The sequence below is a fragment of the Jaculus jaculus genome, chromosome 1 (assembly GCF_020740685.1).
Source record: "Jaculus jaculus isolate mJacJac1 chromosome 1, mJacJac1.mat.Y.cur, whole genome shotgun sequence".
Classification (NCBI taxonomy): domain Eukaryota; kingdom Metazoa; phylum Chordata; class Mammalia; order Rodentia; family Dipodidae; genus Jaculus; species Jaculus jaculus.
The window spans coordinates 203,110,336-203,254,514 of NC_059102.1; the positions used below are offsets into that span (position 1 = coordinate 203,110,336).

At 38.5% G+C, this 144,179-nt stretch overlaps 2 protein-coding genes across 4 annotated transcripts; one reads left to right on the top strand and one right to left on the bottom strand.

Annotated features, from left to right (window-relative positions):
* Nucleotides 1-23,518: 23,518 nt before the first annotated feature.
* Rwdd4 (RWD domain containing 4) lies at nt 23,519-39,296 on the bottom strand. Of its 3 annotated transcripts, none has more exons than XM_004657106.2 (9): nt 39,101-39,296; nt 36,424-36,504; nt 29,185-29,294; nt 28,954-29,101; nt 27,818-27,935; nt 26,042-26,091; nt 25,905-25,907; nt 25,270-25,342; nt 23,519-23,840 (listed from the first exon to the last, which is right to left on the bottom strand). In XM_004657106.2, exons 1-8 carry the CDS (start codon nt 39,122-39,124, stop codon nt 25,310-25,312), a joined length of 567 nt encoding a protein of 188 aa, XP_004657163.1. In that variant the 5' UTR covers nt 39,125-39,296; the 3' UTR covers nt 23,519-23,840; nt 25,270-25,309. The 3 variants fall into 3 exon arrangements, with proteins under 3 accessions (XP_004657163.1, XP_044998030.1, XP_044998031.1); XM_045142095.1 differs by lacking the exon at nt 39,101-39,296 and adding an exon at nt 37,160-37,223; XM_045142096.1 differs by lacking the exon at nt 39,101-39,296 and having other exon boundaries at nt 29,185-29,290; nt 36,424-36,510.
* Nucleotides 39,297-39,557: 261 nt separating this feature from the next.
* Trappc11 (trafficking protein particle complex subunit 11) lies at nt 39,558-91,182 on the top strand. The gene is made up of 30 exons (XM_045160604.1): nt 39,558-39,721; nt 46,746-46,970; nt 49,675-49,844; nt 51,328-51,398; nt 52,564-52,678; nt 56,019-56,118; nt 56,465-56,538; nt 58,436-58,532; nt 61,489-61,622; nt 62,608-62,755; nt 64,620-64,713; nt 65,343-65,422; nt 65,511-65,589; nt 65,671-65,725; nt 66,061-66,206; nt 66,914-66,975; nt 67,155-67,287; nt 67,999-68,129; nt 70,921-71,076; nt 72,941-73,128; nt 73,216-73,364; nt 73,541-73,662; nt 74,181-74,300; nt 75,869-75,934; nt 76,033-76,189; nt 79,645-79,756; nt 83,284-83,375; nt 85,305-85,438; nt 86,839-87,006; nt 89,167-91,182. Exons 2-30 carry the CDS (start codon nt 46,767-46,769, stop codon nt 89,209-89,211), a joined length of 3,402 nt encoding a protein of 1,133 aa, XP_045016539.1. The 5' UTR covers nt 39,558-39,721; nt 46,746-46,766; the 3' UTR covers nt 89,212-91,182.
* Nucleotides 91,183-144,179: the final 52,997 nt, after the last annotated feature.

Consider the following 144,179-nt stretch of genomic DNA (forward strand, 5'->3'; position numbering starts at 1 on the left):
GTGACTTCAGTGCACTGAGCCAGAGTTCCAGGAACACAGTGGACATCTTTGTTTGGAGGATCAGGTTGGGCAGCTCCAGTCTGTCAAGCACAGTTTGCAGAAGGCGCTGACCTGTACCTCTTCTTGAAAGCTTTCCATTCAGTTTGCTTCCTGTGATTAAATCTAAGTCATTTGAAAAAAAAGAGGGGGGAGAATGAGGAAGACACTTGACATTGACCACTGGGCTCCATACATACTTGCACACATGTGCACATGTACTTGCATGCAACATACAAAACACACATGCGCCAGGCATGATGGCACACACTTTTAATCCAGCTCTCAGGAGGCAGAGTGTTGCAGTCAGGTTCGCATTGCTGGTAGAAATCACCCAACCAAGAGCAGCTTGTGGGGAAAAAAAAATGAGGTTTATTTTGGCTTACAGGCTAGAGAGGGAAGCTCCACAATGGCAAGGGAAAACAATAACATGAGCAGAGGCTGGACATCACCCCTGGCCAACATAAGGTGGACCATAGCAACAGGAGAGTGTGTCCAACACTTGCAAGGGGAAGCTGGTTATAACACCCATAAGCCTGCCCCCAACAATACACTGCCTCCAGGAGGCTTTAATTTCCAATTGCCATCAGCTGAGGATCTAGCATCCAGAACACCTAAGTTTACGGGGGATACCTGAATCAAACCACCACACAGAAGTAGGAGGCTGACTGTGAGTTCTAGGCCGATCTGAGACTCCATAGTGAATTCCAGGTCAGCCTAGGCTAGAGTGAGGCCTTATCTCAAAAAACAAACAAACAATAATAATAAAAAAGCCACTCATACACACAGCACACACACTTTGACAAACCCCTCCCAACTCTGTAATTGTGTAAGGGGGTGCTTTATATTGTCACATCTTGTAGATTTTAAACCATTTCCTGTTCAATCCCATACAAAATGTTCACTGTGGGCTCATGTGTTCAATGAGGTGGTCACTAGCCACACATGGATATATACATTACAGTGAACAAGTTTGCATCACCTTATTTATTTACTTACTTATTTATTTGTTGCAGTGTTGGGGATGAAACCCAGGGCTCACGCCCTACAAGTAGCTACTGTAAAATTAGCAATTGGGTCTCTCCGTCACATTAGCCATGTTTCAAGTGCTCACTTGCTATGCTCATCTGGTTGGCTACGTTGTTGATAAGAGCTATAGACTCCCATTTGCTGGCATACAGGCTTTTTCAGATTTTATCACTTTTCTCAATTGCCCTTTATGATAAAAAGAAAAAACATTCTGTTCAAGGGTCTTACTTAGGATCCATTCCATTATGAGGAAGGTTATATTCGCCAGCACTGTGATCTTGGGTAGGAAACAAAGTCTTGAATTGGTTGATACACAAATATCATCAGAAGCCTGATAAAGAGAAGCAATAGCAGATTGGTGGAAGGGTGCCCATTCTTATGATTTCTTTGAATTTTAGCATTGAGTCAAACAAAGTCACCACCATCAGCATTTCTGGGCCATAGGGTCTTGGCTTTCTTCAGAATTATTTTCATTGAGCCACATCTTAGGATTTTGTTGAAGAAATTATTAGTAAATACCTTCATGAATATTGCTGTGTCAACAAGTAAAGAATCACTGAAGTATGATGAAGACCTGTCAATAGATTGGGTAGTCCCTGGCCATGTGAACAGCAAGATAAATGATGATAAGGTGGATGATAGAATTAATTCAGGACAGAATGGAGTCTATGCTGATGTAAATAAATGAGAAGACTAGAACATTCTTTCCAACTGTAGAGTGGCAGCACATGAATGCAGAGGGAGTCATGAACCTGGGACAGCACAATTTGTGTTTGTGACCATCATCTGGGTTTCAAGCAACAATCAGCAACAGAAGCCACTAGATAAAAATAGGATATGAGGGGACTCAAGAGATTGCATAGTGGTTAAGGTGCTTGCTTGCAAAGCCAAATGACCCAGGTTCAATTTCCCAGAACCCACCTAAAGCCAGATGCACAAAGTGGCTCATGCATCTAGAGTTTGCTTGAAGTGGCTAGGTCCCTGGTGTGCCCATTCTCTCTCTCTCTCTCTGCCTCTGTCTTTCTCAAATAAATAAATAAAATATTTTTTAAAAGAATTCACTCTTAAAAATATGATATGAGAAAGATATTTACATGATGTAAAATATTCTTTAATTGTGAAGGTAAATGTTAATCCTTGACCTTTAATTAAGAAGGAAGCAACTTCATAGTGGAGATGCTAGGCCAATATTTTAACAAAGCGCTTAAAGTTATTACCAATAATGAGTAAATATCATGTGTCCTCTGATGTAAAATGCTGAGATATTCCTCCCCAAAATACATAATCAGAAGAAAACATTTGGGCAAAAATTTGGGAGCATTTTATAAATACCTGGGTTAAATAATTTTTAATATTTTTAACTTTTAATATTTTTAAAATACTGTTCAATAATGTCACAGTTTTATAAGAAAAGGCTAAGGAAGATCTTTGACTAAAGATCAAAGAATTCAATAACAAGGTGATCCTAAGTAAGACCCTTGAACAGAATGTTTTTTCTTTTTATCATAAAGGGCAATTGAGAAAAGTGATAAAATCTGAAAAAGCCTGTATGCCAGCAAATGGGAGTCTATCAATGTTAATTTCCTGATTTTTATTATTGTACTGTATTTATATAAGAGAATGCTCTTGATTTTAAGAAATATACACTGAAGTACTTAGTGGCAAAGGGGTGTGATATTTCCAATGATGGTTTAGAAACACTGTAGGTGTGTATGTATGCAGACGTATTAGTGTAGATGTATATATATCTACCCATACATTATATATGTATATATGGAAAGAAAGAGCATAGAGATGTGGCAAGAGGGCAGAGAGGATGAGATAGTAAATACATAGTACAACATAACAAATGTAGCATTTGGGGAATTGGGATGAAAAGTTGTGGGACTTCTTTGTACTATTTTTGTCATTTATCTGTAAGCTGAAATTATTTCAAAAGTGAAAATTAGTAACAGAGGGTCTGGGGATTTCACCCAGGGTTCAATCCCTGGCACCACAAAAGCAAAGCAAAGAAAAACAAAACCAAACTCAAAAATAAACTTAGCATTATTATTTCAAGCTCTTTGTGTTTTCACTGTGAATAACAATGAAAAACTATAAAAGCTTTGATTTTCTCCAAAGACTATATATTTTCTTCTTTTGCTTATTAAAGATATGTCACTGCTCCCTTTTTACTTTGGTCTCCAAGAAGCTCAAAGCTAACTTTCTTGGCTATTTTAGGTGTGAAAATTCTCTGTGTTCTGTGTACCCCATTGATTCTTTTAATCCTGTATTTCCCTAGGCAAGGTACTTTTGTTTATCCTCTACAAATCTTCTGTGGACATCAGTGGCATCACCTCCATGTTCAATATTTCTATAATCTAAATTTCACTTTCTACCCCAGACCCAAGATCATAGCAGGGCTGCATAGGCTCCTCTCTACCTTCTGTAGATGTGGAGAAGAAAGCATGGAGATGTTTAGGACCCGGAGATCGTTAGTTAAGTGTGTGGGGGAGCGAGAGTGGAAGCTAGGAGTCAGCCTCTATCCTAGCTACAAGTGTTCGGACTTGTATGTGAGTTGGAATAAAACCCAGTAACAGAAGCCAATAAGCTATAAAGGGACTAGAAGGGAGGGAGGATAGGGGAGGACTTAAGGGGTGGTACTGTATACATGGAAGTAGAAGTAAAGCTTACTGGGGAAGGAAAGGCCTAAGTGAGGTCAGGGGAAGAGATTGAGAAAAGGAAGGGTGGGGCAAGGGCTAATCAAAATCTAAGAGGGTATGAATAAGTCATAGGAAAGCTACTTTTTTGGACACTGGCACACCCAGAAGCCATAGATTGTTACTAGAAAATTTTCAGGGTCAGGGGTGGGATACCTTCCAGTGAGTTGTTGGCAAGAGAGGTCCTTCATGCCCCCAAAACATTACAGGCCATTGCCGAGGCTCTTGGTTTCCCACCAGGAATAGATGGTAAGATCCTGTTGCTGAAGACTTCATATGCTTGGGCTTCGAGGTCACTGAGAAGTCTTGCTGGAACTGAGCTGAAATTCTTCTCTGCGTAGGCCAGCTGACAGAAAGCTGGAAAAAGCTATGCTGCATGCAGTTCAATGGGAGGTAGAGAAATCACCAGTGGAAATAAATAACAATGGACATGGCAAGCCATAAATTTAACTAGCCAGGCCAAATGTGCCAATGGGAGCAATAGTGGCATGTCAGTTATAGGGAAAGGCAACCACTCTCTAATTGGACTGGAGGCCCACTCCATGGGAGGGAATACATGCCTCATACTAAAATCCCATGATGGGGGAAGTCATGAACCCTAGGGGTATAATGTCTGCTGGTGTCTGGCTCAATATATATATACCATGCTCTCCAAACTGCCCAGTAAGCACTTCTCTTAATGTTCACACCCTTATATTAATGCTACTCTCACTTTTGGTTAGAAAAGCTCCTCTTTTCAGGTGGCTGTGACCTCTAGGATGACCCAAAAAGCACCATAGTGCTGAGAAGATGTGACAGAGGAGTGCTCAGCACTGAAACATCTCTATCATACCCTTCAAGGTATAAAATCCATTGCAGAAGAGGTGGAAGAAAAAAATACAAGAGCCAAATGAAGGGTAGGACTCTTTACAATGCAATCTTCCAGACACAAAATGGCTTGGATATCCATGACCTCACAGTACCCACTGCTTACACAAGACCCTCAAAATAGGAGAAAAAGGTGATGATATCAAAATAAAAGAGGGGTTGATTTAGAGGGAGAGGGGATATGATGGAAAGTGGAGTTGTGAAGGGGAAGGTCAGGGGGAAGGAATTATCATGGTTTACGGTCTATACTTAAGGAAGTTGTCAATAAAGAAAATTAAAAAAAGAGTTGAACAGACTTGCCCCAGAAGCGTACAACTGGAGAGGTAGGAGCTTATTTCATTCATAACAATAGTCTCAGCACACAGTTAAGAATCCTCCTCTGGCTGGGCGTGGTGGCACACACCTTTAATCCCAGCACTTGGGAGGCAGAGGTAGGAGGATCGCTGTGAGTTCAAGTCCACCCTGAGACTACATAGTGAATTCAAGGTCAGCCTGGGCTAGAGTGAGACCCTACCTCAAAAAAAAAAAAAAAAAAAAAAAAAAAAAGAATCCTCCTCTGGAGGCAGTTAGTCTTGAAAACAAGCACAAGCCTGCATTATATTGTTATAATTTACCCCGTATGTGGTAATATTACAGGAAAATTTCAGTGAAATGCATTTTGTTTTGTTTTGTTTTTCAACCAAGTCTGACCTGGAACTCACTCTGGAGTGCCAGGCTGGTCTCAACCTCATAGTAATCCTCCTGCTTCTGGCCCCAGAGTGCTAGGATTAAAGGTATGCCCCACCACACCTAGCTCGAAATGAAGTTTTTCTTGATGTCTTTATGTAAGTAGTTCAAATCCATTTCATTCTTTTTAAAAAATTTTTTTAACATTTACTTATTTTTGAGAGACTCAGAGAGAGAATGGGTGCACCAGGTCCTCCAGCTGTTGCAAATAAACTCCAGATGCATGTGCCATCTTGTACATCTGGTTTACGTGGGTCCTAGAGAATTGAACCTGGGTTCACTGGCTTTGCTGGCAAGTGCCTTAACCACTAAGCAATCTCTCCAATCCTGTTTGTCAAATCCATTTCATTCTTTGATGATGTTCTCATGTATGATATTAGAGAATAACCAGGGTTTGGAAGGGAGTACTTCCAGGCTAGAAAAAGCTGTTGGGGAGTCAAGTGCATGACAACAGATGTTCTAGGAGGGCAGCTGGCTGTTCTACCATCTTATCGCACTAGCTTACTGTTATTTAGAGGAGAAAAAGAAACACATATATATATTAAATGTGGGGGGTGTGTGTGCATTGTGAAAGTGCAAAATTAAAGTGGGGCTGCTTATCATCCCCAAAAGTCAACAAGGCTGGGAACTTGTGAAGGAAGGGTTCTTACACAGAACTGCCTGATTCTACCTGTGCAAAGCTTGTACAGGGGTTTCTAAAACCTTGCATAAAAACCTCTTTTACATCACATCTTCCCAGCAACTGTCTGGTACCACTGAGATCACTAATCACTGTGGCCAAAGATAATTATTTCAAAATATCTAATGCTATCTTCCTTATTTTTTTCAGTTGTATTTATGCTTTATTTCTTTATTTCATTTTATTCTTTAAAATTTTTATTAGCATTTCCATGATTATAAAAAAATATCCCATGTTAATTTCCTCCCTCCCCCCCCACACTTTCTCCTTTGAAATTCCATTCTCCATCATATTACCTCCCCGTCACAATCATTGTACTTACATATATACAATATCAACCCCTTATTTTTATTTTAAAAACTTTTTGCATATGTATATGTGGTGTGCGTGCATACACTTGTGGGTTCATGTGCAAGTGTGTGCGCATAGGCCAGAGGCCAACATCAGATGTCCTCCTCAGTCACACCCATTTATTTTATTATGTATTTTTACTGAGGTAGAGTCTCTCAGTTGCGTCAGAGATCACAGATTCAGCTTGGCCCAGTGATCCCTGTGGGGTAGAATTACAGCAGCTGCCATGCCTGCCAGTCTAGCATTTACATGGGTGCTGGAGATCAAACTGTGGTCCTCACACTAGCATAGCAAGCATTTTATTCACTGAATCATCTCTCCAGTCTCCACTTTTGTCTTTCAAAACTTCTTTTTTTTTTTTTTTACTATCTTTTTTTATTAACAACTTCCATGATTGTAAACAATATCCCACGGTAATGCCTTCACTCCCCCCACTTTCCTCTTTGAAACTCTGTGATATCCCCCCCACACACCTCTCAATCCGTCTCTCTTTTATTTTGATGTCATGATCTTTTCCTCCTATTATGATGGTCTTATGGAGGTAGTGTCAGGCACTGTGAAGTCATGTATATCCAGGCCATTTTGTGTCTGGAGGAGCACGTTGTAAAGAGTCCTACCCTTCCTTTGGCTCTTACATTCTTTCTGCCAACTCTTCTGCAATGGACACTGAGCACTCCTGTCACTTCTTCCCAGCACCATGGTGTCTCTTGTGTCATCCCAAGGTCACTGCCATCTGAAAAGAAAAGGTTCTCTACCAAAAGTGAGAGTAGCATTAATATATAGGTATAAACATTAAGAGAAGTGCTTACTTGGCAGTTAGATGACCACAGTATATACATTTAGCTAGACACCAGCAAATGTTACACCCCTAGGGCTCATGACTACCCCTCCTTTAGGTTTTCAGTATCAGGGATATATTCCCTCTCATGGAGCTGGCCTCCAGTCCAGCTAGAAGGCAGTTGGTTTCCACCATGATAGACATGCCACTATTGCACCCGTTGGCTTATTTGGCCTAGCTGGCAAAACATAAGGCTTGCAATGTCCACTGTTGAGTATCTTCACTAGTGTTTTTTCTCTCTCCCATTGAACTGCATGAGAATGGCTTCTTCCAGCTTTCTGTCAGCTGCTCTACATGGAAGAGGTTATCAGCTCAGTTCCAGCAGGATTTCTCAGTGGCCTTGCAGCCCAAGTATGTGGAGTCTTTAGCAACAGGGTCTTACCATCTATTCCTGGTGGGAAATCAAGGGCCTCAGCAATGGCCTGTAATGTTCTGGGGGCATCAGGGACCTCCCTGGCCAACAACTCACTGGAGGATATTCCATCTCCGGCACTGAAAATATTCTAGTAACAATCTATGGCTTCTGAGTGTTCCATTGTCCAAAAAAGTAGGTTTCCGTATGATTTATTTATATCCTCTTACATTTTGATTAGCCCTCCCTCCACCTTTCCTTTACTCATCTGTTCCCTTGACCTCACTTGGGCCTCTTCACTCCCATTAATCTATTCTTCTACTTCCATATATACAATGCCATTTTAGTAAGTACCCCCTCCCTTCCTTTCTCTTCCTTTTGTATCTCTTTTCTAGCTTGCCAGCCTTTGTTACTGAGTTTTCTTCCTACTCACACAGAAGTCCAATCATTAGGATCCACATATGAGAGAGAACATGTGATGCTTGGCCTTCTGGGCCTGGGTTACCTCACTTAGTATAATCCTTTCCAGATCCATCCATTTTCCTGCAAATTTCATAACTTTATTTTTCTTTATTACTAAGTAGAACTCCATTAGGCAAATGTGTCATATCTTCATTATCCACTAATCAGTTGAAGGACATCTAGGCTGGTTCCATTTCCTAGCTGTTGGGAATTGTGCAGCAATAAACATGGTTGAGCAAGCATCTCTAATGCAATGAGGTGAGTCCTTAGGACATATATTCTACTAAGTATGAAAATCTGAAAGAAATGGATGATTTCCTTGATATATATGACCTACCTAAATTAAATCAAGATGAGATTAATCACTTAAATAGACCTATAACAAGTGTGGAGATCCAAGCAGTTATCAAAAATCTCCCAACTAAAAAATGTCCAGGCCCAGATGGATTCACTGGTGAATTTTGCCAGACCTTCATGGAAGAACTAACACCATTGCTTCCTAAACATCTCCATAAAATAGAAAAAGAAGGAATCCTACCAAACTCCTTCTACGAAGCCAGCATCACCCTGATACCAAAACTAGGTAAAGATAGAATAAAAAAAGAAAATTACAGACCAATCTCCCTCATGAACATAGATGTAAAAATTCTCAACAAAATACTGGCAAACAGAATACAAGAATATATCAGAAATATCATTCACCATGACCAAGTAGGCTTTATCCCAGAGATGGTTCAACATACGCAAATTAATAAATGTAATGCATTATATAAATGGACTGATGGACAAAAATCACATGATCATCTCATTAGATACAGACAATGCATTTGACAAAATCCAACATCCCTTCATGATAAAAGTCCTACAGAGACTGGGAATAGAAGGAACATATCTCAACATAATAAAGGATATTTATGATAAGCCTACAGTCAACATATTACTAAATGTGGAAAAACTGGAAGCTTTTCCACTAAAATCAGGAACAAGACAAGGGTGTCCACTGTCCCCATTTTTATTTAATATTGTACTGGAAGTCTTAGCCATAGTAATAAGGCAAGAGACACACATAAAAGGGATACAAATTGCAAAGGAAGAGATCAAGTTATCATTATTTGCAGATGACATGATTCTATACATAAATGACCATAAAGACTCTACCAGCAAGATGTTAGAGCTGATACACACCTATAGCCATGTAGCAGTATACAAAATAAACACAGAAATCAGTAGCCTTCCTATATGCTAACAACAAACATACAGAGGATGAAATAAGAGAATCACTCCCATTCACAATTGCACAAATAAATAAATGAATAAATAAATAAATAAAGTACCTTGGAATAAACCTAACCAAGGAAGTGAAGGATCTCTACAATGAAAACTATAAAACACTCAAGCCAGTAATTGCAGAAGACACTAGGAAATGGAAAGACATCCCTTGTTCCTGGATTGGAAGAATCAATATTGTGAAAATGGCAATCTTACCAAAAACAATCTACACATTTAATGCAATTCCCATCAAAATTCCAATGGCATTCTTCACAGAAATAGGAAAAAGAATCCAAAGATCCATTTGGAAGCACAAAAAAAATCTTGATTATCTAAAACAATTTTCAGCAACAAAAATAAGGCTGGTGGTATCACCACACCTGATTTTAACCTATACTACAGAGCCATAGTAACAAAAACAGCATGGTACTAGCACAAAAGCAAACATGCAGATCAATGGAACAGAATAGCAGACCAGATGTAAGTCTGGGTAGCTACAGCCACCTGATATTCGACAAAAATTCCAAAAATACTCATTGGAGAAAAGACATCCTCTTCAGCAACTGGTGCTGGGAAAACTGTATATGTATCTGTAGAAGGATGAAAGTAGATTCCTTTCTCTCTCCTTATACAAGAATTAAGTCCAAATGAATTAAAGACCTTTATATCATACCTGAAACTCTGAAACTGCTAGAGGAAAAAGCAGGGGAAACCCTTCAACATATTGGTCTTGGCAAAGACTTTCTGAATATAACCCCAGTTGCTCAGGCAATAAAACCATAGATAAATTGCTGGGACCCCATGAAATTACAAAGCTTTTGTACAGCAAAGGATACTGTGAATAACACAAAGAGGCAACCTACAGAATGGGAAAAATCTTTGCCAAATATACATCTGATAGAGGATTAATATCTAGGATATACAAAGAACTCAAAAATTAAATAATAAGAAATCAAATGACCCAATTAAAAATGGGCTATGCAACTAAATGGAGAGTTCTCAAAAGAAGAAATAGTGATGGCATGTAAGCATCTAAATATATGTTCTACAATCCTAGTCACCAGGGAAATGCAGATTAAAACTACATGGAGATTCCATCTCACTCCTGTCAGATTGGCCACCATCATGGAAACAAATGATCATAAATGTTGGCGGGGATGTGGAAAAAGAGGAACCCTTCTACACTGTTGGTGGGGATGTAATCTGGTCCAGCCATTGTGGAAATCAATGTAGAGATCCCTAAGACAGGTAAAATTGATCTACCATATGGTCCAGCTATAGCACTCCTAGGCATATATCCTAAGGACTCATCTCAAAACTTCTTTTTACCCCAACTATTTTGAATATATTCATAGTGTAGTATATGTCCTTATTGTAAAGCTCTACTATTCCCAACTAAATATCATAATTTGTTGAAAAATCTGATGTTTATCAGATTGAACATACACACTAAACTTAAAAAAACATTTGTGAAGCTGGAGAGATGGCTCAGATGTTAAGGCACTTGCCTGCAAAGCCTAACAACCTAGGTTTGATTCCCCAGTACCTACATAATGCCAGATGTACAAAGTGGCACATGTATCTGGAGTTTGTTTGCAGTGGCTAGAGGCCCTGGCATGCCATATTCTCTTTCTATCCTCTAAGTCTTCAAATAAAAATAAATATATTTTTTAAAACACCATTTGTAAGGCAGGACACTGAATAGAGGATGTAGTCTTTCTGCCAACTACTACTTTAGTAGTGCCTACTCATGATAATAACACAGCAGGAGTATTTACCAGTGGGTGAACTCTGGGCATCCCTGCCCTCCCCGCTGCCCTGTAGTCCCAGAGGCCTACCAAAGACTTCATTCTTAGAGCAGGAATGGCTCATGCAGAGGCTGGCTAAAGTCACTTCCCACCTCCTAGAATGTGCCTTCCCTATAGCCTGGTCATTACCAAACAAGAGTGGCCTCTTCCTGTGAATCTCTCATAAAACCCTGTTTTGCTCTGCAAGAAGTTTACGGTGAGCAGTAACTATATACTGCCTCTTGGCTTTTGCCACAGACGTTTGTGTGGACGTGTGTGTGTGTGTGTGTGTGTGTGTGTGTGTGTGTGTGCACAGCTGTACTCAGATGCAAAGAAATGAAGAATATCCTGAATTGAGGTTGTTCACTTAGTGCCACCAACTTGACAATGTTTCCATTCTACCACTACAGTCCAAAGTCCTAGGGAAGCTCCTTAGTAGCTTTACCAACTAAGGCTTGATCTTTGCATCAGGGGAACAACTGGCACACACAGGCACCAACGTAGGAATTAGGGAGAGAGGATGCCTCTTTTTGGAAGATCAGTCAGGAAAAAGCTTTTCTTCTATGTGAGCCCTGTTTTAGGCATGAGTGCACAGTCTGGATATTCACCATGCCAAGCATTTTTAGCCCATGTGTGAGGCTCTTATGCAAGAATCAGAAACTCTCAGCTCAGGGGATGAAACTAAATATATATATACACATACATACATACATACATATATATATTTTCCCTGAAGGTAGGGTCTCACTCTAGCCCAACTGACCTGGAGCTCATGCTGTAGCCCCCACCTGGCCTCAAACTCACAGCGATCCTCCTTCCTCAGCCTCCTGAGTGATGGGACTAAAAGTGGGCACCTCCACGGCTGACGTTTTGTTTTGTTTTCACTCCAGCTCAGGCTGACCTGGAATTCACTCTGTAGTCTCAGGGTGGCCTTGAACTCATGGCAATCCCCTACCTCTGCTTCCACAGTGCTAGGATTAAAGGTGTGCACCACCACACCTGGCTGTCTTTTTTAAATTAATTAGTTAATTAACTAATTAATTACTTTATAAGAGAGAGAGAGAGAGAGGCAGAAAAAGAGAATGGGTGTACCAGGGCCTCCAGCCACTGCAAACAGACTCCAGATGCATGTGCCACCTTGTACATCTGGCTTACATGGGTACTGAGTAATCCAGCCTGGGTTCTTAGGTTTCCTAGGCAAGCATCTTAACTGCTAAGCCTCTCACCAGCACCTCCCCACCCCCTTTTTTGGCTTTTCTAGGTAGGATCCCACTCTAGCCCAAGCTGACATAAAATTCACTATGTGGTTTCAGCATGGCCTCAAACTCACAGTGAACCTCCTATCTCTGCCTCCAAAGTGCTGGGATTAAAGGTGTGCACCACTGGCTGTCTTTTGTTTAGCCTGTACATATATATATTTAAGTATATATATTTAAGAGAGAGAGAGAAAATGGGCATGCCAGGGCTTCTAGCTACTGCAAATGGACTCCAGACACATGCTTCCCCTTGTGTATCTGGCGTATGTGGGTACTGGGGAGTCAAACTTGGGTCCTTTGGCCTTGAAGGGAAGCACCTTAACTGTGAAGTCAGCTTTGCAGCCCTCAGCTTATTTTAAAAGTGGCTGTCATTTCATAGCGCTTCATGGTCCTTTTTCCCTCCAATTCCAACCCATGTTAATGCACTTTGGTGACTGCCTGGCCCTTGTGGCTTTTAGGTGTGCAGTCCCTGCCAGGTATTTCTCCTTCGATCACAAGGTGACAACAGCATATTTCAACCTTACAGACTGTAGACCTGAAGCCAAAGGGTAAAGTCAACTCCCAGGGTCCTGCTAAACGCACCGCGCCTTTCTAGCTCTCAGACCACACCTTACAAGGAGCAGGAAGGTTGCATTGTTGCACTTCTCTTGTCTGAAATGTCACAGTTTTCTCTTCAGGGTTATTGTGGCTTAGAGGAAATAGATGATGCAATGGCCAGGCTTGTGTGTAGAAGCTGAGGGAAATAAGGCTTCTAGAAAGACACTGATCTTGAGCCATACTTTGAGGAATGGAGAGAGAACACAGGAACTGAATAATTCAGTCAGATTGAGGGTGGGACAAAGATGTCCAGATTATGTCCAGGGTCAGGAAGGAGAAAAATTACCTTAGTATTCTTGAGGACTTTTCTGGTTAGGCCTCTCTCTCTAGATGAAGCTATTTGTGATGTCTGCCTTCTATAAACTGTCAGCAGAAACATTTGCTGAAATTAAAGCCATCTGTTGTGACTGCCGATGCCAAATTGTAAGGAAGCCCAAGGGAATACAAAACAAAAGGACACTTACTCTAAAGTAGCCAGACCTGATTTGAGTATCTTTTTTTTTGGGGGGGGGGGTAGGTTTTGAAAGCTCCTGGCCTGCAGTGGATAGCCAGAAGCTTGGAGGACAACATTCCAGCATTCTAGCTTAGGTCTTCTGGTACCTCGGGTCCTACTGTGTAAGCTAATTTGGACTCAAGGAAGGAACTTGTCAGCGCCATGGAAGTGAAGCGGCAGGTGCTCAGAGGTTCCCCAATACCTTCAGTTTCATGCGTGGAAAGCAACACGAGAAGGAGGCAATCACAAGGAAGGGATCCATGGTGGAGTGGGAGCGGTGCTGCGCTATCGGGTACATGCCAGGGCCTGGTGCTCCCTGAACACAGTGGTGAAGGAGGACCGTGGCTGCGCGGGTAAGTGGGGAGAAAGACAGAGGCTGCAGGTGGGTTACCTGGGAGGAGACCCTACATTCCTTGTGCATGCTGAAAGAAATGATCCAGTAGACAAAAAGGGGCAGGTGCCAAGGTTTCAAGCACTTCAGTGGGGTGATGTAGAACATGACCGAAGGGGTGGGCATTTCATACTACGCACTAGAAATAGAAAGGCTGTGGTGGAACGCATAAGTTACCCCAAGCAAGGTGTTTTTCTCCAAACGGAGAGTAGAAGCGGGCGTGGGTGTCTCACCCTGAGCAGTTTTACTTAGGCTGAAAAGGACATTGCTGCACCTTGTGAGTTAAAGGCCATTCGCGTCATCTTTGGCTTGTGTCCATAGATTTCCTATGCCTGACCTAAATTATAAATCCTTCAAGAAATCAGTCAGTTGAGTCAACAATGAATGATTTAAAAGGGGGGAGGGCTGGGGAGATTGATCAGTGGTTAAAGGTGCTTGCTTACCTAGGTCCAATTTCCAAGGCACTCATGTAAGACCAAGAAAGTGGCTCCTCCCTCCCCCCAAGGTAGGGTCCCTACCTCATGCTGACTTGGAATTCACTATCTAGTCTCAGGGTGGCCTTGAACTCTCAGATAGCCTCCTTCCTTTGCCTCCCAAGTGCTGGAATTAAAGGCGTATGGCACTACCACCTGGGGTTTTTTTTTTTGTTTTGTTTTGTTTTTTGTTTTTTAAAGCATAGCTCCCGGCAGGAAGAGGAATTAAGAAAATGGCTAGGGAAGCTGTGTTGTTGGCCCAGTGTGCTAAGAAAATGGGACAAGAGCCAAATTTGTTTTTTTTGTTTTTTGTTTTTAATTTTTTTATTTATTTGAGAGCAACAGACACAGAGAGAAAGACAGATAGAGAGAGAGAGAGAATGGGCGCGCCAGGGCTTCCAGCCTCTGCAAACGAACTCCAGACGCCTGCGCCCCCTTGTGCATCTGGCTAACGTGGGACCTGGGGAACCGAGCCTCGAACCGGGGTCCTTAGGCTTCACAGGCGAGCTCTTAACCACTAAGCCATCTCTCCAGCCCGAAGAGCCAAATTTGGATACAAGTTCAAGTGTTTATTTGCAGTCCGATATGGTCCACTGTCTGAGTGGAGACCCTTGGCAGGTCTTTCTTATAAAGACACCAACACTCAGAGTTTCTTTCAATAATGGGAAAAATCTTTAGATGTAGAAAAGAATACTCATTTGAGGGTACAGTTTAGAAAGATGAGGAAATTTAAACTGATCATCAGCTGCTTCTGAATTGGTCTCTTGTGCCAAAACAGAGAATAATTTGTTTTTTAATCACTGACTCAACATAGTGGTAAGGTACGTGTCCTCTTGTACAGTGCGGTACAATTAGAAAGCATCAGACACTTTGCTCAGCGGGGGAACAGTTACAGCCAGCTCTGCAGTTTATGAAAGAGACAGAGTGCTCCAATAAAATGCATGGCTTTGTTCCATATTGAAAATCAACTTTTACAAAATCCATTTGCTGATAATGAAAAGTGATGGGGTTGTTTGAATCTCAGACTGAATTCTCTAGAACTTTCTTCCTGCTGGACAGATTGGTGTGGGAAAAGGACTCTGTGGACAATGGCTCCTAATTGTCAGAATTCCCTCATGTTGACTCTGCGCCACCTTTATCCATCTAAGCACTGGTTTTGCTTAAATATAAGGCTAGTAAATCGGATCCCACTGAAGCTTCACCTAACCAGCAATGTAAGATTGACAAAAGTGGTTTTCAATTTGTTTTTTTTTTTTCATAGAACTCAGAGCATATTTTATATCACAACCTAGTACTTATCTTTCATTTTAACACGAGTTAAAAATGCTTCACAAAACACTATGTACTCTTAGAATGTGTACTGCATTTAACATCTTTTGTTCATGTGAAAAGATTCTGCTGGAACCCTCTAACATTGAATTTACAACCACTGGGAATGCGTTGTGACCCAGCTTGAAAACTGTCACAGGTTGAGATGTATTTTTTTCTTTTAGGTGTCTGAATGATAGGCAAGATTTGGGAAACTAGGCAACAGCTGATATTGATATGTAAGGACATCTGAATTGAAAAACAAAGGTGACCATGACATTTATTATTCCTGGAACTGAGGTTTGAACCCAGTCTTGGGCATTCTAGACAAGTCATAGGTGGCTCCAGGTGGGCCTTGCAGGGTGGCACATTCAGCAGAGACTTTGTGATCCTTGGGCCTGCAGTAGATGGCTTCTCCTTTCAAAGGCCCATCTTATGCTAGAGGCACGGAAGCTGAGCAAGGTCATTTTCTTCAATGTACCCAGGCATTGTGGCAGGGTACAGACTCTAATACAACTGCTTTATTTTGATGCAAGCTCTCTTTTCTTTCTTTCTTTTCTTTTCTTTTTTTCTTGAGATAGGGTCTCACTCTCTAGCCCAGGCTGAACTGGAATTCACTATGTAGTCTCAGGCAGGCCTAGAACTCATTGCAACCCTTCTACCTCTGCCTACCAAGTACTGAGACTAAAGGTGTGTGCCACCATGCCCGGCTTCTTTTGTTTCTACCACAGGGCCCTTCATAGATACCACAGCCAATCTGTTGCCTTTCACACATACCTAAAACTACCTACAGTTATAGACAAATCCCAATACAAGACACTAACCTTGTACTATGGATCATTTTATACCCAGACCAGCACGGAAGTGGGGACCAATTTGTGAACTGGAATTTCTGAACTAAAGAACCTTTGGTTTTGGTAAATATTGTTGAATGAACTGTTTCATAAAGGTAGAATTATTTTATACTCTAAACAACTTTGGAAGGGACTGTTGGTTTCCTTACACTTTCAAAAATAATGTCACCAGGCTGCAGAGATTGCTGAGTGGTTAAAGGTACTTGTTCACAAAGCCTACCAGCCTGAATTTAATTCCCCAGTACCCATGTAAAGGTAGACAAAGCAGTACATGTGTCTGGAGTTCATGTGTAGTGTCAAGGGGACCTGGTGTGCCCATACTCTCTATGTCTGTCTGTCTCACATGCAAATAAGTGAATGTATTCACCAAGGTATTGTCTTTGTTAATCTCATAGGGAGAAAATGGAATCTCAATGCACTTTCATTCTATCATGAGGTCCATTCCTATCTTCATTTTTTGTCCTCTGAAACTTTCTTGTTCTCTGCCTATGTATTAAGTTGCCCTTAATTCTAACAGCTAGCTTTATGTATATACATGAAAGCACTTTTTTCTGTTTCTGCCATTTCCTATGTACAATTCTTTTCAAAAACAATTTAACTTAAAACCTTTTGCTTTTCAGAACAGGGTCATGCTATGTATGCAATGCTGGTCTCAAGTTTGGAGTCTTGCTACATCAGGCCTGGCTTTCAACTTTTGGGGTGGGGAGAAGCATTAAGCTTATCACTTGATTGCTTAAACTATGCTCCACTAGCCAGAAGAAAGTCTCCCTTCAGATATTTTTTTTATAATCATGGAAAATGTTAATAAAAATTTAAAAATTAAAAAAAAAGAAAGTCTCCCTTCATAGCACTTGCCTTTCCAGGACTTCTCTAGCTAATCTTGTGTGCTTGCTTTGCCTTAAGAACTTTGGAAATGGCTTTTCCTTCTCTTACAAATCCATTTGCAAGCCAGCACACATCTTTAGTCCAATGCTAGGAGTGCTATAAATTTGAGGCCAGCCTGGGACTACAGTTTGAGTTCCAGGTCAGCCTGGGCTAAACTGAGACCTCACCTCAGGGGGGAAAATCAGTTTGCAGTTGGTGGTATTGCATACCTATGATCTCAGCATTTGACAGGAGGCAGAACTGCAAGTCCACGAAACAACTCACTCGGGAGGCAGAGGTAGGAGGATCACTGTGAGTTCAAGGCCACCCTGAGACTACATAGTGAATTCCAGGTCAGCTTGAGCTAAAGTGAAACCCTACCTTGAAAAAACAAAAACATACAAACAACAACAAAAAAAAACCTAATTAGTTTTACTAGAATTACCTTAAAATTACAGGACAATTCTCTCATGTCCACATTGGCTCCATTAGCAAATTCTCCAGGCACTTCCTTCAAAACTGACCACTTCTCACCCAGGACCAAGGCACACCTTCATTTAGCCATCATCATTTTCACCCACTTCCGCAACATCTGGTCTCCTTGCTTCCCCTCTTGCTTCTGTCTCTTCTCAACAGAGGGCAGAACAAACTGTTCACATCTAAGTTAGTCACTCACATCTCTGCTCAGAATCCTGTAGCTTCCCACCTTGCTCACAGTGAAAAAGGATTTACATGGAGCAAATATTTGGAGGTGAGTTTAACATGTGAGCATGGAGAGGGATGCTCTGCACTGGATGCAGGCAGAACAAAGGCCATGAGGATGATGGCACATAGCAGTAGGACATGAGACACAGAGTCATAGGTCAGTTAAAACGAGTTTTCAGGGCTGGAGAGATGGCTTAGCGGTTAAGCGCTTGCCTGTGAAGCCTAAGGACCCCGGTTCGAGGCTCGGTTCCCCAGGTCCCACGTTAGCCAGATGCACAAGGGGGCGCACACATCTGGAGTTCGTTTGCAGAGGCTGGAAGCCCTGGCGCGCCCATTCTCTCTCTCTCTCCCTCTATCTGTCTTTCTCTCTGTGTCTGTCACTCTCAAATAAATAAATAAAAATTAAAAAAAAAACAAAAACGAGTTTTCAGAGCTACCTACCTGGGCATGGAATTGGGGTAAGAGAAGTGTGGCAGGATACTTTAAGATACATAATTCTTACATTAAGACCCTTGTGGAACTATTTTACTTAAAGCTATTTAATTCATGTATGACTTTAATATATAAAAATTTATAAAGTTACACATAAAAAAGTACAAAAACTCATGGACAAACTGAGCAACTTGAACTTGTTGGTATGTGATAGGGATCAAGAGTTTTTTCATATAGCAGATAGAGATAGTCTTATAACCCAAATTCCATGACTTCTCTATTATGGAGATTTTGAAGGAAATAATACTAACCAATTTAAGAATTAATTTTGGGCCGGGTGTGGTGGTGCACGCCTTTAATCCCAGCACTCGGGAGGCAAAGGTAGGAGGATCACCATGAGTTCAAGGCCACCCTGAGACTACATAGTGAATTCCAGGTCAGCCTGAGCCAGAGTGAGACCCTACCTCGAAAAACCAAAAAAAAAAAAAAAAAAAAAAAGAATTAATTTTGGATCTGCCCCTGGAAGGCAAGGGTTTTTGTCAAGTGAAGTGAAAAACTAATAAATTGGGGGCTGGAGAGATGGCTTAGTGGTTAAGGCGCTTGCCTGGGAAGTGTAAGAAATGTTGGAATCCTCCAGATCCCATATAGCTAGACCCAACAGTGAAGCAAGCATGCCATGCCAGGCATGCCCACAAGGGGGCACACCGTCTGGAGTTCATTCATAGTGGCGGCAAGGCCCTGGCATGCCCATTTTTTCTCTCTTCCTCTCAGAAAACAAAAAACAACCAACCAAATAACTGACAAATTGTGGACTTTGTGGTCTTTAGAAAAACAACAAAGAGGGAAAAGGTTTCAACTTCCCAATTTTTTTCATTTTTATGTCAAAAAATTATAGTATTGAATAGATTTTTTTAAATTATTTATTTATTTATTTGAGAGCGACAGACACAGAGAGAAAGACAGATAGAGGGAGAGAGAGAGAATGGGCGCGCCAGGGCTTCCAGCCTCTGCAAACGAACTCCAGACGCATGTGCCCCCTTGTGCATCTGGCTAACGTGGGACCTGGGGAACCGAGCCTCGAACCGGGGTCCTTAGGCTTCACAGACAAGCGCTTAACCGCTAAGCCATCTCTCCCGCCCTTGAATAGATTTTTTTTTAAAGCAGGATTTTTTTTAAAGAACAACAATGACACAAACAAACAGTGAAGGGAGCCGGGCGTGGTGTGCATGCCTTTAATCCCTGCACTTGGAAGGCCCGAGTTCATGGCCAGCCACCCTGAGACTACCAAGTGAATTCCAGGTCAGGGCTAGAGTGAGACCTTACCTCCAAACAAACAAACAAACAAACAAACAAACAAACAAACAAGCAAACAAACAAGCAAAGAACAGTGAAAGGTTTAGCAGCTAAGATGTTTGCCTGCAAAGCCAAAAGACCAGGTTCGATTTCCCAGAACCCACTTAAGCCAGATGCCTAAGTGGAACAAGTGTCTGGAGTTCGTTTGCAGCGGCTGAAGGCCCTACTGTGCCCCTTCTCCCTCTCTACTATCTGCTTCTTTCTTCCTCAAATAAATAAAACCAAATAAAAAGTTTAAACAAGAGAAAAGAATATGGGAACTAAAGTGTTTCCTTCCATGAAGAAACCTCAGAGATGAGAATCTCACCAAGCTACAGGGGTCCAAACTTAACTGTGATCTTTCCCAACTTATGTGGGTCATAAGCACCTCAGGGCTCTGCTGTCCTCTGTGAAGTCTTTGGGCTTCACATTGCAGTAGGAGTGAGTGCTGGAGCGCCTTGAGGAAAGTCTTGTCTGTATGGGGTAAGGCTCCGCCTCTGAGGACTCCACACCTGCTTTAGTGAACCATCCACCACCACATTAAAACTTTCAAGGTTAAATTTTTCTTCTGATTTTTTTTTTTTTTTTTTTTTTTGGTGCCGCGTCTTGAAAACAGGCTCATAGGCTCATTGAGTTTTAGTCAGCTTCAAAGTTAATTTCTGATTGGCTAATTAGGGAGCAAAAAATATTTTTTTAAAGGCTGCAGAGAAAGATCAGTGGTAGAACGTCTTAGCACACTAATCTCTAGTATAAAGTTTTAAATTAAATCTGTCTCTCTCCTTCCGCATGGGCTGTTTCCTAATGTCTAAGACACATTTTCTTTTATTAATGAAAGGAGAAAGAACTGAACATAGACTCTTTACAACTTCCCAACAGGCCAAAAGCTGTAGCAGGAACTGGAAAGGGCACATTGTAGCTCTACAAGGCTGCAGGAAAACAAGCAAGATGGTTACAACCTCCCAGATGTCAGGAGTCACAAGAGAAAAATGGGTAGGGTCTCATCAGCTCATTTAGACAATTTATTTTGGAAGCTAGATTTACATAAGAAACTCAGCATGTAGAAATGGTGGAAAATTAAATGCTTTCTTAGCTTTTAAAATCATCTGTCAGGCACTGCCTCTTAAGTTCTTCATATAAGCAAAATTCATAAGGTAAGAATTTTCATTTTAAAGTCATTAAAGATCCCACTGTAAGTCAACCACTTTTTCTTATATTGTGTGATGTCATTTTACTCAAGTTGTCTTTAGGAATAATGCATCAATGTTAGAAGCCACTAGCAACTGGTAGGCACATTTTGGTTTTAAAAATTAATCTTCATTTAAAAGTTGTTCCATCTTTTGCTTCTAGATTGTAATTTTCAGACTATTATTCCACACCACTCACTGGTAACTTTCGTAACGACTCATACCCATTCACACAAGTCTAAGCAAGCTTTCACAAGAAAAGCACCTTTGTGGAAGGTAGAGCATGCTGCATTTTCTGTTCGGTATAGTCTTCCATTCTGTGCAGTCAGGCTTGCGTTGCTGGCAGAAAACACCCAACCAAGAGCAGTTTGTAGGAAAAAAATGTTTATTTTGGCTTACAGACTTGAGGGAAAGCTTTGTGATGGTAGGGGAAAACAATGGCATGAGCAGAGGGTGGCCATCACCTCCTGGCCAATATCTGATGTATAACCGCAACAGGAGAATGTGCAAATAGTGGCATGGGGAAATTGACTATAATACCCATAAGCCTGCCGCCAACAATACACAGCTTCCAGGAGGCGTTAATTCCCAAATTACCCTCAGCTGGAGACCTAACATTCAGAACATATAACTTTATGGGGGACACCTGACTCAAACCACCACATATTCCATCAAAAAAAAGCTATGAAGATCCTGTTACTTCCCTCATTAATGAACTATAAACTGAAGTTTGGGAAACAGTCTTCAAACACTGAAATTCTAAACTACAGATTACCAGATAATCATTCTTGTTCTGTTCTTACTTTGTAGAAAACAATGAAAATAAAAAATACGTACTAGCATAGAATTTCTAAGGCCTCACTATGTAGCCTAAGGCTGAAGTCATCATGAAGCACAGGCTTTTGGCCTCCAACTTTCTGAAATCTTTCTACTTTAGCCTTTTGAGTGCTAGGATTATAGGTATATGCCACCATGCCCAGAGAGCCCTCTGGAAATAGTGACCAAATCCTCACATACTTGTCTTCTAGAGTAAGGTTTAGGATAAAGCATATCTGTAGTATCCAGCAGAGCTTGGTGAAGGCAAGATTTACCTAACCAATCTAAAATGTTGTGGCCTGTGATATGGGATGAGTGTGGATTTTATGCTGGTGTCAGAGAAAAAAGATAAACAAACACAAGATGCAGGTTTAGTATTAATATCATTTAACAAGATATATGTCCCTGGTAGATTCAATTATTTGTGTGTGTGTGTGTGTGTGTGTGTGTGTGTGTGTGTAAAGTTCTTTTCCTAACTGGCTTGATGATTTTAAGGTTTTTTTTTGGGGGGGGGTACTTATTTGATTTCCTTATTAAAATATTAAAGAGTATGGGTAATATCAATATATCCTTGTGGCTCTTATTCCTCTGAAGTTTTCCTTGGTAAGCTAAAGTCTATCTTCAATACTGTTTCAGTTACTTTTATGTTGCTATAATCAAATACCTGAAAAAAAGCAACTTAAGGGGAGAGGACTGAATTTATTTTGGCTTATGGCTCAGAGGATATAATCCACTATGGCAGAAAAAGCATGACGGAAGGAGCATGAGGTTTATGTCCTCATATTTCAGCGGATCAGGAGGCAGAGTACACAGGAAGCAAGCAGAGATATAGCACAATGCCAGCTATCCTTCACCAACCTGCTTCCTACAGGTAGGCATATCTTCTGAAGGTTCCACAACCTCCCTCAACAGCACTACCAGCTGGGGAACAAGTGTTTAGACACATGAGCCAAACCATAGCAAATAATCATATCGTGAGGACTTTGAGTTGAAATCCAGTAACTTTCATGTTGGTACTGTAATAAGAGCATATATACTTGTGTATATTCTATCACTTCTCCAGAACCAAAGCTCAAGACAAGAGCTATCCTCAGAGCCCTCAGTGGGGGATGGGTGGGAGCCACTAAGTATACACAGGCCAGTCTGTGTGTGAGACCTGTGGCTGATCCTGGACTTTATCTCCCCTGTGTCTTCTGGGAGAACTAAAGCTGTCTCTAACCTCCAGGATGTAGCTCACATTTAATTATTTTAGGTATTCCTTACTTTCTTCACAGCTCATTTTGAAAACAAAAAAAATATATTTATTCACAAATGAGTGAGCAAAATAGTAAGTGAATGAGAATTTCAGATGCACACACCAATTTGTACAACTGGCTTGATATGGGAACTGGGAAACTGAACCTGGGCTGCAAGCGTTGAGCCATCTCAGTTCAAACTTTTTTTTTTTGAGGTAGGGTCTCACTCTGGCCTAGGCTGACTTGGAATTAACTATGTAGTCTCAGGGTGCCCTCAAACTCATAGCGATCCTCCTACTTCTGCCTCCCTAGTGCTGGGATTAAAGGTGTGTGCCACCACGCCCAGCTTCTAAACTTTTTTTAATCCAACATTTTGAGTAGTTTCCATCAGGAAGGAATATCTTATGCCAGGCGGATATGATGCATATTTATAAATAAAAAATCAACAACTGTTTCTGAAGGGATTTGAAATAAGACATAAAATTATAATAATAATTCAGACTTTATTGCTTATTAGTTACATCATTCCATACAACTTTAATTAAACAGACTTTGAGAAAATATACTGGGAGTGTTCATCAGATGATGGCAATATTGATGAAAGTGTTCAAGTGTTTTACATATGGTAACAAGAGGCACTATTGCCACCATCACCCCCAGAAATTTATACATTTCATATAAAAGAGTAAAAATAGTTCATTGGTATTTAACTAGCATTTTTCTTTGTAACTGAAGAACCATAAGCTTGACCAGTTTCATAATCTTCAGAGCAGAACAAACACATATTTTTCATTACAAGATGTTTCTTAAAAGAAAAAAAAAATCAAATCAATATGACAATAAAACTCCACATACCTTGAAAACAAAAGATGTCATCATCTAATGCTCCTCTATTTTAATATTAGCCCAGGAAGGAAAATTTGACTCAGCTTCTCACAAGGAGAGTAAACTCTTCACTGTTACTATTCTCACTTTACAGCTCACACAATTTAACTGAAGCCAAGTCTAACTTTGTAAAAATCTATGGATATATATCTCAAATTGCTCTTATGCTAAGATAAAGTCTTTAATAAAAGTTAATTATTCTTTGAAACCTAAGACATAAACTACTCAAGTATAATGTGACACATTAACAATCCCCCCTTCTGGATATAATGGAGTTCTAAGTGTTCTTCAAGCTGGGGAACACACACACAGTCACTGTAAATCACATAAACATCAGTAACTTTCCTAGTAAACTGTAGCAATGGTTTCTCTACTAGTGATTTTTTTTTTTTTTTGTAACAAGCATGTGTAAGAGTTCAGCATTTGAAAGACTTCTACATATAGTATTGAAAATACACACAGGGCAAAAAATATATTTGCATACTTGAAGAGACACTACAAAAAACCTTCACAACTTGAAATGTGGTTTTGTCACATGCCAACTTCAAGACCTCAGTCAGCCAATAATTAAAAACACCACAATAGCAGATAAATAGAAATTCATTAAAATCACTATCTCCAACAATACAAAATTAAATATTAAGGCATCTTTTACTCCCATCCTGGTATATGCAGCAAAGAGAAGTGTTTTAAATAAGAGCTAGCACTTATTCAAATGTTTCCTAAAGTATTTGGCAAATTTGTTTTCAAGTTCTTATTACACATGTCACTGAAAGCTCTCCTGATCAAAGACTTTGACTCAAATCAAGGAAAAAGTATAAATACATCAATTTGTTAAAGGGAAGCAGCTCACTGTTGAAAAATTAAGATTAATTACAAAGAGAATCATGTAAAGTTCAAATACCACTATTAAAGTTTTCCAAAGCAAGTTATGCCTTAGTCGTTAAGCAGAAAAGAGATGGAGACTTCCAGATGAGAAGCCTGTGGATATAGGCTCATGCCATGAACAACTGTAGACTAAGTATTTGGCTCTACTGGGATGGCAGTATGAAAAGGTCTTGGACTCCTTTAGCATATACCACATCCACTAGATAAGATCACATACATTAACACTGATTAATGTTCTACTCAGTCATCCATTTAACAAAGCTCAACAGGCTTTATAAAGAATTCTAAAGTTACACTGTCACCTTTTATTAAGGCAAGTTTGTGAAAAACAATTTTAATACAACCAGATCTCTTCATGATCGTTCCACTTACATTTTTAAGAAACATACAAAAGAACTGTATCTTATAAAAAGCCACTTTTATATTCCCCCAAATAATGAAGGATGTTGAACCCAATTTACTTTTTAAAGGGTGCTCTTGCTTTTTCTCAGTTTCTAAGTACTATTCATCTTCTTTAGAGCCAGTTTTGCTTAACTATAAAGAAAACATAAGAAATATTCAGTTAATAGTCATAGTATTTGAATGAATACTTACATTCAGAATCAAAAATAAACAACAGGTAATAAGTTTACTTTAAGTAAAACTAGCAACAAACTCAAATAAACTCATATAATAATCCAATCACATTTATTTATGTATTTATTCATTTTGGTTTTTCAAGGTAGGGTCTCTCTCTAGCTCAGTGTGACCTGGAATTCACTATGTAGTTTCAGGCTGGCCTCGAACTCATGGTGATCATCCTACTTCTGCCTCCCCAGTGCTGGGATTAAAGACATGAACTACCATGCGTGGCTCCTCAATCACATTTTAAAGGAAAATAGTTGTTTTCTCAAACAAACATTAGAAAAAAAATTCACATCTCTGCAAATCCCTTTATTATCTAGGTCAGTAGAAGATAGTTGAGTCTCACAGATCTGCTGCTCCAATCAAGCAGCTATTGTGGGTGACAGCTGAGCACAGGGACAGAAGTAAGACTTCACTTCTACTGAGGATGTTAGGAAGCAAAGAATGTAAACAGTACTTCGAGAATACTTACATGCTGAAAGTAATAAAGCAGACAGACATCCCAGGAAATCCCAAAGGTTGTAGGAGAGAAAATGGGAAATATAAATTTCATTATTTGTAGCAATAATTTTTAACAATGTTGAAGACAAGAATGTAAGTATTCTATACCTTTATGACATCAACCCAGTTCCAGCCTCGAGGAAGTTCTCCTTTATGATCTGTAGGACAAAATGTGGTAACTTCACTTCTCAGGCTGACTGACTCCCTTTAAGATAACTACTATTTTAACAAACAGGAATTTATATACTATTGCCTGTAACAGTACACATATTACTACGTTGGAACAACAGTCTATCATGTCTGTGACGTTAAAGGGTCATATTGGAGACGCTTGCAAAGTATCTGAGAAACACCCTCTTTTGCACTGACTTTACTTCCACTGCAGACAAAACAGTTATGAAGGAAAACAAAATATGCAGGTGTTTTAATTTTTTTTTAATTCATGCAGTTGCACAGTTCTGCTTCCTAGAAAGTCACCGTTCACATAGTAAGTAGTTGTGTTTGCTCACTGGTTCATCAGTTAGTGTTTTACATTAGAAAGCTAGGCTCAACACAAGAGCCCTGACCAGCAGCAGGTATATGGCTTCAAGATCCAGAGGAAGCCACACTAACTTATGTTAATTGGCTGTGTACTGGTAAAACAGTAACATTTTTTTTTTTTTCAAAAAGGGCTTTCCTCTACTGTAAATACTTGAAAACAAGCTCAGAATAACAACTTTTTATTTCAGCTTTTCATATTTTAATGCTGTCTCAACATGATGTATAATAGATTCTAGATTTTTATATCATAAACTCTTATACTTTCAGAAGTGTTATTTATGGGCATCAGCAATGTTGGTTTTTTATTCTGCCACAGACAAACATTAAACAAAATATAACTCCTAAACTATCCCTTCATAAAAGAAAGGACATATAAAGTTTCAAACCAAAATAAAATGATGGTTTTCAGTAAAGGGAGGTTCCAATCCAAGATCAGTAGTACACACATACATTTATATATGTAACTGCATATACAGATACATGATAATATTCTTTTATCAATATCAATTTGCAAATTCCCAAGTTAAAGAAAATGGCAAATACTATTGTTGATATAAGCTGAACTTTATAATTCTTTTCTCAAAGACTTTGTTTTAGAAGACATGGGAATTCTTTTCTAAAACATTATAGTTGTGTAAGTTAACCACAGACAAAAATATTAAATTATGGGCTGAGAAGATGGCTCAGCGGTTAAAGGTACTTGCTTTCAGAGCTGTCAAACTAAGTAGGCAGAACTTATGTAAACCTGGATGCAATGTGGGGCACGGGTCTACAATCATGCCACGACTTACACATGGTAGGCAGAGCCAGGAGATCCCAAAGCTAACAGGGCAGCTAGGATGGCGTCCATTTGCAGTAGCAAGAGACATGGTCTCACAGGAGGTGGAAGGACACAGATTCCTCAAAGTTATCTGCTGACCTTCATATGTGTGCAGAGGCACCAACATACACATACACCCCTTAAATTATTTAATGTGCTATAAGTTCTAATCATGTACCAGACTTCAAGTGAAAGCTATAGTTTACATAATTTGTTAAGGTACACATACAAGCAAATAAATCCCCACATTAGAATATAAAAGTAGGACACATGTTTGTATATTATTCAAGGTTCCCCAATCTCAAATCATTTATAATTATTTTTGTCTCATTACCTTCTTTTTACATAGTTATCTCTTGTGATGAAGTAATAAATATAGTATGTTTATACTGTGACCCAGCAGGTCTCTGATTTAAATGTTCTAAGAATAAAGACCAGAGAACTAATTTGCTAAATCTTAATATATAAAGCACCCATATCACGTTAAAAACAATCTGTTGTAGAAGACAAAAAATAACACCAACCTGTTTTATCTGCCAGCTTACGTTTCTGTGCTTTAGAAAGATGTTCTTTTTTGTCTTTTTTCTTACTTGATGGGGCTATATTAGGAGTGTCAACTGAGATGATGTTGCTTATGGATGTCTAAGAAAAAGATAGAGTTCTTAGATTCATGCCTTAAAACCTGCTGAATCTCATCAAACATAGGTAAATCCTGAAACGGGAAGATAGTTTCTAAGTTTGCAAAATAAAAGTTATACTACTGTTATTATACATTTGTTAAATCAGGAGCTCTTAATACATTATTGGCTTCACTTTTTCAAAGGTTCATATTAAAAGACAAAATCTTGATATAAAAACTACACCATAACTTTGAGAAGGAAGGACTCATTACTTGTATTATAGTGAAGATTGAGGTTCCAAATTAGTTTTACAATTCAATTAACCTACTATCTGGAAATTTATGCATTTTAAGACACCTGGTCAAAGTTAGATTTAAGAAGTGATGCAACAGTGATTTGAACCCATATTTTTTTCTGCAAATATGGAAGCTACAACCACTCTAGTAGAAAGAATAATCTTTGCTAACAAAGAGCTTATAGTTTGCTTCACAGGACAAAACTCAGAGGTAACTACTAAAACCTTTTAGTGAGGGTCTGATACAAAAAGAATTTGTTAGATGGTTAAGATCATAAAAGGTGATTATTTTTTAAATTATCCTAGAAACTAAACAATTTTTTTCTATTCACTAAATTTTCTATAAGTTAAAACATCCTCAGGCTGAACTGTAGCAGGACTACTTAAAAGGCATATATATAAAACATATGAAGTCTGTTAGCTCTCTAAGGTCTAAGAAGAGAGTAGGTAAACTTAAAAACCAATACTAGGCCGGGCATGGTGGCACACACCTTTAATCCCAGCACTCGGGAGGCAGAGCAGGAGGATCGCCATAAGTCTGAGGCCACCCTGAGACTTCATAGTAAATTCCAGGACAGCCTGGGCTAGAGTGAGACCCTCCCTCAAAAAACCAAAAACCAAAAATGAAGAAAAAACAACAAACAAACAACCAATACTAGGTTCTATAGTATCTCAGTTTGCATGGGCCTAAGAAGTACTTAATCTCTGATGAAGGGCAACATCTGGGAAACAATCACATACTCACTGTGGAGTTAATGGGATGGTGATTCTCCATGAACTGCTCCTTATTGTCCTTGGCGTATTCAAACAATGTATAGGTCATAGCAGTTCCAAGATTAACTTCCACTGCTTCCTGTAACTTGGCTAATATACTCTGCTTTATAGCTGAGGAACTACAATGCAGAAAATACATGCTGTCAGGATGAAAGTGTAATAGAGCATAAAATGAAGAAGTAGTGAAAACAAAACTACTCACATGGTGTTGTTAAAAAAAGCATTCATAGATATAATTGGAGGAGTTTGGGGATATGTTTCTGTCCAGGAAACCTCTATTAAGAAGGCTTTGGGATCACCATTTTCACCTATCTGAAGAAAAGGGAAATATTAGGCTTGTACAAAGTGATAAAAAGACAGAACACTGCATTAGAGCCTTCAAATGATTAATTCTTTTCAATATTTATACTCAGGTCAGAAACGCAATATGTTGAAAAGTTCAGGGGTACAGGCTAAGACTAGCCAGAGGGGAATAGAGAGTTCTTTAATTTGGCCCTGTTGTGCCTTCACAAGTTTAATTTGTGCTGATGGCCTGTTTTTCAATCAGCCTACCAGCTATTCCAATATCAAAGGTATATCTTAGGATTTTGGCTTAACCAGCAATTTCTGGGAATGAAGATAAGACATCAACTTCAGGGAACAAGAGAATGGACAAAAATAATAATTAGCAAACATAAAATACCTTATCTTTTTCTTAAATTTTCAAACTGCTAAATCACAACAGGCATAAAGAACAGGTAAATGTGGGCTGGCGAGATGGCTCAGCAGTTAAAAGTGCTTGCCTGCAAAGCCCAACAATGTGGGATTACTTCCCCAGGACCCACTAAGCCAGATGCACAAAGTGGACCATGTATCTGGAGTTTGTTTTCAGTGGCTGGAGACCCTGACACGCCCATTCTCTCTCTGTGTTTGCTTGAAAATAAGTAAAAATATGTAAAAACAAAAAAAGACAGGTAAATGATATGCACTGGCACAATCCCAAGACACCAGAATATGAAGTATAAAATTAAGAGAAAAAGGGAACAGTTAAGAAATCCTCAAGAATTTAAGAGTGCCTTTTATTTCTTTTGTTTAAAATTTTTTTAAACTTTTATTTACTTGGTAGAGAAAGAATGGGCACACCAGGGCCTCCAGCTGCTGCAAATGAACTCCAGACACATGTGCCACTTTGCATATCTGGCTTATGTGGCTCCTGGGAAATTGAACCTGGGTCCTATGACTTTATAGGCAAATGCCTTAACCACTAAGGCATCTCTCCAGCCCTTGCTTTCTTTTTTTATTTAAAACATCTTTAATCTGAAAAATGTAAACAGTACAATAAACGTTCATTGGTATTTAATATTTTTAGTCCATTTTCTTTATTTCTCCCACCACACTACAGAAATTACTACTCACTCCCCTAACATGTGCAGTATTATTTTTCCCCTCTGGTTTTGGGTGAACCATTTGAAAATAATGAAGTGCCTTCAAATATTTAGGGATAAAAAAATGCTAAGGACATTCTTTTATAGAAGCAGAAGACCATCACATTCAAAAATTCCAACATTGCTATAAAAATCCTCTAAGACAGAATTCACAGTAAAAATTCTCCAACTATGTCTAAAGTGGTCTTAAACGGACATCACTACTAACCCACAAGGTTATGAAGGGTCATGACTATACTTGGCTGTCATATCTCTGGGCTCTACCTTATTTTAGAGTAGTCCCCAGCCCTTCCCCTGTAGCAAGAATCCAGGTCAGTTTTTTTTTTGGGGGGGGTGGGGGGAAGAGTTATATCCACAGATGTGGGCTATTTTTTTTTCTGCTAAGATTCTGACTAAACATTTATGATACAACATTAGTGATGTGCTATGCTCTCACTACACCTTATAAGATCTTCTGGAATCATCATTGGTGAGTCTAAGTCACTTAGTTGAGGTGACAGTCACCAGATATTCTTGGGAAGATGTCTTTTCATTTTGTAATTAAAAAGAAACCTGTGGAGCAACAATACTACAAACTGTGTTGATGGCCCTGTATCTCAGTAGCATCCACTCATAATGCTTACTGCCTACAGAATGTGACTTTTCTTTTTCTTTTTTGTTTTGGTATTTCGAGGTAGGGTCTCACTCTAACTCAGGCTAACCTGGAATTCACTATGCAGTTTCCAGGTGGCCTCAAACTCATGGTGATCCTCCTACCTCTGTAAGTGCTGGGATTAAAGATGCACACCACCATACCTGGCCTTTTCTTCTTTCTCTGTTGTCAGTGACCTTTTCAAACAATGGAGTGATTAAAACTACAAAAACTTGGGCTAGAGAGATGGCTTAGTGGTTAAGGTGCTTTCTGGCAAAGCCAAAGGACCCAGGTTTGATTCCCCAGTACCTATGTAAAATCAGATGCACAAGATGGCATATCCTCTGGGGTTCATTTGCAGTGGCTAGAGGCCCTGGCATGCCCATTCTCTTTATCTGCCTCTTGCCCCCACCCTCAAATAAATAAATAAATAAAAACACTACAGTAACTAGAACGAAGGGACTGCCTAATTAGGACCACTACCCCATTCCTCATCCCTCCTTCTCTCCTCGGATCCACCTAAGCTAGATAACCCTTTCCAAACTTGATCGTGAAAATCAGCTCCCTGTGTCCCCAGCTGCATCAGCTTTGTCCAAACTGGTGTCTTTTTTTCCCCCCAGTTTTTCAAGGTAGTGTCTTGCTCTAGCTCAGGCTGACCTGGAATTCATTATGTAGTTTCAAGGTGGCCTCAAACTCATGTTGAACCTCCTACCTTTGTCTCCCTGGTGCTTGGGATTAAAAGCATGTGCCACCATGCCTGACTTCAAACTGGTGTCTTTCTAATAAAATCCCCCCCCCCAATAACTACTGTGCCATTATTTTCTGTTCAACAGTTATTTTCATCTTCATCTATTTACTCTAGTTATGTTCTGTACTTGGTGAGACTGAGAAATCTTATCAAACAAATTCAGGCATGTGTTGAAATGCCTGTATGAATTTGATTTTATGCATAATGGATGCTATCAGTTTATGTTTGTTTTAAATCTAGAGATAATTAAAAGCTGATAAAATTACTTGCTTGTGTAATCACCAAGTGCTTACTCAAATGTACCAAAAAACACATTGCCACATCTCACAATGTATTAGGTTTTGAAGATAGAAAGATAGCCAAGACCATCCCTATCTTCAAAGGAGACAGTTAGACTCACTGAACTTCAGAATGAATAATAGTAAAACAAGGTGTGAACAAAGAGGTCAATTCTGTTTTAAACTAAGGGCTGAGTATACCAAAGAGGAGGCTGATTTAGGACTTAGAGGAGAGGTGAAGAAATGAGTAACAACAAGTATAATTTTACAGAAAAAGATATTTCAGGAATTTCAGGAAAATAACTACAACATTATTCCTAATGATTGTTAGCAGCTGAGAAAGTTATGGACAGAGTTCAAAATAAAAAGGACTTTGAGTGTCAAGCTTAGTATAGGTATAAAAACTCATGGATAATCTTTTAAATATGGTATGACTAAATGTTTCAAAGAGTAACTAGAAGTTTGTTGAAGAACTAAGGCTATAGTGTAGGAGGAAAGCTAAACAAAGAGCTAACAGCAGAGAAGTCACTTAGAAGCTACTAAATGATTCCACACAAGGACAAAGAGCTTGATCTGGCAGAATGCTAGCTCTTCTGCTTTGATAGTTAACACTCTCTGTCCAAATTCATGTTTCATTCCATCCTGCAGTACACATACATGTCCCAGACAATTCTGCATACTGAGCTCAACTCATAACTGATAATGCTAATGGAGATATTTAGGAAAGTATAAGGAATTCTGCTAGAGGGAGGGTAGCAAATGTCATGGGAAACTGGGGAGGCACAAGCACATGCCTTCACCCCAAATAGGGCTCAAATGGCAAACCAGAGTAGTATTATAGCAATACTAGTTCAGTGGTGCAGCTAGGCGGTCGCCATCTTGACCGGAAGTCTAGTTCAGTGAACCTATCAATATGGGGGGGGGGGGTTACTTACAGAGCATAAAGAGGGGTTACTTATAGGAATGTAAGGGCCCCAAAGCTGCCACTTTGATGGAGATTCTTGTGTCAAAATTGCTCCTTGGATGCTCCTCCCTCAGCCTCAAGATAAGGGCTTACTTACAGAGCATGGAGAGTCCATAGACAAACTTAGAAAGAGTGTTCCTAGATATTTTACTCTCTATATTCTCTATACAGCTCGTGCAGTGGGCACGTGAATTTCAGGTGCGGGCATGATAACTCCCCATGTCTTCTCTCATGAGTCAGCCTGGCTGTTTTAATAAAGCTGGAAATCGTTGTTTATACCTTTCAACGTGGAGAAAATTTGCCATACGACAGCAGTGGTTGGGAAAATCTGAGGAGCTGGACTCAAACAAAAGGGTGTAGGCTGTAACTCCATCAGGAGCTTTGACCATTAAAAATCTAACTTGGTTAGGGAGATGGCTTAGTTGGTAAAGTGCTTGCTTCACAAGCATTAGAATGTAAGTTTAATCCCCAGTACACACATAAAAATGCTGGATATGATGGTGCATGCCTATAATCTCACCGCTGGGGAGGCCGAGACACGAGGATCCATGGGGCTTTAGACAGACAATCTAGCTTAACTGGCAAACTCCAAACCAATTAGACACCATGTCTCAAAAGAAAAGGAGGATGGTGGCACTTCTGGTTTCCATACACATGTACAAACACATACATTTGCACATACACAGACACAGGCACATACCACACATTACAACAAAAATTCATGGGCGGCAGAGATGACTTAGTACTTAAGGCTCTTGCTAGCAAAGCCAAAGGTCCCAGGTTCAATTCCCCAGGGCCAAGGAAAGTCAGCGGTACAAGGTGGCGTATGCTCTGGAGTTCGTTTTCAATGGCTGGAGGCCCTGGCACACCCATATTCATTTTCTCTCTCTCTACTTGCCTTGTCTCAAATAAACAAATAAAAAATATATTTAAAAAATTTCTCCTGGGCGTGGAGGTGCACATGTTTATTCCTAGCACTGGGGAGGCAAAGGTAAGATGACTGCTGAGAGTCTGAGGTCAGCCTGGGACTACAGAGTGAGTGGCAAGTCAGTCTGGGCTAGGACCCAACCTTGAAAAAAATATCCTTATCCACATTTGTTCCTTCTATATATACATACAGATATTACACACTAAGACCCATATATCGGAGAGAACATATGGTTTTGGTCTTTCTGAGTTTGAGTACATTCACTTAATATGACTTTTTCCAGATCCATTCATTTTCCTGAAAATGTCATAATTTTGTTTTTTCTATACTGCTGAATAGAATTCCACTATGTACATGTACCACACTTTCATTATCCATTCATCTGTCACTAAGCATCTAGGTGGGCTCCAATTCTTAGCTATTGTACATACAGCTGCAATAATCATGCATATGTATCTCTGTAGTACAGTGTGAAGGCCTTGGAATATATGCCCAGGAGTGGTATAACTGGTTCATATAGGGGTTCTATTTCTAACTTTTTGAGACCCCCCCCCAATGATTTCCATAAATACTATATTAGTTTGAATTCTCACCAACAGTGGATAAAGGTTCCTCCCTCCCAGCATTCTCAACAGCATAAGTTGTCTGTTTTCTTAATGGCTGCCATTGTGACTAGGATAATAAGATGGTATCTCAAAGTTGTTTTGATTTGCATTTCCCTGATGGCTAGGGATGTTGAACATTTTCTTAAGTACTTGTTGGCCAGTTGTATTTCTTCCCTTGTGAACTGTCTGCTCATCTCATTAGCTGATTTGGTTATTGGCAAACTAATTTTTTTGGTACTTAGTATTTGTAGTTCTTTGTAAACTCTAGTTATTAGTCCTTTGTCTAAAGTACAGTGGTGGCCAAGAATTTTCCTATAAAGAACTACAACCAAAAATGAATTATAAAAGGATGAGCTGGAAGAGGGGGGAGGGGCAGTCAAAAGGATATATGTGATATGCAGGGAGGAGAGAAATACAGACAGGGTGAAACTGGGGGAAGAAGGGATGAGGCAGAATCGGGGACAGAATCAACAAAAACCAATTTATTTGGGAATGCTGTAAATATAAGAATGGTTTAAGTACATCATTTAAAAAACCAAGATTTTCCAGGTCACCCTGGATGAAAGTGAGACCCTACCTCAAAAAAACAAACCAAAACAAAACACAACAAAAGACCAAGATTTAAATCCTCCCTCCCCAAAATACCTGTACTCACTAACAGTCATTCCCTTCTTCAACCCCCACCCCATCCCTAGCAACTGCAAATGGTATGGAGTACTGAGAGTAAAGAGGAATTTAGAACTGCTGAACAAGGAGAGTTTCCATAGGCAGTGGGTATACAGAATTACTTACTATCTGTCCTTGGGAGGCCAAGCCATGATGATCAAGAACTCAAGGTGTTTTTTTTTTTCATTCCATGAGCCCTAGGGGTGTAACGTCTGCTGGTGTCTGGTTAAATATATATACTATGTTCATCAAATTGCCCGGTAAGCACTTCTCTTAATGTTCATACCCATATATTAATGCTATCCTCACTTTTGGTTAGAGAAGCTTCTCTTCAGATGGCAGTGACCTTGGGATGACTCAGAAGGCATCATGGTGCTGAGAAGTGACAGAGGAGTGCTCAGCACTGAAATATCTCAATCATACCTTCCAAGGCTCAGGGTCCATTGTGGAAGAGGTGGTGTTAAGAATGTAAGAGACAAAGAAAGGGTAGGACTCCTTACAACGTGCTCCTCCAGACACAAAATGGCCCAGATATCCATGACCTTGCAGTGCCTGGTACTACCTACATAAGACCATCTTAATAAGAGGAACAGATGATGACATCCAAATAAGAGAGAGACTGATTGAGAGGGGGAAGGGATATGATGGAGAGTGGAATTCCAAAGGGAAAGTGGGGGGAAGAAGGGAATTCCCATGGGTTATTGTCTACCATTATGGAAGTTGTCAATAAAAAAATAAATTAATAAAAAAAATTATTCAAGGCTAGCCTAACTATATGGTAAGATCCTGTCTTTACCAAAAACAAACAAAGAAACACCCTTATTTCCTTTTACATGTTACAATAAATTATGTGTCACAATTATTTATCAATTTCAGCTGTGCTAAGAAGCTAGGCAGCTATGACTACAGAGAAGTCATCTTTGAGAAAGTAAAATCATATAACACCAAAAATTTTATTTCTTTTTATAATTAAGTAAACTTGATCTTTTTTACAAGAGTCTGAATTAAGCTTTCAAAAGTCAAAATGATTAATATCATGATACTGAGTTTTCATTTAAATGCTTCAGAAAATCTAGAAACATAATGAACTTAAACTACCAAATTTAAAAGACAAAACCAGCTTTTGTAGCAATTATATGCTGGTTTTTTTTTTCCCCTAGCAAAGCACAACCTGCACCTATTCATGCTATATCTTACCCTGTATTGAAATGAAACTGGACTTAATTCCCGGAAGCTTTCATCACCTTCATAAATAGAACGTAAAGCTTCTAGTTCCATCTGAAAGAAAAGAATCGGTGAGTTTTGTTTAGTGGCATACGTGGATTGGAAACAGTCTTCAGTATCTCATTCAAGCTCACTTAAATATAAAACTTGGCTTAACTTATACAGCCTTAGATCTTTACAATATAGGTGTATATACCAACACATCAAAATTATACAAATAATACTTTAAAACCCTGTGTCAGGCACTGCTAAGCATTTGACTTTACATCATCTCACTTAATTCTCATGTCCATCCTGTGAAGAAGAGCCTATGGACATATTTCCTTCTTTTTACCAATATTTTTATTAATTTACAAGCAGAAAGAGAGGAGGGAGAATGGGCACACCAGGGCCTCTTGCCACTACAAAGAAACTCCAGACACATATGCCACTTTGTGGGATTTCATGGGCATTGGGGGATTGACCCCAGGCTACAGGTTTTATAACCAAGTACCTTTAACTGCTGAGCCATCTCCCACCCCCATTTCCTCCTCCTTACCACGAAGGACGAGATTTAGATTTAAGCAACATGAAAATGCGCATCTATTATAACTCCACTGAAGAGTAAAGAGTCTAGGGTAGAAAAAGTAGTAAACTCTGAAATGAGAAATGGATCTACTAAAGAGGGGAGACAGAAGTAGAAGAAGAAATATTAGTTAGTAATCCTTGCCTGGAATGCTTCTTAGAATACGTTTTTACAAATGAGAATCACTGCTGTGATCACGGTTGGATTGCTAAAAAGAGAAACAAATATAGCCATGGGTGTGCATTTTAGATTTCAAAGATTCATGTCATTAATTGTTCAAATGGGTAAAATCTTGCCATTGATTATTAAATAAAAAGCATATGAAACCTGGAAGAGTAGGAAATAGTAGCTAATACCCAGTAAACATATATAAAACAAGGTTTATCAACTTGATTGAAAGGCACCACATTTAATCTAACTAGATTTAAGCAAATCTCTCAAGTTTCTTTGCTACAGCTACAGGGGGTAAAAAGCTGTAAGAAACAAACAAAACCCCAAAGTAATCCAGACTGGATCCAAGAATATAGTGTTACTCCTTCATTCCTTTATCCTTACCCGTATTTTAAGTAATAATTTGGGTAGAAACAAAAAAATAAATAAAATAAAACAGGTTCATTAAAATCTGTAGATCACAGTTTGACAAAACAATGAATCATGCTGGTGGGAGAATTAAAGTCCCCTTACCCTGCAGACACATTAAAATTAAAAAAAAAGGCCTGGAAGGGCAAAGGAATGATAAAACTTAACTGGATAAGGAGTACTTGTACCTACATATACAAGTAGAGGAAGAAAGACAAATTGCCTTATATAAAGCACTTAAAAGGGTGTCTCCAGCACATCAGAAAACAGTTCCACAGTTTAAGGGCCTTGGGAGATGGTTCAACAGAAAAAGTGCTTGTTGTGCAATCATGAGAACCAGAGTTCAGATCCCTAGCACCCAACGAAATATTTTGGTGGGTGCTGCAGTTATCTCTGCGTTGTTGGCACAAAGCACCTGGCCAAACTTGTGGGAGGAAAGGGTTTGTTTTGGCTCACAGACTTGAGGAGAAACTCCACTGTGACAGAGGAAAATGTGATATGAGCAGAGGCTGGACATCACCGCCTGGCCAACATCAGGTGGATAACTGCAGCAGACGAGTGGTAAGTACTGGCAAGGGGAAGCTCGCTATAACACCCATAAGCCCATCTCCCAAACTACACTTCCACCAAGTTTCCAATTTCCAAATTGCCATCAGCTGGAGATTAAGCATTCAGAACACATAAATTTATGAGGACATTTAATAAACCACCTCAGTGGCTGTGGAAGCCACCTGTAATTCTAACATTTGGGAGGTGGAGACATGATCCCAAGGAAAAGCACTGGGTTCAAGTAAAAGATACTGCCTCAGTAAATAAAAAGGAGAGCATAGAGGAAGACAGTGTCAACTTCTGGCCAGTACATTGCACGCGCACACATATGCTTATATGTATACACGCACGTACACACCATATACATGCACGAAGAATAAATAAGTTAGAAGGTTCACCCTACTGATGATCTGTCCCTTCTCCAACTCTATTTGATTCAATGTCAAACTGACATTTTGAGAGAAAATATCTAAACACAACCTGTATAATTCTGGAGGAACATGCATACTCATAACAGAATTCATATACACCGGACAACAGATGGACAAATGATTTCATGGACAAAACCCCAGACATTCGCGTCATTTTTCCTCCACAGAAAGTTTACTTACTCAGTTAAATCTCTGTGAGACAACATTTTAAAATCTGAAGACCGTCAGTACACAAGCGCTCATCGACAGTCGTATTTAAAGACAGGCAAGCGCGCCTCGGTCGTGTACCAAGCACACATCTGGTTAGTAAGGAGCCTGTGGAGACCCCCAAGACTGCAGACTGAGAACGGGGGCAGTGGGCCCAGGCGGACCCCTACCTACTCATGCCTGCCTGGTGTCTCCTCACAGGACACCAGCCAACGCGGGGCACCCGGGCAAGGCTCTGAGGGCCAAGGACACCGCCTCGGCTGCTGCCCTACCTCGAAACCGGCGAGGGGAAAAGGGGGTGTCCAGCCCGGGGTCTCACCTCCTGGTCCTCGTTGGCCCCCATCGCGCCTGCGCCTCCCGGGCAGACGGCGTTGGCTACAAGGAAGAGCTAGAGGACAGTGGCCCGGAAGCCCGGGCGCCCCCTTCCGAGCCTCGGCCGTGGGGTCCCCTCCTGGCCGCCGCAGCTGCTAGTTCACACGCTTGCGCCCCCACCTTAGGCAGCACCAGCCCCGGGCGGTGGGCCGTGCGCCGGAAGCCCGAGGCCAAGGTAGGCGGGACGCCCAGACCTCCAGCCAGCGCCGGTAGGACAGCGACGGTCCAGGCTCCGCCCCCTCCCATTTATCGCTTCTCCTATTGGCTCCTTCTCTCCCTGCACACAGCTCTTTTTCCTCTAGGAAGTCGACCGTCTTCCTAACGCCTTAAGGGGGCGAGTCAGGTCCGGGACTGTGATTCGTACGGCGAGCTGCCACTCAGGCCCAGAAAGTGCTTCCTGTGCCCTCGGAGGCGGGGAAGAGCAAGTCTCCTTTCCGGATCTGGCTCAGGGACTGCGGCGGACTGCAGGGGCCATCGCCTTGCGTGACATCGGTGTCGCCCTGTCCTCGTTCTCCCGGGGCTGGCAGCGAGCGGCCGCAGCTCCACGGGCCCAGGGCGTGCGGCCGGGGTGAGTCGGGGCGCAGAGGCCCGCAGGGACGGCCGGGCTGCCATGGGGGCGGCTCGCTGGCCTGGGGCCTGCGTGTCCCGTGGTGGTGCGCCGGGGCACCGCGGACACGTACCTGCCCGCGTCCAAGAAGAACGCACATACTTCTGGGGCTTCTAGGCAGAGGGGGGGACTGGACGAGGGGAAGATTCCGTCTGCCTCTAGGGCTGGCAGTTATGTCTCCTCCCTGGAGCGACCAGAGCAGAGAGCAGCGACCCTGGGGACCACTTCTTTGCCAGGTTGCCTTGTTGCTTCTGGTCCTCAGCATCAGCCGGATCGTTTGGTAGTCGACATCTCTGTGCTAGCCTTCTGTCTGGCATCCCAGACTTCCAGTTAATTGAAAAATAAAACATCCTGTTTTTTTTAACCTGCTACTTTGGGTAACCTTCCTTAATTTATACACTAGCTGCCAGATTATTTCCCTCACACTAACTACAAAAGGCTCATTTCTACTTCTTTCTGTTTTGTGCCATTGTTTGGTTGGTTCCTCCAGTGGCTTTCCTCGTCTTTCACTGAGATCCATTCAGACTGTCTGCACTTGTTCATTACCAGTCTCATACTCTTGCTCTTTTTTTTTTTTTTTTAAAAAAAAAAACATTTTCATTTGCATGTGTGTGAACGTTCCAGGCTGGAATGAACACCAGATCCTTGAGCTACCTTTGGGGGCTGGCTTTAGCATGGGTGTTTGGGAATTGAACCTGGGCTGGCAGGTTTTGCAAGTAAGTGCCTTTAATCACAGAGCCATATTAAACATTATGCTAATGTGTATATTTTGACACAACCAGGGTAAATAGGATGTTGTTAAAATGAATTCCACATGTTTTCGTTTTTACTTTTTTGGAGGATGGGGGGGGGGACGTTGAGACCAGGTCTAAGCATGTAGCCCTGGGTGTCCTCAAACACATCAATCTTTCCACCCCTCCCTCCTGAATGCTAGGATTGCAGACATATACCATTGAACCTGGCTTTTTAAATTTTATTTTATGAGAGAGAGGGAGAATTGGCACTCCAGGGCCTCCAGCCACTGCTGTCAAAGTCTGGACTGGTGTACCACCTTATGTGGGCTTGCATCACCTTGTGCATCTGGCTCACATGGGCTCTGAAGAGTTGAACATGGGTCCTTCAGCTTCTCAGGCAAGTGCCTTAACCACCAAGCCATCTATCCAGCCCGAACCTGGCTTTTTAAAAACCAAAACTATTTATTTATTTATTTGAGAGAGAGAGTGAGTGTATGGGCACATAGGGCCTTCTGCCACTGCAAACTCCAGATGTATACACCACTTTGTGCATCTGACTTTAATGGGGAATTGAACCCAGACTGACAAGCTTTGCAAGCAAGCACCTTTCACCACTGAGCCATCTCCCCAGCCCAAACCTGGCTTCTTTATTCACTTTCTAATGTGATTGCTAGGATATTTTAAATCATCTATGTGGCTCAATATTTCTCTTGGGCAGTATGAATTTAAAGCTTTACAAGTAATTTCTAGTTCCCATAATTCCCACTCTATATTCAGCTATTTCTTTTGAACCTCGAAGATTGTTTGGGGAAATGGGCCTTTACAGCCTGTGGTGGTTTGAATCGGGTGTTCCCCATAAACTTAAGTGTTCTGATGGTAATTTGGGAATTAAAACCTCATAGAGGCAATGTATTGTTGGGGGCAGGCATATGGGTGTTATATCCAGCTTCCTCTTGCCAGTGCTTTGCACTGTCTTCTGTTCCTGTTGTCCACCTGATGTTGGCCAGGAGGTGATGTCCACCCTCTGCTCATGCCATCATTTTCCATGCTATAATGGAGCTTCCTTCGAGTCTGTTAGCCAAAATAAACCCTTTTCACCTACAATCTGCTCTCGGTCAGGTGCTTTCTGCCAGTAATGTGAAACTGACTACAAAAGTAATATTGGTACCAGAGGACTGGGTTTGTTGCTGCTTGAAACCTGATTGTGTGGCTTTTGGCCCTTTGGAGCTGATTTTCTAGAGAAATGTGGAAGTATTTGAAATCTTGGCCTAAGAGATACCTTACAGTGATGTAAGTACAACTTAATGTACTATTCTGGTCAGAGTTTAATATCTAAATGCAGTAAGAACTGTGGACTGTGAGGTTTGGTTTATAAGAAAGAACTTTTAGGGACTGGCTAGAAGCAGTTTGTGTGAGAGGCTTGCTGTTATGCCTGTGTCCTGAGAACTTATGCAGGGTTGCATTGCATAAAATCTTTAGGCTGAAACTTCTGCCCATTCAGCTGCAATTGTTTGAGAGATTACAACCATTGAGATTGGATCAGTTTATCTGTATTGGGACTGCAGGAAGACTGCAGACTCTTTTGAAGGGTTCTGAATTCTGAAGGCGTGTCCTGTTCTTCAAAGTCAGCTTTATCCCCATCCCCTGGATTAACAAATTGTCAGTCTACCTCATATTATGGAGTATAACAAATGCAAGAAAGAGAGGGTCACTGAATTTGTAACAAGGTTTTGTATTTTGGAAATGGCCATAGGCAGTTTGAAGCAGGCTTGTTGAATTACCTGCATGGTGACCCTATGAAGACAAGAGGATGAACCATGGGTTGCAGCAGAGACCCAATGGAGATGCCAGGGCTATGGGATGGCTGCCAAGAAGAGCTGCCAGCACTTGAAGTTTTTTAGGACTATGAGTAGCCTAGCTGGAGGGGTGGAATTGGATCTCTAGAGTTGTTGCACTTGGAGCTACAGTTTGATGTTTGTCCTGTGTGGTGGAGTGATTCAAGTGTTCCCCATAAACTTAGGTGTTCTGAATGCTAGTATCCCAGCTGATGGAGATTTGGGAATTAACGTCTCCTGGAGGGCGTGTATTGTTGGGGGGCGGACTTACGGGTGTTATAGCCAGTTCCTCCTTGCTGGTGTTTGGCACACTCTCCTGTTTCTGTTGTCCACCTAATGTAGGCCAGGAAGTGATGTTCACCCTCTGCTAATGCTATCGTTTTCCCCTGCCATTATGGAGCTTTCCCTCGAGTCTGTAAGCCAAAATAAACCTCTTTTCCCCACAAGCTGCTCTTGGTCGGGAAATTTCCACCAGCAATGCGAACCTACCTGACTGCAATACTCTGTTTAAATTTTGTATTGGTTGAATGTTTCTTTGCTGTGCCCAGTGCCATCTTTTGCAGGGTAAATATTCTGTGCCATTATGGTTTATTTATTTTTTGGTTTATTTTTATTTGTTTATTTGAAAGTAACAGAGAAAGAGGCAGATAGAGATAGAGAGAATGGGCGCGCCAGGGCCTCCAGCCACTGCAAACGAACTCCAGAGTGCGCCCCCTGGTGCATCTGGCTAACATGGGTCCTGGGGAATCGAGCCTCGAACCGGTGTCCTTAGGCTTCACAGGCAAGCGCTTAATTGCTAAGCCATCTCTCCAGCCCTGGATTTTTTTTTTTTTTAATTTGGTATTATGCCTCAGTTAAAAGACCTTGGACTATGGGGATGTTTGAACATTGTGGAAATTGATAAAAACTATGGAGACTTTTAAAGTTGGGCTGAATGCATTGCATTTTACATCATGGATGGTTCTGTTTCTGAGGGCCAGGGGTGGAATATATTGGTTTGATTCAGGTGTCCCCCATAAACTTAGGTGTTCTGAATGCTTGGTCCCAGCTAATGGCAGTTTGGGACTTGGATCCTCCTGGAGGCAGTGTATTGTTGGGGGCGGGCTAATGGGTGTTATAGCCAGCTTCCTCTTGCCTGTTGTTGGCCCTCTATTCTGTTCCTGTTGTCCATCTGATGTTGCCTAGGAGGTGATGTTCACCCTCTGCTCATGTCATCGTTTTCCTCTACCATCATGGAGCTTCCCCTTGAGTCTGTAAGCCAAAATAAATCCCCTTTTTCCCCCACAAGCTGCTTTTGGTCAGGAGTTTTCTGCTAGCAATACAAACCTGACTGCAACAGATCCGTAGTCTAAACTGTTTGATATTAAGCAAAAATATCCATACTGTATTTGACTATCTTTCTCCGATTATTTTTTTGCACGTGTGTGTGATATATGCACATATTTGTGCCCTTGTGGAACTCCAGAAGCTCGCCTGTGACAGGGGATCCTTTGCCTGTGGTGGCCATAATGGAACATCCAGTGTCCTCCTCTTTCTTCCAACTGGTCTTGTTTTTGAGTAGCACTCTCTTACTGTGTCCTGAGTTTTCTGGGCTCTGGTCTCTCAGCTTTCTGCTTCCTTGTAAAACTGGGGTTGTAGGAGTATGTGGCTGTGCCCAGCTGTTTAACATGAGATCTGGAAATCTAAACTTGGGCAGTCTTGGGCCCCTCAGGCTCGTACAGGATGTATACCTTGCTCCCCCTTAAATTTTTATCCCAAATTCCCCTTTCGCTAGCTAGATTATTTCCTATTTTCATTCTAAATTTCCTAGAGTTAGTATTTTTCTTTCTTTGCCCTCATAGCTTAATACTGTAGTAAAATATAAACAGGTGTAGAAATTTATATTGTAGATAGATATATATCATTTTTGGCAAGCTTTCCAGTCACTTTCAATACTTGCTGTTTCTTAAGTACTTAAGTATCAGGAACCTAATGATCTTTACTAAATTAACCTTTCAGTTAGAAATACCACGACTTAGGATCAAGTGATAGCAAAAGTATGTCTGTTTTTCCCAAAGATTACATTGTGTTTTGTATAATGTACTGATGGAGATCACCTTTTTAAAAAAATTTTTTTTGTTATTTTTATTTGAGAGTGACAGAGAGAGGAAGAGGAAGAGAGAGAGAGAGAGAGAGGGAGGGAGGGAGGGAGAGAGAGAGAGAGAGAGAGAGAGAGAAAGAAAGAGAGAGAGAGAGAATGTGCGCGCCAGGGCCTCCAGCCACTGCAGACGAACTCCAGACATGTGTGCCCCATTGTGCATCTGGCTAAGGTGGGTCCTGGGGAATTGAGCCTCAAATCGAGGTCCTTAGGCTTCACAGGCAAGCGCTTAACCGCTAAGCCAGGAGATCACCTTTTTGTGTGGGTGTACATTTGTTGGATGTGTGTGATGTTTCTGGGGGGACTTGCACATGCCATGGTGCACATAGAGATCTTAGGACAATCCCAACTCCACTCCATTGCTGTAGGCATGTTAGGATTACAGATGTATGCTCCACTTTGTACCAGGCTTTGCATGAGTGCTGGGGAATTGGTTGGCAGTGGCATTCTTGCAAGCAAGTGCCATTAGCTGCTGAGACATCTCCCCAGACCCAGAGATCATCTGTTTTTTTCTTTTTTTTTTTTTTTTATTTGAAAGTGACAGACACAGAGAGAAAGACAGATACAGGGGGAGAGAGAGAATGGGCGCGCCAGGGCTTCCAGCCTCTGCAAACGAACTCCAGATGCGTGCGCCCTCTTGTGCATCTGGCTAACGTGGGACCTGGGGAACCGAGCCTCGAACCGGGGTCCTTAGGCTTCACAGGCAAGCGCTTAACCGCTAAGCCATCTCTCCAGCCCTGTTTTTTTTTTTTTTTTTTTTTTGAGGTAGGGTCTCACCCTACCGCAGGCTGACCTGGAATTCACTCTGTATCTCAGTGTGGTTTTGAACTAATGGCGATCCTCCTATCTCCGCCTCCTGAGTGCTAGGTTAAAGGCGTGCCCCACCATGCCCATTCAAAGATCACCTCTTAAAAGAAGCATATGCTAAATCCTTATGGAAATAATTATTTAAAAATATAATAGATTCTGTTGGGACATTTTAATATAATTGTACTTCTAAAGCCAGTGCATGCTTGCATTTATTTGGACTTAGCTAAACATGACAACCTATTTTTCATTTATTATTAGTGTTTCTCTTACAGATTTCTTTTAACTTATATTGTTTATAGTGAGAAAATAGCTATTTAGGTAATACATTACTTTAAATAATAACCAGACTTTGGTAAACTAGGTATTAGCAATTCCAGGGGAGTAAGAGGCAATTGTATTTATATACATCAGTCAATAATTATTGTTGTTTTATTATTTATGGTTGAAGTAGGGCATATAACTTTATTTTTTCTGTATTATTTAAAAATCTTTCAGTTTTTTGAGGTAGAGCCTCGCTCCAGCCCATGCTGACCTGAAATTCACTCTGTAGTCTCAGACCAGACTGGCCTCAAATTCACAGTGATCCTCCTACCTCAGCTTCCATAGTGCTAGGATTAAAGGCACATGCCATCACACCTGGCTTTTTAAAACACACACACACACACACACACACACACACACACACACACACACATTTATTTATTTGCAAGCAGGAAGAGTGAGTGTGAATGAGCACACCAGGGTTTCCAGTCACTGCAAGTGAACTCCAGGTGCATGCACCACTTTGTTCATGTGGTTTTACATGGGCAGTTGAATCCAGGTCATCACCTTTTGCAAGAAAATCCCTTTAATGGCTGAGCCACCTCTCCAGCCCTTGTATTTATTGATTTGTTTTTTTTTTTTTTTTGTTTTTTTGAGGCAGGGTCTCACTCTAGTACAGGCTGACCTGGAATTCATTCTGTATTCTCAGGGTGGCTTTGAACTCACAGTGATCATCCTTCCTCTGCCTCCCGAGAGCTGCAATTAAAGGTGTGCACCATGCCCAGCCTCTGTATTTATTTTTTTGAGACCATGTCTTACTGTGTCACACCAGGCTCCCTTTAACTCTTGATCCTTCTGCATCAGTCTTCTGAGTTCTGAGATTGCAGGTATGTGCCACCATACCTACCTAGACCTGTTTTAATTTCATCACATACCTACTTCCTCTGTCTGTTGATCCCAAACTCTGGTGTAAATTTTTGAAAGATTTGTTTAAAAGTTGACTACAGTGTCCTTTTTGAAGGATTAATTTTATAAAAAATAATGTAATAATTTTAATAAGTAACTCAGGAATTAACAAGTTTCACTTCTGTTTATTTGCTTGATATTGTAAACTCATTCAAAGTCTTTTGCCTTTTAAAAATATTTATGTGTTAGATATGAATGTTGGTTTTTAAAACTAATTATGAATGTCAACATTTGTATTTCAGATTTTTTGTGACTCCTTCAACATGAGCCCCACACAGTGGGACTTCCCAGTGGAATTATGTTGTCGGCCTATGGCTTTTGTTACACTTACGGGCCTAGATGTAGTTTATAATGCTGTCCATCGAGCAGTCTGGGATGCTTTCTGTGCTAATCGGAGAGCTGATCGGGTACCAATTTCTTTCAAGGTGCTCCCAGGTGACCATGAATATCCTAAATGTAGACCTAAGGTAATGGCATTTGGATTGAATGCATTCATTCACAATTTCAATCTTAATCTCCTTTTTCTGTCTGTCTCTCTCCCTACACATATGTGTGTATCTTTTTTTGTTACCATGTATATGCTGGAAAACTCAGTTGTTCAAGGCAGAAGTTATAATGGTACATAAAGGACATTTTAATATACTATGTAATATACACATATTTAATAACAATTATTTTATATTTATATTTTGTTTATATTTATAATAGATTATATATTTTTATATTATATATTTGTATATATATGTATAATAGTATATATGTTATATATGTTTATTATTATATTTATGATATCAGTGGAATAATTACTTAAAAATGCTTTATAGGGGCTGAAGAGGTGGCTTAGTGGTTAAGGCATTTGCCAGTGAAGCCTAAGGACCCATGTTCAATTCCCCAGTATCCACATAAGCCAGATAGATACATATGGTGGCGCATGTGTCTGGAGTTAGTTTGCAGTGGCTGGAGGCTCTAGTGTGCCCATTCTCTCTCTGCCTCTTTCTCCCTTACTCCTTCTTCCCTCTCTCTCAAATAAGATAAAATAAAAAGTTTTCATCATGTAAGCCTATATTTTCTTTTGCATTAAAAAACCCACATGTCGGGCTTGGGAAATGGCTTAGCTGTTAAGGCATTTGCCTACAAAGCCGAAGACCCTGATTCGATTCCCCAGGACCTACGTAAGCCGGATGCACATGTGTCTGGAGTTTATTTGCAGTGGCTAGAGGCCCTGGCATGCTCACTTTCTTTCTCTCTGTCTGCTTGTTCATCTCTCTCTCTCTCTCTCTCAAATAAATACATTAAAAGAAATCAATGAACAAAACCCACATGTTTCTATAGCTAACAAACTCTTAAAAGGAGGGTCTCACATTCACCATTCATCTTTCATTATTGTAGAATCAGTAATCTTTGAAGTTTAGCTTAATTTCACATGTTGTTTGATCACTTGCCTTGTGCTAAGTAATTGGAATTGTGCAGTAAGCTGGTGATAGAAATTTACATTAGACACTACCTCTGTCTTTGGGGAGTTATATATAAACCAAAAGTACCCAATGTTGAATAAAGAAAGCATTGATTTGAAAACTGACTTTTAAGGTGAACACTGGGCTCTTATTTGCCCTTAAAAATAGTAATTATGATGGTGGTCTATATGAAGTTTATGTTTTATGCAATTCATGTATATTGATTTACATGTTGTGATCATAATTTCATGAGATTGGCCTGAAAATTGACAGGAGGCATCAGTGAAATTACATCCCGCACTATTTGTGTATGTATATTTGCTTTGGAGTAGTGTTTTTGGCCAGTTGGTCATCGTCACATAGGGTGCTTTATAAAAATGTAGTTCTAGGCTCAGACTTTGGGAAGGTAGGACCAAAACAGGACTTGGTCACCAGCTGGATGTTGTATTCATGTTTGAGAACACATTGGAAACTTCATCTCACACACCCATATCTGGAAACTGTGCATGTTGTAAAAGCTCATACTTAGTGTGTAAATAATAGCACCTCTGGTCTTGAGCATTAAACACCCCCCCCCAATGTAAAGGTCCCAGATAACCAACTCCCATTTCCCTTAATTTTCCATTTCATAATGCTTTCATTCCTACTATGGTCCTTTTTTGAGTCAAACTTTCTTTGTGTTGCGTTCTTTACTTATCCTTTCTTACCTTAAGTAACATTGGATCAGCATGAGTTGGATTAGTCTGTTTCAATACAGGTGATTTGGAGCCTCAGCTGTGTCGTCAGAGCTGATATGCAAAGTGGCCATATCCTTTCTTCACTGAAAGGCATGTATTGTCATCACTCAGAGTGATTGTTGCTACTCCTCTATAGTTAAGAATTCTTTTTCAGTTTTCACTTTTGCCCACAGTAGGTAAAATCTTGTCATGGCAAATGAAGCCATATTGGATTTTATACTATTTTGTTATTTTATAAGAACAGGAATGGGCATAGTGAAGAATGGGAGCAGATTTAGTTGGAAAAAGGCTGAGTACCTTTTTACAGGATATCTGAGGTCTTTGCATTACTAGGGATTCTTTGGCTTTGGTTCTTTCTTAAAAGGGAAGTACAGTTTTCTAGGGTTGCAAGTCTACATCTGACACTTGTAACGCTTTTTTTTTTTAATATTATATATTTATGAGAGAGAGAGGTAGGGAGGGGGAGTGAGAGGGTATGCCAGGGCCTCCAATCACTGCAAATGAACTCCATATGCATGTGCCACTTTGTACATCTGGTTTACATGGGTACTGGAGAATTGAACCTGGGTCCTTCAGTTTTGCAGGCAAGCACCTTAACTGTTAAGCCATTTCTCTAACCCCTGACACTTGTAACTCTTATTTTAATTTTTTCTTTTCTTTTCTTTTCTTTTTTTTGTTTTTGTTTTTGTTTTTGTTTTTGTTTTTGTTTTTGTTTTTGTTTTTGTTTTTTGAAGTAGGGTCTCGCTCTAGTCCAGGCTGACCTGGAATTCACTATATAGTCTCAGGATGGCCTTGAACTCACAGCATTCCTCCTACCTATGCCTCCCAAGTGCTTGGATTAAAAGTGTGTGACACCACACCTGGCTTCTTATTGTAATTTTTGAAGGCCTAAATTTCCAGAGTTAGGAAATGGGTGATGTATATATTGAATGAAACAAGTGCTCATAAAGTACCTGGCACTCCATGGTTTCTGTTTGCAGAGAACTTCATATGAATGGTACATCCCTAAGGGGATCTTAAAGACTGGCTGGATGAATAAGCATCTGAATCTGGTGCCAGCCCTGGTGGTTGTGTTCTATGAACTGGACTGGGATGAGCCTCAGTGGAAAGAAAAGCAGTCTGAGTGTGCGACCAGAGTGGAAATTGTCAGGTATGAGATCTGGCAAGTTGCCACAGTAGGTTGCAGGTGTCATTTGTTTTCTTCTTATTGCTGCAATACAAGGGTTTGAGCACAAGGTCTTGTATATATGTGATAAGTGCTGCGACCATGAGCTACATATCCAGCCCCATATCTCCAGCCCCATTTAAATTTTATTGAAAGCAACTGAATATGATGGTCACTTTGGGGATTATTGTTCTCCACTGAAACTTACTCAGCTTCTAATAAGTAATATAAATATTAACTCTATACAATCCTAGGATATGGGAAGAAATTTAGAAGATAAATTGGTCTGAATTTCCAAATGTTTCTTCTTTTATTTATAGTCTTTTTTTTTTGCACATATGTGGTATACATGCATGTGTATGTCTGTAGGCACAAAATGTGAGCATGTATTTGTGAAGGCCAGAAGTTGATGTGGGGCATCTTCCATGATTGCTTCCCACTTTATTTACTAAGGCAATCTCTCACTTGAACCCAACCAAGCCTTGATTATTTGGCTAGTGTAGCTGGCCAGCTTGCTCCACGGAATCCCTTGTCTATTTCCAAGTGCTGGGATTACAAGGGGCTGCCATGCCACTCAGCATTTATGTGGGCACTGGGGATTTGAACTCTGGTCCTCACACTTGATGGCAAGCACATTATCCATTGAGCCGTCTCCCCAGCCTGCACATTTATAAGATCTTTTAGAGATAGGAATTTACTGTTTGACTCCATGAGGCACTTTTGCTTTACTACTGTAGTTTTAAGATAGTTCTTTTGGGTGACTAATGTACCATTGTAAAGAGTTGAGCTGTATTATGATGTTTACACTGAATGTGTGTTCCGCTGTCATGTGAGCATATGGATGGTGTGGGGGGTCATGTTCTTCACTGTCCACATTGGAGACTGGGCCTCCCTTGTCTGCTGCTGCGAGCTTTGGGGTTCTCCTGACTCGCATTACTGTAGGTATTTTGGGATTACAGACATGCCACTTATGTCTGGCTTTACATGGGTTCTTGGGATCTGAACTCCGGTTGTCAGGCTTATGCAGCAAATTCTTTTAACTACTACTCTCCTCAGCACCCCTAAACTTTCTTTTAAAGCAGATTTTTATAAGGATTATAAGCTTGGTGTACAATTGTATTTTTTAAATCAAAGTTATTAGCTGGGCATAGTGGCACACGCATTTAATCCCAGCACTCAGGAGTCACAGGTAGGAGTATTGCCTTGACTTCAAGGCCATTCTGAGACTACATAGTGAATTCAAGGTCAGCCTGGAGTAGAGTGAGACTCTACCTTGAAAAGCCAAAAAATGAAGTTATTACGGTATATATACTCTTCATGTGTAGAAAAAAGATTTACTCTGATCTTGATCTTTTCCGTTGAAGCTGATCTTCAGTTGAGTTATCAAGCTTGTGTTTTATGTGAACCCTGGAATAATTTAGCTAAAACAAGTTATTTATGTTATGAATTATATTGTTTTCTATTGCAGGCAAAGTTTACAAGGAAGAAACACAAAAGTTGCAGTGGTTCTGATTCAGAAGAAAACCCCCTTGCCTCCAGGTATCGAAAGGTTGTTTTAATTGCATTATGGCCCCAATGTTTATACCAGGAGGTAGATTTTTTATCTTTTTTTTTTTGGTTTTCAAGGTAGGGTCTCACTCTAGCCTAGGTTGACTACCTGGAAATAACTATGTGGTTTCAGGCTGGCCTTGAACTCACAGCAATCCTCCTACCTCTGCCTCCTTAGTTCTGAGTTTAAAGATTTGTGCCACCACACCTACCCAATAGGTAGATTTTTTTTTTTAATGTTTAAATCCTTTAAACATTCACTTTGGGAGATGATAGTGTGCTGTTTTTATTTATTTATTTATTTGAGAGAGAGAGAGAATGGGCAGGCCAGGGCCTCCAGCCACTGCAAACAAACTCCAGACACATGTGCATGTGCTCTCTTGTGCATCTGGCTTATGTGGGTTCCAGGGAATTGAATCAGGGTCTTTTGGCTTTGCAGGCAAATCCCTTAACTGCTAAGCCATTTCCCTAGCCCAGTGTGCTAAGTTTAAAAAGCACCAGCAACACATGAACAAACACTTATTGTAAATAATTAAAAATTACAACATTCACTAGTTTTGAGTCCTGCTCTTCCATTTCTACTTAGCACCCCACATAGACTACTATCAGTTAACAAAACATTAATTCAGTTGCTTTTCAGAAAGTATATTGTTTAGTTGTCTGATTCTAGTTGAAATTTATTCTTACGCATGTAAAAATACTATATGATTTGCAGTTTCCTCCAGGAAAATGTTTTTATTTTAAATGATTGTTTCTTTTACTTTCTAAAAGTTTTGTGAGCCAGAGTAAGTTTTTTTTTAATTTTTAATTTTTTTATTAAAGTTTTTTTTGCATGTTAATACTTGTAGCAGCTTAAATGGTTTTGACTACTTCTTTAATGAATTATTGCTTCCATTTTTATTTATGGATTTAAAAATAGGTATCAGATGTGATTTTTGGCATTATTTGGCCTGTCTGTCCTGGCTCTGTAAAAAGTTCCACTTTTTTTTTTCCTAATGAGTAGCCTCAAAACCCTAAGCTGTCAAAGGAGCCCCAGAGGTCTTACTACCATGGTAAAAAGTGGTTAAGGATTTTATTCCTAATTCCAAATTTGAAGAATATTAATATCAGAGATAAAGTTATTTGTGTTATTTCTTTGTTTGGTTCTTATTAACAGGAGAAGATGTCATTGCTTCAGAAAGGGCCGCGGCTCTGTGCAATGTGTGTGAACTCTCAGGGAAGTCTTTGTTTGTGCTGCCCCACACTGACCACCTTGTGGGTTACATTATAAGGTGAATAATGGTCTTCTTAGTGTTTTTTTTCTTTGACCTAAGGAATTAAAAAATTTCTAGCTGAGAACTATTTTTAAAAACAAACAAACAAAACCTAGTATCATGGATCAGCTAGAGTAAATCTCCAATTGAAAAGACAGGATTAGTTAGGTTTCCTATTTTAGAACAAAGAATTTCAATGTCTTTTCCCAGAAAAAAAACATTGGTAATTTTTTTGTGTTACCTTAAAAGTGTATCAGTTGATAACCCCTTACTTCTTGACTACTTCTGCTTGTTTGTTTATTTATTGAGATTAAGGCAGATAGATAGAATGGGCATGCCAGGGCCCCTAGCCACTGTAAACAAATCCCAGATGCATGTGCAACCTTGTGCATCTGGCTTTATGTAGGTATTGGGGAATTGAACTTGGGTCTATAGACTTTGCAGGCAAGCACCTTAACCTCTAGGCCACCTCTCAAGCCCTATTAAAAATATCATTTTATTTTAGAGAAGAGATAGAAAATTAGCACGCCAGGGCCTCAGCCACTGCAATCGAACTCCAGATGCTTGCACCACCTAGTGTGCATGTGTGACCTTACACTTGCCTCACCTTTGTGCGTCTGGCTAACCAGATCTGGAGAGTAGAACATGGATACTTAGGCTTTGCAGGCAAGCACCTTAACTGCTAAGCCATCTCTCCAGCCCTCCAGCACTATTTTTTTTTAATTTTTTGTTCAATTTTATTTATTTATTTGAGAGCAACAGACAGAGAGAAAGATGGAGAGAGAGAGAGAGAGAGAGAGAGAGAGAGAGAAAGAGAAAGAAAGAGAATGAATGGGCATGCCAGGGTCTCCAGCCACTGCAAGTAAACTCTAGACATGTGTGCCCCCTTGTGCACTGTGCATCTGGCTAAAGTGGGTCCTGGGGAATCCAGCCTCAAACTGGGGTCCTTAGACTTCACAGGCAAGCGCTTAACCACCAAGCCATCTCTCCAGCCCCTACTTTTTATTTTCTTTTAAAATTTATTTTTAAGGAGAGAGAGAGAATGAAAATGAATGAATGTTGTGGAAGTTTGAATAGATGACCCCCAATATATTTAGTTTCTTTTATTAGTTTGTGTCTGTAGCCACCTAGCTGGAGGCAGTGTCACTGGGTGGATCTTAAGGTGTGGTGGTGGGTTTCACATTTCAATCTAAGGATATGCAAAGTGTGCCTAGCTGGAGTTCTTGAAGTGTGCTGTGTTATGTGGCTTTTGTCTTTTGTCTTGTGCTTTCCTCCCTCCCTCCCTCCCTCCCTCTCTCTCTCTCTCTCTCTCTCTCACTCCCCCCCCCCCTTGGTCCTGTGAAGGCAGGCCAGCTTCTTCTGCCATTATGGAACTTCCCCTGGATCTGTAAGGTTCAATAAATATCCCTTCCTCCAAAACTGTGCCCGGTCTGGAAGTTCTCAGCGAACCTGAAGCTGTCTGCTACAAATGTGTATGCCAGAGTCTCTATCTGCTGCAGATAAACTCCAAATGAATGCTCCATTTTCATACGACTTTACATGGGTACTGGAGAATTGAACCCCATTTCTAGGCTGTGCAGGCAAGTGCCTTAACTGCTAAGCAATCTCTCCAGCCCCTGTTATTTATTTTAGTTTAAAAAAAACTTTTTTTTAGAGAGAGGGAGAGACAAAGAGGCAGACAGAAAGAGAGAGAATGGGCATACAGGGCCTTTCAGCTGTTGTGAATGAACTTCAGACGCATGTGTCCCTTTGTGCACATGTGCGACATTGCACACTTGTGTCACTTTGCATCTGGCTGCGTGGGACCTGGAGATTCGAACATGCATTCTTAGGCTTTGCAGGCAAGCACCTTAACTCCTGAGCCATCTCTCCAGCCCTTAGTTTTAGTTTTTATTTGCTTATGTTTTTAAAATGGTTAGTTTTTCTCTTCCACAATAAAAATCCTGAAATAATATAGTGGTATGTGAATTAAAATTGAGGATCTTACAACACTATATCTATATGTTTCTTTGTAGCTATTTAACATGTTGCATTTAAAAGGGGCTTGGGGCTAGAGAGATGGCTTAGCAGATAAGGCACTTACCTGTGAAGTCTAAGGATCCAGATTCGATTCCCTAGTACCTGCATAAGCCAGGTGCACAAGGTGGGGCATGCATCTAGAGTTCGCTTGCAATGGCTACAGACCCTGGTGTGCCAGTTACCTCTCTCTCTTTCTTTCTCTCCCCCTCTCTCAAATAAATAAATAAATAAAATTTAAAAAGGGGAGGGTCCTAGAGAGGATTTAATTCCATATAACTAATTCTAAAAGATTTACCAGTCTACTTTACTCAAGTCTTTATGCTGCTTCTTTAGCAAATGTTTTGTCTCTGAGGACACAGCCTACTTGAAACTCAGACAAACTTATCTTTGATTCTTTTTGAGATAACTTATAACTAATTTCTTTGTTGAAAAAGACCTTTTGTTTTTTTTTCATAACTGAAGATAACTTCTAAGCATATTTCTATCTGCCATTAAATATTTCAAAGACTAATGCCTTATTGTTCTCAAGATCAATGTTTCAAGAGTAGAATCTAATTTTATTTTCAGATTTTAACACTTTTTGAACTATAATTTTGAAAATAGAATGCCAACGTAGAAAATCCAACTTTTCTGGCAAGCATGGTGATCTCTTCCTACTACCCAAGCACACAGTAGGCTGAAGCAGGTGGATCACCAGTTTATATAGATCTCTGGTCAAATTTGTCTTCTGTTTATAGGTAATCTCAGAATTATATAATGACTCAGGATTAAAATCATACAGGTGTTATTTTTACCTCAGTTGCCATTTTTGCTCCCCCCCCATCAGAAAAAATAGTGAAATCTGGGGTGGGGAGATGGCTCAGCTGTTAAAGGTCTTGTTTACAAAGCCTGTGGCTTGGGTTTCATTCTCCAGTGCACATGTAAAGCCAGATGCAGAGTGACACGTGTTTCCAGTTCGTTTGCAACAGCAGGAGGCCCTGGTGCTCATTCTCTCCTCCCTTCCATATCTCTCTCCTTACAAATAAATTTTAAAAATTAGGGGAAATCTAATTAAATATTGAATGTTTCTAGGGATGAAAATATTCTTACTCTTAAAGATTATCTAAGTTTTGTAAACTAGAAGTTACTTTTTATTAGTTACATCTTGTAAATAATTTTCAGTGGCTTTGGAGAGGTCTTAATTTTAGACTTTTTTCTAGAAATTCAGATTATATTTTGTCTCACTTTTCATCTTAATCATGAGGTAAAATAGGCATTCTCTTTACAATTTTACTTTCATTTCTCATACAATTCTTAGAACAAGTTTGGTTAAAATAACTTTAATTTTTTTTTTAAACAGACTGGAAAATGCCTTTTATGAACATGCACAGACTTACTACTATACTGAGATCAGGAGAGTGAAATCTCATAAAGAATTCTTGAATAAAACAACACACCAGGTACATTCAGAAACAACAATGAGAACATTATTCATTATGGGTTACCTTTAAAATGATTACTTTGTCTGTTATTTTGCTATTTTAAGCAGTTATAGTACCTCTAAAGTTTTTTTTTAACTTTTAAAAATGAATTTGTTTTTAAAGTAAATTCTTTGTCCCTTCAAATTTTTAAACTTTATCCTTAAAAGCTCTTGAAGATAGTCTTGTATACCGTTTTTAACTATATCCTTGTTAAAATAATTGTGAAGTTTAGTTTTAGATATTTTCCTTCATACATCATTGTCTCTTATTAAGCATCATTTTCACATTAAAAGTATTCATATAATTTTTTAATTGTTCTCTGTAGCTTTTATTTGTTAGACACCAGTTCAAAATAGCCTTCTTCAGTGAATTGAAACAAGATACACAGAATGCTTTGAAGTAAGTTTCTAACCATTTCTAGACAATATTTTTCTTATTTTTATGTTCTGAATTTTAGTCAAATTTTAATTAATTTTAACATACTTAGATTGCTTAGATTCATTTGTTTAGAATGAGTGGACATTTAAAAACTTTATTATTGGAAGCAAACTTTAGAGTGTCATTAAACTTTCCAGTATAATTTAATTAAATTTCTTGATCTAAGGAAATACAATATGATAGTCATCCTCGTCTTTTTATTTTTTTTAATATGTGTGTGTATGTGGCTTGCATGTGGGTATACAAGCTTGTATGTGTGTGTGTGTGCTCCACCATTTTTAGGCAGGGTCTCATTGCAGCCATAGCTCATTAATTGGGTTAGATAAGTTAGCCAGCAAGCCCAGCAATCTTGCCTCTCCAGCCTGGGATTCCAGCCATGTCCCACCCTTCCTGCCATTTTACGTAAGTGCTGGGGATCTGAACTCAGGTCCTCGTGCTCAAGTACTTTACCCACTGAGCCATCTTTACAACCCCTTGATTTTCACGTTTCTTACTTTCCTGTTTTCTATTCTTGAGTTAAGAGACTGATTTCCAAAGTACTATCTGAATTGAACAGTTTATTCAGTTCAACAAAGGTTTTTCTTTTTAGGTTAAAACGCTTGTTAGTAGCATCATTTTCCATTTGAAGGCTCTGTTTAGAGACTTAAAGATCAATTGTAGATGTGTTGGCAGTATTTAAACATTTTTTTTAATCAACCACAATCTTAATAAAGCATGATACCTAGTATCTTTAACACAATTTTTTAATTTTTTAAAATATTTATTTATTTATTTATTTATTTGAGAACGACAGAGAAAAAGGCAGAGAAAGAGAAAGAGAGAATGGGTGTGCCAGGACCTCCAGCCACTGCAAGCGAACTCCAGACGTTTGCGCCCCTTGTGCATCTGGCTAATGTGGGTCCTGGGGATTCAAGCCTCGAACCAGGGTCCTTAGGCTTCACAGGCAAGCGCTTAAGCGCTAAGCCATCTCTCCAGCCCTAACACGGTTTTATAGATGTACAATAGCAGTATGTAAGGGGATTTAAAAAAAAAAACAAACCAACACCACCCTCAGCCATTTGTCTGATAATTGAGGATGTAGAGTAAAATAGCAGTAATAAACAGCTGGCTTTAATGTAGTTCATTTTAATGGGTGGTATTAGATAAATGCTTTCAATTTTAGATCTGTTAAAAAATAATGTCATAAGGTTGCTTTCCTACAATGATGTCCTTCCTCACCATCCTCCTGTGTTAACTGTCCTACAGATATTTTCCCTCTTCTCTGGTCTCTACCTAAGATCAGTACTGTGCACATACTTGGGGGTAAAAAGTTGTTAACCTGTGTGCTCTGTCTTGAAATAGTCTTTGCTAATACTATGTTTGCTTGAGGAATTTATAAGATTACTGGAAAAATAAAAGTAGTAGTTGGGCCTGGTGGCATATACTTGTAATGATAGCTCTTGGGAGGCTGAAGCAGGAGGACTACAAGTTTAAGGACAGCCTGAGAATCTAGTGAGACTCTATCTCAAAAATACATACATACAGTCATACATGTATACCTGCATTAGTAGTGCTCATCTTTTAATGAAAGTTTAGATAACTATCTAATTTGCCCTCATTTTTCCACTTGCTTTTTATGTGGCATTGACTGATTAATCAATCACAAAGAATGATGTACACAGGATGGTTCTGTTCTTTGTTAAACATCATTGGTTCCTTCTGTGTTAGAATTTTGGAGATTGATGTAGAAATTGAGCTCTTGAGTACTAAGAAATGTTGAATAACTTGTCTGTTATTTATAACAATTTTGTTCTTAGGAATCTTTTCTCTGCAAAATTAGTTTATACCTTAATTAACCACCTCCTCATGTTTATATTAGGAATTATAGGACTGCCTATAATCTTGTACATGAATTGAGAGCCCATGAAACTAATATTTTGGAAATTAAGACTATGGCAGGATTTATAAACTACAAGGTAATAATTCTACTTTCAAATAAAGGGAATTTTATCTTTAAATATTATCTCTTTAAGTCTTGAGAAGCAAAATTAGTTTTTTATTCTCTGAAAAATTGGTATTTGGCTAATTAATTGCGCATGTGTGTGTGTCCTTTTACTCAAGAAATGCTTTGACACTCTTAATAGCCCAATAGTAATAGTCAGATTTTGAGTTTATAGATCCTAATTATTGAGAGTTGAGAAAGTTGTTCAGTATTTATTTGTTTTGGAGTAGGAGAAAGAGATGTTGATAAGAAAGCTGCCTATTGTGTTGAATTTTAAAAGATCCTCCACATTAAAACTTTGTGTTCTTAGTCTGATGGCTTCATCATCAAAAAGGTGTGTGTATATTCACTCTAGTGGTTTTTAAAAAGTTTTTTAAGATTTATTTTTATTTATTTATCAGAGATAGAGAGAGACAGAGTGAGAATGGGTGCTCTAGGGCCTCTATCCAATGCATATGAACTCCAGATATATACGCCACCATGTGCATCTGGCTTACGTAGGACATGGAGAATCAAACCTGGGTCCTTAGACTTTGTAGGCATGTGCCTTAACCACTAAGCCATCTCTCCAGCCCTCTAGTGGTTTTTTCTTTTTTAAAGATCATTTTGACTTAGTTTTTCCTAAATTTTTTAAATTTCTTTATTTATTTATTAGAGAGAGAATAGGCACACCAGGGCCTCTAGCCACTGCATACAAACTCCAGATGCATGCATCACCTTGTTCATCTGGCTTTATGTGGGTACTGGGGAATTGAACCTGAGTCCTTTGGCTTTACTGGCAAGTTCCTTAACCACTAAGCCATCTTTGCAGCTGACTTAGTGGCTTTTGTTAATTACTTTGTGTTGTTTTGAAACCAGGTCTCATGTTGACCAGGCTTGTCTTAATAAAATTGAAAGCCAACCATAGTGGTTTATTCTTGTAATCCCAGCACTCAGGAGACTGAGGTAGGAGGATCACTGTGGCTAAAGAATGAGCTCCAGGTCAGCTTGGGCTAGAGTGAGACCTTGCCTCAAAAATCAAATTGAAAATTGTAAAAAGTATTTGGAAATACATTTAGACTTTTTTTTGCTGTGTTTCTATTTACCCCAAATACAAATAGATTATACTATTTTCTTTTCCCTCTCTCTTGCTGTGGAGGGGGGAGGAGAATAGACCACCAGGGCCCTAGCCGCTATAAATGAACTCCAGACATGTGTGCCACCTTGTACACCTGTGCTACCTGTGTGCATGTCTGTCACCTTGTGCATCTGGCTTAGGTGGGTTCTGGGGAATTGAACTTGGGTCCTTAGGCTTAGCAGGCAAACACCTTAACTCCTAAGCTATCTCCCCATCCTGATTATACTATTGTGAAATAGTGTTTCAGGCAAAAAGCTTTTCTGTATTTTTGTAATCTTTTTTTTAATGTGGAAGTTACAGCCCTTTGATTATGCTACAGAAAGTCTTTAGATTTCAGACAAATCTTTTTTTTTTTTAAAAAAAGATAAGGTCCCATGGAGACCAGGCTGGCTTCAGTCCAGCTATGTAGCTTAGGAAGACATTGAACTTCTGATCACCCTGTGTCTATGTCCAATTACAGGTGTACACTGCCATCCCAGGTTTATGTGGTGTTGGGAATTGAACCCAGGGTTTTGTCCAATCTAGGCACTCATCCTACTTAGCTACATTATCAGCTCCAAGGATTTTATTTTTGTTTTGATTTTTTTTGGTTTATGAGACTGGCTTTTATGTAGTCAAGGCTAGTCTTGAACTTAATCTATGACTGAGGCTGACCTTGAACTGCTGATCCTCTTGCCTCTACCAACTGTGTTGAGCATGTACAAGGATTTTTTTTTGTGTGTATGTGTGTGTGTGTGTGTGTGTGGTGCATATTCATGTATGTGTGGGTACATATGTCTGCATGTGGGGGGGGAGCATTAGGTCATAGGTCTATGTTGGGTGTCTTCCTCATTAATTTTCCACTTTATTCTTTGAGGCAGGGTCTCTTATTGAACATGAAGCTCACAAATTCACTTAGACTTGCCAGCCATTAACCTCTTGGATCCTCTTGTCTCCACCTCTAGCAATGCCTTGACTAGCTTTCTACCTGAATACATTGTTTTTTTCAAACATTTTTGTTTTTTATTTATTTGAGAGTGACAGACAGAGAAAGAGGCAGAGAGACAGACAGAATGGGCTCACCAGGGCCTCCAGCCACTGCAAACGAACTCCAGATGCATGAGCCACCTTGTGCATCTGGCTTACATGGGTACTGGGGAGTCAAGCCTTGAACCGGGGTCCTTAGGCTTCATAGGCAAATGCTTAACCACTAAGCCATCTCTCCAGCAACCCTGAATGCATTTTATTAACTGAGTCATCTCTCCAGCCCTGATCCTGATTCTGACCCTGATAGTTCTTCATACTCAAAGTCAATCTATCCTTTTTAGTTACTTGTTGGAAATATTGTAGTCCATCTTTATTTTCGTCTTGTAACATTCTTTTTTTTCATTGTGTATTTTCTGAAGGGGTCAATCCTGTAAAAGTACTGAGATATTTTATTTCATTTCTCAAAGTAATATAACCTTTGGGCATAAACACCTTGATGAAGGGAATTAATTCTATTCTATAGGACTTCAAAGGAGGTAGCTGTATAGTCTTTTAAAATTATTCTTAAAATTTACATATGCTTTAATTTTTTATTTATGTGTGTGTGCTCGCGCACGCACGCACCAGTGTCTCACGCTGCTGCAAACTGAACAAACATCCAAATTTATCTGGGAGGCTGGAGGTTTGAAATATGGGCTGGCAGGCTTTCCAATGCAAGCTCCTTTAACTGCTGAGCCATCTATCTCCCCAGCCCCAATGTTTACATGTTTTTAAATTATGTTACTTTTAATGTTTTTCCACCCTTACGTGTATGTGTATATATATATCTTCTTTTTGCATTTTGCAGATCTGTAGGCTATGTTTTCAACACAACACCCCATTGGATGCAATTGCTCAGTTTCGAAAACACATTGATTTGTGTAAGAAAAAAATTGGAAGTGCAGAATTGACATTTGAGCATGCTGCATGGATGTCTAAACAGTATGTTTTAAATGGTATTTTAAAAAATATTTTAAAAAATAAAATGGGCTGGGTGTGGAGACGCACACCTTTAATCCCAGCATTCGGGAGGCAAAGGTAGGAGTATCGCTGTGAGTTCAAGGCCACCCTGAGAATGCAGAGTGAATTCCAGGCCAGCCTGGGCTAGAGTGAGACCCTACCTCAAAAAACCAAAAAATAAAATGGGATTTGAAGAAATGTAAATAGAAAGGACTTTGGTTGTAAATTCAAGTTTTCATTTTCAGTAAATAGGTATTTTTAATTTTTTAAATTTATTTTTTTATTTCATGGGGGCGGGGAATTGGCACATCAGGGCCTTCAGCCACTGCAATTGAACTCCAGATGCATGTGCCATCTTGGGTGCATGTGCGACCTTGCGTGCTTGTGTTACCTTGTGCATTTGGCCTATGTGGGACCTACAGAGTAGAACATGGGTCTTTACGTTTCACAGGGAAGCACCTTAACTAATGTTTTCAGGAATACTATATACCAATAGGTATGATTTCTTAATGGATGTCAGTTAATTTATGACACCATCCTTTTCATTCAACATGTATTCATTGGGTTTCTACTAAGCTTCTCTATCCTGAGTGTATAGGAGTGAACAAGACAGAATTCTTGCTTCACTAAGCTCAGTGTTTGAAACTGTTAGTTAAAAATTATCAAAATGAAATTATTTTGAGAAAGGTGGGTGTATTTGAATAATAAGAACTATGTTGAGATCTAGTTTGATGGTATACATATGGAGAAGTTAATATGAAAGAGGTGGCTTAAAGACATTAACTACAACCTTTCAAATAGTAATACATTAGCATTTACAAAGAATGATGACAAATATTAGCTGTTAATTTAATAGTATTGTTTAATTCAGTATGTTGAATATATGCTTCTCAAAAGAATAATTACTAAACATAGCTGCTCTTTTTTTCCTTTTCCTTTTTATTTCTTGATTTTTTTTTCTTTTAAGATTCCAGGCCTTTGGAGATTTGTTTGATGAAGCTATTAAGTTAGGGCTTACTGCTATTCAAACTCAAAATCCTGGCTTCTATTATCAGCAGGCAGCATATTATGCCCAGGAAAGGAAACAACATGCAAAAGCCCTCTGTAACCATGAAGTAAGTTCCCAACTCCTGAAGTGTTTGGTATTTAGGAAGTTTATTAATCTCTTGAGAAGCTAGCACTCATTGGTATTGATTTTTTCCCCACATCTTTTAATATCTTAATTTCAGGAATTATGACATCAAGTATTATCCCAAGTACTCCATTTTTATTTATATGCTGAGAAATATTTTTATTTACATAGTTTATAAAAAATTTATTACATGTATTGTATTTTTATACTTTGGCATATTATAGTTTGAATAGATTTCAAAAGATGATTAAATCTAGATTTTGTTAAGGATGTATAGAACCAGGCACTAACAAAAAATGTTCATTAGAATGTAAAATAATTCTGTCAAAAAATAATTTGAAAGCCGGGCGTGGTGGTGCACGCCTTTAATCCCAGCACTCGGGAGGCAGAGGTAGGAGGATCACTGAGAGTTCGAGGCCACCCTGAGACTACATAGTGAATTCCAGGTCAGCCTGAGCCAGAGTGAGACCCTAACTCGAAAAACAAAAAAACAAAAAAAAAAAATTTGAAAGGTTTTGTACCTAAGCATATCTCTTGACCCAGAATTTTTTTTTTCAGAAATATTAAGGCAAATAATAGGTCCTAAGGATAAGTACCAAGACCTGTTTATGAAGTTCTCATAGACTTACTGATTTCAGTGTATGACAGAAATAAGATGGACAATTAATTATACAAAGCTTCTTAAAATGTGGAACAGTGGGCATGCATGAAAAATAAATGTTCAGAAGAATAATACTAAAATGAAATGCACAAAAATATATTTAGATGGAAAAAGTAGATTGGAAAATTATGCCATTTACAACTGAATTTTTTTCACAAAAAATTATAAAAATAATGAATACATTCTTAAGAAGTGGCAGTAAGCTGATAAGTAATTTAAAATTCGTAATTTTCCTTTTGGATGTTTTATTTATTTATTTTTAAAATTTTTTTATTGTTCTTACTTATTTATTTGAGAGTGACAGACAGAGAAGGGGGAGGGGGAAGAATGGGCGCGCCAGGGCCTCCAGCCACTGCAAACAAACTCCAGACGCATGCGCCCCCTTATGCATCTGGCTAACGTGAGTCCTGGGGAATCAAACCAGGGTCCTCAGGCTTCACAGGCAAGTGCCTAACCGCTAAGCCATCTCTCCAGCCCTACATTTTTTTCTTTTTTTTTTCTTTTGGTTTTTTGAGGTAGGGTCTCACTGTAGCCTAGGCTGACCTGGAATTCACTCTGTATTCTCAGATGGCCTCAAATTTATGGCAGTCCTCCTACCACTGCCTCGCAAGTGCTGGGATTAAAGGCATGTGCCAGGATGACCGTCTCTGTTTTATAAAGTTTTAAATAATGTAGTTATCTTACATTTGGTCTTAGAAGCAAAATGTTAAAAAGGAAAAATCATCAAGGTAGTGTTAGTCTGTCCTTTTGGTGCCAAAAATACCCTTTTGCACCAATATCAGGACTAAATGGAAGTGATAATGAAGAAAGACAGGATCTTCTCTTTAGAATACCTCTCATCACATTGTTTTTGAGGTGAGAATATTTTTATATGTGAAATACATATCAAACAATTTGTAACATTTTTTACTCATTTATTAGAGCAAGTGGAAAATGTAAAGAAGTTATTATGAAATCATTTTGTCAGAATCATATTGATTTCAGTTTTTATAAGATTTTCCAAATGTTAAGGAAACATTTAGTTTCATATTGTAACAATTTAGTTCATGTTAAATATTCATGGTTATGATATTTGAATGTGTTTGAGGTTTCTAATTCTGGAAGCTTCTTTATTCAGTCAAAACTTGAGCAAGAATTGACTTGTGATGGGGTACATAAACTCTTAGATGTGTTTTTTCATTTACAGGCTTCTGTAATGTATCCTAATCCTGATCCGTTAGAAACACAAATGGGTATTCTTGACTTTTATGGACAGAGGCCATGGCGACAAGGAGTACTAAGTAAGTAAAGTTTCTTCTTCTTTTCTCTCAACCTTAAAAATGCAAAGACAGTTATAATCTCTTATGTCTAGTGAAATGAGTTGGTAAGTAATGTAAACATAGGCCTTTTAAACTTTAAGATTTATACTCTCAGTGTTTAGGATGGTTTCTTTTATTATGTCTTAGAGTAACTTTTATAATTAAAGATATTGATGTGGTTTAAATATGTGGACATGCCATTGTTGAGTATTAGCTTTAGTAGTGACATTAATTTGTTATCACCTGTAAAAGAATATCTGCATAATTTTGCATTTTATATGCAGTTTACTTTGTGCCCCTTCTGTAAAAGTTGGGCTTTAAGTGTTAAGGAATCAGTTCCCAGAGTGGTAGGGATTATATTGTTCAGCTGGCTGATTCTGCTAGGTGAGAGGAGACTTTGACTCGGGATGCTCTCTTCAGAATAGAGACTGCAGAGAAGTTTCCATGTTAACAAGTCTGTCTCTTAGAATCTTTGAGATTCTAGAAATTTAAATTCTGAAAGAATTTAAATACATTGTATTAAAGTGAAGGATTCAAGGAGTGTACAACATATAGTATTCCTGTGAGGATTTATGAGCTATCTAAAATGGGTTGCATCTTGTCTTACTTAGGTTTTGATCTTTCTGACCCTGAAAAAGAGAAGGTGGGGATTCTTGCCATTCAACTGAAGGAGAGAAGTGTTGTTCACTCTGTAAGTTGCTTTTTGCCCCAACATACATAACTGAATTTGAGTGAGATGAGATTTCTTTAAATGTTTTAAATCTTATCTTTCCCAACAGGAAATAATAATAACTCTTCTGAGTAATGCTGTGGCACAATTCAAGAAGTATAAGTGCCCAAGAATGAAAAGTCACCTAAGTATGTATCTATGACATACCACAGCTTTATACAACATGGGATAACTTTAAATTACTCACCTGAGTCTTTTTTGCTTTATAGTGGTTCAGATGGGAGAGGAATATTATTATGCAAAAGATTATACCAAAGCTTTGAAGTAAGTCATATTTAATGTTTATATTCATAAGCATTCTGAGGGCTTTACAGCGACATTGGAATATAGAAACATGTATTGTTTCTATATTTCTATTAAATTTCCATTTTGTGACATATTTTCAAGTGTCCTTCACTGAAATAATCCTTTTCAAAGTTTTAGGTAGCCTCAGGTTTAAATAAATTTGAAAAATACCCATTAAACTCTCAGTAGCATTTTTTAATATTTATATGAAATATAATTTACATGAAATAAGAGAAGCATTATCTATTTCCCTCAGGGGCTCTTTAAACCCATGTAGGGAAGGTTTTTCACTGTCTTCCTCTGTCTTCTCATAGGTTGCTGGACTATGTGATGTGTGATTACCGTAGTGAAGGATGGTGGACTTTGCTCACATCTATATTGACAACAGCTCTGAAGTGTTCTTACCTCATGGCCCAGTTAAAGGATTATATTACTTATTCTCTAGAACTCCTTGGACGAGGTAACAATGTTCTTTCCAGAACAGCCTATACAATTATTTAGCATTGTTAGCCTAAGAAGAATTCAGTGTTACATATTTAGACGTACCTTTATTATATGAAAGTCACTGTGCTTAGTCATCTTGGAGGAAGAGTTTACTTTAAAACATGTAGACATAATAAAAGTAATGGGGGCTGGAGAGATGGCTTAGTGGTTAAATGCTTGTCTGTGAAGCCTAAGGATCCCAATTCAAGGCTCGATTCCCCAGGACCCACGTTAGCCAGATACACAAGGGGGCACATGTGTCTGGAGTTTGTTTGCAGTGGCTGGAAGCCCTGGTGCGGTCATTCTCTCTCTCTCTCTGCCTTTTTCTCTCTCTATCGCTCTCAAATAAATAATAATAATTATATATATATATATATATATATATATATATATATATATATATATATATATTGGCGTGTTCTTTTTATTTATTTTATTTTTTAAATTTTTATTAGCATTTTCCATGATCATAGAAAAAATATCCCATGTAAAAAATATATTTTTAAGAAACGTAATGTGCCTGGAGTTTGTAGTGGCTGGAAGCCCTGGCGTGGCCATTCTCTCTCCCTATCTGCCTTTTTCTCTCTCTGTCGCTCTCAAATAAATAAATAATAAAAAATATATATTTTTAAGAAAGGTAATGGATTGATGTGTCTAACTCATTTTATTTCTTTTTCATTTTAGCTTCCACTTTGAAAGATGACCAGAAATCTAGGATAGAAAAGAACCTCATAAATGTTTTAATGGTAGGCTGGAGTTCTTTGTGTAGCATGTGTTAATGGGGATATGTGTACCTATATCTCTCTATATATGTCTGTTTCTTTCTGTCTTATCTTGTTTGTTTGTTTGTATGTATGTATGTATATACATATGTACGTATGTTTTCTCTAACTAGTTGAACAAATGTTTAACTGTGCCTTTGCAGAATGAAAGCCCTGATCCTGAACCCGACTGTGATGTCCTTGCTGTAAAGACTGCTCAGAAGCTGTGGGTGGACCGAGTTTCTCTGGCTGGAAGCAATGTTTTCACTATAGGAGTTCAGGACTTTGTGCCATTCGGTGGGTAGTCAGCATCTACTATAGTAAGAGAAATTATACTGCTTTGTTTAAAATGAGTAGATACCGAAAAATAAATAGAAAAGTCAAGAAAGTATTTTCAAAATAGAATCATTTTATGAATAAAATGGTGATTTTGTTTTCATCCTCAGTGTTTTGTAAAGATAATCAAGCTGTGAATAATATTTATGTATCAATGTATATTTTGTTCATTCATAGTTTAAGTGTTATTTGAAATATACTTGAGTAGACAGTTATTGTAAAAGTTTATGCCTTAAAGTTTAGGCTATTTTTAAAATATTTTATTTTTACTTATTTATTTATTGTGAGTGAAAGAGAGAGAAAGGGAGGGAAGGAGGGAGGGAGAAAATAGTGCACCAGGGCCTTTAGCTGCTGCAAACTCCAGATGCATGCACCACCTTGTGTATCTAGCTCATGTGGGTACTGGGGAATCGAACCTTGGTCCTTTGGCTTTGCAGGCAAGCATGTTAACCGCTAAGCCATCTCTCCAGCCCTAAGCTGTTGTTTTAGAATAAGTTAATAACAAAATAGTTCTTTCTTCTATAAAATATTGGTGTCAATGTTTTAGGGACAACTTTGTCAGTTAGAATGTAGATGAAGAAAAAATGATTCACAAGATTATGTGGGGCGGCCGGGGCTGAGGTCTTTAGGATCTGGCACTGTGTAAATCAGCCCTTCTTGTTTGATTTCTAGTACAGTGCAAAGCGAAGTTTCATGCCCCAAGTTTTCATGTGGATGTTCCTGTTCAGTTTGATGTTTATCTGAAGGCTGATTGTCCACACCCTATTAGGTTTTCCAAGCTATGTGTCAGCTTTAATAATCAGGTAATGCTTTAGTTTAATATGTTCTAGACACATATATTTATTACTGTACCTTGCATTAAACTATGCAAGATGAACATAGTAAAATCTAGGTCTTCATAGTAACAAATGAACTTGGCAAGGTCTATTTAAAAATAAGTGTACTTATTATTTCTAAGCCTCTAAAAATTAATATATGCTTTTTCTGCTCTTAATTTTTATTTTCATTTCATGCTTATATCAAGTTATACATTATTATTTATAATGTGTAACTTGAATTTCAAATATGATAAATTCAGTGTGCAGATGATCTAATTTCCAAATCATTTGCTTCATTTCTTTTAGCATTGCCAGTTTTTATGGAACTAATACATGTTTGATATTAAAAATACTGAAGTGGTGCACACCTTTAGATCCAGCACTTAGGAGACTGAAGTAGGAAGGTTGCCATAAGTTTGAGTCCAACTTGGGCTACAGAATGAGTTCTGGGTCAGTGTGAACTAGCTAGTATGAAACACTGCCTCAAAATAAAAAAGAAAAGAAATGGAATAGATTTGATACGGTATAAAAAATAAATGTGTGATCATCCAGTTACATCTTGTCATGGGTCCTTTTTTTTGTTAACTTATTAAATAGTCTAGAAATTTTCAAGCAAGTACCTTTAACTGTTGAGCCATCTCCTTGGCCCCTAGTCTAGAAGTTTTCTTTGCATACTTTTATTAGCAACTTCTTTTTCCTTCCAGAATCTCAGTCATACTATATACATTTGCATAGTTTTAAAGTGTGATATAATAAAATCAAGTACTAGGCTCACTTAGGTCACCCAGAAAGTATATTAAGGTTTTAATCAGCATATATTTATTAGTTTGATGGTGTTAAAGTGGGAGCATGATATTTATGTCTGAGAAACTTTATGATTTTCTCAAAACAAAGCGGAAGGAATGATATCATTTAATCTAACTGAGGTAAAACAGTATGAGGATTTGGATTAGGTTGCTAGTAGTGGAAATAGAGTTAACAGTGGAAGAGGCATTTTCAAGTAGATAAGCTGAGTTGTTGAATGTAAGTGGGGATAAGATGAACAAAGGACAGGGCATTTGTGTAAGCTGCTTTCTTTGCTTGTCTTCTTTGCCCTGTCTCCTGGACTAATCAGTTCCTTGTAATTGATTACTTAAAAGCATCACTTCCCCAAGGAAGCCTCCCTTAGGCTTGTGACATCTTTTACATGGCAATCCTGGCCCTTCACAGGATGAATCGCAGCTATGGTTTCAGCACCATATGTGTGCTGTTAATTGATAAATTAATTGTTTAAGTTCTACAAGGACAAGCTTTTCTTTTCTTTGTTCTTTTTTCCTCTTACTATGAAATACGTTAAATCTAGATTTAGTGGGCCAAGACAAGGCTCTTACTTTACTTTTCCTTTAATAGCCTATGATTCTATTTTTTCCCTTTTCTTTCTTTGTAAAAAGAAGCATAATCCACTTCAATAATTAAAAATAATTCTGCAGTTGAATAAAATATTCATTTAAAAAATTAGACTATTCTGAATATGTTTTATTTGAAATTCAAAATGTAGATCATAAAGGGAAAAAGGAGAATATGTTTTATAAGCATTGGCCAGAAATGAAAATTAGAGAAGATGCATAAATCTTACACTATGTAAGAATTTTCTGTGAAGGTAGTTCATCTGCTGGGATAGATGATTATTCTTGGAAAGCTCTTAGGCTTATTAAACAGAAGAGAATGGTGATTCTACTAGTATAGACATGTATGACATCTCTACTCATTTGTTAGAAGTGTGTTTTTCTCTGAAGGTAGAAATATATTCAGTTTGGAACATGCTCACTTGAGGTGGTACTATCTGTACTCTTACTATGGGTTAAAGAAATAGGCCAAACTAAGGTAATTTTTGTTTGTTTTTTTTTATTTTTTTAAAAATTTTATTTATTTATTTGAGAGCGACAGACACAGAGAGAAAGACAGATAGAGGGAGAGAGAGAGAATGGGCACGCCAGGGCTTCCAGCCTCTGCAAACGAACTCCAGATGCGTGCGCCCCTTGTGCATCTGGCTAATGTGGGACCTGGGGAACCAAGCCTCGAACCGGGTTCTTAGGCTTCACAGGCAAGCGCTTAACCGCTAAGCCATCTCTCCAGCCCTTTTTTGATTTTTTGAGGTAGGGTCTCACTCTAGCCCAGGCTGACCTGGAATTCACTATGGAGTCTCAGGGTGGCCTCGAACTCATGGCAATCCTCCTACCTTTGCCTCCCGAGTGCTGGGATTAAAGGCGTGCGCCACCACGCCCGGCTCAAACTAAGGTAATTTTTATGTGAGAGATTATAGTACAAACGTGCAGAAAATGAGAAAGTGGGTAAATTTTTCAATAAAGTGAACATAGAAAACGATAGAAGAACTGAAAGCTGAGGGCCCAATCTTGTGCACCTGTGAACAAGGTCCTGCGAGGGAAAACCAGGAAGTAACCAAGGAGGAGGAGACACGGGATATAGTGTCTCGAGCCTAGAAGAAGAAAGAAAGCTCTTCAAGGACATCAGAGAACAAATCTTTGTTTTTCCTTTATGAAAGAGGTGCTTAAATGCTCCCCGATAAAGTGCTGCCCTGTTTATTTTTCCTTGTGGCAGCAGTGAGTTGGTAAGTACTTTGATTTGGCATCAAACAAGTCTTTTTACATTATAACCCTTCACCATGCTTCAGTGGTCAGCGAGTTAGAATGAAATGTGCTTCAGATCTCCTGGTGTTAGCAAGACAGCTGACACTTGATGATTTCAAACTTGTGAGCCTTGTTTGCCTCTTTTTAAGGAGTACAACCAGTTCTGTGTGGTAGAAGAAACATCCAAAGCAAGTGGAGTTCTTGAAAATCTGACGCAAGGAAAAATGTGCTTAGTTCCTGGTAAAACACGAAAATTGTTATTTAAATTCGTTGCAAAAACTGAAGATGTGGGAAAGAAAATTGAGGTTAGTTATGAAATTTCTTTATAAGTAATTTTAATAACCCTATGCTTATGTCAAAAAATTCAGATAATACATTAGTAGTAGTTTGGTAGGTGTGTGAACATATTGTAGATTTTTTTTTTTTAAACAAATTGAGGCCTGGGTAGAGTGCTTGTCTAGAATGTACAAGGCCCTGGGTTCAATCCCCAGTATGGGGGCAAAATAGGGAATATACTGAACATAAACTCTGTAGCTGGCTTTTTACTCAATAATGTAACCACACTTCATTTCCTGTTATCACATAAGATCAGACCCATTTTATAATCAGCTAAGGTGTTTTAAGCAGTATCTATTCTATAATGTTATGAGTGCATATATAATTCTAAATTTCTTTACTTTTTTAATGTTTAAACATTGCAGTTTGCATACTTAACAAAGAAATATTTTAGAAGACTGATGTATTACTTAGGATTGAAAAGCCTTTCAGAAATATATAGTGAAGGCAATGTTTTATTTTGAGGATAAACTCTAATGCCAAACTGTGGCTTAAATTCCAGCCTGCTAGCTTGTGATCCTGGGCAGATACTTAACCTCTTTATGTCCCAGTGCATGCATTTGTAAAGCGAGGATGGTAATAATGGTGCCTTGGGCTTTCGTGATGATTAAATGAAGTTGCTGGCAGTGCCATTTAGCACACAGTAAGCACTCATTAAATGTTTGCATGCTTGCTCTTCATGACTTGTAAGAGAATAGTTAGCTATTTTAAGTTTTTATTTATTTATTTGAGACAGAGAAAGGGGTTGAGAGAGAGAGAGAATAGGCATGCTAGGGCCTCTAGCTACTACAAGCTAACACCAAATGCATGTGTCACCATGTGTATCTGGCTTATGTGGGACCTGGAGAATTGAACCTGGGTCCTTAGTCTTTGTAGGCAAATGCCTTAACCACTAAGCCATCTCTCCAGCTCCTAGTTAGCTCTTTTAAAACTTGGGTCAGGCATGGTGGCACACTCCTTTAATCCCCAGCACTGGGGAAGCAGAGGTAGGAGGATTGCCGTGAGTTTGAGGCCACCCTGAGACTACATAGTGAATTCCAGGTCAGCCTAAGCTAGAGTGAGACCCTACCTCAAAAAAACAAACCAAAACAAATAATAAAAAACAAAACTTAGGACTAATGCTAAGTATATGGTACCTAAATTTGAACTAGTATTTCTGTAACAGTTTCCATGAAGCTATTGATTTTATTAACTAGTGTCTAGAGTTTTTGATTATTCATTTTTTAAAAACAATCCTTCATAATTTAACTAAATCACTAGAACTTTTTTATTTAGTATCTAAAGAAACCTATCAGAAAAGTTCTAAGTAATCTATTTCAAGTGCTTTATTAGTGGATTTATTTCAAGGGAATATTTATTCAGCTAAAAAAAATCATGACTAAAGCCAGTCATGGTAGTGCACACCTTTAATCCCAGTGCTCAGGAGGCAGAGGTAGGAGAATCGCTATGAGTTCAAGGCCACCTGAGACTACATAGTGAATTGCAGGTTAGCCTGAGCTAAAGTGCTACCCTGCCTCAAAAAAAAAAAGAGAAGAAAAAAATTTATTACTGATACCATAAATACTTTCAAGAAAATCTGTGGAGATGAGACACGAGGTTGTAACATATCAATGCTCTCCAGAGTATTTGTTGCCTTCAGCATCCACTGAGCATCTGCTACTCCAGTGCTGGGCTGGCCAGCTCTTAACTAGAAGTTCAGGGTGTGGACTTATAAAGGGTGAAGACGTTGAGACTGCAAGCACTGTGAGCCAGTTTCCCAACCAGGTCAGCCTTCTGTCACACTTTGTGACAAGCAGGTATAAGATTTCTGACCCTCCACCTCCACTCTTTCAGATTACTTGTGTGGATCTGGTTCTGGGCAGTGAGATGGGCAGGTGTGTGGTTTTGAGCTGGCAGGGCGGTGGAGGAGATGCTGCTTCCTCCCAGGAAGCCCTGCAGGCCGCACGCTCCTTCAAAAGGCGACCGAGGCTCCCTGACAATGAGCTGCACTGGGACAGCATCACAGTCCAGGCAAGCACTATGTAAGTGGACTTTGCAGAGCAGGTTGTTAACGATCATCCTCTGGGTTCTCTTAAAGTCAGTTACTTAGCTAAGGTTTCTTTTTAAAGGATCATTTCCAGAGTCCCAAACATTTCTGTACAGCTGCGACATGAGCCTCCTGCCCTCATGAATGAAATGTATTGTTTGGTTGTGACAGTTCAGTCCCACGAAAAGACACAAATCAGGGATGTGAAGCTCACTGCTGGCTTAAAGCCAGGTAAGCATTCCTTTTGTAAGTTTTGTCAGTAGTGATCTAGTAAAATGAATACGATTTTATCAATGATAGGGTATTTGTTTAAAAGATGCCATGATGTAGTGCATTCACACAGAATTGATTGTTCTAATAATGTTAGAGTTTTCTGTCTTAAAATGCCAATATGTGAACTGTCATAGGGCAAGATGCCAACTTAACTCAGAAAACCCATGTGACTCTTCGTGGAACAGAGCCATGTGATGAGTCCTACCCAGCTCTACTCACCGATATTGCTGTTGGAGATTTAAAGCCAGGGGAACAGGTAAACCTATCAACCAGAATTGCAGAGAAAATTAGTTGATTTGTAGTTTTAAATATAACATAGATATATTTCATGTATATATTTATTTCATATATCTATGCATGTGTATCTATTTTTTCATGTGTATTTTACATGTTTAGATGCCTAAATACCTTGGTATATTTTTATACAAGAAATTTTTAGAACAAATAAACTACCAATAAAATAACTTGTCTCTAACTTAGTGCAGTAACTTCTCAATTGACTTCTGATTCCAAATCAAATACAAAAAAATTCTTGGGAAGTTAAAGGAGGTAACAAAAAGGATGGCGTAGTGATGACCTCATTCTTATACTGTGGCGGTAGACTGAGGGTTCTCTGGTAGGAGTTTTCATTAGTTAAATCATTCACACTGTAACAGTCTGTATAATGGACATAGCCAGTTGGTATAGTAAACTCAAAAAGTTGGGAACATTATCTTTGAATATGTATCAGGTCAAAGTGTATGATACTAAGTGGCGTCATTTACTTTGTTACAGCTTGAAAAAACATTGTATGTTCGCTGTGGAACAGTGGGATCAAGAATGTTTCTTGTATATGTTTCTTACCTGGTCAATACAACTGTTGAAGAAAAAGAAATTGTTTGCAAGTGCCACAAGGTAGTTTTTTTTTTTTTTGTGACTGTTTCATTGAGCTGTTTTGTGTTTCGTTTCCATCTCCTTGGTCTTGGCAGTGGTGGAGTGTCACCGTTTTATTTTTATTAATTTGGGGAGGGGGGGGGACAAATATAATGGGAATGCCAGGGCCTCTATCAATTGCAAACAAACTCCAGCTGCATGTACCACCTTGTGTATCTGGCTTACATGGGTATTGGGGAATCAAACCTGGGTCCTTAGGCTTTGCAGGCAAGTGCCTTAACCACTAAGCCATCTCTCTAGCCCCCACCTTTTTCTTAAGAATTGGTTCCTCAGCCCAGCAGAGGAAAAGCCAGTAACTTGGGGATGAGCATTTGGTTATAATATAGGTTGTGGGTCATGATCATGGACTATTTACAAGCCATTGGAAGGGGAAAACTTGCCAGAAGGACTAGTAGCATTTCCCAGCTGGGAGAGAAGAAAACTTGTAATATTTTCACATAGTTTAGTGTAATACAGATCTTCTTAGTGAGTTAGGTGATAGCACTGCATTATGTCATTTAATTCTCATAACAAATCTCTGGGCATTATGCAACTGACTTTGAAAAAAGTCCATATTACATTTTTAAATTTCCCAACGTTACATTACTATATCTGATATACAGATAAGCATGTATCTAGCTAGGATTCAAATCCATATCCATCAAATATTACAACTTGAGCTTTTTGCCAGTATAACTTAAGCAAAACAAATTGTGTTATTTGTTTCAAAGGATATAATAATCCTGTGGCTTCTTGAACAAGCTTTTAGAGAGAAGATGCAACATGTTGTTTAGAGCTCCGGGATCAGATTTAGTAGTTTCTGCCTTTGTCACTTCCATTCTATGCTATGGGGCCTCCTCTGTCCTCCCTGTTCCTTCTCTCCATTTCCTTTCTCCATCTCTTTCTTTTTCTTTTTCCTTTCCCTCCCTTCCTTCCCTTGTTCCCCCCCCCAACCCCTCCCTCCTTGTTTCTCTCTCTCTTTCTGTACTGGAGATTGAACCCAGGGTCTCATACATGCTAGGCAAGTGCTTTACCACTGAGCTATATCCCTAGCCCTCGTCTTAGAAGTACTAATAACATCTATTTCCTTGGGAGATTATGAACAGTATATAGTACATAGTCTGTCACATTACCTTATTGTTATTTTCATTATTATCTTCAGTTACCTTGCATCAAAGTAAGGTAAAGAACTTGCTGGAGAGGAAGGCACAGATTATTGGCTTGCCTCTTCTGTGGTATGAAGTGAGTCACTGCATCCTTCTTAGCATCGGGCTCCTACTCTGTAACGTGATGCCTGCCTTGTCTGTGCCACTAGATCCTGCAATAAATAACGTTCAAGAAAGCACTTCGCAGTGTGACTTGCTATAAAGTCAGATGACCAAGTAAATAGTTGGTCTCTTTTTGTAGATATTTAAAAATGATACTAGAAAAAAATAACCTTTATTTCTTAATGTATTACTTAGGATTATTTATTGGTCAGTTCTGAATTGTGTGTTATCTGCCTTCTATTAAGAGGAGTCAGTGAATGCACTCTTTAAATTCTCTTGTAGGATGAAACTGTAACAATAGAAACTGTGTTTCCATTTGATGTTGCCGTTAAATTTGTTTCTACAAAGGTATGTTCCTGTGATGTATACTAGAAATCATTTCAGTTTTAAAAATTAAAAAGGACTAGTGTGATTACTGATAAACCTTTTGTCTTCCTTGGTGACAGTTTGAACATCTTGAAAGGGTCTATGCTGACATCCCATTTTTGCTGATGACGGATGTTTTAAGTGCTTCACCCTGCGCCCTGACGATTGTATCCAGTGAGCTACAGCTTGCTCCATCTATGACCTCAGTAGATCATCTGGAGTCCCAAGTGGGCAAAGGTGAAACTTGGCATTATTGTCACTTACAGGACAGATGTACATATGTGTGTATGTGTGTAAACAGTGCAAAAGCTTTTTGAGATATGAGTCGATTTGAGGTTCATTCTCACAAAACTAAATGCAAGGGCAGGAAGACGGCTCATTGAGTACAGTGCTTACCACACAAGCATGAGAACACTCAGTTTGGAGTCCCTGAACCCTTGTAAATACTGGGTGTAGTGGTGAGTACCTGTAACCTAGTGCTGAGGAGGCAGAAACATGGAATCCCTCATGCTCACTGGCCAGCTAAGTATAGCCAAATTGATGAGCTGTAGGTTTTGTGAGAAAAATTGTCTCAAAGACTAAAAGGGAGAGCAATTGAAGAAGATACCGATGTTGACCTCTGGTGTCTACACTCCAGGTGCATGTAAATCCACACATAGCTGCTCACACAACAACTAAATGCATTTAGAACTAAGGTAGAATTAAGTATTATTTACAATTTGCTTGAGTAACTTTATTGTAATAGGCCAGAGTTAAAAAATTTTTTTTTTATTTATTTGCAAGAAGAAAGAGAGAGAAAATGGGTGCACCAGGGCCTCTAGCCACTGCAAACAAACTCCAGACATATGCACCACCTTGTGCATCTCGCTGAGAAATTGAACCTGGGTCCTTAGGTTTTGCAGGCAAGTACCTTAACTGCTGAGCCATCTCTCCAGCCCAGATTATTATTATTTTCTTTTAATTGAGACTGGGTCTCATGTAGCCACAGCTGGCTTTGAACTTAATATGTAGAAAAGTCTGTTTCTTTAAAAAGAAAAAATTACTTTTGTTCATTTGAGAGAGGCAGAGAGAGAGAGAGAGGGAGAATAAGAGATAATAGGCACACCCGTGCTTCTAGCCACTACAAACGAACTCCAGATGCATGCAGCACCTTGTACATCTGGCTTCTAAGGGCCTGGGGAATTGATCCTGGGTCCTTTGGCTTTGTAGACAAGCACCTTAACCACTAAGCCATCTCTCCAGCCCAACCTTGAACTATTCATCCTCTGCCCTCTACCCTCCAGGTGCTGGGATTGCAGGCATGTACTACTATGGTCAGTTTAAAAGATCTATTGCTGGAGACCTAAAGAAGAAGGATAAGGGAAGTGGAAGAAAATGAGAAAAGAGCCCAGACTAAATAGGAAAAGAAGGGAAATATAGAGAAGAGAGGAGAAAAGGAAAAAGCAATCTGTCTGAGATGCAAGAAAAACAGAACATTCTGTGTACAAAAGCCAACAAGGCCTCATTGAAAAGTAAACATGGAGAAACCCAAACCAAGCTTCTCATGAGTTTTAAATACGAGATGCTCCAACTTTAGCCTTGGATATTTTCTTTGCCAGTGTGGGCTCAAGGAAAGGTTAACTCAGTATGCTTTTTACCACCTTTCTTAGCTCTGTAAGGACACAAATAAAATTATCCATTATGCTGTTAAAAAAAAAATTATTGTTGTTATGGCAAATGACCACAAAGCTACTGGCCCCAAAGCAATATGCATTTATTTGAAATTTCTGTTGATTAGAAATTCTAAACACAAAGTGTTGGTGAGAGTACATTTTTCTTTACTTATTGGGAAACTCTTTGCCTTGTCCCACTTCTAGGGGTCCCTTGTATTTTGGCTCATGGCATCTTCCATCTTTAAAACCAGTAGTGTAGCGCACTGTGTCCTGAATTAACCCTAATGCTAATTGTTAATAAACTTTTTCACTTTGGTTAGCTTAGAATTTACAGATGACTTTGACAGAGTGTAATATGAATGGCTCATGGTGGTGGTTTGTTTTGTTTTTGTTTTTGGAGGTAGGGTCTCACTAGCCCAGGCTGGCCTGGAATTCACTATGTAGTCTCATAGTGGCCTCAAACTCATGACAGTCCTCACACCTCTGCCTCCCAAGTGCTGGGATTAAAGGCGTGTACAACATGTTTGTCCTTGGCTTAGGTTTTTATAAAAGTTTTCTCCATAGGGTTTTTTGTTTGTTTTTTCTTGGCTTTTCGAGTTAGGGTCTCACTCTAGCCCAGGATTACCTGGATTCACTATGTAGTCTCAGGCTGGCCTCGAACTCTACTGCGATCCTCCTACCTCTGCCTCCCGAATGCTGGAAATAAAGGCATATGCTACCACACCCGCCTTCCATAGGTGTTATAAAAGGTTTCTCCATAGATTTGAACCGATGCTTTTTAAATTTTAATGGACTACAATATCATATACTAGTTCTTAAATTTATTTTAAAAAACTTAAGGTACAACTTGAATCTGCTATTGTCTTTTTTGTAAACTGTGCATTGTTATCTGTCCATAGTCAGCTCTCCATTAATATGGTGCAGTCTTTTGCATTGGAAAATCATAAAAATAACAGCCTAATATTTTGGAATGTTGTTATGTTAAAATTGTTCTCACAGATTTGTAAAAATTGACATTAGATAGGCCCCCTTGCCCACTTGCATCTAAGACTAATGTTGCTGGCTGAAGACTCAAGGTAGAGAAGACTTGGTTTAGATGAGCACTTGTCAGGGAATTTACTATAGAACTGGCTAAAAGTAATGTTCCTTGCACAGAGGTGAGTGGGGCTCCACCAGGAAATAATGCAGTAATATGCTTTATTTCTATTTGGGTGATACTGATAGTATTTCTAAAAAAAAAATCCAGAATTTAAAAAAATATATTTATTTATTTTCAACAGAGAGAGAGAGAGAAAGGGCGAATGAGCACCCTAGCGCCTCTAGCCACTGCAGACAAAATTCAGATGCATGCATCATTTTGTGCATCTGGCTTTTTGTGGGTAATAGGAAATTGAACCTGGGTATTAGGGAATTGAACCTAGGTCATTAGGCTTTGCAGGCAAACACGTTAATCACGGAGCTATCTCTCCCGCTCCAAAATTTTTTTAGAATAACATTGTGAGTACTATAAGACTTAGTAATGTTGTTTTTTGTCCAACATGTTTCTCCTAGAGACATGAAATCATATGGGGAGAAAGAACTTATATCAAGGCTGCAGAGACGGCTTCACAGTTAAGGCACTTACCTGTGAAGCCTAAGAACCCAGGTTCGATTTCCCATGTGAGCCAGATGCACAAGGTGGCACATGTATCTGGGATGGTTTTCGGTGGCTAGAGGCCCTGGTGTGCCCATTCTCTCTCTCTCTTTCATAAATAAAGTTTTTAAAAATGCAGTTATCATAGGATACCTTTCTGTCTCCAAGCTCCTCTATTAGTTTTCTTAGGGTTGTGTTGCAAAGCAAACATGCAAATGTCTCATTGGTTTTTATAGATTAATACACTCACTAGACTTGGTGACCTTGAAAAAGTAACTTAACATCTCTGAGCTTTGGTTTCTAAAAAATATTACTTAATTAATAGGCATTCCTTTGTTCTATTACTTGAATGTGAAATGCTTATAGATGAAATCATGTCACAAGGGCATGAAGACTTTTTCTTATAGTTGTCTTGCAGACAGGGGAGAGCGCTAGTGAGTGCTTTTGTCTTCGATGCCCATCTGTTGGGAATGTTGAAGGTGGAGTAGCAACTGGACATTATATTATCTCCTGGAAGAGGTAAAAATTATATCAACCATTTGTCTTTTTCATTGTGTCTGTTCTAATGTCATTATCAGTTGCCATTTGTCATGCTAAAGAGTAGAAGTCATGGAGCTGAATGATCATACGTTCAATGTGCAGAGATTAAGAAGAAAACTCAAACTTCATTTTGTCATAGTTTGTAACTTAAATGCTAAGGAAATTTTAGGCAAATTAAATCTGAAGATAGAATAACTGAAATAATCAGGTGAAACTCCTCATTTGTAGTCAATACAATTTCCCACAGCAAACCCAAATTTTAGGAAGATTACTGACTATAGGAATGTACTGATGTGATTGCATTTCTGTGCCACAAATTGTTCTATAGGCAATAATACACTTTCAGAAGTATAATTTGCATAGCAACCATAATTCTAAGATTCCTTGGAATAGAGTGCAATTGATTTTCTTCTTTGTGAAGAAGTTATCTGTCACAAAGTTGAGCAAAATATTTGAGTAGGCAGTTTAAATAAGGCTGAGGAAATCAGATGGCCTTACTGCTAATTAGATAATGACACTTTATTTGGGATTCATATCACCTAGTTTGGAACAAGTAAAAAGCAGTGATGATTTGGAGTTCAATGAGGATGTAGAATACAAATTTTAACTGTTTGGAAATCCAGTAGGCAGTTCTAGGTCAAGATGACGAGGCTTGTGCCCTGCTGTTGCAGTTATCTTCTTATACTGGGATGGCGCACCCAGCCAGAAGCAGCTTATGGAAGGAAAGGGTTTATTTTGGCTTACAGTCTGAAGGCATCATGGCATAGCAGAGCAGAGGCTGGGCATCACATCTTGCCATTGCAGCTTAGAAGAGAGTGGGCTGGCAAGCACCGGCAAACTGAGCTAATAAACCTCAAGGTCTGCCCCCATGACACACCTCCTGTAACAAGGCTGTAACTCCCAAATTGCCGCCAGCTGGGGACCAAGTATTCAAAACATGTGAGTCTGTGTTTGAGAGGGGGTGCATTTCATTCAAACCACACATACAAACCTAGAAAATGTCCCAGTTGTATACACAAAACATACATGTATTGTAATAATAATGATTATAACTGTAAAACAAAACAAAACCAACAAAGCACCCCTAACCGTTTATCAACAGGAAAGTGGACAAATTATAGCACATTCAAACAATGTTGTATTATTTCCTAGTGAAAAACAAATCAAATGTATGTTTTTAAACATTTTTAATATAAAGTGAACAAAGCAAGCTACATTAATATGAACAAGGGGCTGGAGAGATGGCTTAGTGGTCAAAGCACTTGCCTGCAAAGCCAAGGGACTCAGGTTCAATTCCCCAGGACCCACATAAGCCAGATGCACAAGGTGGCACATGCCAATGGAATTTATTTGCAGCAGCTGAAAGCCCTGGCATGCCCATTCTCATTTTCTTTCTCTCTGTCTCCTCTTCCTCTCCCTCCTCTCAAATAAATTTTAAAAAAATTTTGAAAGAATATGAATAAATTACATTTGTATGTTTTAAAATATGCAAAATAAACTATTTTTGGATTTAATAGGAAAAAGTGTAAAAAAAAATATGTGAATGATAGCAAATTCAAGATGGAGTTTTTGAGGAGGGTACAAACAAAAGACACCATGGAAGATTAAACTGTATTATTAGTTTCCTTCTTAGGTTAGCAGATGCATGTGATATTCTCCTGGTATGGCTTAATAACTTTGTAAGTTTTAAAATTGAATAAACATGACTCATTTATAATGAGTATAGGAGATCTGAGTGTTATAGATGTCCTTAAAATGTTATTAGTTGATAAGTAAATGTGATCTGATAAGATGTATTTGTCAAAGTTTCTGAAGTAAAAAAAAAATTAAACCTGGGCTGGAGAGATGGTTTAGTGGTTAAGGCGCTTTCCTGCAAAGCCAAAGGACCTCGTTTGATTCCCCAGGACCCATGGATGCCAGATGCACTAGAGGGCGCATGCATCTGGAGTTTGTTTGCAGTGGCTGGAGGCCTTGGCACACCCATTTTCTCTCTCTCAAATAAATAAATTAATTAAGTAATTTTTAATAAAAAACATTTAACCTGGGCTGGAGAGATGACTTAGCGGTTAAGCACTTGCCTGTGAAGTCTAAGGACCCCCGTTCGAGGGTCGATACCCCAGGACCCACGTTAGCCAGATGCACAAGGGGTCGCACACGTCTGGAGTTTGTTTGCAGTGGCTGGAGGCCCTGGCACGCCCATTCTCTCTCTATGTCTACCTCTTTCTCTCTCTGTCTGTTGCTCTCAAATAAATAAATAAAAATAAACAAAAAAACATTAAACCTAAAATAATGGCTACAAGGATAATTTAGAAAACTTGACTTCAGGCTTTTATACATAATTATTTTCACAAAGTGTTAAACATAGAGGAAGAAAGAAAAACCTCCAGAAGTTACTTTTGTTTTGCAGTACTGGGGATTGAACCCATGGCCTAGTACATGCTAGGCAGGCCTTATCACTGTGTTCCATTCTCAGCCCTTCCAGTAGTTCTTTTCATGAAGAGCCTGGCAAAGGCAGAAGTAGTAAGAATAGGATAACAGTTCTCAAACATTGTATTCTCAGGACAAATTTTCACTTTGGAAATCAATGAAGACCCCGATGAGGTTTTATTTATATGAGTTACATGTGTCATTATTTACCATGTTAAATCTAAAGGCTAAAATTTAAAAATGAAAAACAGATAATTTTACCATGAAATAAAAATTGTTAAAAAGGACAAACCTATCTTGTTTTTTTTCCTCTATTTGTCATTTTGTCTTGCTGATATTTAATTTACACGTTTATAATAATTAAACCCAAGTTGAAAGACACTGCTATAAAAATAGATACATTCATTTATTGTCGATGAATGCTTAGCTGCCTTGCCTGTTGCTTTTGCTATGTAGCAGTTTGCACAGGTGGGCTGATCCACCTGTACATGTGGGTAGATCTATATGAGAGATTTCCCTGGCAGTCACCTACCTGCCAAACCACCTCTTTGGTTCCACTCTAACCATAACATGAAGGGAATATTGAAGTTTCTTTATGTACTCTTAAGAGACATTGCCCTTGTTAGCGATAATAAATTATGTTGTAATTCTTCAGTTTCTATCATGTACTTGAAGCACATTCTAATTGTGTTCTGTGAAAATGCTATTGGGCCAATCTTGGAATCACCTCCATTGAGTTTGTGTCACAGTGTAAACGCTGCAGTTCTTTTGCAGAGAGGAAGTCCTGCTACCAGAACACTGAACTAAGTGGTGCTTTGTGATAGACGGTCTAGTAAAACTCCTGACTCATCCCCTGATGAACGGCAGCCATGGGTTACAAGTGTTTGTCCACTGAGAGTATTCAGAACAAATGCAGGCTTAGATGCTCTTATTCTATGAAACTGCCATTGATAAGTTTTTAGAAAATGGATAATTTATACTTCCTTTGAAACTACTGGGCAAAACACATGTTCCTTGTGTTTGATTTAGTAACTGTTTGCATAAAATGTAAGTTTCAAAGCGGATCTTTTCTGCCATAGGACTTCAGCCATGGAAAACATCCCTGTTATCAGCACCGTCATCACACTGCCACATGTGATTGTTGAAAATATCCCTCTCCATGTGCACGCAGGTAGCAGGAATTCACATGTTGCTTGGTTTTTAAAAGCGGGGGCAGGGGGTTCAAAAATACTTATTTCAGCTTCTAGGAGATTGCTTTCTTTCTATTTTGGAAAATGGCTATCATTTATAAAAGTTACATCCTTCCATAATTACCCCTCCATGATCTTCCTGCCCTAATTATTTTGAAACAAACCCCACATTTTTTTTTTTGCTTGTGTGTATGTAATGTAGTGCGTGTGTGTGTGTGTGCATGGTGTGTGGTGGGGGTGTGGTGTGTGCATGTATGTGTGCTCTTGCAGCACCCTGCACTCACATGTGGTGGGGGAGGTGGGTGTTCACCTGTGGTGGCTGCAGCAGAAAGCCTGATCTATTGCTCTTCCACTTGTTTTTGTTTGAGCCACTCTTAGATCTTGCTGCTTTTCTTGCGTCTGGTGTCTGCTCCCCTTTGCAGGACTGGGGTTACAGGTGCCTGTGGCCACTCATAGGTGTTTTTGTGAGATCTGGTGATTTGAATCTGGGCAATTTTAGGCCCCCTCAGGCCCTCATGCTTGCCCAGGAAGTACACTTAACTGCTGAGCCACTTCTCCAGCCTGCACATATCATTTCATCCATAAATATTTCAGTATGACTTTTCTAAACATATCCTTAATATGAACAGTAATGTTATCTAATTCCAATACTGAAAGTTTCACAGCTGAATGAATGGTTTTCAGTTCCGTTAGGTTCTTTTTCTGTGCAGTTTATGGAGGCATCTCAGAGTGCCTACCTCAGTGTATAAGGTAGGCTGAGTCTCTTCCAAATTCTCTTTTCCTTTCTGTCACCAACACTTACCACCCACCTCCATCTCCTGTACTACTTCTACCGTTTCTCTTCTTCATTTCTTTCTTTCATTTATTGAAGAAACCAACTTATTTTTGTCTGGTAAGGCTCCCATCAGCCTGGATTTTGCTGATTACATACATCATTTTAAACTGTTTTCGGACCCTATAAATTGGTACTCCTCAGGTTTGATCAGATTCAGGTTCAGGTTTAAATTTTTGGCAAGAATGCTTTGTAATGTATGTGCATATCACTCTCTCTCTCTCTTTTTTTTTTTTTTTTTTTTTGGTTTTTCAAGGTAGGGTCTCACTCTGGTCCAGGCTGACCTGGAATTAACTCTGCAGGGTGGCCTTGAACTCATGGAGATCCTCCTACCTCTGCCGCCTGAGTGTGGGAATTAAAGGCATGAGCCACCATACCCAGTTTCTCTCTCTCATTTGAGGCAGAATCACATGTAGTCCAGCCTATCCTCAGATTTACTGTGTGGCTGAATCTGGTCTCAGACTCCCATTCCTTTTCTCCAGCTCCCACATGCTAGTATTATTGGCATGTGTCACTATACCCAGCTCATTCTATTAGAATACTTTTTATCAAGAGAAACTTCACTTGATCAACATTACCCTAATATCTGTAATAATAAAGAAAAAAACCGCATACAGTACTTACTTAGCAGCATATGCACTAAAATGGGAATAACCCAGAGAGTAATTAGCATGACCTTTGCAAGCTGCACACAAATTCATGAAAAATTCCAAGAAATAATACATATTTGAATGAATGAATGAATGAATGAAAAGTTACTTGCTTTCAGTAAAATACAACTTCAGCTTTTTCTAATTTAGGAAACTATGATTAATATTTAGGAAATCTATTATAGTTTATAAAGTTATTTGTAAATTATAATTTAGTTCTCATAGCCAATTTTTTTGTCAGTCATTTTGAGTGACTTACGTATTTCTTAGCTGCCTTTCTAATAGTCCTTTGCTATTGTTCAGTCAATATCTATACTTACACATTACCATCTATTAAATGGGATTGTTTTCTCAAAAGAACCCATAAATAATGAGCCTTTTTTTTTTTTTAAATATAACCACAGGAAATGTGTTCTTTCTTTCTGTAGATCTGCCATCATTTGGGCGTGTCAGAGAGTCATTACCTGTGAGGTATCACCTACAGAATAAGACGGACTTGGTTCAAGATGTGGAAATTTCTGTGGAGCCCAGCGATGCTTTCATGTTTTCAGGTCTCAAACAGGTATAAGTCATTTTTCATGGTGTTACTTGTGTAGCCACAAAGTGGCAAACTGGAGTTTATAAATGAACTGTTTTGATAGTAGTGAATTTTTAATAAGTGCAGGATCCTGCAAAGGTGGGTGGCCCTTTTCACATCACCAAGATCAGATGTACAGGTTCTTGCTCCTTAAAGCTAAAGTTTACAGATCATTGGACTATATTCTAAACATGTTAGAATTCCTGAAAACCTTGAATCTTCCCTTCATTTCTTGAGTGCTCTGTATGTGTATCTTGCTTTGAAGCCTGGGAACATGGCTGTATCAAGGCTTTTCCTCTCAGCTGTGAGTGAAATTTTGTAGAAAGTTCGAGTTCACATAGAATTACGTATGTCTATTTTTAGGTAAAATTTTATACTTAAAGGTAACCATAAACTCTCAAGTCTTTCTTATTTGTTCAGTCAAATCAGGTACAAGTTTTTCAGGTTTTGAAATGAGTGAACATAATACTTAAGCAAAATGTACTACAGAGAGAGTACTGTCCTCTATTATCAGTGATAACAGACACTCCACATTTGTTGGTAAATACAATTTTATTCATGTTGGCCTCATTTAGAATCACAGGAATAAGCATGTCTTAACACCTATAGGTGTCTGTCCTGAGCACTTAGTCAGCTTTGCTGTGCATGTTCTGAGTGCTGTCTCTTGTTAAAGCAGAGAAGAATTAGGAGGCATTTTCTACATTCATGTGCCATTTTACAGTTTAAATTTATGGCATAAAGTATTAAATACTCCCGTTACAGTATATTAGAACACCTAAGATGTTATCTGTGACACATTGTGTGCATACATGTTCTTCTCATTTACAAAAGAATTCACTTCTCTTCAGTGTCCTGATTTTTCTAGATTCCTACTTAGAAATACAAACTATAGCAATACTAAAATCTTATGTTTGTATGTTTTCTAAAGGATTGCATTTCCAAATAACATTGTTCCTCCTGAAGTTTACATTGCACAATGTTAAAATTGCTCAAAATAGCTAGAAATAACAAGTTTGTGTTGTGTTGACATAGCATCTGTAAAGATATTTTTTAGCAAATTGTCCTGTAATATCTTGTAAACATAAAATCACCTTGTCTGTAACACACAAAATAGCAACCTGACTAGTGTTCTTATTCTTAAGAATGAGAAATCACTTAATGTCTTTTGATGCATTTTCCATCTATTTCATCCTCATCTTTACTAACCCAAACCTACATTTTGGAATCCATCATTAAGGTGATATAGGAAAGGAGTACATACTTCACTAGCAGGATTTGAGTATCTATCTTTTTTATAAATAACTGAGGACTAATGACAATGTGCATTTGGGGGCATATAACAAGTTATATGTGTGTAACTCTTTTTTTCTATAACTATTTATTAGATTCGATTGCGCATTCTACCTGGCACCAAGCAGGAAATGCTATATAATTTCTATCCTCTAATGGCTGGATACCAGCAGTTGCCATCTCTCAGCATCAATTTGCTTAGATTTCCTAACTTCACAAATCAGCTGCTTAGGCGTTTTATACCTACCAGTATTTTTGTAAAGGTAAGGCTTAGAAACTTTCTGGTTTTTAAATTTATTGTCCTGAAAGTACATATGTGCACTTTTTTTGTCATTGAATTGCATTTTGAAACTAGCAATGATAGCTTTTACTTTTATTGCATAAACTTGACAGCCTTACTATCCATTCCATATGGTACTATTATATAGACTCTAATTTCAAAAACTGATTCCTGTAGATATTAGTGGTTTATCTTTACAGTATTGTTAGATGTGCTTTCTCCCTGACTTAGTAAAGTTATATTTTAAAATTGTAGTTCATTACTAGCTTTAAAAATTTTTTTTGTTGTTCATTTTTATTTATTTGAGAGTGACAGAGAGGGAAAGAGGCAGATATATATAGAGTGAGAATGGGCGTGCCAGGGCTTCCAGCCACTGCAAATGAACTCCAGATGCGTGTGCCCCCTTGTGCATCTGGCTAACATAGATCCTGGGGAATCAAGCCTCGAACTGGGGTCCTTGGGCTTCACAGGCAAGTGCTTAACCACTAAGCCATCTCTCCAGCCCTCATTACTAGCTTTTATCAAATGGATTAACTTTCTCAGTAACCTTAAATTTTCCCAATTCTCCCTAATAATTTAGTGCTGGATTTAGGTCCTTTCTGAAAATGATCGTCTGTCAGAAGTTATACTCTGTATTAACATTGCAGCTTTAAAGAATTACATTGTTCCCAGCATCCTGTAATGGTATTGTCAATACATGAAAGAGGGAATCAGGCAGGACAAGTATTTCATTGAATTTAGCATTCTTTCACCTCTGACTTCATCATCCCTAGATGCCTAAAATTAGGCTATCCTTCAAGCTCCAGTTATATGAAGATGTAAGAATCCTGAGTGCTATCTTTTAAGTTTATGTCTCCTGTTGGAATGAGTTATATCTCACAACTTCCTGTTAGTTTTATTTATTTATTTATTTTTTGAGGTAGGGTTTCACTCTAGCCTACGCTGACCTGGAATTGTCTCAGGCTGGCCTCAAACTCACAGTGATCCTCCTAACTCTGCCTCCCAAGTGTTGGGATTAAAGGTATGTGCCACCATGCCTGGCTAAAATGTTCTTTTAAAAAGTTTTTTAAAATGTATAAGTAAGTCAGGTAAGACAAAAGCAAGAAAGTATAAGGAGACATTCATGTAGAGTAATTTACAATTTGCTGAACTGTTTTATTTCTTTATACATCCAAACCAAATCCCAGTTCATGTTTGCATAGGCTTTTGATTTTCTATCATGATAAATTTCTTCTACATGGTGTTTAAATTTATAAGGAAAAGGTAGAGAAAATATACGTGTGTAAGAATTAATGTAAGTAGCATTTTTTAACTGCCATGACTTCTCTAAATGCACACACCACCTTCTAGTACATTTACTGCCAAGAGTATGCAGTGGATTCCTCAGAGCCAGTTCCTTTTTCTGTTAGAGAAGCTTATTTTTTTTTTCTTTCTGCTCATTCCAGAGTGTATACATGCTTCAAGACATGTATACTATATTAAATTTTCTGCCAATTTTATTTGGTTTTGTTCCTTGAAGCAAGGTAAAAGGTTTTTTTTTCCCTACCACACCTTTTGCTAAATTATCACTAAAATTTTACACCCTTTATGTAATCTTATTGATGTTAAATATTATATAGTAGTCTTTTGCCAGTACTCTGATTTAAGTTAAAATGTGTTAAGTTAAATCATTTAGAAATTATTTGGCTATAGTAGCTACACTTGAAGTACTCAAAAGCTGAATATGACTAGTGACCACCACACCAAACATTCCCAAACTTGAGTTAGTAGTTTTCTTTGGAATGGTTAAATTCAATTTTATAATTGCATGATATACTTATCTAAGTATTTGATATGCTTGTAAAGCTACATTTGGCAAAGAGTTAATAACTAAGTGGAGTCATTTTCTTTCTAAAACTGAATGAAGAGGGCTGGGAAGATGGCTCAGTCAGTAAAATGCTTGTCTTCCAAGCATGTGAGTGATTCCTGGAATCCATGTAAAAATGGTGGGTGAGGAAAGAGAATCACAATTTTTAGTTAGGTACTCATGCACATTTACTCTGTTTGTGTAAAACAGTTCCAAGGATTTCAGAATGCTTTCAGTTAGTGCAACTTTGCTTGTAATTATTACTTTGTAATTCATTTTGCTTTTCTTGCTATAAAGCCACAGGGGCGACTCGCAGATGATACCTCTATTGCTGCTGCATGATGTTCAAGACCAGCTCTTGGTGTTCTCACAGAGGCATGGGCAGAGTGATGTTGCATTGTGACCTGCAGCTGTGATTGTAGTAAAGGTTAATGTTTTCTATTTTTTAATAGATGTTATACCAGCCATTCAAATGAACCCATGCTTCAGATATAGGAAAATCATCTCTAGTTTCACTAATAAAAACTTGAAATCTGTTGCTATGATGTCAAAGGATGTGCGATCACTGTTTCTGCAGAAAGTCACCATATGAGTAGTAGATTATGTTAAAAGGAAGTGGCTTGCATGTAGAGTACCAGTGCAGAATTAGGCACCCAAATATGATTGGACAGAAAGAACAGAATGTACCGGTGTGTGCTCCAGTGATGTTCTGCATCTTTGTGACTCCTACAAAGGTGACTAACCTGGAAATGATCAATCTTTGTAAATTCAGTGTGTGCTTAGAAACATGCAGTAGTATATGCAGCTGATTGACTGATATACAGAATCTCCACAATTTTGAAGTAATTTAATTAGAAGTTGTCAGACTATTATTGCTTACCGTCTAAAATTTCAGCAAGTTCAGCCTTCTACCACATATGGATCACTTATGAAGCAGGTCCCTATTTCTAACAGGACCTTAGTCTAATTATAAGCATAATTCCTAAACTCTTAGGAATTTTTGTTTGTTTGCTTGTTTTGAGATGGTATCTCATGTAACCCAGGCTGCTCTTGAACTTTTGATCATCCTGCCTTTACCTGTACGGTGCTGGTATTACAGGGAGGCATGCCACCATTGTCTTCCCAGCTGATGAGGAGCTGGGGATGCTGAGGATCATGCATGCTAGGCAGGCTCCCCCATGTCCCCTGCCACCTGCAACCAAAACTCAGTTCTCAAGACTGATGGAAGGTCTGAGTAGTTCTTAGCCAGGTTGTATAGTTTCCAAAGAACTATGTAGAACTCTTCAAAATTTGTGTAAATAAGAAAATCATAGGGTAAAATTTTTCTATGTTAAAGTATCTTAATTTCAGCCTAATTTTGTGAAAATTTTCCATTGTAAAAAGGAAACAGTGATGTAAATAAATTTATAATCTTTCACATGTACTTGTATAGATTTTTATTTTGAGCTTGTTTCATTCTAGCTTTTTGAAAAGCTTTTACCAAGAACATTGTTGAGGTTAATGGAGAAAGTACATGTCTGTGTTCTAGAACTTGCTCTGCTAACCTTTACTGAGACTTGGCACAGTTACAAAAGGCTCTTAGGAATCATGAGCTCCTTATATCATGGCTTTTCAGATAGAGACCATGGGAATGTAACTGGATTTGATTGGCATCAAATCCCACTTCTGTGGTTTGCTGGTCAGGTGGCTTTGTTACTTAGCCTCTGTGTACTGGATTTTCTAGCAGAGAAGATGGAAATCTTAAGACGTGTCTCACAGGCTTGTTAGACAGATGCTATAGATTATTACCTGAGGAAAGCATGGGACGCTGTCTGACTCAAAAGTTCATGCTCAGCTGCTGTCATAAACAAATGATGATATTACTTACGATAGGAAGGTTGAAGAGGATACTCCTGCATCAACTCGAGAGTCCCTTGTATCAGACTTTGTTATTCATTCATATGATGCATTATGTGTGTATATATATAAATGTATGTAGATATGTTTATATAAAATTATAAATAAAAGTTTCTTGAAATAATACTTTTACTGTTTTGTTAAGAAAAAACTCATTGTAACTTGCTATGTTATTTCATAACTTTCTAACAGGGTATTACTTGAATTTTGAAAAATGCCAGGTGATCTTAAATTTCCTTTATATTCTAAGATGGCTTAATACAGTGTGCACATAATACAGGTCTTGTGTGTTAACACTACTGTTTTCATACATGAGTATGTTTACAAATGAGTCACTGATATATCCTTCAAAATTAATATTATTGTTAATGTGATTGTTTCAGCAAATAAACCAAGTCCATAGGGTTTTTTCTTTTACATTTTTCTTAAGAGTTGGCAGTAATCTTTCCTAGCCATGAATTCTCCCCTATGTTAAATTGTACTGTGAATATGTTGTTTACCTATTTTGAAACTGAATTTTTTTTCTTTTTAAAAATAAATTATGATTTACCTTAGGTTCTAAAGTCAAAACTGTCACAGTGGTATATGAGCTATTGGTTTGTAATATACATGTCAAATAGGCCCTCAGTCTTTCTCCCACTTCTTGTGCCATCAAATGGGATCAGCTGTCCCTTGTGAGAATGTCTCCCTCCTATCTTTGTAACATTTTAACATTTGCTTCTCCATATTGCTTTTTTACCCAATATATACCTTGCATGGTGATTAACCAAGACAGTGTACATTGGGGGATTTGTATAAAAGCTTGACCCCTATACACAAGCTAAGCCTGACACATAATACAAATATTACCAAATGGATGAGTCTTTGGAAGGGAAAATTTTCCCTAATTCATTTGATTTTATCTTTTTGTGAAAACTCTGCAACTTTTGATCCTCTGGGCTCAGTTTTCCTGATAAGGTTTTAGGCTCCTTATCCTTGAATTCTTAAAGAATTGTAAGGAGCATGATTATTACACTAATGTGGTTTTTATTGGTACACAAATATGTGCATTTGTGTTTATAGTATGTGTGGTATGTGATAAGTGTAGTACATGTGCCCTTTATGTATACATGTGAAGAGATTGTTGTGTGTCCTCTTTTTCACTCATCTGCCTGTTTCCTTGAGGTAGAGTCTCACTCAATCTAGAGCTGCCAGTCAACAATCTCTACAATGCTGTGGTCTCTGCCCACCACAGGATGGGTTCCAGACATGCATGACCATGCCTAGTCTTTTATTTATGTGAGTGCTGGGCAGTTGAAGCTGGATGGCTCGGGCCCTGACTGTGCACCATATGCTGTTATCCACCAAGCCATCTCCCCAGCCCCACACTGAGTCTTTAGAAATGTCTTTCACATCACTTGAGGCAAAGATTATTTTTGTTCTTATTCAGTCATTTCTTTCATGGCCCATGTTATGTCTACAAAGAGTATTTCTGCCAATTGATACTCTCCATAATAATAGCTGTTAAGGATTCTGAGCTATAATTTCCACCTTTGCATTTCAGTGAAGACAGTTCTTTGAAAACAGAAATAGAACATGTGAACATTAAGCTCATCCTTTTGAAGTGGAGGGCCCATGTCATCCCAGCAAATACCTTCCTGTAGCTCCTTGTCCTGACCTCAAAACCCAGAGAAGGCATCCAGAGTCCCAGCTCCAAGTTTAAAACTCACTGAGTGGCGGGTTAGATTATTCAATGGTAGAGTCAATAAAATGGATCTGACCCAGGTTAATTTCTTTCAACTCTGGAGAAAATTCTATTCATGTGTCACTTACTAAATACTCCTTTTTTATTTACTTATTTTTTAAATATTTTATTTCTTTGAGAGAGAGAGAGAAAATAGGTGCACCAGGGCCTCCAGCCACTGCAAAGGAACTCCAGACATGTGTCTCACCTTCTGCATCAGGTTACATGGGCACTGGAGAACCAAACCTGGGTCCTCGGGCTTTGCAGGCAAGCACCTTTGCGGTTAAGCCTCCAGTCCTTATATGACATATGTATTCCTACTCCAGTGAGGAAGCTGGCTAGTTACACACATCTGAGGGCCAAACATAGTCTCTCTTGTGAGATCTGCTCCTTAAAGAAAATCTAGTCAGCAAAACAAGTATAAAATAGTTCTCTCGTAGGATTGGCCAGGGTTCCTTCCATGTTTGGACCAGGGATGGTACCTTAAACCCTGGGCAGGTCTGAAATGCCCTGTTGTGTTACAGAGATCTGTAGCTCTCTGAAGTCCTCCCCATGAACTCCAGACCCACCTCAACTATGATCAGGGTTGGCTAGAGGGAAGAGGGGCCTGAAGCCTGGCGCAGTGACCCTGTTTTCACTGGATCTGACTCTGGGAATCTGAGGGCGGGAGAGGCTGTCTGAGCTGTCTCTTGAGGCTGTCCTGTGTAGTAGCTGACGGGTTAATTGCCCTGCCTGAAAACTAGAAAAAACCTTGAGGGAACAGCAACCAAGTGGTGGGTTATCTTCCCTAGACAATTTGGCTAAAAAGCTTATTCTGTGCAAGGACACAAGTAATTACAGTTCCATATCTACTTCCCTTGGACCTGTAGCTGGTCCAGTCTGTTTTTCTCAGGATCCTCCTTATTAGCTTGCACCCCAGCCTGGCTCAGTGCTTCAGCCTACATCCTGCGGGAAGGTTGCTGCCCCTCGCTGTTTCTCTCAATAAACAGTCTCTGTAGAGATCAAGTCTGGTGTTCTCTTTTGCTTTTCTCTTACGCTTTCCTTACAGTAGCAGGTGGCCAAGTGGACCCCCAGGTGTGTTTCTCCCTTCTGGCTTTTGACCAGGACAAAAGTGACGTATGTCCAGCGCGTGGACGGGCCCACCTTCCATGCACGCTAACTGAGGTGGCGGGGTGGGGGGACGGGGGTCCAGGGCACTGCCCTTGGAGACTGCCTCCTCTCCCCGGGAGCTCAATGGCCCCCTCTTCTTTCCAGTTCAACTCTGGAACCGTGCAGGACGGCTTCAGGGGCAGGGCCGGCTCATGAGTCCTGGTGGCCGAGGTCACCTGCTCACCCCCGCTTCAGCCTGAGACCAGATTGGAGACTTTCCCCTGTCCGAATTTGAACACGCGACACGCAGCAGAGTGGGCATGGGGCCCAGCTTCCCTCAGAGGTCGGGGAGCCCAGTGCGGGACAGAGCCTACCCCCGAAACCCTTTGGAGCGCAAAGTACGTCTTCTTCCACAAGAGGGACTTAGGTCTCAGTATTTGCGTGGATTCCTAACCTGAAGCTAGTGTCTCTCACTCACGCACCTTCACTGCCACAGCCAAAGGTGCGATGCTGAGGCCTGTTGTAGAGGCTGTCTTTTATATATTTATATATAAATTTATGAAGGGAGATGGAAGAAAGGATGGGCACACCAGGGCCTCTATTAAAGAAACTCCAGACACATGTGCCACTTTGTGCATCTGGTTCTCCATGGGTACTGGGAAATTAAACCTGACCCATCAAGCTTTGCAAGCAATCGCCTTTAACCCCTGAGCCACCTCTCCAGCACCATTAGAGTGTTTTTAAAACAGGGTGTGGCCAGGGTGCTGGTACATTATTAGTTTGACTTCATGATGTTAATTTTATTATTTATTGCCTGGCACTTGAAAAATGTGATTTCTAGGTTAAGGCGGGTTATTGTAAGCAGGTTCTCCATGATCACCCGAGTAATTATAATTCATACTCAGCCATGCAGCACGAGGAAGAGAAGAACTAACAGTTTCCTTGTCATTGTGATTATCTGTTCAGAATTTACCTTTGAGTACATAAAAATTCTTGGTTCAGCAAAGTGTGTCCATTCTTCATAAAGTCAGTTTGCAATCTGTAACTTGTTCGTCTAGGTTCCCACTATTCATAACTTGGTCACTCGTGCTATCTTAGACTACAGAGAACAGGCTCTAGGGTAGCTTTTTCTGTGTTTCTCAGTGGTATTCCCAAACAAGGAAAAACAACTGACATAACTTTTTCTAAGACAAAACGAAAGAGAAGTAACAGTGAGCTGGCTATTTGACTTGGTGCAGACACACAATTTTATTGAGCATTTGAATGTTAAGACAAATTATAATTATCTGCATGGCAGGTAGTTGTGAAAGATGAATGTGCCTAATTTTTCAGTTGACTTTAAATATCTTAAACACATATTTGCTATTCAGTTCAGTATTTTCTGCATTAAGAAAATCATTCTTTGGTAGGACTTAACTAACCTTTTAACTTTTTCACAATCAGCAAGACTATTTTAAATATCTTTACAAAGCAAGTCTTTTCTCAGCATTGAGATTTGCACAATTACTGAAGAAAAGGGAAAAGATCAGTGACAAGTCATCCCCAAAGCAGAAGGCTATACAGGAAAAACATTATTCACGTTTCCTTTGAGCAAATTTTGAAACTATGGACAAAGGACACTCCAGCAATATTGATAGATGCTTTTAAAGGCTTATACTACTTATACTAAGAAATAAGAGACTAACCCTTTAATGTGCTGCATAAACGACTGACTCCATTTAGACTATAATATATTGCAAAGCAAAAAAATGTTAGCCACAGTTGCGAAGTTTCAGCAACTACTGTGCAGTCTTGATGTGTTTCCTAAGATAGGCAGAAAGGGCAGTCACCTCCTTTACTTGAAAACTTGCCTCTCATCCGGGCGTGGTGGCGCACACCTTTAATCCCAGCACTTGGGAGGCACAGGTAGGAGGATCACCATGAGTTTGAGGCTACCCTGAGACTACATAGTGAATTCCAGATCAGCCTGGGCTAGAGTGAGACCCTACCTCAAAAAAACAAAACAAAAAAGAAAACTTGCCTCTCAGGTGGAATGCAGCCCAGTGGTAGAGTACTTGCCTAAAAACAGTATTGCAAAGACAGAGGAAGAGAAAGAAAAAAAAGAGGAAAAGAAATCAAATCTTGGATGTATCCCTTAGCCCTCAGAATGCAAACTGATTGTAACTCATTGCTTTTGCGCAAGGCCGGGGAGGACCCTGGCCATAGGAAGGTGTTCTGTACTTGTGGAATGAATGATACGCTGAAATTCCATTCCCTATTCTCTTTGGTGGAGGCGCCGCTTCCCTTACGTGACGGACCATGCCAGGCCACCCTTCTCAGAACATGGTGGCATCCCAGAACTCTCCTTTGTGTGCTAACTGCTCTTACTCTTTGGTGCTTAATCTTTATAAGTGTTGAATGCAGTTTGTGCCTCCGAACAATAGCTACTTGAGGATGGGGATATGTATTTATTCACTACAAGTTTTGAGACAGTCTTGTTATTCAGTATGTTTATGCAGAGTAAACTTGTATGTACTTAGTGAAAGACTATGAATTACCACCAGGGAACTGAAAATATACTTAAAACCACAGGTAGTAAGTGCAAACTGTGTGCATATGTGAAACAGTGAGAAATTGTAGCTAAATAAACAATAACAGCTAGCATTTCTGTAGTGCTTAACATGTGCCCAGCCATTGTCCTGGGCCTTTTACATGCACTTTGAGTCTCATAATCATCATCTTCAGAAAGCACAGTTACTATCCCATTTTTAAAAGGTAGAAATAGAGGTGCAGCAAAATTACTGACTTTCTTGCCCAAAATGATGGTGTACATAGTAAATAGATTAGGCCTCCTGGCTCCTAGCTTCTCTGAGGAATTTTATTTTATACTTTGAAGAGAAACCTAATTGTTTATACTATTTTCGCTTGTAAAATAAACTCTTTTTATTGTTTTTTTTGTGGTGGTGGGGATCAAACTCAGGGCCCTGTGCATAACAGGCAAGTGCTCTACCACCAACCACATCTTCAAACCTAAACACATTCTTTATAAAATTTCAAGATAGCATAAAAATTACAATGAGCTTAATTTCCAGATTAATGAAGCTGACAATGAAATTGTCAAGAAAACATTGTCTATTGTAAGGATAAAAGGCAAGGGGACAGAAACTAATTTTTTAAAGTTTTTCTTTACTTTTTATTTATGAGAATGAGAGAGAGAGAATGGCATCCTAGGGCCTCCAGCCACTGCCAACAAACTCCAGATGCATGTGCCACCTTGTGCATCTGGTTTATGTGGGTTCTGGGAAATCAAACCTAGGTCCTGAGGCTTCAAAGACATGTGCCTTAACTGCTAAGCCATCTCTCCAGCCCAGATAAACTAAATTTTGAATCTCAAAGATGAATGAAGATTATAATCCTGATAGTTGTTGGGGAGATGGCTCAGTAAATAAAATGATTACCTCGAGCTGGAGTACTGGAGTTCAAGCCCTAGCCCCTTCTTAAAAAGACAGGAGCCATAGTGGGCTTCTGTAATCCTAGCATGCTGATGTTGGTGGTAGTTGAAGTCTAGAAGAATAATGTACCAGGAGGTAGGATGATTTCTTAATTTAGTATTTACAGGCCAAATAAAACAGCATTGAGTAACACCTTACTGTCTTTTTTTAAGCACTTACTACATTTAAATCTTTCTGGTGACTCAACTTCATGTACTACTGAATTTGATTTTATGGATGTCTGTCCTTTTGTGGTTGGTATTTGGATCCCACCAATTTTAGCTTGTGTTGAATATTACAAGACATGATTAGGGTAAGTGGACCTCTTTCAGCCAAGTGAATCTGCTTGTGTGAGTAACAAAATGTACAAACGTACTGTGGATCTGATGAGAAGGTAGAATAAAGTCAGTTTGAAGTGAGTAGGATTTGGTGAGGGCCTATAAACAAAACCCCACAGAATAAAAAGTAATGCACCCTGGAATTTCACTTACTGAGCCTTTGGTCAGCAGCTGACGGTGTTACTGTGCGAGCACCGGGCATCAACGTAATTGAATGCAGATGACTGCACAAATAGGGGCCTATGCACATCACCACACCTGCTGTCCAGGAATCAGAGGAGGACTTGAGTGAAGCAGGCCCTCAAGCACGGTTAGCAGCCAGGCTGGACACATTGTGCGGATATTGTGGTATCCTGTGACATGTCATTAGTCTTGGGAGTTGTTTTGTAATTCGAGCAAGTGAAGAACTGACATGGGATGCTATGCTTTTTATGTCATTTAGTTTTATGTGACTTATGGCATATCCACAAATGTCACCCCCAGCTGCGTTCTAGTTAAATATCTGAGGAACTTGTTCTAGAGTTTTATTGTGTGGGTGGAGAAATCACATCAATACAAGGAGAAATGTGAATTGTTCAGGGCTGGAGAATGGCTCAGTTGTTAAAGGTACTTGTTTGCAAAGCCTGACTGCCTGGGTTTGATTCCTCAGTACCCACATAAAGCCTGACACACGAAGGAACATGTATAGCTAGGGTTTATTTGCAGTGGCAGGAGGCCCTGGTGCACCCATTCTTTCTCTCTCTCATTCTCAAATAAATAAAAATATTTTACAATATCAACAACAACACCATTGCTGTTTTATTTTCCAAGTTAGGAATTTAAGTGAAGACCAAGCATTCACTGTACCTTGTCTCACTCTAAGGGATACATGAAATACTAGCACATCATTATGTGACAGGGATCATCTGGGGAAAACACTGTATTTGGTATATGCAAGAATCTCAAGGATTGGGAAGGGAGAGGGCTCCACAAAACTAAAAACATTGTGAATAAGCCATATTGAAACCTACTGTGTTGTCAGCTAACTGAAAATACAACAAAACCAAAAAGGTTTGGGGCAGAAGTACCCTGTTGGAGGAGAGAAAGCTGTGACCATAATCTGTAGGATTTACAGAAAAATCCCAGTGCTGGATGCAAATAAAGCTAATTTGCCTGCTTCTCTGCCTTACTGGCAAGATGGCTCAACAAAATTTCCCTCTGCAGCTGCCAAGTGTCATGAGATGCTCACAGACAAGTACTGGCAGTCTAGCTCCAAGTTTCCACAGTGACTGATAGGTTATATCTCAGACAAAATACTCAAGCTTTTAAAAATAATTTATTTGCAAGCAGAGAGAAGGAGAGAAGAGACAGAGAGAGAATGGGCACACCAGGGCCTCTAGCCATTGCAAATGAATTCCAGACACATGTGCCCCTTGTGCATCTGGCTTACATGGGTCCTGGGAAATCGAACCTGGGTCCTTTGGCTTCACAGACAAATGCCTTAGCCACTAAGCCATCTCTCCAGCCTCAAGATTTTTTTTTTTTTTAAGAATAGAATGAAAGTGACTGTTCCTTAGTGGCAGAATAAATGTAGTTTTTACTTAATATTTTAATAATGTGGAGATCTTGACATCTTCCACAATAGAAAATCTCCTTGTAGAAAGTGATTATAGAGTAATCTACCTATAGAGCATTTAACTGGTACAAAGAAGGGGGAAAAACAACAACAATTGGGTTAACCACTTACTCAGAATGCAGGACTGAGATCAGTTCCCATCAGCATAAATGAACAGTTTTAATAATATCTAGTTTTGCCAATATTTATCTGAGAAAGTAGGGGCATACCAGAGTCTCCTGCCACTGCAAATGAACTCCAGATGCATGCACCACATTGTGCACTTGCTTTGATGTGGGTACTGGGAAACTGAACCCAGGCCATCAGCCTTTGCATGCAATTGCCTTTAACTGCCGGGCCACCTCTCTGGCCATTATTCATCTGTTTTTGGTTGTTATTTTTTTTTTTTTTTGAGACACTGCATCATTTATCCCAGGCTAGCATAGAAATTATTACTTGGCTGAGGATAACCTTGATGATCCTTTCATTTCTTGAGTGCTGATACTGAAGACATGCACCACTACACCTGGTTATGTGGTGCTGGGGAACAAAGCTGGGGCTTCCTCCATGCTAGGTAGTCACACTCCCACCTGAGTGATATCATGCTCTCACTTTATATCCCATGGCAAGGTAGGCAAAACAGATTTTGTGATGACAGTCGTACAAAGTTTCAGCTGTTGAGATTGCATCTATTCAAGAATCTCCTCAACTTTCACAGAACTGGGTGTTGTAGTAAGTACTGTGTAGTACCACATAATGTCATTTCTTTTCATTATTTTTCATTATACATCTTATACAAATCTTGCCTTTTGAACATATAAAACATTTGACACCATATACTATGCTGATGCACAAAACTAGAAATAAAAGATTGAAAGTGTAGCTAAGGGGTAAAACACTTGCAAAATATATAAAACACTTTGGTATCAATTTGTAGCAACACCGAAATGGTATTAATATTAAAATATGTTAAATGAATGCCATGTGTGGTACTCTGAAGGTGGAATGTTTCCAATAAACCTCAGGTGTTTGTGCCCTTCCCTGCTCTGCCATGTTTTTCCTGTCACAATGAAACTTCCCTTCAAGACTGTGAGTTGAATAAACCTTTCCAACCATGAGGTGTTTTTAGTTATGTGTTTTGTCCCGGCAATGATAGGTAAGATGTACTTGCCATGAAATTGGAGATCATTAAAGTCATATTAATCAAGAATATAGTTGCCTAAATTAAATAACTTGAAAATAAATCTAGCAAATTATTTTAATACCATACTTAAGAATGAAAACAATAAATTGATTGAAGAGCCTGGGGAGATGCTCACTATGAAACCATGAGAACCTGAGTGAGTATGACAGCATGTATCTGTAATCCCAGTCCTGGGAGGCAGAGACTGGAGAATCCATCTCTGCAGCTTGCTGGCTAGCTAGTATAGATAGTGGAATCTGTGAGCTCCAATTTCAGTGAGAGATACTGTCTCAGAAAATAAAATGAAGCACAATTGAGGAAGACACAACATCAGCCTATGTCCTCCACACATATGTACATACTTTCACACACGCATCTGTACCCACACACAAACATGCATGCACACACACACACACACAAATTGTGTATTTCTTGCAGTTTAGTGCCACAAATCATCTTTTATAAAAAAAAGTGATATGCTCAATTGAATACATTGATTTTAAAATTTAGATTTAAATTATTTTTACAGCAAGTCCAATTTGCTACAATGTAGCTACTGAGAAAACAAAGAACATATCAAAGAATTATTTTTAAGATCATTTTCATTATATATATAGATAGATAGATAGATAGATAGATACCTATTTGTGTGTACACAAATGCACATATATGTGTATATGCATTTTCATTATATATGTGTGTGTTTGTATGTGTGGTTGCAAGGAGTGCTCAAGAGTCAACGGAGCATTAGCATCATATTGGTGACTGTTTCTACTGTAAGCCAGTTACCTTCAAAGTGTCTGGGAGAGAACCCTGAAGTAATGTATTTTTTCTGTGAAGAACCGGAAATGTTAAACATAATCATAAGGTTTTATTTGATAGTTTCAGAGAAAATTCAACTCAATATATTCCAATATCCAAAGGGAAAGTATGGTGGCCTGAACAATATGCTCTTGTTTTTGTCTCTTCATGAAGGGTAAATTGGGCAACTGAAAGTCAATGTCAAAGGCTAGAGAACTAAATCTGTGACCCTCATAATATTGTGGAAATGTATTTGTATGGAGCAGTATTAATATTAGAACTGGCAAAATCTTGATGAAGCACACAAACTGAATTGTGGGAATTCAAATAAGTAGGTTTTTTATGGAACATTGTCCACTTCATTCAAAAGTTCTGAAGACACAATTTTTTTCTCCTTCTTGTGCTTTCTTCTTATGTAAAAAAATATACATATATTTTGTTAGATTTGCATTATCCAAGTATTTTTGTATATTCTCTGAGACTGCTAAACCAACCTTACTTAACATAGCAAAGAGACATCTTTTGTACTGCTCTAAATATGTGAGGCTTATATTTTCCCAAATTAAGGGAATTTTGGTCCCAAAATTAACTAATTACTCATGTCTTAAAATTGGTTTTCTTTTTTTTAAAAAAATTTATTTATTTATTTATTTATTTGAGAGAAGGGGAGAGACAGATGAGATAATGAGCATTGCCAGGGCCTGTCTGGCTATTGCAAACGAACTCCAGATGCATGTGCCATCTTGTGCATCTGGCTTACCTGAAGATTGGGAAATAGAACCTGGGTCCTTAGGCTGCACAGGCAAGTGCCTTAACCATTTGCCATCTTTCCAACCTGAATTAATTTTTTTTCATATCTCCATGGGAACTGAATCCTCCAACTTCATGTCTGGTTTTTGTCTTTTTAAGGAATTTTTTTAATTTTGAAAGAATGTAAAAATACATTTTAATAGTAAATGTCTACGAAGTTTTTGTTTGTTTGTTTTTGTGTTGTTTTTCTAAGTAGGGTTTCACTCTAGCTTAGGCAGACCTGGAATTCACTATGTTGTGTCAGGGTGGACTCAAACTCACAGTGATCCTCCTACCTCTGCCTCCAAAGTGCTGGGATTAAAGGCGTACGCCACCACACCCAGCCTATGAAGTTTTAAAATATGTTATTTACTATCATTTGAAAGAAATATATTTATAAATTATCATTGTTTCATGTTTCAAGCTAACCGTTCTTGAAAGTACTATAACTAAGTCGTATGAGCTGAAGCAATAATCTGAAGAAAATTAATACAATCTGTATGTTAAATAGTTAACATTGTTTCTTATAAATATTACTTTCCATTTCAACATTTTTATATAAAACATTAACTTAATATTTTTCATAACCCAGAAATCAGTTAATAAGTTGAAAAAGTATACTTACATACAAGTATTTCTAAAATATACGATAATCTGCTCTTGGAACTGTTGATTCTGGTATACACTAAGAAAAAAAATCATACCCAGGCTGGAGAGATGGCTTAACAGTTAAGGCACTTGTCTGCGAATCCTAAGGACCCAGGTTAGATTCCCTAGTACCCATGTAAGCCAGAAACACAAGGTGGTACATGTGCCTGGAGTTCTTTGTAGTGGCTGGAGGCACTGGTGTGCCCATTCTCTCTCTCTCTCTCTCTGCAACCCCCTCTCAAATAAATAAACAAATTTTTTTTTTTAAAAAAATCATACAGATACCTGTTCAATGACAGAGCCTTCTGAGTACATTCCAAGACATTATACAGTCCTGTGGTCTACATGACATCCATGTAGATAACGTTTCAAGAGAGATACCCTGTTGGTTTTGACTGAATATTCATAAAATCTTTTTAAAGAGATAAGTGATACAGCTAAGTCTTATTCATAAGTTTTGAATTTGTACTGTTTCATCCCATGTACAAAACCATTTTTTTTCCTATAAATAGTTCTTTTGTGTGTGTTGGGGTTTGTAAAAGAAAGTTTTATCATGACATTTTGCTTCAGTGACTTTAAGACAAAATAAAAGTCCTAAACAACAACAACAAAATCACACAGAAAAGCACTGAGGAGGACAAGAGTGGCATCTCAGTGGTCAAGGTTGTGCTTAACATATGCAAAACCCTGCATTCAATACCAGCAGAAAATACACACACACAAAAGTCAAGGATATCATTCAAAATAAAAGAGAGACAGGAAGGGAACTTTGAAGTCTGTGTGGAAAATCTACAAGATACTGTGGATAAAGACTGTTTTAAGAATGAATCTAGAGGACTGCTCTGTTTTTGAGAGTCAGTCCTGTCAGCTCATGACCCCTTCCCTCAACAAAACCTTCCATCTTTGCCTCAGAGTGGTCTCCATGGTCTTGGTCACTCCTGAACCTCTTGCCCTCTTGGTTGGCCAGACCTCCTTTTTTCCTGACTGGACCACCGAGCTGCCATTTGACCCTCTGAAGGCCAAGGACCATGTCTGATACAGGCTCTCACACCCACCACGATTCGGCCTCACTGCGGTAAGTGGCCCTCTTGGGTTGGCCTGTCTCAGGTTTCACCCCTCCTCATGGAAGCTGTGCCAGCACACCAGGCTACACCCCTCGGCTGCTAGACCCCAACCCCAGGTCTCCAGAAAGATGCACTCTGGACACCTTGGGTCTCTCTCTCTCTGGTATACCATACCCTAAGAGATGCCTTTTGGTTTGGTTGCAACATCTTGGTGACACCCCTTCTCCCTTCCTCCTCCCCCTCCTGAGCTCTCATCTTCCACTGGCAGCTGCTTTCATCTTCCACAACCAGCAGCTTTTGCCATAGGGAGCAGAGTCTCCCTCCTCGCCCACTGTGGTGGTTTGATTCAGGTGTCCCCCATAAACGTAGGTGTTGTGAATGCTAGCTCCCCAGCTGATGGATATTTGGGAATTAATGCCTCCTGGAGGGAGTGTATTATTGGGGGCGGGCTTATGGGCTTTATAGTGTTTCCCCATGCCAGTGTTTGGCACACTCTCCTGTTGCTGTGGCCTGCCTTATGTTGGCCAGGGGGTGATGTCCACCCTCTGCTCATGCCATCGCTTTCCCCTGCCATCGTGAAGCTTCCCCTCGGGCCTATAAGCCAAAATAAATCTCTTTTTCCCAGAAGCTACTCTTGGTTGGGTGATTTCTACCAGCAATGCGAACCGGACTGCAACACTCACTAACAGGCTAAAAAGCCAACAGTTGCGACCAGTACAGCCACTGGCCACGTGCAAGGTGCAGGCCCTGTTCATCCTAATGGGCCAGGGGTCACATTGGTGCTCTATGTACACCCAGCTTAAGCTCTGGTTTATTTTGCCTCTCACCCTTGTTTTCCTCTTTCCCTGTCTTCTTAGGAACTTAAAGCCTCTGTGACTCTTGGATGGTATCTTTCTCTGCAACTCTGCTTGGCCACATCCATAAGCTGGACAATAAGTCCAAAGGCCTGAAAATGATACTTTTGATTTCCAAATTCTCATTGATCTGCCAATGTACAGGCAAATGGTACAAAGTACCCTATTTTTCACTCTGTCTGCAAGGCCTTCTCTCTGCTCTACCTGCCATTCTCACGAGGCCTCTCCAGCAAAGGTCTCAGGAATATGTTGTCACTCAACCCCTCCCCCATATTCATCCTCACTCTCTGCTTTTGACCCAGACACCACAGAGGACCTCACCCCAACAGATCCTCTGGCTCCTCCAGCTCGCTCAGCCTCTCCTGATATCCTGCCTGGTAACAAGGTTTGATTTTAATCTCCGGAGTTGTGAATAGAATAGAAATTTAAAATGGAATGCATAACTTCTGACTAAATGAATGAATGAGTATATGAAGGGAAATGGTTGTCTAGAGTCTACATGAAAAGTGCACTTGAAATGAATGTGTGTGTGTATGCATGTGGCTCACAGCCCTAAGGCTGCAGGATGATTTCTGTTCTGAGCAGTGCCATTTCACTGTGGGGATGTTTTCTACCAAGCCCACTATACGAGAACCAGGGAACTGTAAGCACAGGGAATCTCAGGATCCTGACCCCAGCATGATGATGAATGAATGCCACATCGCTATGGGAACTTCTTATAAGAAATTTGTAACTACTTTACATTTACTTTATCTTTCTATGCTTATATGGAAGTACTAACAGATAATACCCTCAATATTTATGTTTAAATTTAAAAGTACTCAATATTTTGTACACAAATTTCTAAAATTTCTAATGTTTAAATCTGCTTTCATAGTTTAAAAAATGTGTTTCAGGAAAATTATGAGAAGCAAAGTTGCAAAATCTATGTTTATTCTGGGTAAATACCATAAGTCAAATCCAATCTACTCTTTCTTTAAAAAAGTCATTTCAAAAGGCCTTTTGAGGGGAAAAATGGTCATATTAAAAGTGTTATGGTAAGAACAATATAAAAGTTTTTGTTGGTAGTTATGAGATGAACTGACTGAAAAATATAAACTGGAGAGAAAACCTTAAAATTCACTCATTAATATTCTCTCTGAAGTTTATTATATCTAAAACCCTGAAAAAAATATTTATTTTATGGTGAACACTTAGAAGAATCTAAGCAAAGTTTTGTTGTGATTTAAAATGTAATTCTTCAATTCCTCCAACAATCAATCTTACTTAATACTTTAGATTTCACTTACGTCATTACTGAACAAGTTTACCAAAATACCACAGAAAGAATTATAGAGTTGGTTAAGGCTCAAACAGCTAAAGATTGTGTCATAAAACTTTTGTGTATATTAAGATGTTAAAAATATTTCTTTTTGGCTCAGCAGTTGAAGGTACTTATTTGCAAAGCCAGATGCACATAGTGGGGCACACATTTGGAAACTGTTTGCAGTGACACGTGGCTCTGGCATGCCCATCAGACTTGTCTCATTTTTTCATTAAACCTTGTCAGCTTAATCCAGTTCCTCTATTCTTTGGGTATATTAAATATAGCTAAATTAATTTCAAAAACTAACTTATAGATTAATGAACATCTTATTTAGCTTTTAAAAGTGCTAAATGTCCTCCTCATTATGTGTGTGTGTGTGTGTGTGTGTGTGTGTGTGTGTGTGTTTGTTATATAAAGGTATCCCACCTCTAAATTTAAAAAATTATAACAGTTTTCATGTCTTCATATTTAAGCCAAAAATGTCACTACATAATATAGATTTCTTATTTATTTTAAATTCTGCTAGCAGATCTTTTGTTCATAGTTTACTCTTTCTAGCCTCATGGCCTTAAATATGTAAACTCTACTTTTTTGTTAATATCAGACTTTTCCAGATATCAGAATATTGCAATTTGGTTTATACAAAGTCCAAAATGTTTAGCTATCAATAAGCATGCATCATCATGGTTCTTGCTTGTTCATGCTGGTTTTGCTAGATGATAATCACTGAGGTTATAATCTAAGTCTTATAACAAGTGACTTACTGTGATTTTGTTCTTAGAAAAGCTTAAAAGCTCCCCATGTCTTAAAAAATCCACTGTAGCCAGGCGTGGTAGCACACACCTTTAATCCCAGCACTCAGGAGGCAGAAGTAGGAGGATTGCCATGAGTTTGGGGCCACCCTGAGACTACATAGTGAATTCTAGGTCAGCCTGAGCTAGAGTGAGACCTTACCTCAAACAAACAAACAAACAAAATCCACTGTATACAAACAATGTTAATATAGTTTGTCTAAGCCTCATTTCACAGTCATAAATACTTCTTTAGTTAGTTCTTAAAAATGTTTAATGGTAAAAAGTACTTATTTAAGAAATTACCTTGTGACTGTCATACTGTCTCTAATGTAACTCAACAATGACCAAGATTTTATTTTATTCTTGAGGTATGTATAATCAGTCACAGTCAAGGTTTACCTTAATTAATTGTCTCATTTCTGATATCTTAAGTGCATTGCTTATAGAGATAATGATACTTAAAATGTAGAAATACAAACAATGTTAATATAGTTTGTCTAAGCTTCAGGTAACAGCCATAAATATTTCTTTAGTTATGAATAATCAGTCTCAGTCAAGGTTTCACTTAATTGTCTCATTTCTGGTATCTTAAGTTCATTGCTTATAGAGATATTGATACTTAAAACATGTTTCCTGCCCTAGAAAAATAATCTTAAATTGCTGTTCTACTTCCAGTTTGGGGGGTAATTGATGCTTACATTGGTATACAGACTGACCAAAGCTGTTTTCTAACACAGATGCTAAGTTTTTATACTGTCTTGTCTTCTTCCTGGCATACAATTTCTAGATTAAATCAATTGCCTTAAAGTTATTGATAAAAATATTGTTTGCGGGGCTACTAAAATGTTCTACCTATTCTTATAGCTGACAGATACTTAAAAGACAAAATGTGTATGCTTTCCATGTCCCAGATATAGCTTACAGTGTCACCTGACAACTAAACTTAAATATTAATCAGAATGATTTAAAACTATTGTCTCTCTCTAACCAGATCTGCTTTGCTAACCAGACAGAAGGGACAATAAAAGAGCTTGTTACTCTTGCTCTGTACCCTTTTTAACTAATCTGCTTTGCTAATCAGATAAATACAGTCTCTCTGAGTGAGTAATAACCATATGTAGAAGCCAAAATCAACTGGAAACATGGGAGTTAATCGGATAACCAACATTTTGGTTCCTGCTCCTGAGTCAAAAGGCCACAGGAGATGATGGGACATTTGAACTTCTAGCCTCTGGTAAGTTGCCTGTCTTCTTGGTAAGAGAGGATGTGGAGACCCAGAAATGAATTCCAAATCAGCATATCTGCAACAGGAGAGTCACATTGGAGGAAAATCAGTCCTCAAGGCTTCCCAAAAGAGGGAGGGCCACTTGTTTAGCACAGCCTTGACTTATCCTAGCAGATGACAATGCTGAGAGTCATAGAACTCCTCACAGGTCCCTTCAAGTCTCTCCTACAGAGCCATTATTGATCTCCAAAGCATACAATTAATTCTGGCAGCCCACGTGGTCTTAATAACCCAATAAGAAAAATATAACAATATAAACAATAATTCAGACTAATAGATTCCTCTGTCTGATGCTGACTTACAATATTAGTCTCAAACATTAACTCATGCCTTCTGCCTCTGCCTCTGCCTCTGCCTGTCCTTGATTGACTTCACCTACCCTGACTCCAGCTCCTCCCACTTGCTATTCCTCAGGCCCTCTCTTTCCTTAGCACTTACCCTATCTCATCCAGGGATAAGTACATTGCCACACCAATGGGCACTCTCAAACAAACCCTCTTGTGTTCCTACTCTTCCCCTGACCCCAAAATGCCCCTCTGACCTCCTCTCTCTTGCCTCTGAATACTTATCCAACCTTTACACCTGATGTTTTGACAAGAGTAACAAGCTCCTTTATTCTCCCTTCTGTCTTCTCACGGGGTGCACAGAGCCCATCTCCCTCACCTTCTCTATAACAACTGTCGGCCAGCAACTACCCATATCCAGACATGTTAGCCAGATGCACAAGGTGGCACATGCATCTGGAGTTCATCTGCAGTGGCTGGAGGCCCTGGTGTGTCCATTTTCTCTCTTTCCCTCTTTCTGTCAAATAAATAAATAAAAATAAACATCACATCTGTACTGGACATGTACTTTTTCACCCATCCATTCTTCCCTAAACAATGTAGTATAATGATCTTTCTTTAACATTTATATTTGGCTTTAATAATCTAAAGTGATAAAAGTATATAAGAGGATATAAGTAGGTTATGTATTACATAAGGGATTTAGTGCTCATGGAGATTGATATCTTCATGGGATTCTGGAACCCATTATCAGAAAGTATAAAATATTCCATGTCCAGTACAGTTACGTTCTTCTATCGAATAATTTTTAAAGTGTGCATCCATATCACCCAGTAGTTTAATAACCTCTTGTGCACATTGGAGATGCCAAAGGAAGTGGAGTCTATTTCCATGGTATGTTTTATAGCTGAAAAAGGGAAAATACAAACTAAGCTCAGATAATTATATTGTTATATGTGATTCAGGTAGGCTTCATTCACATGTTACATTTTTTAATACAACAGTAAATCAAAAAATTAATAAAAATATTGCAAGAAATAAAATTTGATGGTAGGTGAAGTAGAGTACAATTGACATTTCAGGTCAAAGGTACTATTATATTTGTTTCCAAAAATCAATGGATATTGTAATGTTTTTATAACATTTTTGTGTTCAAAAATTTTTAGGCCCACTGTATTGGTCCATACTTGTGATCAAGGCAAATGAAAGGCAAAGGGTAGGGTTTATAGGTTTGAAGCCACCCTGAGCTGTGTAATAAACCCTGTCTCAAAGTAAAAGTTAAGAAATTTTAGGTCATGGATCAGTTTCTGATGTAAATTTTAAAATAGCATTATATAAATATGAAAAGCAGATATAAAATTTATGTTTAGGTTTTAGCAACAGTACAATTAAAGCAAATACAAATAGTTGGAGAGATTTGAGATATTAAAGCCTTACTGCATTGTTTCTTTTCCCAGGTCATCTTGCTACTTCTGTTTTTCTTCCTCCACACTGTGTAGTGAATTGATAAGATCTTGGTCTGTGTTTTCACTATAATTAGACTGAGAAAACACATAAAATACTTTACAAAATATTGTTTCTTATTTCTTCAAAATATTATTTCTGAGAGTTTGTGAGTAATGTGATTAAAATGGCTTAGTAATTGTTGTAAACCTGATGAGAATAAGGAAAGAATACAGAAGAATAACTTTTTTTTTTCTTTTTAAACTTTTTTGTTCATTTTTATTTATTTATTTGAGAGTGACAGACAGAGAGAAAGAGGTAGAGAGAGAAAGAGAGAGAATGGGCGCGCCAGGGCCTCCAGCCACTGCAAACGAACTCCAGACGCGTGCGCCCCCTTGTGCATCTGGCTAACGTGGGACCTGGGGAACTGAGCCTCGAACCCGGGTCCTTCGGCTTCACAGGCAAGCGCTTAACCGCTAAGCCATCTCTCCAGCCCCAGAAGAATAACTTTTAATAAGAGTTCAACTTCACTTATATTTTCATCATTTTTTCCGTACATTAAATTGCAATAATTTATTTGATAAAAATACAAGATTTTACCCATAAGGTTTATAAAAGAACAAAATATGCTTACACTTACATTTTAATGTCTAAAACATACTCTATAATTGTTTTTCTAATAGTTCTAGATACCTCAAGATTTTTAAATTATAATTTACCCTGATATTTTTTTGAAAATGACTGTCTGGTTCTCATATTTTTCATTCTCATCTGACTTTGGAAGGAGAAATACTCTCATTTTCTGTCCACATTCCTCCAGGAGTTTCTATTTTTTATCCCTTTGCAATTAAGTTTGGCTATAAGGTTAGGTGTTTTCCTTTGTACAGAATGGAGGCCTGACTCTTTCAGCTCCCATAAAGCCCTGCTAACCTTTTATTGAACGTTAACATTTGTATATACATGTCTTCATCTATAAATCTATTTTAAAAACTTTGTACCCAATTTAAGTAAAGTCAGATTTTCAAATTAACAATTCCAGTACAAAAAGATGAGAATCATTAAGGCCACTTAAAAGCCTTCTTCTGTTTTATTTGCCAGCAAACTTCTAAGAGAGACCACACTTTCTCTCTGTCACACCATTCTGACTACATTTCAAATTGCAGCAGCCCATGATGTTTAATTCTGTCCTTTCCGGTTCACTTTAAAATTGTCTGCCTCCCCCTATGAAACCAACATTTGCAACCTTAAACTCTTAAGTAAGTTCATTTCTATTTCTTCCTTCCAAATCCCTTCTGTTGGTCAATAATTTTAAAAGACATTATATATGAGGTTTATATCCACAGATGAATAATCTCATATATTTTATGTACATTCTTATTGGTATTAGTTGATAGTGATTTTCTAAATTGGGGGTCAGAGCAACATGTAGGGTGCTGGATAGCATACTTTTTCTGATTATCTGTTATAACACCAGACTTTTCCATGAGGATATTATCAATTGTTTGTTTTTGTCCCATTGAATAATTTTCCTTTCTATACACACATGGCCTTGTCACAGTTTTATTCTGATCTTCCTTTCTTACACATACCAAACTATATCATTTGGAGAATTGACTCAGCTAGACCTATGTCTTATTCATGATTCAGACTCCTTTTTTAATTTTAAATCATTTACAGGTTACTTTCCATTCAAGATGGTTTACAACATGAACATAATATAATTACACATCATTGAAGACACAGCCAGATTTTGTGCTGGGATTCAGTTATATGCTATGGTCAATTTGTTAAAATTTTGCATATTATAATAAGAAATTATATGAAAATAAGATATAACATCAAATATGTTGGTTTAGTAGTAACATCTGTACAAAGAGAAGTATACAAATGAAACAGCCCAATATATAAGGGACATGTCACTCAAGATTACTCATTAAGTGCAGATGCACAAGGTGGCATTGGGGTCTGGAGTTCGTTTGCAGTGGCTTCAGGCCCTGCCACACCCATTCTCTCTCTCTCTCAAATAGATAAATAAGAAACAAAATACAAATTAAAAAATATATTTAAAAAATTAAAGTAATTTTAACAATTCAGACTCTTTACCAGATTATCTGAACTTGATTTTCTCTGCTGTGGGGAGTTATAAAATGAGCACTTTCTGATCTTCCTGCCTCCTGCTCTTCAGCAGTTTCCTACCTGTGTGCGCCACCACAACTGGCGAAATGAGCACTTTCAGTAGAAGTTATGAGACAGAGCTTGAGGCAGTGGAATGCTGTATTACATTACATTTCTGTTTCTCTTTTTCCTCTCATTCAAATTTGATTCACAGCAGAGATTTCAAAGTGCATAAAATTTTTATGTCATATGCCTAGTGCAGTTCCTTTGCAATAACCAGAAACCTCATATTATATTTATCTAAGCTTATTGGGTTTGGGATATGCTTCATGTTTTCCTTTTTAATATTGTTTGTGGGTAGGGTCTCACGCTAGCCCAGGCTGACCTGGCACTCACACTATGGATGCAGGCTAACCTCAAACTCACAGCAATCCTCCTACCTCTGCCTCCCAAGTGCTGGGATTAAAGGTGTACACCATGTATGCCACTATGCCTGGCTTCATTTTTAATATTATAATATATTTCTATATGACACTTACAAAGAAGATGTTTTAACATGCTAGGGATATAAATTCCCACAATAGGACTAATTCAAAATGCCAAAACCTTGTGTATAAAGGACAGGTGTAATGCTTCACCTCAAAGCTTAGGATTTCTATCATTTCATAGAACATTTTATTTAGCAAGTCTTCAACTAATGCTTTCACTTAAATTATTGAAATTAGTACCAGCTATAGTATGCACTGCCTTGAGCTGTAAAGATTTTTTAACTGCCAGATGTATACTTCTTCGGTTACACAGAACTCTTCTTATCAAGAGATACAGTTCTTTTAAATCTTTCTCATGATTCTTAGCATTATTTGATGAACTAATCCTTACAAAGAAAACATGTATTCTGGGGAAATAGTACATCAAATGCAAAGTAAAAGCCATTCCTCAATGTTTCTAGAAATACTTCAACCAACCTTTTTGTTCTATCTCCCAAAAAGTCCAAGAAGAATGTAGCTTCCCCTACAAATGGTCAGTGTACATTGTCACTGTTACCTGAAAAAATGACATTCTCTAATTGTTCTAGTAAAAACATGGCCATATTTTGTTTATACCTCTTTCTCAATTTGTACATTTAATATTTTTTTCTCATTTTTGAGCACAGCATTCTCATTTCATGAATGAACTAGTAAGACTCTGGTCCTTTGATCTTTATCAGAAAAGTATGGAAACTCAACTAATAAAATGATTTGCAAAATCAGTTAATTATCATCTAACAACTTATAGATTTAATCAGTCACTTAATGTGTGTCCTTTTAAGGAATTCAACTGCATTTTGTCTAAGAAACTGAAGATTGTCTGCTGGACAGATAATTATTTACTTATAATTAAATAAATTTCATATACTATTATGCACAGGCTTTACACAACTTTTCTGTGCATCAAGAGGAAGAAAATTCCATCAGAGCTAGAAGCCAATGTGCACTGATTAGAATGGATTTGGTGTGTGTGTGTACATGTTTATGTTTGTTGACATGTACATGACCTACCTTGTATGTAGAGGACAGAGAAAGGCTTTGGGTGCTGGTGCGCAACTTCCTCATTATTTGAAGTAGAGTCCCCTGTTGTTCACTACATTCTCTAGGCTAGCAGCCCCATGAGCTTCTGGGAAATTCTCCTTTCTGTACTTCCCTTCTCAGTGTAGCTGTGTTATGGCTTCATATCCCCACCACAGTCCAGATTTTATTTGGATTCTACAGATCCACATTCTGCCAGTCATTGCATGACAAGTACATTATTCACTGAGCCATATTTTAATAATGGTGATGCATAATACACATGAGATACTATTTATTTATATTTTATTCATTTCATTCATATGAATATACTCATTTGCCTTACTTCCCTTGTGACAATATATGGTGAGTTTTTAGATGGATATTACCTACTGGGTCACAAATAATGGACTTTTATTCTTTCCTCAACTGATACACTTCATCAATGTTAAGTCAATGACTAGAAATCAAGTTTTGAGGCTTCCTGTGAATGCAATCATATGGTCAGATATCATATGTACCATAGAGCTGGCATAATGAGCATTTTGTTTTGTTTTGGTTTTTCGAGGTAGTGTCTCACTCTGGCTCAGGCTGACCTGGAATTCACTATGTAGTCTCAGGATGGCCTTGAACTCATGGCGATCCTCCTACCTCTTCCTCCCAAGTACTGGGATTAAAGGTGTGCACCACAACTCCAGGCTTGAGCACATTTATATGAGATTCTGGGTAGGAATACTATAAATAAGTTTGAATATGATAGTTTCTATTTAAAGGTTATTGGTTTTACTGCCATATTAGTTATCAAGTATTTATATGAAGGAAAAATAGCCATAAATAAACTTGACTTAAAATTTTTCAATATTTTCATTCTGGGTCAGATGGCAGTGTAGGAACCATGTCAAAACAGCCCAGGGGAGGGGGTAATAAGCCAAAAAAATACCCCAGAAAAATATACTCTTCTATGGAAAAGTGAAAGAGTATAAAAAATTGTCGAGAATTATGCTAGAGACTTCCGGTTAAGATGGCGGCGTAGGAACCACGCCAAAGCAGCCTGGGGGGAAAAAAGACCAAAAAACCTCAGCAAAATAAACACTTTTACTAAAAAGTGAGGTGTATAGGAAATTGAAGTGGCAGCAGAGAAGTAAGAGAGATCCAGAGCATCCAGAGCCTGCACAGGCCGGCAAAAGTGGCCCCGGCAGCTCCGCCAACCACGACGGCGGCGGGGCGCACCAGAAAGCCGCCAGACTCGGCTCCAGCCATAGGAAAAACCAGGTGCGGGATTTTCTCCTCACACCGCGCTCTCCGCAACTCAGGAAACAGGAAGGGAGAGCGGCAGCGAGCAGCTGCGGCTCCCTCCCCTCCCCCACCACCTGAGCCCAGCTCCAGTGAACAGAGCAGCGTCCCGGGACCCGGCCACGCCAACCTGAGCCAACAGAGGGACCCAAGCAGGAGCAGAGTTCAGCACCAACATCAGCAGCTCCGGAACCGGTACCAGCGGCCCCAGCAGCAGCAGACCCAGAAGCGGCAGCAGCGGCAGACCCAGAAACAGCAGCAGTTCCAGCAGCGGGGATGCTGATCTGCAGGGCCACAGTTGCCAGGCTTGGGTTGCCCCGCAGGAAAAGCCAGTGCCCAGCTCCAGAAATCAGAACAGCAGCCCGACGACCCAGGCAGCAACTTGACTGAGACCAAACTCATCCCAGGTAACTGGGTTTGCACCAGGGAAGGGTCTCACTTGGTCACAAGCTGTCTGGGATCCCTCAACAGACCAGAAATCTTACCTCTATGTTGATCTGGCATACATACTTGGGGCTGTTTTTGACTGAATGGGTAGTATTTAGTTAACTTTTAGAATCTACCTGTGTTTTATTCCACTCAGCCTACTTGAATACTCCCATAGCAGGGAAGTTCAACTCCTAGGAGCACCTTTGTAGATACTCTCAGAGTCTTAAGAGCCACATCTAACACCTTAAGCTCCTACCCTGAAAATATATAACATCAAATCAATTGATACAGCTAAGAATACCCAACTAGCTAGAAAATGCAAGCATTAACTTAATCCAAGATGCAAAAATATATACATTATATAACAAGAAACAATAAAAAAAGCAAGACGATATAAATCCACCTAAAAGTATTAATGCATCAGAAATGACCTCCAGTGAGAACGAGTTAGAGGAAATGCCTGAAAAAGATTTCAAAAGAATGATTGTAAATATGTTCAAAGAAGTCAGAGAACAAATCAAAGAAGTCAAAGAGGAACTTAAAGAGGAAATCAAAGGAATCAAAGAAGATGCAGGACACCAATTTCATGAAATAAAGAAGGCAATACAAGACATAAATAAGGAAATAGAAATAATAAAGAAAAACCAGTCAGAATTACTAGCAATGAAGAACACAGTTAATGAAATTAAAAAAAAAAAAAAACTCTGTAGAAAATCTCACCAGTAGAATGGATGAAGGAGAGGACAGAATATCTAAGCTAGAAGACCAGGTGGTAGATCTACTACAGGCCAAAAAAGAGAAAGACAAACTTATAGAAAAGTATGAGTGGGAATTTCAAGATATTTGGGACATTATGAAAAGATCAAATATTAGAATTCAGGGCATAGTAGGAGAAGAATTCCACTCCAAAGGCATAGTAGGTGTCTTCAACAAAATCATAGAAGAAAATTTCCCCTAAATTGGGAAAGAGGTGCCAATACAGATACAGGAAGCCTTTAGAACCCCAGCCAGACAAAACCCAGAAAGAACCTCTCCTCACCATATTATAATCAAACTTCCAAACACACACACCAAAGAAAAAATATTGAAAGCAGTTAGAGAGAAAAATCAAGTTACCTACAAAAGTAAGCCATCAGGATTACAGCAGATTATTTAACACAAACTTTTAAATCCAGAAGGGCTTGGGGTGTATATATATTCCACGTTCTGAAAGATAACAACTGTCAACCAAGGTTACTTTATCCTGCAAAGTTATCCATTCAAATAGATGGAGAATAAGGACATTCCATGAACAAAGCAGGTTAAAGGAGTATTTGAAGACAAAACCAGCTCTACAGAAAATACCTGATAGAATCCTCCATGCTGAAGAAAAGGAAAAGCACACATATAAGGAACCTAGAAAAAACAAGCAATACTCAAATACTAGTTAACTGAAGAAAGCACAGGTAGAACCAGAACCACAAAAAAAAAAAAAAAAGGCAAACATAAATACACACCCTTCAATAATATCACTTAATATCAATGGCCTGAATGCACCAATGAAAAGACATAGATTTGCAGACTGGGTTAAAAGCAGGATCCTACAATTTGTTGTCTCCAAGAAACTCACCTTTCTACAAAGGATAGACATTACCTTAGGGTGAAAGGTTGGAAGACAGTGTTTCAAGTAAATGGGCCTAGAAAACAAGCAGGGGTTGCTATCCTAATATCGGACAGGGTAGACTTTAGTCCAACATTATTCAAGAAAGATAAGGAAGGTCACTTTATATTGGTTAAGGGCACACTCCAACAGGAGGACATTACAATCCTAAACATATATGTACCTAACATGGGGGCTCCCAAATTTGCCAAACAAACACTATTAGAACTAAGGTCACAGATAACACCAAACACAGTGGTGGTGGGTGACTTTAACACCCCACTCTCATCAATTGACAGGTCATCCCGGGACAAAATAAACAGAGAGGCAACTGGACTAAATGAGGTCATAGAAGGAATGGACTTAACAGATATATACAGGACATTTCATCCAAAGGCTACAGAATATACATTCTTTTCAGCAGCACATGGAACATTCTCTAAAATAGACCATATATTAGGACACAAAGCAAATCTTAACAAATTCAGGAAAATTGAAATAAATCCTTGCATTCTATCTGACCACAATGGAATTAAACTACAAATCAGTAGCAAGAAAGGCTATAGAGCATACACAAAATCATGGAAACTAAACAATACACTACTAAATGATGAATGGGTCAATGAAGAAATCAAAAAGGAAATCAAAAAATTTACAGAGCCAAATGATAATGAGAACACAACATACCAAACTCTCTGGGACACAATGAAGGCAGTTCTAAGAGGTAAATTTATAGCCTTAAGTGCCTATATTAAGAAATTAGAAAGGTCGCAAGTAAACGACCTAATGCTTCGCCTTAAAGCCTTGGAAAAAGAAGAACAAGGCAAACCAAAAATCAGTAGATGGGAAGAAATAATAAATATTAGGGCAGAAATTAATGAAATAGAAACAAAAAGAACCATCCAAAGAATTAATGAAACAAAGAGTTGGTTCTTTGAAAGGATAAACAAGATTGATAAACTCTTAGCAAATCTGACCAAAAGAAAGAGAGAAGAGACACAAGTCAATAAAATCAGAGATGAACAAGGTAACATCACAACAGATTCCAGAGAAATTCAAAAAATCATAGGGACATACTATAAAAGCATATACTCCACAAAGTATGAAAATCTGAAAGAAATGGATGATTTCCTTGATCTATATGACCTACCTAAATTAAATCAAAATGAGATTAATCACTTAAATAGACCTATAACAAACATGGAGATCCAAACAGTTATCAATAATCTCCCAACTAAAAAAAGCCCAGGCCCAGATGGATTCACTGCTGAATTTTACCAGACTTTTAAGGAAGAGCTAACACCATTGCTTCTTAAGCTCTTCCTGGAAATAGAAAAAGAAGGAATTCTACCAAACTCCTTCTATGAGACCAGCATCACCCTGATACCAAAACCAGGCAAAGATAGAACAAAAAAAGAAAATTACAGACCAATCTCCCTCATGAACATAGATGCAAAAATTCTCAACAAAATATTGGCAAACAGAATACAAGAATATATCAAAAAGATCATTCACCCTGACCAAGTAGGCTTTATCCCAGAGAAGCAGGGATGGTTCAACATACGCAAATCTATAAATGTAATACATTACATAAATGGGTTGAAGGACAAAAATCACATGATCATCTCATTAGACGCAGAGAAAGCATTTGACAAAATCCAACATCCCTTCATGATAAAAGTCCTACAGAGACTGGGAATAGAAGGAACATATCTCAATATAATAAAGGCTATTTATGACAAGCCTACAGCCAACATATTACTAAATGGGGAAAAACTGGAAGCTTTCCCACTAAAATCAGGAACAAGACAAGGGTGTCCACTGTCCCCACTTTTATTTAATATAGTTTTGGAAGTCTTAGCCATAGCAATAAGGCAAGAGACACACATAAAAGCGATACAAATTGGAAAGGAAGAGATCAAGTTATCATTATTTGCAGATGACTTGATTCTATACATAAAGGACCGTAAAGACTCTACTAGCAAACTGTTAGAGCTGATCAAAACCTACAACCATGTAGCAGGATACAAAATAAATACACAGAAATCAGTAGCCTTCATATATGCTAACAACAGACACACAGAGATTGAAATCAGAGAATCACTCCCATTCACAATTGCATCAAAAAAAATAAAGTACCTTGGAATAAACCTAACAAAGGAAGTAAAGAATCTATACAATTAGAACTTTAAAACACTCAAGCGAGAAATTGCAGAAGAGACTAGAAAGTGGAGAAACATCCCTTGTTCCTGGATTGGAAGAATCAATATTGTGAAAATGGCAATCTTACCAAAAGCAATCTACACATTTAATGCAATTCCTATCAAAATTCCAAAGGCTTTCTTCATGGAAATAGAAAAAACAATCCAAAAATTCATTTGGAATCACAAAAAGCCTCGAATATCTAAAATAATACTGAGCAACAAAAATGAGGCTGGTGGTATCACCATACCTGATTTTAACCTATACTACAGAGCCATAGTAACAAAAACAGCATGGTACTGGCACAAAAACAGACATGTAGATCAGTGGAATAGAATAGAGGACCCAGATGTAAGCCCAAGTAGCTATAGCCACCTGATATTCGATAAAAATGCCAAAAATACTTATTGGAGAAGAGACAGCCTCTTCAGCAAATGGTGTTTTGAAAACTGGATATATATCTGCAGAAGGATGAAAATAGACTCTTCTCTCTCGCCATGCACAAGAATTAAAGACCTTAACATCAGACCTGAAACTCTGAAACTGGTAGAGGAAAAAGTATGGGAAACCCTTCAACATATTGGTCTTGGCAAAGACTTTCTGAATACAACCCCAATTGCTCAGGCAATAAAACCACAGATTAATCCCTGGGACCTCATGAAATTGCAAAGATTTTGCACCGCAAAGGACACAGTGAAAAAAGCAAAGAGGCAACCTACAGAATGGGAAAAAAATCTTTGCCAGCTATATATCTGATAGAGGATTAATATCTAGGATATACAAAGAACTCAAAAAGTTAAATAATAAGGAATCAAACAAGCCAATCAAAAAATGGGCTATGGAGCTAAATAGAGTTTTTTCAAAGGAAGAAATAGAAATGGCATATAAGCATCTAAAAAAATGTTCTACGTCACTAGTCATCAGGGAAATGCAGATTAAAACTACATTGAGATTCCATCTCACTCTTGTCAGATTGGCCACCATCATGAAAACAAATGATCATAAATGTTGGCGGGGATGTGGAAAAAAAGGAAACCTTCTACACTGCTGGTGGGAATGCAATCTGGTCCAGCTATTGTGGAAAACAGTGTGGAGGTTCCTAAAACAGCTAAAGATTGATCTACCATATGACCCAGCTATAGCACTCCTAGGCATATATCCAAAGGACTCATCTCATTTCCTTAGAAGTACATGCTCAACCATGTTTATTGCTGCTCAATTTATAATAGCTGGGAAATGGAACCAGCGTAGATGTCCCTTAACAGATGACTGGATAATGAAGATGTGGTACATTTATACAATGGAGTTCTACTCAGTGGTAAAGAAAAATGAAGTTATGAAATTTGCCGAAAAATGGATGGATCTGGAAAGTATTATACTAAGTGAGGTAACCCAGGCCCAGAATGCCAAGCGCCACATGTTCTCTCTCATATGTGGATCCTAGCTACAGATGATTGGGCTTCTGCGTGAGAATGAAAATACTTAGTAGCAGAGGCCAGTAAGGTAAAAAGGAGACATCAAGGGTAGAGAAGGGAAGGGAGGAGGATACTTAATAGGTTGATATTGTATATATGTAATTACAATGATTGTAATGGGGAGGTAATATGATGGAGAATGGAATTTCAAATGGGAAAGTGTGGGGGTGGGGAGGGAGGGAATTACCATGGGATATATTTTATAATCATGGAAAATGTTAATAAAAATTTAAAAAACAAAACAAAAAAAATTGTCAACCCCACAGCAGAGAAGTAGGAGAGACCCAGAGCTTCCAGATACCATAGAAGCAGGCAGAAACAGCTCCAGCAGCAGTGTGGGTTTATACAGCCTCCAGACTGTGCGTGAGCAGCAGGAAAAGCCAGGTGAAGGGATTTTTAACCCACACCAGCTTCTTTTCAAACTCAGGAAACCTGAAGGGGAAGATAGCAAGGAGCAGCTGAGTGACTCATGAGAAAGAGGATCATGGGGACCAATGGAACAGCTTCAGGCACCATCCACAGCTTCCCCTCCCCCCACAGCAAGCACAAGTGCCAACAACCACCAGAGACCTGGGGAAGGGAACTCACCTACACAGAACCCAGCACAGGCTATCAGAGCAGTGACCCACCAACCCAGCCAGCCTACATGAGCCCACAGTGCAGCAAAGACAGACCCAAGCAGGCATGCAGCATAGCTGAGACCAATGCCATCCCAAAGGGCAACAGGACCTATTTACACCAGGTCAGTACCCTCTACAAAACCTGGTGTACAGAGCTGCATGGGAAGTGCTAATTGCACCTTCCATACCAGGGAAGATTATGTGTAAAATCTGATGGATGGTCAGATTTGCCAGTCTTAAATGAGCTATATTTTGGGGTTGTCATTTGTTGCTTCCTGATTTATACTGCCTTTGTCTCTTCTCTTATTCATGGGGACAGGATCTCACTCAGCCAGAAGCTGACTTTGGAAACCTTTACAGACCAGAAATCTCAGCCGCCCAGTTGACAGGATTAAGGGTGTGGGGCAACACACATCCTTTGGGACTTTGACTTTGTTAGAGGATCTGTTTGTTTTAATACCCACTCTTGCAAAAATACTCCATGCTAGTTTTGGTTGAATGTGTGTATTGTTCAGTTGAGTTTTAGATTTTGCCTGTATTTTGCTCCACCCAGCCTGCTAGAATGCTCACATAGCAGGCAAACCCCACACCTAGGGTCAATTCTGCTGCTACTCTGAGAGTCTTTAACACCTTAAGCTCCTAGTCTGAAGATATATAACATCAGATTTACACATCTAAGATATAGCAGATAATTAGAAAACCCAAGCATCAAATTAATCCAAGGTCCAAAAAAATCTATACATAATAACACAAGAAACACAAAAAATTAAGACAATATAATTCCACCAAAATTACAAATTCATCATAAATGACCTCCAGTGAGACTGATTTAGATGAAATGCCTGAGAAAGATTTTAAAAGAATAATGATAGCTATATTCAAAGAAATCAAAGAGGAAATCAAAGAAGATACAGGAAACCAATTTAAGGAAATAAGGATGTCAAAAGAAATGAATAAGGAAATAGAAATACTGAAGAAAAAAAAATCAATCAGAAATACCAGCAATGTAAAACACAGTAACTCAAATTAAAAAAAAAAAAATTCTATAGAAAGTCTCACTAGCTGGGCATGGTGGTACATGCCTTTAATCCCAGCACTTGGGAGGCAGAAATAGGAGGACTGCCATGAGTTCGAGGCTACCCTGAGACTACATAGTGAATTCCAGGTCAGCCTGGGCTAGAGTGAGACCCTACCTTGAAAAACCAAAAAAGAAAGTCTCGCTAATAGAATGAATGAAAGAGAGAAGAGAATACCTAAACTAGAAGAAAGGTGGCAGATCTACTACAGTCCAAAAAAGAGAAAGACAAGTGAATAGGAAGGGATGAATGGGAATTTTAAGATATTTGGGACACTATGAAAAGATCAAACATAAAAATTCAGGGTGTAAGCTAGCACTTGGGAGGCAGAGGTAGGAGGATCACTGAGAGCTCGAGGCCACTCTGAGACTACAAAGTGAATTCCAGGTCAGCCTGAACTAGCATGAGACCCTTCCTCGGAAAACAAAAACCAAAACAAACCAAAAAATTCAGGGTATAGTAGAAAGAGAAGAATTTCACTCTAAAGACAAAGTAGGGGTTTTCACCAAAATCATAGAGGAAAATTTTCCCCAAACTAGGAAAGAGCTGCCAATGCATATAGAGGAAGCTTTGAGACCACCGAACAGACAAAACCTGGAAAGAAACTCTCCTTGCCAAATTATAATTAAACTACCAAACACATAAACCAAACAAAATATATTGAAAGCAGTTAGAGATAAAAAGCAACTCACTTATAAAGGCAAGCCCATCAGGATAACAGCAGGTTATTCAACACAATTTTGAAAGCCAGAAGGGCTTAGAATGATATATTCCAAGTTCTGAAAGATAACAACTGTCAAACAAGAATACTTTATCCAGCAAAGTTATCCATCCAAATTGATAAAGAAATAAGGACATTCCACAACAAAAAATAGGCTAAAGTAACATATGGCAATTAAGCCAGCTCTACAGAAAATGCTTGCAGGGATCCTCCAAGCTGAAGGAAAAAATAAGCCCTTTCAAGGAACAGTTAATACAAGAGAATAAAGGGAAAACAGGAAGCACTACAAAACAAGAAGAATGGTTAGAACAAATACATAACTTTCAATAATAACTCTTAATATCAATGGCCTCAATGCCCCAACCAAAAGACACAAGCTTCCAGATTGCATTGAAAGGCAGGATCCTTCTATTTTGTTGCCTCCAAGAAACTCACCTCTCCATAAAAGACAGACACTATGTTAGGGTAAAAGAATAGAAAATGATATTCTAAGAAAATGGGCCTAAGAGAAAAGCAGGTATTGCCATTCTAATATCTGACAAGAAAGACTTCAAACCAACATTAGTGAGAACATAAAGAAGGTCACTTTATATTGATTAAGAGGAAAATTCAATAGGAAGACATTATAATTCTAAACATACATGCACTTAACATGGGCACTGCCAATTTCATCAAGCACTATTAAACGTAGGGTCACAGATAACATCAAGCACAGTTGTAGTGGGGGACTTTTAATACCCCACTCTCATCAATTCACAGGTCATCCTGGCAAAAAATAAACAAACAAACATCTGGATTAAATGATGAAATAGAATAAATAACATCTACAGAACATTCCATCCAAATGCTGCAGAATACACATTTTTCTCATAAGCCCATGGAACATTCTCTAAAATAGACCATATATTAGAACACAAAGCAAATCTTAAATACAGGAAAATTGAAATAATTCCAGTACTCTCTCTGATCACAATGTGATTAAATTACAAATGAGCAACAAGAAAAACTACTCCGCATATACAAAATCATGGAAACTAAAAAGTACACTACTCAATTATGAATGGGTCACTAAAGGAATCAAAAAGGAAATCAAAATATTAATACAATTATGGACTGGAAGGATGGCTTAGCAGTTAAGGCATTTTCCTTCAAAGCCAAAGGACCTGGGTTCAATTCCCCAGGACCCACATTAGCCATATGTACAAGGAGGTGCATGTGTCTGGAGTTCGTTTTCTCTCTGTCTCTTTCTCTCTCTCCCTCCTTCTCTGTCAAATAAATAAATAAATAAAAGTCAAATATTTAGAAAAAAATTAATAAAATCAAAGCCAGCCATGGTGGCACACACCTTTAATCCCAGCACTTGGGAGGTAGAGGTAGGGGGATCGCTGTGAGTTCCAGGTCACCCTGAGAATACAAAGTGAATTCCAGGTTGGCCTGGGTTAGAGTGAGACCCTGCCTCAAAAAAACAAACAAAAAAAATTAATAGAATCAAATGGTAATTAGAACACAACATACCAAAACCTTTGGGACATAATTGGGTAGTGTTCTTTTTAGTTTACATGATTTTGTATAAATGCTGTGTAGTTTTTCTTGTTGCTCATTTGTAATTTAAACCCTTTGGGACATAATGAAGGGAGGGCCTTTATTAATAAATTAGAAAGGTTGCAAGTAAACAGATTAATGCTTCACCCAAGGCCCTTGGAAAATGAACAAGGCAAACCAAAAATGAGTAGATGGGAAGAAATAATAAAGATTAGGGCAGAAATTAATGAACTAGAAACCAAGGAAATAACCCAAAGTATCAATGAAAACAAGAGTTGGTTCTTTTAAAGGATAAATAAGATTGATAAACCCTTAGCAAATCTGACCAGAAGAAAGAGAGAAGACACAAATTTAATAAAATTTGGGATGAAAAATGCACCATTACAACAAATACCAAAGAAATTCAGAAACCATAAGGTTATACTTTAGGAATAAATACTCCTTTAGGTTTGAAAATCTCAAAGAAATGGATGATTTCCTAAAGTTATATGATCTATAAAAATCAAATCAAGTTGAGATAAACTGTTCAAATAGACCAATAACAAGTATGGAGATCTAGGCAATTATAAAAAAAAAAAAAAGTCTCCCAACTCTAAAAAGTCCAGGCCCAGATAGATTCACTGGTGAATTTTACCAGACCTTCATGGAAGAACTAACACCAATGCTTCTCAAACTTCCATAACATAGAAAAGGATGGAATACTACCAAATTCTTTCTACAAAGCCAGAATCACCCTGATACCAAAACCAGACAAAGACAGAACAAAAAAGAAAATTACAGACCAATATCCCTCATAGGTATAGATGCAAGAATTCTCAACAAGATATTGGAAAACAGAATACAAGAATATATCAAAAAGATCATTCATCCCAACCAAAAAGGGTTATCCCAGAGGCAGAGATGGTTCAACATATGCAAGTTGATTAATGAAATATACTGTATAAATGGACTGACGGACAAAAATTACTTGATCATCTCAGTAGATGCAGAAAAGGCATTTGACAAAATCCAACCTCTCTTCAGGGTAAAAGTTCTACAGAAAATGTGATTAGAAGGAACAGATTTCAACTTAATAAAAGCTATTTATGACAAGCCTATAGCCAACACATTACTAAATGGGGAAAAACTGAAAGTTTTTCCACTAAAATCAGGAACAAGACAAGGGTGTCCACTGTTCCCACTTCTATTTAATATAGTACTGGAAGTCTTGGTTATAGCAATAAGACAAGAGACACCCATAAGAAGGATAGAGGTTGTAAAGGAAGAGATCAAATTATCATTATTTGCAGGTGATATGATTCTATACACAAAGAACCTTAAAAACTCTACCAGCAAACTGTTAGAGCTGATAAATAATTTTAGTAATATACCAGGATACAAAATAAATACACAGAAATCAGTAGCTTTCCCATATACTAGTGGCAAACATGCAGAGGATAAAATTAGTGAATCCCTCCTATTTACAATTGCTTCAAAAAAATTAATTGATAAAGTATCTTGGAATAAACCTAACCAAGGAAGTGAAGGATCTATACAATGAAAAATTTAAAACACTCAAGCAAGATATCACAGAAGACATTAGGAAATGGAAAGACATCCCATGCTCTTGGATTAGAAGAATCAATATTGTGAAAGTATCAATTTTACTGAAAGAAATCTACATATTTACACATTTAATGTATTCTCTATTAAAATTCCCATGGCATTCTTCACAGAAATAAAAAAAAATAATAATCCTAAAAGTCATTTGGAAGCACAAAAAAACCTCAAATAGCCAAAACAATTTTGAGCCAAAAAACTCAGGCTGGCAGTATCACCATACCCAATTTGAAGCTATATTACAAAGCCATATATATATGTGAGTGTGTGTACACACACACACACACACACACATAATCAGTGTGGAGGTTCCTGAGACAGCTAAAAATAGATTTACCATATGATCTAGCTATAGCTCCCCTTTGCATATATCCTAAGAACTCTTCTTATTACCCTAGAGGTACTTGCACAACCATGTGTACTGCCTCTCTATTCACAGTAGCTAGGGAATGGAATCAGCCTACAGTTTTCTTTTCTTGTGGGCTACAAGAGGGCCTACACCTATTAAATTTTATCTAAAATAGTAATGGTTACCCCTTTTATCTGGTGCTGACTTCACTCTGTGTTGGAGAATTTGCTTCTCTTTTTCAGATGGACAAAGATCCTGAGGATAGACTAAGCCCATCATACCTCACCAGGTCCCAGCTAAAACCAAAGAGTAATTAGGGAAATGAGCAAGAGTTCTGCTTTCTTGGGGAACTTGGTACCACCACAAGGGTGAAGGAGAGAGACACAGAAAATACTCAACTCATACCAAATCAGATATCCAGAGACACAGCGGCTCCCAAGTCCTCATCAGTGAAGTGGACGTAAAACAAACCCATCATGTCTCAGGGAAATTTGTGGAAGAGGGGACAGAAAGATTGTTAGAGCAACATGTTGGGACATTATATACAGAGACATTGCCTCTTATCCATAACTGATGGCTAACCCCACAATGCATGACCCACATTCCCCAATGTGGTGGGTCCCTGCAGAGGAGGAAGACAGTGAGGAGGCTAATGATGGTACCAACATGACTGTATACACACTGTGTACAGAACTAATAAAAAAATAGAATAAAAAATCAAAAATACATTAACAATATACATTTCAGACTTCATTAAATTATAAACATCCATATATAGTTAAATTTGAATGAAACACATTTGCTTAGTTTAAGTGTCACAAACCTAGGCATCTGTATATAGATTTTAAAAGTAGTGTGAAACACAACCAAGTTCTACTTTACATTTAGAAGCACCACCAGCATCTCAGGGTAATCTGGAGTTACTGTTTTGTGGTGGTGTTGTTTTTACAACATATGACTGCAACTTAAAAAAAGTTAAAACATACCTGTGTTGTTACATTTATTTAATCTAGTTAGACAAGAGAATGCCTTGAAGAATATTTCAGAAAATTGGAAAAATTGTTTTCACCCATACTTAATACATAAGCATTCATAAATTGAATAAATAATTCAGTTGTCTTCCACATTGCAAGCAGGATTAATTCCCTAAGTCTGAAAACTCAGGAGCAAGTGATAATAAAACTTACTTTCCCCAGGTAATTTAGCATGGAATCATGAGAACATTCTGGGTTTGGGGAAGCACTTACTCTGTTTTCCCTGGGAACGAAACTTCTATTATGTTTCTTAGCCTGAAGATACTTTGTGATACAAAGGCACGGAGAAATGGGTCCTGACTTTAGATCACTCTGTGTAGGTGCATCCTGCTCCATCCTGATGCCAAGGTTCCTGTAGGCTTCATCTTGTTTTTCATTTTCACTGGATGAAACAAAAAGGAAAATACCCAATCTCATTTTTCTTTATATGACTCCAAAATGACTTGTATTCTAAGATGCCTTAAGAATGCATATAAATCCCCATTGATTATCATGTTCACACTAAAAAATGTGACATAGCATACTTATAGTTTTAGGATTTGAATGTTTATAAAGGAATGAATATGCTTCTACGGAAATTCTGGACTAAGAAATCAAACAATGTAGGAGGAAGAAATGTAGCTATCAAAAATGCCTGGCTTAACGGGTGAAAGGGCTGCCCTCTGGGAGGACTTAATGCCATTTTTAAGTCTAATTAGGAATACTTGAATTTAAAGGGTAATGGTGTGAGATGGTGGGTTTTGTACATAAATATTTACATTTTTTACTTTATTCACTTGAGAGATGGAGAGAGAGAGCGAGAAGATGGGCATGCCAGGGCCTTAAGTTGCTGTAAAAGAACTCTACATGCATGCTCCACCTTTTGGATCTAGCTTACATGGGAAATTGAACCTGGATCCTTTGGCTTTCAGGCACATCCCTTAATCATGAAGCCATCTTCTCTAGCCCTGTACATAAGTTTTATATTAGTTATTTTACTGGATATTAGTTCATGGTCCCATGGTATTCCTTGGACATATACAATTAATAAAGTATAACAAAGAAAATCTATGAATACATATATTTAGTAAGCAAGTTTAGAAATTGAAAAGAAACATCCCTCAGGAAATTACAAACCATTGTTCTTACATATGACCAATTCAAAGGTGAAATTAAGCACAGGACACTGAGCAATCACTTGGAGAACATTACATTAACAATATACAAGGAGAGCACAGACTTGACCACAAAGAAGTAAAGCAGCTTGCAGGCAATGGGCTCCTTTCAACCTGCCCGAGGCATCACAGGTGGGACTTGCCCTGTGTGTCCTAGGCACATTCCCTCCCACCGACAAAAGAATTATTTTTTTTAAGAACTTGGAGGTTTTATTTCCTTAACCATTATGTTAATCTTCCTTAATGTTCTGTGTATGCATTTAGGTAGAGCAGAAAACTCCATGTGGGGGGATGCCAAAGAGAACAGCCAAGAACGTCTAATTTGCCAAGCACCAAAATGTGCCCAGAAGGGTACAAGCAGTATTTGGTCCCTTGAAGTTTTAGTTTTTATTTTCCCAAATATAGCAAAACTTTTAATTTTATTTCTCAGTATGTTAACTAGCAATTTTATATTCTCCTCACTGTCTTTTTTAAAAACTTTAAAAATACATAGCTGAAAAGTCTATTATTCAAATTAGTTATGTAATAAGATGGAGAAAATGCCAGGTATAAAAAATTGAAATTAATCTAATCTGTTCTGGCATAATACTGAAGTAACATCACGTGCCCACATCATTGTCCTAAGTAATAACCTCAATACCATGTTTCAATAGACATGAGTTACATAAAACATACTGTGCTCATTGTATTTCCTGCAGTTCTTTGTTTTACTCACTGCAATAATGCTTCTCGCTGTCTCAGTAATTCAAGATATTGTTGCTCAAATGTTTCTCCATCATATTTTGGTGTCTAAAGTGAATTCAAATCATATATTAGAACAAAGTATAATTCAGATAATTATTATGTTTGATACTTTTGAATAAATAATTTAGAAAAATTTTAAATTCTGTTTAAAGTATTCATCATCAATATAAACTGCATTAAACCTGATTTTTATAAACTTTTTACTCACCTTTGTGCCTTTGTGTGTGTGGTTAGGAATTGAAACCAGATCTTGGCATCTCACTAGAAAAACACTGTATGACTAAGTTACACCATTTGCCCTGAATCATTGTTATGTTACTATTCTGGTAATTTGGAAATTCAAAGAACTCTGGAATTGATTCAAATTCTTAATAGTGAACAATATAACTAAGGAATAATTTGACAGCATGGTATAAAATGGATTCTGAAATTACAGAAGACATGGGACTTCACAGGAAATGTTTATTGAAAGCCTGGTGGCCTTCAAGGAGATGGTCACAAGGGCATCAAACCAAATGAGAATATTATTGAGGCCCAGAGGAAAGGGAACTCCTGTTACATAGCAGCTGGATGTACAAATGAGACATAAACTAAACAAAGAATATTCAATATAAAAGTCTAAGGACATGCTGGGTACAAATATGTCAAATTGTCAAATAACTGTAAAATAGATTATTTTACTTTATTTATTTGAAACAAAGGTGGAGAGAGAGAGAGAGAGAGAGAGAGAGAGAGAGAGAGAGAGAGAGAGAGAGAGAGGGAGAAAGAGAAAGAGAATGGGTGTAATATATATATATAGTTTTTAAAAAGCCAATGCAGGGCTGAAGAGGTGGTTTAGCAGTCAAGGAACTTGCCAAGGAAGCCTAGGGACCCATGCTTGACTCTCCAGATCCCACATCAGCCAGATGCACAAGGTGATGCAAGCATGTAAGGTCACACATGTGCCAATGTGTGTGGAGTTTGATTGCAGTGGATGGAGTCTCTGGGATGCCAATTCTTTCTCTGTCTCTCTCTCTCTCATAAAAATAAAATAAAATAAAATAAAATAAAATAAAATAAAATAAAATAAAATAAAATAAAATAAAATAAAGAAGCCAAGGCATTATAAAGAAAGATGCTACTGCACATTGAAAGTTCTACAGGGAAAAAAATTATTCAGTGACAAACACTGTCTATTTCTGAGGACAAGAGAAGAAAAACCCATAGATTCAAGAAGAACAATTTCTAAGTTGAAGAATAATTTCTCATCAAAGCAGTCACAAGCATGCATTAGTGTCACCTAGTATACTTCCCATATTCCATTCCTCTCTGGGAGGGGAGATTTTAGTATAATCTACCTGGTGCACTTCCATGTTTTATTCCTCTGTGGAAAAGGAGCCCTTAGTGCTTCCTTGTGAGCCTCCCATGTTTCATTCCTCAGTGCAGTGGGAGTTTTTAAAAGTTTAGCACAATGTTGGCTTTGTGGGTTATACATAACTTACTTAGTTCTGAGGTTCACATGGAAAGAAGCTGTCCTCTAGTAACCTCAAACGATTGCCACAATCCATCTGGGTCTGATAATGATGGTAAGATGAGAATGAGTAGTGCTATAAGTCCCTACCATTTGACTTATTTTTTAGAGAAAAATAAACAGAGTTATTAATGCTAAAAAGAGACAGAAAAATAAGTTACATGGCACAGATTAAGCCTTCTTTAGTAGGAGGCAGGAAATATTGGAGTATTTAACTAATGATGAATATTGTCAGTAAGAAAGCACAAAAAAAAAGAAGGCAGCAGAAAAACTCAGTAAGTTTTTAGTCAATTCTCTACAAGCAGGGAAATATGCCAAGGATGTTCTCTGAAGTGATGACATAGGTCACAAATGGGAAGTAAGAAAATATCTGATTTGTAGTATAATAGCTTAAACATTAGGTTTAATGATAAAAACCAGATGTTTCATCTGATAATAGCTAACTGATTCTAATGGGAAGATTGCCTTTTTATTTCTAAAAGTTAATTTTCCTTTACTCAATGAGGAAACAAATGGAACAGCATAAAATCATTTGAATATTTTAGGAGTAAAAAAGTGCTTTTGAATAGAAAGAATAGAATGCAATTCTCTCCTTACCTACAAGCTTGTTTGCATGGAGAAGAGAACATGTTTACATTGTACCACAGTATTTTCCTCTAAAGCTAGTTCAAATTAGTAATTTGAGTACTACTTTTCTTTGATCAACTGCCTGAACACTTTTTAAAGTACTTTACTCCATATATTTTCTTTTTTGGATCTAGTTGTTTGAAGAATAATCAAGAATATTAAGCTAGCCCAGAGCAGATCCCAATTTAAAGGATCAGATAGTGAGTAGCACTGGGGGTCCAAATCCTGGTGAGCTCCACCCACCATGCAATGCTGTCAGCCTCACAATCTCAGGATCTAAGCAGGCTCACAATGGGGATATCCCTGTCTGCAGTGTGCAGGTATCATCCCCACCATCATGTGACTGAGTGGGCACATAAGCAAAGATCTCCTTGTTGGAAGAGCACCCCAGCCAGCTCCACAGTGGAGTAATCCCACGTTGATTCACAAGCAGGGATATTTTCCCTATAGTGTTCTGCTAGCAGACCCACAATCGCATGATGGGGTGGCCCCTACAACCACTGTGATTAAAGTTCAGCCCCAATAGCAGTATCACCATTCCCTGGCATGCATGCCATTAACATCCCACCTTGATCAAAGATGACCAGGGCACTCAAGACAGATTCCACAAGCATTACTATTGCTATATTCTTAGCAAAACAAGATGTCTACCTCCAAGATGGGCAAACCCCAATGCAAAACAAATAATGCAAGACACCAAGCCAAGATATCCCCACCAAGATTGCCTAGTCCATAATAGCAGTCTTCCTTGCAAAACTAGATGAAACTCAAGTCGTAGGACTCCCAAATGAAATTGTAATAAGCATACTAAACAAACTTAATGAGATCATGAATAATGGCTGGATGAAATAAAAAAGAATTTATAAAAACAACTTACAAATGAATTTAAAGCATGGCTGAATGAAGAAAATAAACAAAATGCTTTATAAATGAACTCAAAACATGGCTGAAGGAAATGAAGCAAATCAACAAAAGAACTCAATATAGCCCCTCAATAAAATTGAAGAGAATCAAAAAGAACTTAATAGATGGATAAATGAAATGGAGAAGAATCAACAAAAAATGAACTCAATGGTCAGTGGAATAAACTCAATGAGGATGTGATCAAGTGTGGGAACGTTTTCCAAGTAACAAGCAAGTCAAATTGAGAAATGAAATTGGAATTCAACAAAATGGTAGAGACCAGGGCTGGAAAGATTGCTTAGTGGTTAAGTACTTGCCTGTGAAGCCTAAGGACCCTGATTCAAGGCTCTATTCCCCAGTACCCATGTAAGCCAGATGCACAAGGTATCACATGCATATGGAATTCATTTGCAGTGGCTGGAGGCCCTGGTGCACCCATTCTCTCTCTCTGCCTTTTTCTCTCTCTATTACTCTCAAATAAATAAATAAAAATAAATAAAATTTTAAAAAAAGATGGAGACCTAAAGAAAAACACAATGGAAAACAAAACTGAAAAAAAAAAAAAACTTTTAAATGTTCCCAAAGAAGACTTCACAAACAAAATAAACCATTTGGAGGATAGACTATAAGAACTGTAAGAATAAGACAGAAGAAGAAATAGATGGATAGTTGATAGACAACGAAAAGTTTAAAAAAAAAGTGAACAGAAGAAGAAGGAAAGGAGAAATACCTTAAAGAGAACAATATCTGGATCTTGTGCAAGGGGAAAGAAATACATGACAAAAGAATAGAGAACAGCTTTAACAAAATTATTGAAGAAAATTTCCCTAACTGTACTAAGGAGAGGCTGTCAAAGTATAAGAGGCACACTGCACAACAATCAGACAGGACCAGAGAAGAAAGTCCCCATGTCACATTATAATTGCAACTTTCAACACCAGAGAGGGAAAGAGAGCTGCAAGAGAAAAACAGCTCATTACATACAAAAGGAAACCCATCAGAATAACTTCTGATTTTTCAGTAGAAACTCTGAAATCCAGAAGGGCTTGGAATGGAGTATTTCAAATTCTGAAAGACCATGGGTGCCAACCCAAACCATTATAGCCAGAGAAATGATCCCTCATATTAGTAGACAGAAGAAAAACTTTCCATGATAAAAAGCCAGCTTTATAATTATGAGTACTAAGCCAATACTACAGAGAACACACCACACTAAAAAGATGAACAAAGATGCTCAAGAAGAAGAGATGGAAAAAGCAACAATAAATGCTAGAATAGATGAGAAAACATATAAAGGTCAGGAAAACACCAAACTCCACAAAGCCTTCAACTTGATAGGGATTAACTTGCACCTCACACTTACAACTGAACATCAGTGGCTTCAACTCCTTAACCAGAAGACACAGGCTAAAATACTAGATCAGGAAAAGCAGATCCAACCATTTTGTTTTCTATAGGAAACTCACCTTATCATCAAAGATAGACACTACCATGGGGTAAAAGGATGGAAAAATATTTTTCAAGTGAATGGAAATAAGAAGCAATATTATACTAAGAAGAAGAAGCAATAATATATTGTACCAGAAAAAAAGACTAAACCAAAAGTAATCAAAAGAGATAACAAGAAAGCTACTTCATACTCATTTAACGGAACAATACAAGAGGATATTACAACCATAAACCTGTGTATACAAATTTTAGAAAGCAAAATTTACCAGACAATAAAATAGAAATAACTCCTACCACAATAGTAATAGGAGACTTTAATGCTCTACTATTGTCAATAGACAGATTAAGCATGAAATAAACAGAAATAAGGGAGTTAAACAATGCAATAGATCAACTGGACTTAACAGATATCTACAGCACTTAATTTCACAGAACATACATTTTTCTCAGCAGCTCACAAAGCCTTCTCCAAAATAGATCCTATATTAGGACATAAATCATATCTCCACAAATTCATGAAAGTCAACATAACTCCTTTCATTATATCTGATCATAATGCAATAAAGCTAGAGATAATCAGCAAGAGAAACAACAGAAAATTCAGTAATACCTTGATATGCAATAACTCACAATTAAGCAATAAATAGCTCATTAATAAAATCAATAAATTTCTGGAACTGAATGATAATGAAAACACAACATACCGAAACCTATGGGACACAATGAAGGCAGTCCTAAGAGTGAAGTTTATAGTATTGCATGCCTACATTACAAAAATGGAGATATCTCAATAACTTAACCATTAACCTGCAGGCATTGGAAAAACACAATAAATCCAAACCCAAAAGTACCAGATGGAAAGAAATAATCAAAATCTGAACAGAAATCAATTAACTGGAAATTAAAAAACAATTTTTTAATGATGAAACATAAAGCTGATTCTTTAAAAATAAAAAAAATTGACAAATTCCTGACCATTTTGATCAAAAGAAAAAAAAGACACAAATCAATAAAATCAGAGATGAAATAAATGTTACAACAGATACCAATAAATTTGGGAGAACCCAGACATATTTCAAAAATCTATGTTCCACAAAATTGGAAAACCTGGGTGAAATGGGTGAATTTCTTGACTCATACTACCTACCAAAACTAAGCCCACAAGAGATTAAGTTACCTGAATAAAGCTATGACATCAAATGAGATTGAAAATATAATTAAAACCTCCCAACCAAAGAAAGTCCAGGCCCAGACAGATTCACTGCCAAATTATACTGAATACTCATTGAAGAATTTAAGCCACTATTTCTCAAGTTATTTTACACAATTGATAAGGAGGTAATACTTCTTGACTCCTTCTATGAAGCCAGCAGTACCCTAATATCAAAACCAGACACAAACACAGCAATAAAAGAAAATTACAGGCACTAGAGAGATTGCTTAGTGGTTAAAGTTAGCCTATGAAGCCTAAGGATCCAGGTTCGATTCCCCAGTACCCACAAAAGTCAGATGCACAAAGTGGCACATGAACCTGGGCTTTGTTTTCAGTGGCTAAAGGCCCTGGCATGCCCATTCTTTCTCTATATCTGATTCTTCATTTATATTACTCTCTCTCTTTCTCAAATAAATACACAAATATTTAAGAAAACCAGGGCTAGAGAGATGGCTTAGCAGTTAAGCACTTACCTGTGAAACCTAAGGACCCTGGTTTGAGGCTTGATTCCCCAGAACACACGTTAGCCAGATGCACAAGGGGCCACATGCATCTGGATTTCGTTTGCAGTGGCTGGAAGCCCTGGCGTGCCCATTCTCTCTTCTCTCTATCTCTCTCTCTGCCACTCTCAAATAAATAAATAAAAATATAAACAAAAAAATTTAAGAAAAGAAAACTATAGACTGATATCCCTCAGGAACTTACACACAAAAATTCTCAATAAAATTCTCACATGGGCTGTGGAAATGGGTTAGTGTTTAAGGCACTTGCCTGTAATATGTAAGGACCCAGGTTTGATTCCCCAGAAACCACATAAGCCATGTACACATCATAGCTCATTCATCTGGAGTTGAAGTAGCTAGAGGCCCTGGCATGACCATTCTCTGTCTCTCTCTCTCATAAAATAAATAAAAGTATTTTTTAATTTCTTTAAAAATCTTGCAAAGTGAATTAAAAAACACATCAAAAATAGCACCTTGATCAAACAGGTTCCATCCCAAGGATTCAGGGATGGATCAACATTCATTAATTTATCAAAATAATACATCACATAAACAGGCTTAAAGACAGGAATCACACAACAATTTAAAGAAATGCAGCAAAGGTCTTTGACAAAATACAACATCGCTTCATGAATAAACACTGGAGAAACTAGGGATAAAGTCTTAGATCAAGCAATGAAACAAAAAGAAAGAAATAAAATTGATTCAAATTGGAAAGAAAGAAGGAAAACCAGCCCTATTCACAGATAACCTTAGTCTACACATGAGGACCCAAAAGATTACACATGAAAATACCTCCTAGAGGTGATAAAACTTTCAGCAAAGTGACAAGGTATAAAATTAACACACAAAAGTCAGTAGTGTTTATATATACCAATGACAAACAAGGAGAAAGAAATCAAGGAAGCTGTCCCATTTACAACAGCCACAAAAAGACTAAATATCTTGGAATATGCCTAACCAAGGAAATGAAATACCTATACAGTGAAAACATAAAAACACTGAAGAAAGAACTGGAGGAGGGAATGAGAAAATGGAATGACCAACCATGCTCATGGATTGGAAGAATTAATATTGTTAAAATGGCCATCCTTTCAAAATCAATATATGGATTTAATGCAATTCCAATCAAAATCCCAGCTACATTTTTCACAGAGTCAAAAACAAAGTCACAAAATTCATATGGAAGCAAAAAAGACCTCAAATAGCCAAAATGTCCTCCGAAAAAGGAACACATCTGATGGTTTCACCTATCTGGTTTCAAGATATACTATAAAGCCATAGTAATAAATGAGACTGTTCCTCACAAAACAAACAAACAAGAAAAACAAAAATAGCATGGCACTGGCACATAGATCATTGGGAAAGAATGGATGATCCAGGTATAAGTTCTAGTAACTACAGCTACCTGATCTTTGACAAAGGGGTCGAAAATACTCATTGAAGAAAAGATAGCATTTTCAACAGATGGTGCTGGATAAACTGGATAGCCACAGGTAGAAGAATGAATTTGAATCCATTTCTCTCACCATTCACAAAAATCAACTCCAAATCAATCAAAACCCCAAAATATTATTAGAATTAAAATTATTAGAAGATAAAATAGGAAGAACAGTCCAAGATATGAACATGGGTAAAAACTTCCTGAAAGACCCCAGTAGCCTAAGAAATTAGACAAACTCAACCTTTGCGACATTATGAAACTAAGAATGGGAGAAAATCTTTGCAATTTATACACCCAGCATAGGTTTAATATCTAGAATCTACAAAAAAACTAAAAAAACTAAACGACAAAATAATCAACCAACCCACTAAAAAAAAATGGAACAGGGAATTGAACTTAGGGTTCTTAAAGGATCTGACAAGCATGTGGACTAACCCAGACTTAAACTTCTCTCAGTTGTAGTCCTTTTCCCATGAGCAATTTTTATGACATCCTGGGCATTATAGGTATATAAAACAGACATACAATCAGATATTCACTGGTAATAAAGTAAAAGGAAAATTACTTTTTAAAATCTTTGGTACATATTTTTTCTTTTGTAGGTTATTAATTTTAAGAAAAATTTAAAAACCTATTAAAATTCAAAGGAAGAAATACAAATGTCTAATAAACACTTAAAGAGATGTTTAACATCTTTAGTCATTAGGGAAATGCAAATTAAAACAACTTTGAGATTCCATCTCACTCTAGTCAGAATGGCGATCATTAAAAAATGAAATGATGGGCTGGAGAGATGGCTTGGCTGTTAAGCGCTTGCCAGTGAAGCCTAAGGACCCTGGTTCAAGGCTTGATTCTCCAGGACTCACGTTAGCCAGATGCACAAGGGGGCGCACGCGTCTGAAGTTTGTTTGCAGTGGCTGGAGGCCCTGGCACACCTATTCTCTCTCTCTCTCTCTCTGTCTGCCTCTTTCTCTTTCTGCCTGTCACTCTCAAATAGATAAAAATTGTAAAAAGTATTTAAAAAAATGAAATGACAATATATGCTGGTGGAATGTGGGGGAAAGAGGAACCCTCATCCACTGATGGTGGGAGTGAAAACTTGTACAGCCACTATGGAAACCAGCATGCAGACTCCGCCAAAAGCATAAAACAGATCTACCATTAGATCCAGCTATACCACTCCTGGGCATATACCCTAAATACTCTACTATTTACCATGGGGACACTTGCTCAACAATATTTGTCACTGCTCTATTCACAATAGTCAGGAACTAGAATCAGCCCAGATGCCCATTGACAGATGAATGGTTAATGAAAATGTGGCACATATACACAGTGGAATTATACTTAGTAGCAAGGAACAATGAAATAATAAAGTTTGCAGGAAAATGGTTGTGCTTGAAGAAAAAAACCATGCTTAGTGAGGTGACGTAGGCCCAGAAAGACAAAGGCTGCACATTCTGTCTCATATGCGATTCCTAACCTGGTATATCTTGAGTTGACTGTAAGTGGTAGTAAACACTGGGAGTATTGACATGGGACTAGAATAAAGCTAAGAAAAACGGGGAAATAGGGAGGGAGAGGAGGAGGGGTTACTCAACAAACAAATCAAGGGACAAAAGAGAAAAGTGAAAATGTAGGGGGTGGAAGGGCCTTCAGGGAGATAGAAAGAAGGGAGGGTGGAGGAAGGATTGCACAAAGCTAATGGCAACATGAATCAGTACCATAGAAGCCTTCCACCTGGACAGCACTCAGTAAATGGGGAGGAAGGCAATGGCCAGGAAAGAACTGCCCTGCAGAAAACTTAACCCTAAAACCATGTGCTCTGGTTGATAAATCCCAAGGCCAGAACTGGGTTACCACCCACAATGAGGTGTTGGTTAGGGAAACCCCTGAGATCCCCAAAACAAGGCAGGCCATTGACAAAGCACTTTAGCTGTGAGATCTTAAACACAAGACCCTATTACTGAAGACACCACAAACTTCAGTCACAGGACATGGAGAGACTATGCTAGAAATTAGAAACCACTTACCTCCTGCATAGTCATCATAGCACTGGAAAGTGCTAGGGAAGCTGCTGGAGAGAATGGTTACCAACAGCATGAATAAGCAGGAAATTAATGACTTTGACTTACCAAATTTGAATCTTGTGCCAATCTTTGAGATATGTTTTCCACATACTTTTTAAGCTCGTTATTTATTTCTGCTTGCATTTTTATTATGTATTTTAAAGTGAATTTCAGATGTTTCTTCCTGAAAGGTACATCTCAAAATGTTTATTCTCATAAAACAAATATTTAAATGCCACATTACAAAATGATGAATTTTATTGTTATATTTGTATGTGCATATATCATTAAACTTTGATTTTTTTTGGAGGGTTGAGGTAGGGTCTCGCTCTAACCCAGGCTGACCTAGAATTCACTATGCAGTCTCAGTTGACCCTCCTACCTCAGCCTCTCCAGTGCTGTGTGTCACCACCCCCAGCAGAGAAAGAGAAGGAATGGGCACACCAGGGCCTCTAGGCACTGCAAATGAACTCCAGATGCATGCACCACTGTATGCTTCTGGCTTTACATGGGTACAGAGGAATGTAACTTGGGACACCATGCTTTATGGACAAGTGCCTTAACCACTGTAACATCTCTCCAGCTCTAATTTAATTTTTTAAACAAAGGTTGAAGTCTTGTATTTCCTCACCCCCATCTCACTTTTCCTGAGGGCTTTCCTCAGTGTGGTTTCTCATGTTCACTACTGGATAATTAAGATGTCAGTGTCTCTCTCTCTCTGTTTGCAAGGGGGTGGGGGGCTGTGGCTCTTAAAATGTTCCCTCTTTTCCACAGTGATCCTTGAGTGTAGTCAGGTCTTTCAGAAGTCTGGTTTAGTATTGAGTTCTCTGTAGTCCCTGGGTATATGATTTATTGTGTTCTGATGGACTACAATGTCTGCCATTGTTCCCTTGGAACTGGTTGTCAGGCTAGCAGTGGGAGCAATGACACTGCTTCCTCTACAATTTCTTGTGGGCTCTGGTGGATGTGGTAGAGGTGGTACATATGCTGGTAGTCAGTTGGCTATTTTTTTCTTACTGTATCAGTGGATCTTGGATATCCTCAGTTTTCTCTGCCAACTTCATGGTTTGGGAGAAGGGATTATTATAAAAGTATTCTGTCACTGTTTCCCTGTTGTTTTTGCAAGGCTCCAACTCAACCATCTTAACTGGAATACCCTCATTAAGCTTTTTAACCATGTGTCCTCTGACTGCCCTCACTTACCACCTTCTCCTTTCTGGTCAGAGTCTCTCTTCTGTTTCAAATATGTCAATATGACTCATTATACTGTCTACTCCCTCCTTTGGTCTCCCTTAAGACTCCTTCCCCCCTTTCATGACTCCTCCATTTTTGTCACCATCTATATACATGTATGCTTGTATCTGAAATATATAATGTTTGAATATCTGAAATTGTGACTACATAAAATATTAAAAATTTGAAACCTAGATGACTCAGAAATCATATGATTTGGCTAGATGTATTGTGTGGAGAATGTATACAATTTAGATACAGTATGAATTTTTTTTATAATATTTGGTCAATAACCCAGGCCCTCATTCATGCAAATATACTCTACCACTCAGATACTTTCCAAACCCAAATTCTATACTTCAAATAACTTAAAGCAGATTTCTCAGGTTTTTTATGATGTACTCATTATCACAATTTGCTATAATTTATGTATTATACTGCTTATTGGCTTTGTAAACATGTAAGCTATTTGATATGTTCCCTTAAATTATACTTTCATAGGTGATTTTCCAAAATCTTCCAAATGAACATACTGTTTGTGATGCTGAGCCTTTATTTCTTGCACCTGAAAAATAAAAATAATTTTACTAATATCCTGGCATAAATACATCTCATTACTTATCTGCTGAAGTTTTTGGCAGCCTTGCTAGATCCCTTTATATGCATGCTATTTATGGTCACATTCATGCTCACATTGCATAGTTAAATGAGTTGTTGCAACAGGAATATAATGGTCTACACAAAGCTTGAAGTGGTATAATCTATTCCTTCACAAAAAGTGCATTGATTCTCCCCTGGGACTGAAATAGATAATTCTTACATTTAACTATTCTTTTATCAGACACAAATTCACCACATTGGAACAATATGAAAAGGTAATGCAGTTGTTTCATTTTTTTCCTTTTCAAATACCACATCAAGACTATAATATGAACAGTTCCTAGATAGATAGTAGAGCTATACCAGTATTATAAGCGTTGTCATGACATTTCAGTAACAATTATGTATTTCAATAAAGAGTTGTTACAGTTTCTAACAGATGCCAGAATATCTGGGTCTTGCTCCCAGCTCCACCAATTACAAAACCTTTGTGCTTGAGCATGTTAACTTTGTGTTTCAATTTCTCCATCTGAAAAAACAGGAACAGTGACAGTGTGTGCTTCGCTGGGTGATTGGAATGATTGAACTGTGTACACATTTTTTTTGTTTTGTTTTGTTTTGTTTTTCAAGGTAGGGTCTAGGTCTAGCTCAGGCTGACCTGGAATCCACTCTGTAGTCTCGGGGTGGCCTTGAACTCTTGATGATCCTCCTACCTCTGCCTCCCAAGTGCTGGGATTAAAGGCATGTGCCACCATGCCTGGCTGCGCATACATTTTTACAGTGACTTGATTGGACTCTCTTAGAGCAAGCATACATGCATAAGAAGTGCTGACCCTAGTGTTGAAGACAACAAGATCAGTAACTAAGGCCCACAGATTTGTTGTAGACAACAGGTGGGCTTAATGGGATTGCATTTGTGATCAGGGTGTATGTGTGCACTGGGTCAGCAGAGTCCAGCAGGACATACCCCTAAATCCCTTCCTTTAACAAATGTTTAAGGATTATCCAAAGTCCAGAATTCCTTACCCTTTGCTTATACAGTGCACTATGTGTTCACATGTTACTGCGTTTTAGCTGTTCAATAAAAATGCCAATGGGGACCTGTATGCCTCAGAAACCACAGCTGTAGTAAAATCAGCACAGTGGTGGCAGTAGATGCAGTGGGTGTATTAATGGCTTAAACTGAACTTCTCTTCAGCTTTTTTCCTCAGGCTGCTGCTAGAGGCAGCTAACCCACTCTTGGGGTTTCTCAGGCTCTGCTCCTAGATGCAATTGGCCCACTTCTGGATAAGAAGATCCCAGAAATTAGTCTTCTCTAAATTCAGGGCTCTTCGCCATTCCCCCCTCCCCCACATAGACAGGCAGGTCAATTTTGTGTTGATTTACCTCCCCACAAACCTCACCTGCTTCACCCTCCACTTTGCAGTTTTCGTCCTCACCGCTGTGCAAATCATGCCACATATAGTTTCCTAAACATACATTCTTCATGCTAGACAAACGATTTAGTGTTTGTCCATCCGAATCATGGTGATTTTCAGTTTCATTCATTTTTCTGAAAATAACATAATTTCATTCCTCTTCAGAGCTAAGTCAAATGCTGTTGTGAATACATATCACATTTCCTGAGTCCATTCATTTGTTGGTGGACCTCTAGACAGATCCACTTCTTGGCTATTAGGATCCATGCTGCAGCAAACAGACGTACAAGTTAACTCTGTGGTATGCTCAGATTCACGTGTCCTGGGTGGATCTCTGGGTTATATTGAACTTCTTCCAGCATTCTCAGGAATGTCCATACTGAATTCCATGGGCTCAGCACTAGTTCATATCCCCCGCCCCCAGGTGCATCTAAGAACTGTTCTCCACACCCTCGCTATCACGGGTTGTAATTTCTTTTCTCAATCACAGCCATTCGGACTGAAGGGACATAGAATCTAAAAGTGAGTTTAATTTTATTTCCCATATAACTAAGGATGCTGGTCATTTTTTTCATATGTTGCATTAGCTGCTTATGTTTATGTTTTTCAGAACTCATTGGCCTGTTAACTGATTTGTTCTTTAGAATTAATATCTAAACAAAAATTAAACACCAAAATATGTAGCTACTGGTTCTAAATACAATATTCTAGATACTAACCCCTTTCATATATCTAAACGGAAGTGGTTTCTATACCCTTCTGTAAGTTGTCCCTCCACTCTGCTCTTCTTTTCCCTATAATAGAAGTCTTTTAATTTCATGCACAATCTGTTGTCAATTTTTTGCTATGCCCTGAGCTATTAGACTCCTTTCTACAAATTTCTTCCATATGCTTATACTATGAAGTATTTTCTCTCTTTTGCCAAGAAGTTTCATAGTTCCAAATCTTACAATAAGAACTTTGATCCAGGGCTGGAGAGATGACTCAGCAGTTAAAGGCACTTACTTGCAAAACCTGAAGGCCTGGGTTCCATTTCCCAACACAAAATGAGGCACATGTCTGGAGCCTGTGTGCAGTGGCACTAGGCTGTGGTGTACCCACTCTCATTCTGTCTCTTTGCAAATAAATAAAAATATTATAAAAAATAATTTTGATCCATCTTAGTTGATTTTTGAACAGTGTGAGAGATAAGGATATAGTTTCATTCATTTACACACGGCTGTCAAGTTTTCTAAGCACCATTTATTTGACTGGTTTTCTCCAAGACATTTTTGCTTTTACTATGAAGTATATCTTTTTTATAAAAAGAATCAGGGGGCTGGAGAGATGGTTTAGTTGTTAAGGCACTTGCCTGTGAAGCCTAAGGACCATGTTCAACTCTCCAGGTCCCAAGTAAGCCATAAGCATGCAAGGTCACACATGTGCACAGGTGGCACATGTGTCTTTAGTTCAATTGCAGTAGCTGGAGGCCCTGGGGTGCCAATTCTGTCTCTCTTTCTATCTCTTGCTCTCATCTTCCTGTCACTCTCTCGCATTAAAAAAAGAAAAAGCTAGTCTGTGTTAGTCTTGCCTCAAAAGCAATAAACAAATAAATAAATAATCAGGTGGCTGTAGCATAATGGATTTAATTCCAAATATTCCATTCTGTTCTGTTCTATTATATTCTTTTGGTCAACCTATCTGTTTTTGTAAAAGTACAATATCACTTTTGTTATGGTGCCTTTGTATTCAAATTTGAAACCAGATATTATCTTTTTATATCACTATTTCTGCTGATAATAGCTTTGCCTATTCAGAGTCTTTGGAGATTTCATGTGAATTTTACTTTTCTTCTTTTCTAGTTCTATGAAGAGTGCCATTGTGATTTTGGTTGGGATTACACTGAACCTTTAGTTTGCTTATCCCAAAGGAGTCATTGTCATAAGACTATTTTTGATGCTCCATGCACAAGGAAGGGTGTTCCATCTTCAGTTTCTTTCCTCAGACTTTTAATATTTACATGTGGAAGTCTTTCATCTTCTTGGTGAGGTTTGTTCCAGATTTCTTTATTTTTGAAGTTATCATGAATGATATTTTTTTTCTGTATTTCTTCCTCATTTTGTTACTTGTAGGAATATAGAAAAGCTAGTGAATTTGGTATGTTGGTTTTATATCCTTGTTTACTTAAAAGTGTTTATTGGAATTAAGTGTTTTCTAATGCAGTACTCATGTTCTGATGTATATATGTTTTTTTTTCCTTTTGTC

Bases quoted from the DNA above. Each gene is read 5' to 3' on its own strand.
- Rwdd4 (XM_004657106.2), bottom strand. From the start codon at position 39,124: ATGGGGGCCAACGAGGACCAGGAG. The intron at 29,295-36,423 runs GTAAGATATAGC...CCTTTTCTTCAG, and splicing joins CAGTTTCATTTCAATACAGG to ATAGGTGAAAATGGTGATCC. The intron at 29,102-29,184 runs GTGAGTAGTTTT...TCTGCATTGTAG, and splicing joins GCTTTTTTTAACAACACCAT to TTCCTCAGCTATAAAGCAGA.
- Trappc11 (XM_045160604.1), top strand. From the start codon at position 46,767: ATGAGCCCCACACAGTGGGACTTCCCAGTGGAATTATGTTGTCGGCCT. The intron at 56,539-58,435 runs GTAAGTTTCTAA...TGTTTATATTAG, and splicing joins GATACACAGAATGCTTTGAA to GAATTATAGGACTGCCTATA. The intron at 87,007-89,166 runs GTAAGGCTTAGA...CTTGCTATAAAG, and splicing joins CTACCAGTATTTTTGTAAAG to CCACAGGGGCGACTCGCAGA.